Below are 126,047 nucleotides of genomic sequence, written 5' to 3'. Positions count from 1 at the left end.
GTCCTTTAGTATCCTTTGGGCTCTGCTCAGACACCGCACCGATATCACTGACGCCCAGTAGGTTGGTACCAGTGATCTTCTGAGCAGTTTTAATCGCCCGCTGCAGAGCAGTGCACATCCCATGCCAGTTTGAGATGTTTACAGTCAGGATGCTTTCTATTGGTCCTCTGTAAAAGTTAAAAAGAACTTTAAGAAATACAGCTGTTTCTGAGCTTTCTTGACCAGGGTGGAGATGTGAGAGGACCATCTCAGGTTCTCTGTGATGATGATTCCCAGGAACCTTGGTTCTCCTTGGTTTTGCTGACGTTGAGCAGTAGGTTGTTCGCTGTGCACCGCTCTGCAAGATTGTCGATTTCCTCCCGATATGAAGTCTCATTGTTGTTTGAAATCCGGCTGATGATGGTGGTGTCATCCGCAAACTTCACCACAGAGTTGTCTCCATGACGGGGGCTGCAGTTATGGGTGCACAGCGTGAATAGGAGGGGGCTGAGCACACAGCCCTGGGGGGCTCCGGTGTTCAGCACTAGAGCGGACTTTCTGAGGTCTGTTTGTAAGGAAGTCCAATATCCAATTACAGAGTGTGGTACTCAAGCCCAGAGCGCTAAGTTTTCCAATCAGTTTCATGGGGGAGATTGTGTTGAATGCTGAGCTGAAATCAACAAACAACATTCTGAAGTAGGTGTAGTTGATCTCAAGGTGTGTGAAGTGGAGGGCAGATGGCATCCTCTGTGGATCTGTCAGTTCTGAAAGCAAACTGGTGAGGGTCCACACTGGCTGGGATGTTGTTCTTTATGTGCTGGAGAACCAGTTTCTCAAAGCCCTTCATCAGAATGGGGGAGAGATCCACAGGGCGGTAGTCATTTTAGACTAGACACTGCAGACCTTTTAGGTACAGGGACGATGGCGGCTGCTGAGACAGTGATATGTTAAAAATGTCAGTAATAACATCAGCTAGCTGATTGGCACATACAGCTTTACAGCTGACTCTTTGTTGGGGAGATCAAAACAAGCATAAAATGTGTTTAGCTCATCTGGTAACGTGGCCTCACAGATGATGGGGGCGCTCCTGCTTTTTGATCACCTGCCACATATCTTTGGTGTTGCTGGTGTTGAGGTCTCTCTCCAGTCTCTGCTGATGTCTCACCTTTGCCTCCTTGATGCCAGCTTTCAGTCTCGCTCTAGCGGTGTTGTATGCTTCCTTGTCTCCTGGGTGGCAGCTGCTGTAGTTTCATCTGTCTACGCTAACTGTTTTTACTGATGGGTTGACCCTTTTTATCAGCTGGGTGTAAGTAGGCAGGAGAAGTAGGGAAATGTGGGAGCGGGGGAGACCTTTGTAGCTGCCAGAAATGTTTGTGTAAACATGGTCCAGTGTATTTGTTCCCCTGGTGGGGACATGCTGGTGGAATTTAGGTAAAAAAATATATAGACAGAATAAAGGAGGACACAAATAACTACTTCTCAGTGTCTATTGTGTTTTAGGTTGAGCCATTCTTTCAATAGCCTGTAATAGTAATAGTATAAAGGATATTTTATTATCGCACTACAAAAACAGAAAAACTGCATGTTGAGTAGTCCGATGTATTTAAAACTAAAAGGATACTTGAAGCATTTCCTCAAATTTGGGGTTTTGGAAGATACATCTCCCGGGGTCGGCAGCCATTAAAGCCCTCTGAGAACACAAATCTTTGTTATGGCGCTCATGTCACCGCTCTCGCCTCGCCACAAAATCCATCCTGTGGGGTCGGGGAGAGGTTACTTACACAGCATTACATGCCCTCTTCCACTGCAGAGAAACCTCTCAGCTTATGAAATATGCAGGCAGGTCTGATTACTGGCTGGATTAAAAGGCTTAATGTTGCCGTTGTGTGAGATCAGTGTAACTGTGATGATGAAGCTGCTAATGGCCTTCAGGCCGAGCTGCTGCTTCCTGCTTCTTCACTCAGTTACACTTATTGCTTTCTATAGTAGTCTTAAGGAATTTCTCACTATTTCACATTGTCTGCATATTGAAAAGTCAGTATTTTATTATACTCATATTACTGGTGCTTAAAGTCCACATTTTTGTGATTTAAGTTTCTTTGATGGCCTGAAGTTTTACTCCAAAAGAAGCGGCCTCCCTTTTTTAGGAAAAGTCGATGAGTTGCTGTGTTAAATTCAGACGATTTAAAGTATTTAAAGTAGAGACACCTTCACTGTTTGTGGTACGTTTCATTCTCACAAACCGTTTTCTTCACATTCATTGCATCAACAAACATGTTGCATATAACTTCACTTAACTGACATGTAAAGCTGGATTTACTTACGTGACGCAAGGCTGTATCGTCGTAGATAGGCTTTATTCTACATGAGGAGGCTGCTGATTATGGGACAATAGGAAAGTTCACCATGTCTCATTACTTAATAGGAGACTAATGCCATGCAATTGCTGTGTTTACAGTCTTTCATTCACTGTGACAGAGAGCAGAAGGTTTGCAGTGGAGATGCCTTTGCTAGATGTGTATTACTGAAAAAGAACAGATTAAGAACGCAATAAGTCAATTTGCTAAATGTTGTCTTCATTCTTAACGATCTCCATCGACATTGGAAAGCTGTAGGAGAAACGACTGAATCTGACCAGTCACAGTTCAAGCATCCACACAATATCTAGCGACACGGTTATCTCGCGACGAAAGGTAAAATAGTTGCCTCTGTGGCAACTTTCCTGAGTTGTGAGATGCTGTCAGTGAGTATTACAAACTGTTGTTCAGTGTTTTGGTGTCTGAGAAGCCTTCAAATTCACCAACATGTTATTCAAACTGGACTTCCTGGATTGTGCTCATGTCTCACTGGTACCTGAAACAGGACGCCCCCACCAACACGGGGCTCATTTCGGTCTGAACGCTCGCTAACTCACCCACAAAGGCACTCATTTAAATTTCACAGGCTGCATATTCTCCTCCAGGGGGAGCTGTTTCAGGCAGAGAAAGTAACAAATGCTGCTAGTTTAACATTTGCACCATTTGCAGGCAATGAAGATTACGTATAATGACCACTAGATGAACACAACAAAGGAATATTCTCTCTCTTACCATTCCTCTTAACAGCATTGGGTTTTTTTTCTCTTATGGATGATGCGAGATGAGCTGAAGAGAAGATCAAGTTGCCTGTATCATTCAACAAAACAGCAAAACCCACAATGAGCTGACTTCTGTATTCTGTACCACCAGCATGAGTCAAGTTTCTAGTGCACCGTGTAGTGGCTATACAGGAAGATGTGAAAGAAGTACCATCTGCAGTGGTGAGTTGAGTCCAGCATACACATTTTCAAGTTGTACTGGTCTCACCACAGTTTGTACAACTATGAGAAACCCAGAGACAGTATATAGTAACTCTGAAACCAGGGGAAAAGGGAGGAATGTTATCTGACTGAAAATGAGAGGCTGTGGCTATTTACTGGAAGTACAAGCCAAGTTTGAAAATTAATCTGTGCAAAAAAAACATATTTGTCTTTGCGCTACACTATTCGGCAGCGGTGGATGAACCAGATCTTTTCTGTCATTCTGCTCCTTTTCTCTAACGAACTTCAGACTGTAAAAGCAAACACTAAGCGTAATAACTGCTCTGATGGTTTATAGAGTCTGAAGAAACGAGCGGCCATGCCTCTGAGAAAGGCTGAGCCTTACTTTAGAAAATGTAATCAGTAATAGAATGCAGCACAAGATTAGCTCCATATTATTCAATGAATCAGCGTGCATGTATAATGTTGTCGGGTGAAGAAAGGCGATCGCACCACAGCTGCTACTGAGGAGAGTTTCAGCCTCACAACTGACACGACATGTTTGGAGTTTGCCGAAAATATATATTTTGAAATATATAAATGTTTCTTTACATGTTATAGATTCCATAATAGGGGTTTTATTCATTTATTGTACATGATTATATACTGAATGTTAAACTTGGATGAAAATGATCTCATGCTAAAACAACATCTCTTCTGAAACAAACATTCTGTAATAATAATTTATTCCTACAAGTGAGGAAACTGCTTCATTTCATCTCCACTCACGAATCGTCGGACACGATCCATCCAAACACACACACACACACACACAAACAACCCAGTGGGCTGAGAAAAGCGTCAGACCAGTGAAGTGAACATTGCACTATATGTTTTCAATTTGACACGCACAAGGCGGCTGTAGGCTGTTCCATGACAAAAACAGGCATGAGGATGTAATTGCATTAAGCCATGATGCCTTTAAATAGCAATGTCCTGCCAGACAAAATGCTAATTAATGTGGTTTGGGTCTGCACTGTCCGCAGGCTGAGCCTTAATCTCAGTAAGATACCAAGAAGATGCTCTATATGTTGGTTCGCCTGACAAAAAGATTCTGATATTTGTTGTTTGTCGTTGCTGCATCTCGACCCGAACACATCTGTAGTCCCGACTCTGCGGACAGAGAATATTATTACTCAAATAGGAATAAATCTACATATTATTGCCAAATGCACATTAAAAGCTAATTCAAACTTTGCTGACCACTATCTGTGATCAAGTCAAACTTTTAAAGCAGAAAACATCCACCATTTCTTTCACATACGTTTTTGTTTCTCTTCAGGTTTGATTGTACAACAACAAAATGCTCCCCCCCCCCCAACTTTCAACGCAAGTTCAACCAAAACATAAAGACGACTTCATGTTCATGTAAATACTGAAGAAAATGAAAACAACTGCTGCCTGGAAGGTTGGAAATGAATCTACAGGCTTCCATTTGTGTAATGACTCAGTAATGTATAAATAATTTGTAGTTAATTAAATCCCCATTGTCTCGTTCGGACCATGAATGGTGTTATTAGTATCAGGAGCCGTGATTACATGGCAACTTTTTAATTTCACTAATAATCAGAATAAAAATACCTTACATAAACAACTCCATTTATGTAAACTAGCTCATCCTGCAGGACATTTCATTCAACGGGAAAAGGCTGGATTTAAACTTTTACAGTGCATTCCTTAAATGTTCATCTGAGATGTAAACACTCTTGAAGATTACGTACTTGGTATTGTCAGAATATCTGTAGTATGTGGTTCAAAGATCCTGTCCTGGGAAGATGCACCACTCTCTCTTAAATTGTTTGTCATCTCATCCAAGAGAACATCTTTGAACAGGAGATGAGGGCGATAAACAGAAGTCTGACCTTTTGTTAAGTACCTGCAGTAGACAGTGATTCCAATAAAACTGTTGCTTTAATACAAAACTGCAGCAGTAAACCAAGAATATTCCCATGCATTCTTCGCAGGTCTGTCGTCCTCTAACATCGTGGTGGAGTGCACATAGAAGTGTCTGCAGGACACCTTATTCAACCTTTTTATTTAATGCTCATGTAAACACATTTGTGGGAGTCTTAAACTGGATTCAGGAGAAATATTGGCTCTTGTAATTGCAGCCACTATTTGCTATAAATAAAATTACTCTAGAAGAAAATCTGATCACGTCTCTGATGGTGAGAAAGGTTTTTCTTTCCTCCAGCCCGGTGATCATTTTGTCCCTGAAAAACAGCAGCGGCAGCAGCGTGGACCAGATGTTACTGCGAAACACATCAAGTTCGATCATAGTGAATAATTCATATACAGATAATACTGTGCGTGTTTCCTGATGTGTCCGCGCTCCATCTGTTCACATGCAGCCGGAAAGACACTTTATCATGTTTTCACACTGCAAAATCACTCAGTCTGCACCCATCAGAGTTAACACACTGCTCTGACGTTTATTTGTCCTCATGAGAGACTGTCCAATGTCCAACATGGGGATTAGATGAGTTTGAGAACGAATGTTCTCCCCTTAGTATTTAGATTTTTAGTGGCCAGCAATAACCTTTACTGGAGTTGTTTCGTTCAACTCTGGTTACTGAGTTGCAGGGATGGGTATTGTATATGAGTTTGTCCATTGTATTGATATGTGGCTACATTTGCAGTATATAAAAGGTGCAGAATATATGTACTTCCTGTGTCTCAGATAAGCAAAGCCTATTTCTCATGTTTTGTGTCTTTGTATGAATAAGTGGGAAATATTTGCGAATGAGTAGTTGAAGCTAACTGGTCCTCTGATACTTTAGGTAAGAAAAGTGTTAAATAACAACAAAACAATCCCATCACATAGCCACTAAGTTGTTAAAGTACTTTACAGTAGCTTGACAAGAAAAATCCCAACTCAAAGTCTACTTAGTAGCTTTTTTGGACCTTTCAATCAGTCTTCATCAGCTGACGCTGATCTGTTGGCATGTGAGCTCAGTAGCTGATCCGCAGCACTCGGAACAGAACTTCTCATCCACGCTGGCTTTAAAGTTCTGCATCAAAGTTCATTGTTGACCTTGGAGATAGTAGTTTTACAAACTACTAAACACAGACGACAGGTCCAGAAGAAAGCTAGTCAGTTGGTCTTGAGACGGGTTGTTTTTTCGAACTGCTATTTTCAGGGTCAAGAATGAGCGTTCATGCTGTTTCAGAAGTTTAATACATCATTTTTATTTTGAATCGCCAACAAATGAAAAGACACAAGAAAACACTGAATAAAAAAGTTATTTTTCTCCCTTCTTTGTTCTTTAGCTACTTTCCTCTTCCTCTCCAGCCTTCTTTATATACTTACTTTCCTCTTTTCTTTCTCTACTTTCTCCCTTTATAACTGCTTCTTTGCTTCCTTCCTTTCTTCACTTCTCATTTTTGTTTTCCTTTGCCCCCCTTTTCCTCCTCAGCCCTTCTCCCTTCTCTTTATCTCCTTTATAATTCTTTCCTTTCTTCACTCATTCACTCATAAAGCATTAAAAACACAGTGAAGCTGTCTGATGGATTAAACTTCAGTCCAGTCATTCATGTTTCACAAACTGCATTCAGGTGTCACTATTCTCTGCTGTTTACAGACCGACACTGACTGGCATTCTGGGTAATGTAGGAAATCACTAGCAAGGAGGGAAAATGAGCTCACGAGAACGTAATTACAACCCTTCATCTCAAAACAATGATGACAAAGACAGAGGAAGAGGAATTTAAAGACCCAGAAAGCATCACAATCTGCACCAAAGCCCTGGTATCTGTTTAACTTGTCTCTAAGCATCGGCTCCTGGACAGGTTCACTAAAGCAGCTTCTATATTTGTGTTCATCATTTTCGGTCTGTTTCCTCCTCCTCTTCCTCTGCTGCGCTGTGTAACAGCTCTGATTAGTCCATTAGTCACAGAGAGGAGTCCAGTTTATCACTGGTGAACAAGCCATCGCTCCTGCTTCGGTAAACGATCCATCATTGTTGTAGGTTGCTTTATTTGTTGGAAATAGTTCAAAGAATAAAAGATAAGATTAACTGCTGCAGAGAAACAGGAGAAAGAGGAAGGGCAGTGGTCGCAGTAAACAACTTGTAAAATTCGTTGAGTATGAAAGAAAACATGATAGAGAGTCAGCAGGTCAAAGTGGGAATTCCTTGTTGATACATCTTGAACCTGCGAGGGGAGTCTGATTCAAGGAGGAAATTCAAAAAAATCTGACGCACAAAAAGAGAAAACAAGTGTGTGTCCACATGCAGCGAACGTCACAGGCGGTGACCCTGTGATGAGAGGGCGAGGTGGATCAGAGGTCAGCACATACGAACTGTAGTCCGACAAGAAATAAACACAAACTGTAGAGTTTAGTCTTGTTTCAGTTATTGTGACAATGCATTTATTAGAAAATCCAATGGCTTTTAAAATAGTTTGAGTAGATTGTAGAAAGGCTCGAAGGCAGAAATCACAGCAAAAATATGCACACTAGGAAATTAACCTACAACAATTGAAATATTCAATTAATCATTATTTATCAAGCAACACTGAGAATCTGCAGCCATGCTAGCAGCTCTGTGAGGTTGTAGGCACAGTGGTGTTCAGCATCTTAGTTTAGCGTGTTAGCATGCTAACATTATTAATTAGCACTACTGATTAGACAAAAGCTAAGCTACTAATATTCCACAATATTCATATTTTATACTCAAGTCTTACTCATTTAACTGAAAGCTGATTGACACATTAAGTAACAAGGAACAAAATGGTGAGTTGCAGCTCTAATGCACGCAGAATATCTTTTGTTTTAACCATGTTTCAGTTTTTCAGTACATCAAGTAGTCAAACGTTTGTATTCAACAGCACTTTCTCTCCTCCTCCATCTTAAACCAACTGGGATTGAACTCTAGTTTACAGAGTGAAGGACAAAAACTTCATGAGCAAAGTATGTTTTTAATCAGTTGTGTGAGAGGAAGAAATAGAAATGTAAAACCTACTGTCCGTAAGATGGATGCTGCTGTCCCCACTTTTCTCCTTTTTACTTTCTACAGCTCTCTCCTCTGCTCGTGTGTGTGTGTGTGTGAGTGTGTGTGTCTGTCCTCGTGCTCCTTGTCTTTATCCAGAGTATTTGGCTCAGCCGGCCGAGCGTTGCCGCAGTCAGCAGTTCAGAGCCTCTCCAAAAAAGAAAAGTCCTGACTCCTGCACTTCTAGTTAAAGCAGTAATCTGCGTCCTCGCTGCTTATTCCCCAAGGTCAAAACCACAAATTAGAAACCTGAACATCTTGTATTGTTGTCTGTGATAAACTCTGTCGGGTGAAGCTGCAGCTGTAGCCTTTATTTATCCAGGGAGGGTTTGCTGAGCACACACATGCTGCTTTCTATACAGTTTATCCAGACAAAGAGAATATGGCACGCTTTTTATGTCTCTTCTCTACCTCCATTTATTCAGGAAAAGTAGACTAAGCAACATGCTCTTTTTCAGCCCTTGTTCCATCACATTCACGCTGTTCAGGACAATCAATCATTTTAATCTGAAGACAACAATTAACTCTTCAACCATTAATTTCCTTACGATGCCTGTGTGAAATTTCGACGAGGCCGTTCAGATCCGGTTTCAGCTTCATGTGCTCTGTATTTTCAGTCATGAGTGAGCTCATCAATTATCTAGGTAGCTATTTGATTAGATAACGAAGATGAAATTGACCCACCCACAGTTACGTCTCATATGAAGTAATGCTGCACACACACACATACACATAAAAATAATGAGACTTGAATTTACTCACTTCAACACTGAAAGACAGAAGCTTAAAGAGCTCTAAATATATCTCGACAGCAGACAAGCGTTTGAGGTTTTTAGGCGCCAATAACAACTGATGATTCACATCTAACGAAACACAACAAACATCAGTGGAGCAAAATGATTTCAATGTGTGGCCAAAGAGACATTCGGGTATTTGTCAACATGGGTTTTGTTTTGATATTTGTGTCTATTATGACTATTGGTCGCGGTAACATTTTACTCACCAGCTCTAATAGAGATTTGGAAACGCGGACTCAAAGACAAGTGTTTGAGAGTGTCTTTGAATTTAAGTTTTCTGGGAAGCTGTAGGAGGCTTGTGCTCCGTGGAGTCAGTGTGCACTCTTTTCATCAATGCTTTTGCACTAAACCTTGCACTAAAATGTGATGTGCGTGTGATTACACTCCTTTGAAAATGTCATCTTGACCAATAGTCCAAGACTGACAAAAAATATTAAGAGTAACCACAACTTTTTTTTTCACATTTCAAATCAAGGAACACCATGTTTGCAGGTTTTCAGTTTTAAATAGGTTTGTTGTGTTGGTTTTCTCCCCTCAAGCTGAAATAAAGCACATTTAGTCACCTACCAGGAAAACGGAGTGAGAGAGAGTGACCAAGCATCAAAGAGTCTCATCTCTCCAAAACTCCAGAAATCAATCTGGAAGCCTCCGGTCAATGCAGCGCAGCAATTATCCAGAATGCCGAAGTGCCCTTTAACGGATCCAGAGACTAATTCGTTTTGACTGAAGCAAATGGACGGGTGGGTCTGATTACATCTCTGCACGCAGCTGCCCTGCCTTAACACACATATGAATACACACACACACACAGAGGAATAAATACACAAATACCTTATCACTGATACACTCATGCAAGTGTGCAAACAGACACACACACACATATTTACACACATACACCTTGTCTGAACGCATTAGTATCGGAATGGATTGATCAGCATGCCCGAGCACATCTGATGAAACAAAGGAGGATCACCTTGGGAAAAGCTGATGTTCAATGAATTAGAATATTGATCAGTGTGAAACCTGATTAAGGTGCAAGCTCATATCTGACACTGGTTCAATTTTCATATGTTTGAAATGTTAAGCACATTGAGAAGAAATTAATGTTAAAAGGCAAGACATTACAGCAGCGGTGGAAGAAGTATTCAGATACTTTACTTAAGTAAAAGTACTAACACCACACTGTGAAAATACTCCACTACAAGTCGACGTCCTGCACTCAAAACCTTACTTAAGTAAAGGTATGAAAGTATTAGAAGCAAAATGTACTCACATACTACAGATACAAAAACGTGATGGTAGCACAGTGGTACAGCATTACTCAGTTATGATGTATATAGTCCTAAATTAAATTACAGCTGAAACAGTTAGTCGACCAATCAACCAGTCCGTCAACATAAAATCAACTTGCAACTGTTCTGATGTTCAGTTAATTGTCTAATTGTGTGGTTCCGGCCGCCGGCTATAAATACTCCTACTCGTCGAAGACTTCTATGATGAGTATGTTTGGGCTACGGTCAGACAGAACAAGTCCCCCCTGCTAGCATGCTAACTTGTTAAATGTAAGCATGCTAATGTTAGCATGTTAACTTGCCAACATTAAGATGACACACAGATAATTATTCAGCATTCAGTTTACAGTCTAACAATGTAGAGCTAAGCCTGACAAACAGAGCCACTGTAAAACCTGTATAAGCAAAAACACTCCCTCTTCTCCGACACCACCAGACCAAACTTTACATTCGAATGATTTTGTTTTCTGTTGTGTAGTAAACTTTAACGGTCTCACCGGGCCACTGGCTATAGAGTTTTAGTAATGTTACACTTTAAACTAATCTTCTGGATTGGCAGGCCTATTGTGTTTCTGCTCATAATCTTTGTAGGATCAATTTCTCCGTAATTTTAAAAAGCAACACAAAGGGGATCTTTTCTGTTAAATGTATTTTTGCCAGCCTGATCCCACAGGAGATTTATACTTCTACGACAAAATATCCCGTGTTTTGTGCTCGATATGACAAAACAAAAAGAGTCGATAAACAGTGGGCATGATGGGGACACGACTCAGAACCAGAACAAAATCAGTGTACCTTTTAAAATCAACACCTAACCTAGGTGTGGCAGCATTTTATACTAATTAGCAATGTTAAGACAAATAGTTGTGGGCGGTGAATATTGCCTCAAGTGACATTAAAATGCACTAGTATTTCTTGCCAGAGGCAGTATATTCCAACTCTCCATGCTACCTGGATTGTAGGACAGCAAAAGGAGAAACCTTTCTGAAATGAATACAGCTGTTGTTATTACAGTGAGAGAAGAACAGTTATCAACAGTGAAATATAAGCTTATTGCAGATTTGTCCTGCTAGCTCTTTACCGTGTACCTGCTTGACAATTTTCCAAAAGCTCAACAATTTTAAAATTTATTTTGACTTTGCATACACCAGCGGCAGTATTTAATGCTGTTCTCTAACCACTGAGCTTGAGAGCCACATCAAAATGCCAAAACAGCAGTGATTTATAGGCCAACAGTAAGTGGAGCGGTGAGGTTGCTCCATGTAGATCAGATCATAAAAGTCAAATCAGATAAACCTTCCTGCTTACACAATGAGACAGGCAGATGAAGGAGACCCTGCAGGAAGCTATATTTGATTTATTATCCCAACATGCTCGCTGGCAATCACACACAGATATTATCCAATCTCTTCACAATGTCTCGGCTACAATAAATAACAGCTGGGATCAGCAGGGAGACGGATGGGACGACACGCTCAAGGGCCATCCAGCTACATCAGGCCACGATGCTAAATTCAATACCAGGTGCTTGACTCATGTTGGCTCCGAAATGCTCCCAAAACAAAACACACATGTATTTTTTACACTGTCTACTCAGTTCCCACTGTGTCCAGTCCCGTTCAGCAGATGTAGAATGGCAGTGCCAATTAAAATTGCATTAAAGTCGTCAAATCACGTCTTGGAAACCGCATACATTCAAAACTGGATGTAAAATAGTTTTCCACAGCCCACCACGCACAGCAGCAAAAACACTGTTACTTTCATGCAATGATCAATACAGGCGAGTCAGCAAAGGGCCTTCCCCCCCACAGAAAGGTTTTGAGCATTTTTGTTTTCTTGGACAGCACAGCTCTCATGTGGGGGGTGAACCAAATTCAAATTAATTAAAGTAGGGACTGAGGAGTGCCTTGTGACATTCCCTCCTACGATGACAGGAAGCTGCGAGGCAAAACATCCTGCAGCCTGCTGGTCTGAGGCTCCGGGGAAAGGGAGCAACCACCTGTCACCAGCCCAGGCCGAGGGCCTCCAATCTGGGCTCACACAGTGTGCGTCTGTCACGCCAAAAAGGAAGATGAAGTGGTCAAAAGAAAACAGCTTCGACAGGCACGCCCACTGTCAGTTGAGGGTCAATAGTTTGTACTGATATTCAACACCTTGGTCTGAGATGAAGGAAAGAATGGAGCACAAGGAAAAAGAAAGATATAGGCCTACTTATCTTATTAGTTATCTTTTACGGTATTGTCGCATGTTCAATTTACAAATCCGAAAAGTACCAACTCCAGCTGTCACAAATACTTAATTAATGGAAATACTCAAGCACAGTACCAAAACCAGAGTAAACCTATTTAATCTGGCTGCAACACACCTTCAGATCCTTGTACTTACACATCAGCAGAGAAAGATTTTTACAGAAAAACTCCAACTCACACAAGATGTAGAGTTATTATGTAATCAAAATACGATAAAAAGAAGCTAAAATTTCTGTCAGGTTGAACTGATTTTCTGTAGCTGCAGTAATGGAGGAACCCTCCACTATATTAGTGGTGAACTATAATTAATATTTAATGAGGCCTCATATAAAACTAATATATCAATCTGTTTGGCTCATGTGCAGAGGCAGAAGTCGAAGTGTTTTCTGGGTGCAAACGTGTGTGAGTGATAGGCTGTGGGGTTGTGTGTGTGTGTGTGTGTGTGTGTGTGTGTGTGTGTTATATGGGTTAGTGTATGTTTATTTCATCTCCCCTCACCACCTCCTTTTATTATCCAATGCACACTCCCACGCTGCAGGCAGGCAGGGATGGTTCAAGGTCCAGAGTAATTAAATTAATGTTTTCCTGCTCAGACTCTCTGCTGGGCCCTTTAACATAAGAACTGCGTATGCTTCCTTCATACAGCTCTGCTTAATGTCAACACAGTCTTAAACAGATACCATAAAAAATGTATGTATACATTTTATAAATATAAACCTGACTGCTGTGTAAAATTGTTGGATCATTTTAGACAAATTTTAAATTTACGAGAATTTCACATTTGAACAAACATCAGCAATCAGGGCTCAAGACGCACAAGATTTATAAAGAGACCAATTTTAATATCAAAAGAACAATGCATATTTTACATAAACATATATTACAGCACTGGGAGTTGTGTTTTTATCTGTGTATAAAAATGGAATAAAGTCAGCCGTTTTAAAGGACAGCTGCACCATCTGCTGGTGGCAAAAGGTCACTGTTGCTCTACGAGTTGCAGCCTAAATGCAAAGCAGCAGCATCTTTTGTACTGTACAGGATGTTTTCTTCCTTTACTTTGCTCTCTCCTGAGGTCTGACTGATCATGAGAGTTACGGCAAACTAGTTTTACCAGGAAAAACTGAGCTGATCTGTCTCAGGAGTCATTGGGAAGGCCAAACAGTTTGACGGTGCCCGCCTCCCGGTTGTTGTCGTACTTGCCGTCCTTGTCGTCGCAGGCGTAGGCCAGCAGTGGCCTCTTGGGGTGCCAGGCGACGGTGAAGGTCGGAGAATCACACTGAACCTCCCACAGCTTCTCTCCTACACACATACAACAGACGAGGAAGTGGGGAAAAAAAAACATGTCAAATTCTTTAAAAGAAAAAACTAAACTTGCCATCACAGCTTAAACACTTAACAAAATTAAAATGGCAGATACTGATGATGTGGATTCTATTCTTTGATCCACTTGAATTTCGGTAACAATTATTTTCTTAGAAAATGTTCAGTGATTTAAAACATCAACTGTATTTCTTTTACACCGTAGTTTTCTAAATGTTGTTGCACAGACCTGAAGCATGAGTTTGAGCACCGTATTTAATTGAAAAACAAAAATCTCGAAACACTTAAGACCTTTGAAAGCCTTCTTCAGATTTTAACAGGTTCTTGCACTGACATTCAGCAAAAAAGGGTGAAATCCACTGGAGGAGACTCAAAAGGATGTGGGTTTTCCCCCCCAATTAAAATGTAACAACCAAACCCATGTACCAAAAATGGTACAAAGAGGTGGTGACTTTATGGAATAACAGCAACAAACTGAATAACTGACACAAAACTTAATCTTCTGCCTGAGTAATGTTTGTTAAAATTAATTAATTAAAATTAAGTAAAATTGCAATTCTGCTAAGGTTTATAATCCAAAAACGTTACTTTACTACCACTTTCTATTTTACCTATGAACTGCATTTTCAAAACCAACAAGTACGTCTTGCGAAAGTCTCACATACAGCAGCCAAAGAGCCGCAGTTTTCTGTTGGTCTCTCTGACATTGCAATTTGTTGTACCTGTTTCCACCTCGGCGATGTCTATGAAGTGATCCTCGGAGGCCGAGGCCAACATCTTGCCATCATGACTAAAGCTCAGTGTCCTCACCGGCCAGTCTAGCCTAAAACGGCAGCAGCAATGAAGAGAAACCCGTGATTCAATAAAAGGACAGATTCAGACAGATAACCTAACAGGACCAAGTCATAATTAAATAAAGTGGTATGAGTCAAATTGTCATGTCATGATATGCACCAATTCATCAATAAATGCCCCCCAAAACAGTAAAAAACTAAACAAAAACAGATTTTTTCATGTATCTTCAGATGAAAGTGCAAAATATAATGTACATATAATGTACACAGACTGACCTGGAGAAGCAGCGGACACACACCAGTTCCTCCACGTCCCACAGGCTGACAAGGGCGTCTGCACTTCCTGTGGCGAAGTATTTCCCCGTGGGGTCAAACTTGATACAGATGCAGTTGGACGGGTGAGCGTTGATGGACTGGATGGGCTTCAGCTCTGGATAACTGCAAACAAACACACTGCTGATTCCAGCTCTGAACCCCTCGAGACTTGTATACAGTACAGACACAGCACCAGAGACTTTGCACAAGTTACAATAATCTAACAGGATCTTGACACCAGGTGCATTTGGAGTTTGTTTTAACTCTGCCTTAACTTACGGGGAAAAAAGAACCACAAATGTGCCGTTTACAGGTGAACAAAAAAAAGTGAGAGGTAACAGTGAATAAGATAAATTGTGGATTATCCAAAAACCATGAATGAAAAGCTCCATTTACCTGGGTGGGTTTTCCTTTGGGAACCCCGGTGTTGTGTAGAGATGGGTCAGAAATAAAAACAAAGGCAAGTGACGACAATGCGTTTCAGTTCATGCTTGTTTAATTTGGTTTGATCTTTGTGTAAGAATGTCTTTATTTCGTCTTTCGTGGTATCGAATAACCACGATGGCTGAAAATGAAATCCTTCTAACGATAGAAACCGACCCCACAATAAATATTCTTAGAGGTAGGAGGCGATTGGAGATTTTTGGTTACACCAGACATACTGCTTAAATAAGGATACATAAAATTCTTGAGCATAAGTAATACGTTGCATTAGTGGATGTATGATTTTCTTGTGTGCCTTGAATTGTTATGGAGCCCACTGTTGGCAGGTGCCTTTTGCACTTTATTTTAGTGGCAAACTCCACCTACACAATGCCAGAGTAACAAGAACGCTTGAGCAGCCTCTCTGTTAAGCAGGATGACATATTACCAAAAACACTGTCCAATAAATGAGTCCAATAAATGAAATCAGAGGAGAGACTGTGAATATATTGGTAGAAGGATGCTGAGGTTGGAGCTGCCAGGCAGGAGGTCTAGAGGAAGACCAAAGAGGAGATTTATGGATGTAGTGAGAGAGGACATGAAGTTAATTGGTGTGAGTGAAGAGGACGCAGAGGACAGGGTTAGATGGAGGCACATGATTCGCTGTGGCGACCCCTGAAAGGGAACAGCCGAAAGGAAAAGAAGAAGACTGTCCAATAAATGAGCCACCTGAGAGTCATGTGGCTTCTGTTTACCTCGATATAGCGAGCTGAGACCTCTCAGTTTTAAAAGTGACTTCATGTCCTGAACCCACCTTGTGTGTCACCCTGATGGCAGCAATGTGACAACAGTGGGAACAGCATACAAGAAAAGAGATACACAACTTGATGGTCAGTTTATTTTACGACCTCCATCATCAGCCTTGGTATCTGCCTGTGGTGTGAATTTGAAAAACTACAGAAAGTGCAGGAAAATCAAACGCCAAAAAGTACAAGTATCTAACATCACACCTTCAGCACATAGTGGCTTCACTCGGGAGCTGGTAGTTGTTAGAGTGAGAAAACTGACAGAGCACAGTGTTCAGACAGCTTTTCATGAATACGTAGAAGTTGGGGGGAAAAATACAAACTCAGAGGGTGTTTGCAGAGAAATTCTGCAGGACTGCCTGGGGCTTAATACTGTTTTCCCTGTTTCACTCTGTTCGGTTCCTACCTCAGAATATTGATGCAGCCATTGCCATTTGTGAGGAAAAACATGTCGTTGTCGTTGTTCCAGGAGATCTCGTTCACCTCGAACTTGAACTGCTCCTCTGCCTTGGAGCGATGCGTCTTGGCATCGATGAAGGTCACAACATCATCTTTGTTCCCGACAGCGATGGTCTGACCATCAGGGCTCCAGCAGATGTTTATGTTCTCTCCTTAAAAAAAACATTATTTGAGACTTTAAAAATCTCTCTCTCAAAGACAGTTTATCAGGGATTCGGGGTTCTCACAAGGTCAACAAAAGTATTTAATTGCATTCCAATCATTTATTCTTCTTTTCCTCCGTCACACAGTAATACATTGTTTCCTCATCACCTACCAGCCTGAAAAATCTCCACACCAAACCACTTCTCTCACAGATTTTCTTGTTTTGATGTGCGTTATTTACACACCAGCGTAGAGAATAGAATCTAAAATCATGGTTTTAGGACTGCATAAATTAAATAACTTACAGGTTTTGCAGGATATAAATTAGTTTTAATTTGTCATTTTTTTCCCATGTGGACAAAGGGAAACAGAGCAGCAGGGAGGAAGCAGGGTGTCTTGTTCGTTCTGTCAGTCGTAGGAGGTGTAATTCAGGAAGTGTTACTGTGAAAACTAGCGTCTGGAGTCCTGCTGTTAAGCGTCTGGTGACAAGTTTGCAGCCATGCTAACTTCCACATAAGTTCTCACATAGTATTGCTGTTTACATTGCTGCTTTCACGGTAATCACATCTCACTCCACTACAGTCAACTTCATTCAGTACGTAAAGAGCAAAACAGACTATGGGCAAAATGCCAAGTGTCTGATTTATTTTCTCATTTAATTACTTAACAATGCCTTTTGTTAATTATTTTTATTTGCATTTTTTAAATAAAAATGAAGGGAAAAAAAGCTATTGGTATATACTTTTGAAAGCCCCTGTGGATCAAACCCCAGCCACCACATGAACTAAGGTCCCACCTTTCGTATTGACGGTGGCAATGCATTTGGTGGTGCGCACGTCCCATATGCGAATGGTCTTGTCTCCAGATGCTGTGACAAACAGATCTGGGTTGGTTGGATGCCAGCAGAGCTGATCCACACTGTCACCGTGACCTCTGTAGTTGTTCTCTTTTACCTGGGGATAGAGACAAACCCAAATTTAACAGGTATTCATCAGCCCAGTTCCAGGTTCTACCCTAAGCCCTCATCTTGTCTTATGTGTAACCAACATAATGCCATGTTCACGCCAGATTACACAGACCACATAGACAAGCAGCAGAGTGACAAAAAACATGAATGTACCCTTCGCAGTTGTAATTAGGAGATATCTGAATTTTTTTACTTGGTGGGAAGAACTGGAAGTACCCACAAAGTGGCTGCAAAGCCACCATCACTGGTCATTATGTTATATTAAATAAAACCCATATTGAAACTAAAGTCCACACTGGCTGTTTATACTTTTAAATGAATGATTATAATAAGTAAGACAATAATAATTTAGCGTTAAAAATGCAAACTCAGGACGAGGTGAAGTCAAGTGTAGACACCTTTCTGGTTTGTTCATTCGGCACGGAGAACATTTATCATAAAGAAAACCTGTAATTTTTGGGCTTAATTACTTGTTTCTTAGCATACATACCCACTCAAGAAATATAAAAACAATGATTTCAATCACTATGAAACACTCTTAAGTTCGGCATATGTTCAAAAGCAGATATTTAAATGAACATGTTTCTGCTTTGAGTATTGTACACAAGCCGAGGGTTTCCTAGCAATTTGCAAATCGTCTTCAGACATTATTAGACAGTGAGCTTAGAGCTTAGACCGACAGTTAACGTTAACATTTTACATATACAAGGCGAGGGCCAACTTCGTGGCTATGGCTAACTCATAAGCCAGCGTGTTTGTAGTGTGATATATCTTAAATAAGAATCTAGCGAGTTCACTAGCTAGCTAACGTTAGAAGTTTAACCGGGGCCAAAATCCTGCTCATCAATGCACTCACTGAAAAAGGCTAACGCTAGCATGCTAGTCGAACACTGCACAGCGACTCACCAAACGGTCCTTTTCGAGGACAAAAACGCTGGCTGTTTTGTCAAAAGAGCCGGAGGCAAGCCTCCTGCCATCACAGCTCCACGCCACCGAGTGGACTTTGGCTGTATGAGCCGGGAACTCTCGACTTTTGTTGTTATTTTTGAAGCTCTCTTGCATCTCTTGATAGTACTGCGACGCCATCTTGAAACTCTACGTCATGTTTTAGCGGCGGTTGGTGACCAGCGGTATATGAGCATTACCGCCATCTTCTGCTTCGGGGTGTACACCAAACTCTACCTTTTTATTCTCTTGGCTGATAAAATGAAAGAAATGGCTGCTTCGTGTGCTTCTTAACAAGTTCATTTAGTCTTATTCCAGCATTTGTACATTTTTCTTTCATTTGCTGAATACTGAACATATTCTGCATTGGCCAAGGCCTATCTGCTTTCTTCGAATCACTCCCTCCTTCATTCAGGGACAATTATGGAAATAACATTTAGTTATTTCAACTTTTAGTGTTTTTATCTATGGTTTTTATGCTGTGTAATGCTTGGATTTTATGCTTGACGCTTTGCTTGTTTTATATGGTGTTTATAGTTTGTTTTATTTTGTTTTTCTGCATGTGTTTCATGCTGGATTGTATTTTTTTCTGTGAATTTGGACAAGTACTTGTGTTATGTGTAGGTTTTTATGACCAAACCAAAACTAAACGAATTTCATTCACTATTCTCTACAGAAGCAGTTCACACCCATTATCTACAAGAGTGCCTGAGAATGAATTTTAGTTGATTTTAATAATTCTTTACCTGAACTAGTTGTTTATTTTACTGTTTATTTTATTGCTTTTGTGTATTTTATGTGTTTTATTTCTTTATATTTGTCATTCACTGTGGTATTTTATTTCTCTTGTTGTGAAGCACTTTGTACTTTGTTTTGATAAGTGCTCTATAAATAAAGTTTTATTATTATTTTATTAATAATATATTGAAACAACGATTCACTAATTAACTACCAGAAACCAGACCTTTTCATGACAATTTCTTTATTTATATTTATACAACATTTGTACAACATGATATTGTTCTAAACATGTAAATAAAGCTCAAGAAAGCTTTTGATTTAGTAAAAAAAACTATGAAATTATAGCTTAACTCATAAATATTTCCTAAACTTCAATGACAACAAACAATCATTTACTAACAAAATGATTCAATTTGCCTTGGAATATTTATGAAACTGTGCATTTGGTAGGAAATAGGGATGATTTTGAAACCAGCTTCTATCTGTACTTATGTTCTCGTAGAATTTGCTCCAATGTTTTTAGACATGAGGCTGAGCCAACGGGGTAAACTACCAGGCCAGGTCACAAGATTAGGCCTGTCGGTCGGCAAACCATTTAATTTACTGGTGGTGCTGATGTCACAGATCTTAACACACTTGAATAAAAATGATGTATAAAAGAAAACAAACTATATTTCAGTAGCTTTCCTACTTTCCATCAGTGGCTTTTCCTGATTTCTTCTTCAAATAAAGACAAACCACTCGTTTTAGTTTGAATTGCAATTTATTTCAAGTGATGCTGAAATGAAAATCCATGTTTTAAAAAACTTTTTAACACTCCATTTATATCCCAAACACACACAATATATAGTCACCCAAACTCTGTCAGATACAGTAAATCCCTTTGTTAAGTAGCCACTTGGTTAACAACTATGCAATCAGTACAGGCCTCGATATGCATAATATTCAGGCCTGTGGCAGCTCAACGGCTCTAATGGGTTACTTTATGTGCAGCCTAACAGTTCAGTAACTCCTTAACATCTGGTCCTTTGCATTAGAATAAAATACACCTAATGGACAGAAGAAAATGCACTTTTAAATGTGATTCTGTGTTTTAAGAAAGAATGACAAGGTGTGAAAGCATCATACAAATGTGCCTTATGTAATTGCATACTCTTCAAAATTGTTATTAATGTTGCATCACGTGTCAGGAAAGCTATATATAAACAGTAGGCCCTACAAAATAAAAGTCAAGGAATGCACGGTGAAATATGACGGTGAGCGTGTTGACCGAGTCTCAGAATACGGGACTCTGGACTCAGTGCTGACTCAGTGGAGGAAGGCGTGTGGAAGACATCTCCGGTGGACGGACTATGACAGTATCTCATTAGTATTCACACCACAAAATGTAATTCAGGACTTATAGGTTTAGAGGCAGGTGTCTGTGGAGAGGTAGACAAAGTACACAAGCACCTCATTCCTCCAAAGCTGTTCTAATCCTTTGCTCATTTAACCGCTAGTTTAAAAAAAAAAAAAAGGCTGTCTGTTTGTTCCTCCCAAACGTTTTGCTGTCAATGGTTTGGTGAAATGTTGTCCCATGGACCCTGAGAACATTTCTGTTAGATGTGATTTAGTTGGAACTGTGCTACTGTCTTTGCTGTTGTTGGAGAAACATCTTGTTTTGTTCCTCTAAACCTGAAATATCAGTCACATTTCTATTCCACACGTGCCTGGTTTCCACCTCAAACCCTCACAAGCCTTACGACACACTGATAGTCGACACGCTGGAACCTGGACAGGAGCCTCAGCAGCAAAAGTGGAAGAAAGGAAAAAGAGCCTTTCCACATACATTGCTTTCTGGACTTTGTTTTTTTTTTTTTTTTTTTTTTACCCTGGTTGTTTTCACTCAGCGTCCCTCCATTTAGACTCTGGAAGAGGTTGGACTAAACAGAGAACGTTCATGAATGAGTTACTCTAAATACCTGGATGCTACAGTCAGGGATGCAGAATTAGGGCTGAAGACATCGGTCAGTTAGAGCTTAACTGGGTTCATTCTTGACTTTAGAAAACACAATTTGACAACAACAAAAAAAGAAATCTGGAGCTCTCAGCCACATCTCTTGGCCTTCTTCAGTGGATGCAGTTTGCTCGGAAAGCCAAGTTAAGTGGAACTTCTGATTTTTTTGTCAATCTAATAATAATCACAATTAGGGCTGGGACCACATTAATATAACAACAATTATTGACTGCGCTGAGAAAATAGTTTGTTGTGTGTTTTTGTCCCGCTGGCGATTAGGCCTAAGGGTAGTGATGGCGGAGTCAGCCAGTAAGTTCGTGCAAGACTTTGATCCAGAGCAAAATGATCAAAATGATTAGGAAATTTGTTGTGCCTGTTCATGATCCCCAAACTAATGGTTTTGGTGACCTCCTGGCCTTTTCTCTAACCAAATCAGGCTAAATATTCAAATCTAATCGGCATATTGCCTTGAAATTCGCCAATTAAATACCTGCTCTACAGAGGATGGCTCTAGCGCCACCTTCAGGATAAACTTTACATTTTTAAGGCTCTAAGAATAGCTAAGTCATCGGTATGTTTGGTAACGCTGGGTGTAAGAACATTGCAGAATCTATAATGATCCTAGCATGTGTTTAGGATTTAGTCTTCAGGTTTTTTTCTGCATTAACATATTTCCCACATGAGTATTAATCCAAATACTACAATAACAGGGTGGAACCCACGTATGCTTTAAAATGAACCAATGACAAAAAAAAATTCAAGTATTTATCGACTTGTTTGTTTCAATTTAGCAGTTCTCAAAACTGTTTTTGTTCCAAGCCCCAATCATGAATATCTGCCTCAGTGGTTGAAGGAAAAGCGTGTTTCAACACGCTATTTGCATTTTAACTAAAAACCTTAAATATGTTTCAATATTGCCACTGATGAAGCTAATAGCAACGTATTATTATATATTAATCAATTGTGCACCCCCCACTACAACTGGGAGTAAAGAGGGGGGTTGGAGGAGAAGCAGAGGAAGTTGGAGAGCTGGATTCAACACAGTACAGTGCATTCCTTCTGATGACACAAAGCGATATTGAACATATTGAACTTTGTGCATCAAATAGAGAAAAACATCAACCTAAAGCTTTGCAGTCATTGTACAAGTTGAAGTGTTTGAAGAAAACTGAGGTTCTGTGCAAAAAAGTGCAGCTTCCCTCGTACAGTTCAGTCAGTCTGTCCTCCAGGATCCACAGGTTTGATTTCCGAAAACCTTCAAAGAAAAGAACTGATGTGCAGCAGACTGACACATGCTCTGGTTACTGAATAACAACGTAGAATATCAGCCATTGTAGAAAGCCCCACACTGTCTGCACCGTCGCCATGGTTTTTGTTTATGTGACTGATTATTCAGGGTGGTTTTAGCCTTTTTTACATGCAATTTTACAGAGCTGTGAAAACGTTCAGCTGCACTGCGTACTGGAATCGTCAGTTTAGGTTTTAATGATACATTTTCTAATGCAAACTGTTTTCTGATCACTTCATTTTTATGCACTGGTCAATAACTGCCCGGTCATTGGAGATTACAAAACTCAAAACTAAAGGAAAACTGGGACAAGTAAAAGTAAAAGCCTTCAAGCTACACATCTGTTTTGGACTTTTTTCGCATTAAATTCTTGAAGCATTCAAAATGTCAATGTTGGACATGTTGCATTAAATCAGTAGTTCTCAACCTTTAGTTTTTTTTAACCCCTTAATACATCACACGTCACATGAAGTTCAGTTGGAGTCATATTCACCCTGTCCACTGTTTCATTTGAATTACTTTCAGACGCCTGAAGGTATGAAGCTATACAGTAAGAAAAAAGCAATGATTACAAAAAAGTATGAAAACCTTTTTTGAAGCTTTTGTGTTTTCTTATTTCCTCCCCCAGAAATAATCCCACAACAACTTTTTATTCATCTCGCCTGTCCTCTGACTTTTTTTTTTTAATCTTAGTGCAGGTTCTCCTTCAGTTTTTTAAGACATACCATCCCAACAAAGAGTATTTCTACTTTGAGTTGACCACATTGTCTCTTTATAAAAAATCTCCTTTGTTGGCCAACACGAATCACCCACAGTACTGTGAGACATGAGGGAAAGATACAGTTTGTTTGAGGAGGTAGGGCTTCTACAACGGCTGGGCAGGTTAGGGTGCGTTAACACCAAGCATGTTCTGAACAGTTTATCTGCAGCATTTCCAACTTCAGTTTAGCTCATTTGTCCATGTGAGAACAATGACAATGACAATGAGTTAAACTCTGCACTCATTCAGCTTTTTCGACATGTGTTAGAGTGCTGAAAAGGCTGCAGAAAATGGACCAAAACTCTGTTCAAGAAATTTGCTACATGTTAGTCATGTGACTTTTCTTCACAGACTGGTTGGTTTTTAAATGGTTGGTGTAAATCTGAAAGGTCTTCTGGTAGTGACCCAATGAACAAAAAGGCCAATGTGTGATCGCACCCTCAACCTGAGCGTGAATATCAATGGCATCACTCTCACATCAGCCAGTAAATGCATGGATCAGATTACAGAAACAAGCCCGGGATCCTCAGAGGCCATCCTAGCACTCAGCGTCGGTGCTGCCGTTGACCGGGCCGGCGCAGACGGTGGCGTGTGCGTCCTCACCGGGTCCGACGTGTTCGACTCCATTTGACTGGACACACTTCTCGGTTGCATTTTGATCCTCCTCCCCCACACTGTGGAGCAGGGAGAAAAAGACGGCAAAGGTCAGAGATTCACAACAACAAACCAAATATTGTGTATGAGAAAAATACTGTACATCTTTATCAGTTAGTTAATAAAAAAAATCAGTAGATTAATCGATAGTTAGTTGCAGCCCTAGACATGAGTCAGCTTAGCCCCCCCCTGCTCCCCCCTCCCAGGTGTCGTTCATGTTTCTGATGCTCCACCTGTTGATGCAGCCGTTGCTGACCGGAGACTCTGATGTTTCTTTCTCAGACAGAGAGCCGCAGGACCTCCTCTCCTGCCAGGAACCCACTCTGGGCTCTTTGCCTGTATCGGAGCTCTTCCTCCTGGCCACGACGTGCCCCGGTCCTGACCCCCGTCTCTCTGGGCTAACCCTGGGACCCGCAGAGTCGGAGGGGACGCTCAGCCCCCCCGGCCCCTCTGGATCCTTGCCCGAGTCGCTGCTGGTGCACCTCCCGTTCAGGCTGTCTGAGGAGGAGACGTGGCTCATCTGGCCCTCCCGCTCATCTGGAGAGGAAAGATAAAAATCCAGGATGAGGTCTTCCTCCATTAGTTTTTGTTGATTGTTCACAGCTGGGAGAAAAAAGCTTCAGTATGAATGTATTGCACATTTTCTTCTTCTTTTTCAGAATAACCAGGACTGCTTGAAAATAAAGATTTATTTGACGTGAAAAGTTGCAGTCAAGATTTATAATGGATTATATAGATGTGTAGAATGAAGGTTCATCTAGAAAATGCATTTTAGTAGAACTGTGAAGTATGAGAGCTGATTACAGAACACAACTAATCATTGACAACTGATGGTGAAACTGACTATGAGCTCACAACAGCTTCATCATTTTCCCACATTAATTACTGTGTTCTTCCTGTGTTGAGCTTTCCAGTCCAGCACGTCGTCAGCCTTTATTGGAAGTGTGTTCAGCAGAAGTTTTCAGCAGTAGCGCAACCCGTCTTGGGAGAATCTAGCTACTCGACAACTAAATATTCGCTGAGACACTGAGAGCACAGCACTTTGGCTTCTAATGGATGTGTTGTGTTTGGGAATGAAGCCCGCTAAAGAGAGACGAGGGGTCAGGGGAGGACAGGCAGGAAACAGTCCCGATGTAACATGCTGCTACAGGTGCTCTATTTTAGGTCATTCAGTTTACAGTGTTTCTCATTGTATTTAAAAAAAAACCTCTTTAAACACATTCAGTATTCACTGTGCATGACTATTTTCCCCACCTTGTTTTCTTCTGGCATTTCTATTATTTTATTAGTTTTATTACTTTATTATTATTTTATTTTCACACACTTATTACCCGTAGAAACTTCGGATGTAATATAATGTGCCCCTAACAAGCATAACACCATGTATTCTCTGATTTTAAAATCTGGTAGTTCTTCTCTCATCGTTATTTTTTGGCATCATGTGCACAGAATCTGCTGTAAATAATGATATTTTTCTCTCTTGCGTCCTTTTCAAATTGCTTTGGAAGGAAAAAAAACATCTTGCCTAGTTATCATATATTATTTTTTTTACTATTTTATATTATTTTTATTTTATACCATATTATTATCATCATCCGGTAAACCCACTTTGTACTTCACACTTATTTTATTTTATACTTATACCCACTTGGTACTTAATTTATTTTCTGACCTGTATTATAGTGTATTATATTTGTTTTGCTTAGTATTTCTCTTCCTGTGTGCACTCACGTGATAGTGAGCTGCTGTAGCAAAAGAGTTTCCCCTCGGGGATCAATAAAGTATTTCTGATTCTGATTTTATTCTGGTGGCTCACTCTGTTGCTGTGAACTTTGTTGATTGCCTTATTGATGCTTGTTTCCCATCACCTGTTATAGAAGTACAAATAGAGTATAAAACTTGTATCCTCCTACTCAAACTACATTTGCTGATGCAATTAGAAACCAGTTTGACTCTTCTTCACTTCATTGATGTCGATTTAAAAAGGAAAGAAAATAGAAGCAAAAGGTTTTTTAGATCTAACAGCTTCTCTTCAGACCAGAGTCATTCATGTATTGAATCTAAATAATTTGCAGATTTGAATACAAGCAGTTGTGCAGTTTCATTCTGCCAGATGAGGTCAATCAATCATGGAAAAGCAGATAAATCCATGTCAGCAGTAACCCGACCTCGCAACACAGTGTGTGTTCACTGTGAGGTGCAGTCCCCCCTCTTCTGGACACACACACACACAGCAGCTCAGACTGGTTCTCCCTCACAGCATCAAATTGTTTTGAGAGCAGTCTCAGCGAGAGTCGAACCTCTGACCTCTGCAGTGTTAACACCACACGTTCTGAAAACTGACTGACACAGCAACAGGATAATTAACAGCTGATCCCGCAGACACAGAGCTCAGTGAGCTGGCTTTTAGTTTGCTTTTTACCATCTTTACCCTCTTTATCATTTTAAATGTATTCTTCTGTAAAGCTGTTTGTGATTTAATTTCCTAACATCAGGATATGATGAATCATGCACATATTTTCTTAGCAAACTAGAGAGTTTAAAGGTTCCATTAAAAGTGTATTTAAGGTCATAAATTTCTTCGATGGTTTCTAAAACAGGATGTTGATTTCAGATGAAGATTTGACTTCCAAAACATGATGACTTGTCGGACCAGTTTATAAAATATGATTCATTATTATAAATGTAACTATCCAACAATATATGAAGCAGATAAAATTAGCTCCACCTCGACCAACTACAAAACTGAAGTACCGCTTAGATATTTATACATCATTAATAATGATCCAATAATATAACACTGACAAGGGCCATTCTGCCTAATGACTACTTTTACTTTTGATACTTTAAGTACATTTTGTGGCTGATACTTTCATACTCTTACTTAAGTAAAACTTTGAATGCAGGACTTTTGACCTGAGACATACTGTATATTATATAAAAAGTTTCACATAACGAGTACAGTTTATGTACTACGAAGTTTTATACAAGCCCTAACTGCAAGATGAGTCAATTAGAAAAAAATATTCTTTGTTTGTGTTTCCTAGAAAACTACACATGCCATCAGCACTGTTCAGCTCTGAAATAAGGCAGACCAGAATGTCTTCCTCAGGTGCGTTTACCTCCAGAGCCAGCTTCTCCCGCCTTGTTGCGGCGGCGTCTCAGGATGACCTCCAGCTCGCTGTCCTTCTTCCCAGGTGGCAACGGGCCCGACTCCTGAGAGCCTCGGCTGGGGCTCCGCTTCACCGTCTCCTGGAGGCAAAGACAATCGTCACTGCAGTTTATTATTCACCAAATAAGCGAACACGTTTAAATCCAGAACACCCAAATGTATTTATGCCGCGTGTACAAACATTACTGTTGTAAACAGACCTTCAACATTAGAAACGTTGATAACTTGAGTTAAGATTTAAGTTTATCACTATTTTAATCACTGCCAATCAATTTAACCCCTTAACAACCACCCCCTTTTTTGTGCACAACCAGACAATTATATATCCAAAATGAAATGGTTTCTGTTCTTTCTTCCCTTTTGGTAACAATCATGATCCTGGTCTCTTCTGAAAGGTAACCATTTAGAGTTTACTATCAAAAACTCTTAGAATTAGTCTAAGTAATACCAAATTTACATAGTCACAAAAGTGAAATGCTGTTTTGTATGTACTCCTGTTGTCGCAGTGATGTTGGGATCTTCGTCAACGCGTGCATTTTCCTTTCACAGCAGCAGTTTTGACACGCAACACACCATAACCACATCAAGCCATTTTTTACCAGGATGCCTTTCAGTTCCTCCATGGCGCTCTCCTGCTGTTTCTCCTCACAGACTGGAGGCGGCTGGGAAAAAAACACAAATATTTCTTTATGTCTTTCTCGTAACCCAACGGTTAGAATGTGGCACTCATGCTGCATTTCAGAAACACTGAAAAGTTGGAAATTTCACTTTTTACAAGGGGAAAAACTAATCTACCAACTAGGAATTTGATTAGAGCGTAGCATCACAGTGCCAGGGATTTCTGAAAAAGACTCACTTTACCCTGCTGACTGAATTTACTGAAAGCCTGCTACACTGCAGCTGTAGGGCTTCCCACTTAGGAAGCTTCCCTTAGGAGAGGAACAATAACCCATGAAACACACAGTGTCCAGCCCATGAAGTTATTTGAAATGGAAGTAAAAGTAATGTGTGTTTAACTGATTAAAACTGGAGGGTCTGTAGTGTGTGTGCGTGTGAGGTCAGAGGGAGGGAAACTTCTTGTTCCCCCAGAGAGCGACAGCGACTTCACATCACAAGATTGATGCAAACATCAATATACTCACTTTTACTGCTACTCTCTGTGGAGAAGCATGGAGAGGAAAGAGAAGAGAGCAATCAGCCAGAGTGCATTCAGACTACATCAAATATAGGAGCAGACAGTGTTTACTGACGTCCAGCTCTTTACAGCAGGGGGATGAAAGGGTGAAAAGAGGAGAGGAAGTACAGTAAAACATGTTTGTTTTCCACATTGATGAAGCAGGAATGTTTCTCCTGCTTTCATGTGTTTTGATGTTGTTTTGAAGTGAAGATTGATTTTCTGATCATTCTAAGGCCACAGGAATATTTTCGTACCTCTGATGTCAGGGAGACCTGACCTTTGCCCCTTGACCTCCTTATTATTGTTGGATGCAGGGTGAAAACGAATGAGGACTTACGGCAAAGGGAGTTGATCAGGTTTGTGGGCAAAAAAGCAACAACTTGTTTGTTTTATTTCTGCCTGATTATATTTTTTGATTGAATCGCAAGTAAAAATGTTTTTGTATTTGTTGTAATTGTACTACTATTCATAAGTCAGGGTTTTAGAAGTGATTAAGATGTGACTAATTAACTAGGCAGCAAATTGCAAATTTAGCTCAGTGATAAGTAGAGCCTGCGGTGTTTTTAAGACCAATACTGATATTGATACTTAATAAAATGATAAAAAAACATGACCATATATGGCCCCATCATAAACACATACTATAAACAAACACTTTTGATCCTTTAAAGTTGCTTATTAAAAAAGATATGTACTGAGCGTGACATTTCACGGACCTCAAATACGTCTTTGGCATTTCTTTACTGCAGTTTCTTGTTTCTCATCAGCTGACAAACACGCTGATGCTCATATATCTGCCATAAGACGAGATGAGCCAATAATATTTGCCCTGCTGATTCATTGATTTGGGCTCTAGTAATTAGTAATGCCAAGATTAGATCAGTCTTTGTTTTTATTGCAGATGATTTCTGGGTATCTGTGACTTTTGGATTCTTTTCAATGGAAAAAATATGTTTTTATGATCAGAAAATACCTAAATATAAAATACTGATCAATAAAAAAACCACGGCACTAAATAAAAGTAAACCAAACACTTTCCCTTAAAAACTCTTTGTCTGCCAGTCTTGCCCTCACCTTGCTCTCCTGACTCTTGACAGGCCGCAGGACGACGCCATGTTTGATCCTTTCCATCATTTCATTCACCGCCTTCACCTTCACGTCGTCCACGCCCTCAGCAGCTAGAGAGAGAGAGAGAGAGTAGGCGAGGGAAAGAAAAGAGAGAGGAAACATGGGGTGTAAATACAGTAAGAATTCCAAGGTAGCTCAGAAAACTCAATGTTTACAATTTCAACACAGTGTATAATAGAGAAGAACAGGTTTAGGAGACATGACAATGAGATGAGACATCAGAGATTTGTTTGCCCGGAGAGATTTCGCTATAACACCTCTACCGAGGCTGCTCTGCGCTAAGTAGCTCTAGTTGTTTTATGCTGTTTTGCAAATCAGAGAGCAGGAGTGTTTCACCAAGGCTTTCTGCATCAGTGTGATGAAGCATGTTGAATCTTTTCAGGTATTTATTCACTGGATTAATAAAAAAAAAACGAAATTCCCATCTGGTTATTTTCTCTAATAACCGTTCTTTAATTCCCAGAAAATATCACAATATATATCACTATCATGATACTACTAACATACTGTACTACATGTGACTACACAGACAAATAAAAAGGTGTAGTGAAACTCACCTGGAGGCTGCTCTGCCTTCACAGAGGCTTTAGAGCCTTTTGAAGACTTCCTCATGATGGCAATCAGAGAGCTGAGAGAGCGAGAGACAGGAACTGAGAGTCATATTCATTTTGCAGGAAAATGGTCTGAAACGTTTTTCATTTCAGTTCCCCCTTCAGTACACAATGCTGCTTTTAAGCTCTGTTACTTCCTTCATTACTGAGTAGGTGATCTTCTGTGTCTGTCAAAGCACTTTGCAAATTTGATTTTAAAGATTTTAAGGAACGTGTCTGTTTTTTACTGTTGCCAGTGGTTTCCATTACCACTCCCATGTTTGCTCATTCACTTCTCTCTATAACACTATCACTGAGCTTTCAGGTGCTCACTCACACTCACCTCGGTATATCTCAGGTCTTTCGTCCCCGTACGACCCTGCTCGCACCTTGAGATCCTCTGGCAAGGGCCTTTTATGTGTTCCAGACTCTCGGCTGAAGACTAAGGGGACAGAGCTTTTGAAATAAGAGCCCAGAGACTCTGGAACACCCTGCCCGAGGAAATATGTCAGGCTGAGTCAGTGGCTTCTTTTAAATCTAAGCTTAAAACGTACTTTAATCGCACCGCCTTGCCTGATTTCATCTGATTCAAGTTTTTATTATTTGTTATGGTTCCTTTAATATTATTGTTCTATTACTGCTGTGTTTTATTTGTTTTTATTTGATCTTTTATGTGTTTTTTGCTTGCTATGAGAAGCACTTTGTAACTTTGTTTTGATAAGTGCTGTATAAATAAAGATCATTGAGCTTTCAGGCATAGAAAAGGTTTCAGTCGTAGTCATCTGGACACTGTTTTCAGAATCAAGACGTTTCGGCTCCCATCCGGAAGTCATTCTCAATGTCATTCAGGCACTTCAATCAACATTGTTGGAAGCTTTGAGAGCTGAAACTCTACAGTAGGCTAGCATAAATCATTCACTCCTCCTCTTTTTCATTCTCTTTCCGAAAACTGACTGAAAAGACGCTCCACTACACTGTCCTCAGGCTTAGGAGGACATCAGTTTCTGTTTCTGTAACTGAGGTTGTGCAGGACAGTAACCACAGAAACGCCTGCAGTGGAACATGTGTTTGGTTTGTTGTCCCCGTCCTCACCTGAGGGGGTTGCATCTCGAGGGGGGAGGTGGAGGAGGGGGTGGAGGGGAGGAGGAGGAGGTGGAGGAGGCGGCTGCGGGGGAGGGGCGGGGGGCGGGGCAACCCCAGGTTCAGGGGGAGGGGGTCCCGTGCTGGTCGTCATGGCAATATTTTTCTGGGTCTCCTCCTGGAGCTCGTGGACTGTTGAGAGGAAGGAAAACAATGGAAACAGTTAATACTGCTAACATCTGCTAGAAATCCTTCAAGCCTCCACGTTTCTCTCCGGAGTGAAGGCTCTTACCCGACACGCTATCTTTGGACACCATGCAACACAAAGTGCCACTGAAAGAGGCTTCTGTTTATATTGTCCTTTTTAACGGTTCAGTTAAGTCAGTTGGTGGTTTTGGCCCTGACTTCATGTGACCCATTTAAAACAGACAGATGCCATGTTGCACACAGGGAGAAATTCTGCATGTTTGCCAGCTTTCCTGCAGCAGATGGGTCAATGGTTTATGTTGGAGGCAATGGAGAAATAATCACAGAGGCCACAGAGGAAGAAGACACCTCATCCCCACACAACAGACATCACAATTTATGTTAATTATTGATTGTTTTATTGTTCCATTGTCTTTTATTTTACTCTACAATGAGACACATAAACATCACAACATGAACCTGAAATCAGAACAATAAAGCTGAGTTAAAAAAATCAGATTTTTGTTTAAGGGGGTACTCAACCACACCACCAAAACTAAAATAGTCACCATGTGCCACATTTATGTAAAACTATTTTGGTGGATTTATGGTGGTGCATGACCTTTCATTATCAGTGGGGTTAAAGAGATTAAAATAAAACAAACAGACCTAAAGACATTGTGGCAGCCAGATGCCTTTACAGATGATTCTGGCATCATGTCTGTGTGTTTTAATAATAATTAATTAGTACTTTATTATTGACACATTTCAAATCCCAGACCTCAGACCAGAGAAGTTTAAAGTTGAAGAACTGACATCAGACTTTGCAGGGTTCAGTCTGATTTTGGTGCCGCTCAATCAGAGCACTCAAACTGGGTCAAACAACGTGTGCCACATTGGGGTGTAAAAGTACCAGTGCATGCATTAATTGCGCATGTGTCAGTATACTGTATTAGGATTCATTGCTTCCAATATTCTCAACATCCCTGTTGATTATTGTTTCTTTTGTTTATAGTTTCCTATAACTGATATATAAAATGATCAGTTATCAATTTCTCTAGTTTAGGATCAATCACAATTATATATCAAGTCTACCATTTTCTCTATCAGGAGGAGTTCATTCAAAGAGAGAAAAGTGTGTTTAAATCGTCCTCCCTGATGTGTTTGTATTCAGTTTAACCCATGTTCCAGTAGATACTTGACAGCCAATCAGAAACAAGTATTTTCTGTTGCTACGCTGTGTCCTTACAGTTTGTGTGTGTGCTACCTATCTTCTTTCAATTCTGTGTATTGTAATAGGACACCCTTAACTCCACCTGTTGTTTCCACGCTGTATGTGTGTGCGTGTGTGGGTGTGTGTACGCGTGTGAGTGGGTGTCTCCACCTCCGCCCACCTCTGTTCTCCAGCTCCTCATTCTTCTTCTCTGCCTTCTCCAGTCGTCCGTCCACCTCCTTCTTCTCCACCTCCAGCAGCTCCAGCTGCCTCTGCAGAGCCTCCAGCTGCTTCTTCACACAGCTCTGCTCCAGCTGGGCCTCCAGGCTCTCCACCTACACACACACACACACACACACACACGAGCACATACTGTATGATTTACTGTACACCATGGCTACACAAGTAAGGGGAGTCTATTATCAGAGGTTAGATTGTTGTCTGTTTTACAGTATTTTCAATGTAGAATTTGCTAAAATGTGATCTTTTTTTATTGTTTATTGATACATATCTCTACCCTCTCTCAAAAGGCAATTTGCTGTTTTATTGTAGGCTTGAAGGTCACATGACTACTATATAACCTTGACGAGTTACATGCAACCTCAACGGACCTCATGTAACACCAATGTGTGAATGGCTCAAATACAGAATCCCCATTAATCAGCAAACTGATGAAGCCCCTAATGAGTGGAGAAACATCTTCAAGAGTAAAAAACAGCCAATTAGTTGCCTTTTACTTGTTACTACTAGATACAGTATCAGTAGATATTGATGACTGAGAATCTTCATAGACATTTCTATCTATCTACCTTATCTCTCCACAGTTGAGTTGTAGCAGAGACCAAACAATATTTTAATTTACTATTATTTTTATGGTTATGGTTGTGAGATCTGGGTTGTGACTGAAAGAATGAGACATGCCATCAGCTCTGCAGCTGCACAAGTTTTCGGGGGTTTACCTTCTGCTGATGCTGCAGACGCTCCTCCTCCAGGGTCTTGGTGATGGAAGCGACGTCCTCCAGAGCTTTCAGGAGCTGAACACTGGGCTCAGCACTCTGCAGCAGGAGCATGCTCTGCCTGTTGGCCTCCTTCTGCTTCACCAGCATCTGCAGGAGGGAGCGGAGGACGAAGTGAAGGAGGAGGAGGAGAACAGAAGGAGGGAGAGGTGGAAGGTAGGAAAGAGGAGAAGAAGAAGGCCAAAACAAAGGAGGGGAGAAGGAGAGGAAGGCAGTGGGAGAAGGGAGGAAAAAGGTGAATGAAGGAAAAGAAACTCTTATTTTCTTTTTTCCAACATTTCATCCCAGTTAGTCCATCACACACAGTCTGTTTTAATCCTGCAGGCTCTTCACTTTTCAGGTCAGTAAACACCAGAATCAGGACATTTCATTAATCAGGCACAAGGTTATTAACACAGTAATGCAGGTCAGTGATGCAGCATCATTCCACAGCTTTTAATTCATGGAAAGCAATAGTTATATCATCAGACTGGATCAGTCGCAAAATATTTTCAGAAATGACGACCTCTAATATTTTTTCACATGTTCATCACATGAAAAGATGAGTTAAAGCTCTGCTGTGTGGATGACAGCAACCTGAATCTGCCTCTCTTTTCAGTGTAACAACGATGAAAACCTCCACCACAGATGTCACATTTGGATTGAAAGTTCCTTCGACTGTTTCCGGTGCAAACAATAGATAGCTGCACCCAAAACTGTAAAACTAACAAATGTAAGATTTTCCTTCACTTGACTAAACGGAATGATGGATAGAGAAATATCAGAATTGAGCTTGAACCTGCATTAATAAATATTCTTGATATTAACATTGAATTAGTTTTAATAGAATGCCAATGTAATGTGAAAAGGATCACTTCTAGTAACAAACCACTGCTCTCATCAACATTTTGGCAGCTTAGGAGCCAGATGCCTTTCGTAGGAGTTGGTGGAGACCAAACCTGAGCTAACAGGAGTGGACATTGGACTTATATATTGTCAGGTGGACATAAACATCACTGGGATGGGATGATAATGTTGTTCTGTGTTTTTTCTGCCTCCTAGTGGCCAAAAACTTATTAATGCAGCTTTAAGGTTCAAACAAGTTCTTTTTTCAAGCCAACATTGTTTCTTTACCTCATGTGCGTAAGTCTCAGCTTTGACTCTTAGGCTCTGCTCCAAGTCGAGCTGCTCCTTCATCCCATCGTACTCCTGAGCCGCCATCATGGACACTGCAGAGACAGATAGACAGAGTACATTAGGCTAAACAAAGAAAACAACAGATTAGCACTCATTTGAATTGACAAAATTTAGATTTTTTATTCAGTCTGACAGTGCAGTTAGCATGTTAACATGTCTATGTTAACAAGTATTATTCAGCATGTTAGCATGCTAATATGACAACTAACATTTTGTAGGTTAGCTTGTTACATGCCAATATTAGCATGTCCAGTTATGTTAACATACTAACTTATGTCAAGACTAAATGCGAAGCAATTTTTCCCATTTTCTCTCACCAGGAGCTCCAGTATTTTGTACTTTTTCTCCTTTTTGTCTCTGTGCATTCATGAATTAAAGTCATAAAGCCTCAGGATAAGCGCAAATCTTTGGCTCAAGTTGAGGCATTTTCAACTCACGTGGACGTGGCTCTGTCTTAAATTGCAGCACAGAATTCACATTCTCTTACATCTTTGCATTGAATCCAAAAATCCACTTTGCGTTCAGTCTGAACACACTAACATATAACAGCATATTTGGCATGTTAATATAAATAATACTTTAATATGCTAAATTAAAAGAAGGATATGTGTCTCAGAGTTCATGTTCGTTTTGAAGCATTAACTCAACTGGTTGTAACGTTGGTGTGAACCTTTGTATCCTCAGTCACTGTGTTTCTGCTGTGTTGTGACTCACCTCTGTTAAATCTCTTGATGGTTTTGCTTTGTTGCTCAACAGTTTCACGAAGCTCCTTCATCTCAGCCTGATCTTTCTCTGACTGCAAAGAGTGAAAGAAAAGTCAACAAAATCAGGCACCAATAGCCTCTGAAACAGTCAAAGAAATGTTTTCATTTTCTTTTTCTCACAGCCTATTATCTGTCAGAGGCTGAAAACGTATCGTATCAAAACAACTGAACCCGTGTTTTACATGCTGTGATATTTTCGGACATAAAATTTTGACTGGCAGCAGTGACACGAACATCTCCACAGCAAAGAAGGAAGAAGAAGAATTGATCCTGCAGGTTGATGTTCATACTGTTCCCTCCTCACCTGTGAAGTCAGCTCTTCTATTCGTCTCTGCTGTTCATGAATCTGACAGACGAAATTCTTCTTCTCCTCCAATAAGCTGTTTACTGTCTCCCTCAACTCTGAGGGGTCAACCAAAACATTAGTGTTCATCCTGTAGAGACCATGAGTATCTACAGCACAGTTAATGGAAAGCTGGCCATTAGGTTTCAAATTCTCATGTAGGCTACAATCAAAAGTGCCTCCCCCCCATGTGGAGCATGAATGTGCTAAATACATTTTAGGACTACCTTCATAATCACCTCTTGTTGGCACTATGTGAATATAATTCTACGTATTGTACCTTTAACCTGTTGCTGGTACTGCGTGAAGGTGTCGGGGCTTCCGTCTGCTGTGTCTGCATCTGAGTCAGCCTCCAGTGCGATGCAGTCTGAGATGCTGGGAAGCAGCTCGTCCAAACATGGACGAGACGACAGGCTCAGGTACTTCAACTTCCTGTTCTCACAGTTCAGCTGGAGGTCAAAGTTCATAGGGGCCAATGGCAATGACAACATGATTTAAACTATACATAATCCAAAAAATTCTTCTCATTTAAGAAACCGCATCATGGTAGTGACAGTGTTTGCATACTGAAGAGTTTACAGAATACTTTTTTCATACATTTCATATTCATGGATGTTGTTACAAATATGATATGTGATATCTATTTTAACTGCAAAAATAAATGATGTACTAGTTGTAACTACATCTAAACATTATTACATTTTAATATAAGCACAGTTTTTGCTGTGGAGTCAGTAGACAGAGATAATGTAGTCAAATCGTCTCTATGCAGAGTCATCCTGACTTAGCTGTTCAATCTATTCTCCTGCTAATGCCAGCTGGACTCAGATTTATTCTTATCTTATAGTGTTGATTATTGAGTGTGTGTGTGTGTGTGTGTGTGTGTGTCTGACCTTTGTGGCCAGGGCCTCTGCATTCTCCCGGCACGACTTCTCAATCTCCAGCTGAGTCTGCAGAACGCTCACCTCCTCAATCACCATCTGAGACACTGAGGACACACACACACACACACACACACACACACACACACACACACACACACACACACACACACGCACGCACACACACACACCAACAGTTTTAGGGTTACACAATACACTGTATTAGTTGGCTTATTTGCACAGAGTAACCATTTTTGTTACATGTTTGTTATATATTATCAGTATCATGACGGTTTCCAAAGCGATGCCCAGTAGATCAGTATATCAGGAATATAAATTATGCAAATATAGTTTCTTTAAATGTGACACCCAGTTTTGAAAGGATAACGTTAATATTTAACTTACTCTACTGTATGTTGCCTCATGCTGGAAATAAATACTCCTTTATGTGTTGAAATGAATACGATGGCCCTGGCTGACTTCTGAAGGACGGTTTATGGACAAGATTCTAATATATTTATAAAATACAACATATCAGACCTATTTAGGGATGGAGCGATAACATGATGAAACTCAGTTGTGATAAACTGTAGTGTTCCTTTAGGAAGTATTAAAATATAGGAACTTAAATCTGTAAAATTGGATCATATAAGCAAACAATTGATAAAATATTCTCAAGAAGCAGAAGTAGAAGGCAGAATAAAAGACAATGGTTGTATGACATTGTTCGAGGTGCAACAATCGATGGATCATTGACATCACAGCAAACTGCTGCTTTTCATTTAATAAGAGAAAGTGCAGGAAGAACATTTGTGAGTGCTCATCTTCATTTATTTGTTAATTGTGAATGAATCTATGTTCCTGGCGTGTAGCAGCCTGAAGGACATTAAAAGATTTAATATATAAGCAATGAGTCGAGCTCATTCCTTCCTTTGTTTTCCTCATGGAGCAGAAGTCTGCCTTCTAAAATAAATAGTTTTGAGATGATACACCAAATAGTTACAGGCTTCTTGGTCCTGAGCTTAGATTTAAAATGCAAAACCACAAATCATATTCAATGCTTTTGAAAAGAGAACGTGGTGTGCATTTTTGCTGTCATTTGCCGAGCGTTTAACTATGTGAACAGCAAGCATATCTTGTATTCAACGTCCCATGTTCATTTAGCTGGATTTGCATATAACCAGGATGTTTTTTATTTTGTGGCGTATTGTCAAGACAATGATCAGTGAGTTTTAGTGTAAAACCGCCACAAACACTAACAGCTAAATAAACGTGAGCCTGCGGTTGTTAGACGCTCGCAGCTGTCAAGCGTGTCACCAGAGCTCAGCTAGTCCTCAGTTATTTTAAAATGACCCAGATATGGAGACTTTGGGAAAATCTAGACGGAGAGAAAAAACTCAGCGTGATGAAGTAGCTTTGCCACTTCAAAATAAAAATCCACTCATCTCTCTCTCCTTTCCTTTCCCTCTTCCATCTCCCGCTTTCTTCTTCTGCTGCATTTTTTTTTTAAATTAGTCTGATTTCTGGCAGATCATTCTGATAATTGAAATCATTTATTCATAATAATTCAAAATGATCTCTTAAAATAAACATCCAAAACTGTTCCAAATAAATATACATAAGGTTTTTCTTCTCTGCACAAAACACAATATACACATATAAATCAACTAATAAATTATGATGTATTATTGTAGATTTAACTACCAGGCAGTATATAAAGTAGTTGAAAGTAGCCCCACCTTTGGCTTGCTTTGGTAATGCACAGATACAGCAGGTAAAGACACAAATATCCTTCAACACTCTGAGACATAAAGTCTGTACTACAAAACCTTTTTTTTTCTTACGTGCCTTATTTCATCACCTTCAGTGTTCCCCCGTATCATTTGAAGCGCCTTCTGTCTTCATCTATAAAAACTAAACAAAATCCCTGACATTAAAACATAACCGTCCTGTGATGGGAGCGTTCAAACTCAATAATCACTTCTCAACATTCAGCATGTACAGGGCAGTACAACATTCGCTAACAGTGGGTCAATGTGTACTGAGTGTTACAAACATCACTTCAGCAGTTAATGACAGGCTGCCTGTCTGTCATTTTCCATATGCAGACCGGTTGTTAGGCTGCGGTAAGTGAAACCCTCCTGCCTGCTCAGCACGCGCTCAGGTTCCCTACAGATAACAAAAGGGTCTGAAAACCTGTCACACCGTAGACTGAAACACTGCTATCAACCCACCCTGAAATATTGTGCTATTATATACTGCCGTGTTGGAAGAGTGACAGCGATGTTATTGAAGAAAACTGCTGTTTCATGTTCACAGCAACTGCTTGGTGCAGTTGTTGCTGCAGTGCTTCAATATACCAATCATCCAGGAAATAGACAGGTATCTGAAAAGTGCTGTGGATGCAAATTCCTTTGGTACACAGCATCCAACACCAATCAGTCAGTCCCATGAAAGTCCCTCTGTTAGAGTCAGAATCACACTGTACCAGAGTACAACAAGAGTCTCATATTTCTTTAAACTGAAATGAAATAGCCTGTCCTTCAAGAAAAAATGAAGGCATCTGTAGACATGAATTCCAAAGCAGATGTTTGAGTTGTTTCACTGTGTCTTCAGAAAATCAACTGTAAAACCATAAAATGTCTACTGAGTAAAATCATTTTAAGCACTTAAACCTTGGAAAACTGGTGTATTACTTTGAACTATATTTGGTTACTTTATCAGAAAACAAATATCCAGGTAACTCTGGCCACATAATCATCATATACTGGGAGAATATAACTTAAAATAATTTTTGCCACACCATTTATACCGAGGCAGCTATTCCTTCTATATCTCTGGCTTGTTTAGAAAAGAGTTATACTAAAGCGACCCTAATAGGTACAAAACATTTACTACATGTCTTAACCAGAGACCTGTCGTGAATTGGGCAGCCTTGTTTTGTTTTTGGATTTTATGGATATTATATTTGTTTCTTTTGTTGCCATGTTTTTTTTCCAGCGCAGTGCTCAGTTGTATCTGCTGTTTAGGGCTGTATAGGTCAAGATGTCATATCACGATATTTTTCTTAAGTTACAATAATGCTGGTAATGACTTTTCTGTGTATGTACTGGGATGTCTTATGTAAGGGTTTCCTTATAGTAAAACTGATTTATAGTAAGACTGACTTCAATTGTAATATTTGTATTACCTCAATATAATATCCATAATACTGAATTAAACTTCTGCACATCTTTAATTGAAATATAAATATATATTATACATTTGTAACAGTATTGCAAAATTGTGATTAAAAGTCGTATCATGGTACATTAAAAAACACAATATGAATGTCACCATGACAACCACCAGCACAACCAAAACCTGTATCTGTGTCAGTGAGGCCTTCAGGCCCACTGAGCCCATTACACTTCATCCTGATTCTACCTTAGAGGATCTCAGGTGAACGGTCCTCTACATGACTAATGCTTCTCTGTCTGCTCTTGTAGCCTGGATGCAACACAATTAGTCCTACACACACACACACACACACACACACACACACACACACACACACACACACACAAATACACAAACACCAGCAGCACCACAAAGCCAGCTGTTATAACCAGTGTGTGTGGTGTGTAGATGCATTACGCAGGGATGCTTTTAGAGAACAGGCTCTCTCTCACACTGCGACTACAGCACTACAGCAGCACACTGCTCATATATTGATTTGATTTCTAAAGCACAGAGAGCTGACTTCATTTAAAGCTTACAGTACATTTGTTTGCAGAAAACTGATCAATACTTTTTAAAGACTTGACTCAATAACAGTCTGGATCTTTCTTTGGACAAAGTGCTCAGAAAATGCACACCTGAGCTGAAGGCTATCCTCTCAACTTGTTATTTTAGTACTATTTAACCTGCATCTGGATTTTATTCAAAATACAGTTACTTTTTTCCTAAAAGTGATGACCTGATCTATCCTTAGGATCTTTACAGCTGTCTTTAAACCTCATTTATTTTGTGACCAATGAAGATAAAGTCCATTTAGAGAAAGCTGTGGAGCAGAGGAACAACAAGGAATTGCTCCCTGAGTAGTTTGTTTTACTGACTGATGCAGGTTTGGACTGATGGCCATATGTGTTTTTTTTGGAAAATAAGTTGCCCATATATACAATCTCACAATTTAGTGAACAGGCATGACTGATGATGAGCAAAATGTCATTAAGATGAACCAAAATCAACATAAAGTATTGCCTTACTTTTCGCTGTACCTGGTGACCATGTGCAAATATTTTAGTGTATAATTATGCCCCTGAGCAACTTTAGTGTTCAATGATTTTTCAAAAATAAATGAAAAAATGTTCTGTCTCTTATATTTCTCAACCTGAAAGCATGACCCATACCGTGACCCCAAAACTGCATTACATATCGAACTGTGTGTCATCAAACAATTATGGATGACATACAACCCAATTAGCACTCTGCTATCTCTCTTGCTAGCCACATATAGGTGTGCAAAAGTGTTTGCCCCCTTCCTGATTTCTTGTTTTTTTGCATGTTTGTCACACTTAAATGTTTCAGATCATCAAACTAATTTAAATATTAGTCAAAGATAACACAAGTAAACACAAAATGCAGTTTTTAAATTAAGGTTGTTATTATTAAGGGAAAACAAAATCCAAACCTACATGGCCCTGTGTGAAAAAGTGATTGCCCCCTTGAGATGCTGTGGCATGACCTCAAAAAGGCAGTTCATGCTCGAAAACCCTCCAATGTGGCTGAATTACAACAATTCTGCAAAGATGAGTGGGCCAAAATTCCTCCACAGCGCTGTAAAAGACTCACTGCAAGTTATCACAAACGCTTGATTGCAGTTGTTGCTGCTAAGGGTGGAGCAACCAGTTATTAGGTTTAGGGGGCAATCACTTTTTCACACAGGGCCATGTAGGTTTGGATTTTGTTTTCCCTTAATAATAACAACCTTCATTTAAAAACTGCATTTTGTGTTTACTTGTGTTATCTTTGACTAATATTTAACACCTGATGAGGTCACCTGTGTTAGACCACAGTAGCTGCTGGAGTAAATCTTACATGGCCATACCATTATTTTTTTCACACATTACACTCCTATGTTAGACACTCAACTCTCAAATGAAGCTCATTAAAGAACAGATTTTACATTTTACACATTCAGGTTAAGGGCTTAACATTAACAAACTGTGAGGGTTGATCAACTCCGCAATAATCCCACAAACTCAATCAATCATCTTAGCTAACATTTAAAAGAGGCGGACACACTGACTGACTCACATCCTGTTTTGCTTTAAAGAGCTAATTGAAAAATCTCAGACATTACTAAAGGGCAAAAATCTTGACACAGATCAAAAGAAGAGCTTTACTGCATTAGACTTTTAACAAAGTGACCTTTGAAACCCGTGACGATATTTATCTGTCAGCCCAGTGCCAGTGAGGCTTTTGGATTGGGTGAGGAAAGAGTGGTGAGGAAAGCGAGGATGATATGAGAGAGAGAAGGAGGACGGGGAAGGCTTCTGGATCTATTTATAATCCCTCATTCAATTTAATGCTTCTGGATGGGCTTTGGTGGTGTGACTCCCTCCCAGCCAGAGACTCATTTAAAGCCTCTCTCTGGGCTCCATTCAGTCGCTCTAACCACCGCTTCAACCCTCATGCCACGGCACATCGCCCTCTGCTCGGCTGCAGCTCTGTGGGTCAGATGCGACACAGGAGGCAGAGATGGTGGGGAGCGGGTCATACTCTGCTATTTATAGATCTGCTTTTATTCTACTCTGTTTTTACTAGAGAAACCAACAGCTGGTGCCATCACGGGGGAACACTGCTAGCTAATGATGTGCACTGTGAAATTTCAAGCTTGTTCTCTTGATTTCACTAGATTTTTTTTTCACCCTTTACCTGGACAATCAGTGCACAATTTATTTTAGAATTTGTACATAAATGCATATCACCTTCAATTACGTAGATGTATAATGTTATGAATGATGTCTTTCTTTTGACTTTGTCTATGTGTTACCAGATGATGTCTTGCTGTATTTTTGATGTTTGATATATTGGAAATGGGCAAAATGTTTGGTATGTCACAGAAATAAAAATTAACTTATTAACAAACTCAGTAATTAACTAATCACCCTGGTTGCAGATCTCTCTCTTTTTTATTTTTTTTTTTTTTACAGCAATTCAAATAGGTCTGTTGTGCTCACTGACAGATATTTCCCCAAGCTGGAAAAAAACAATCAACCAATCAGAGCTTCAGGTGGGATTAAGAATGGGGACGTCGTCTTCTTAGCTAGCAACGAACTGAGCTTCTCTGGAGGCACAGGAACATGACTGAGAGCTGAAAGCCTTAAACCGACAGTAGGATTTCCTCTCATTGAGACAGAGTTTGTCCTACAGGGTTCTGTCTCCTGTCAGAAACTCCTCTGAGTTCACGGCTTCATGAAAGAAATGACGTGCCCTTAAAACCTGTAACGATATAATAGGCTAAAGACAGAACGCTGCTTTTGTTTTTCACCAGTGAGCTGAAGCTGGGGAAAGCCTCTTTAGTGACGATGCATGTTATTAACAGATGATTTGGAGGATTAGCCAACGGTAAGCACATTTATCCATGAGTAATGGTGAAATCCCACCGCAGTGTGTTAGAACAGCTGGACGGGGAATTAACACAAGCCAACGTGCTACTGAACATTTCCAGTCCAAACCAGTACCAAGCCATCTTGTATGCTGAAGTTAAACCTAGAGTTATTACGTAAAATTATGATTTCTGGTGAATTTTGGGATGCATCAGTGACTGAAAAATTCACATTGTTTCCTACAAAAAATGTATAACAAAAAGAGCAGTGAGTATTAATGGCAGTGGTGTTTAAGCTGTAAGACTAACCCTGAGCTAATAATATTTATTTCTGGTATGGAATGGAATGTTGAAACCATTAGTAAATTATTCAATTCACTGATTGGTTGATCAATATACAATTCTGCAACAATTTTTATAATATTATCAATATTATCTGTCAAGCAAAAATATGAAATTTGCTGCTTTTCTAAACTGTACCCTGTCTTTGTAACTGACTTTTAATCAATCGATCAATCAATCAGTCCATGCTTTGTGCCATAGTGACAAAAAACATTCAACATTCATTTCAGGTATGTAATTTAGTGTTGAAACAAGTCAATGACTGGATTAATGACTGCTTTTTTCTTTTTATATCACCGTAAATTAAAGTAAAAATGGAATATCTTTGGGTTTTGAACTGTTGGTCAGCTCTGGGAAACTGTGATGGATTTTTTTCACATTTTGAAGACTAAATAATTAATCAATGCATTGAAAAGATAATCGACAGTTTAACTGATAATAAAAATAATCATTACTAATGCAGTCCTAATGTCACTGGTGGGTTCATGAGTCAGTTTGCTAGACACGGGTGAACGAAACAAATAAAATATTAACAAATCGCCTCCTGCCTTCTTGACCTATGAACCCAAAAAGCTGCATCATCTCTGCATTACGACTGTCAGGGAAAATTAGACTTTCCTGGTCACGTCGCCAGTTTGTTGGTCCTTCATGTGCTCTCAGAATGTAATTATAGTATTTCCGAACGCACTTGAAAGCAGGGAAAGTGCAGCCACAGGCTTTTGTCTAAGTACAGTAGACTGAATAACTAGGCTGCATAAGCTAACAGCGCTACAAGCGATCAGTTCTGTAAAGTTGAGTGGTATCACAGATCGCTTCCAGCTACATGTTCAGTTACAGTAGCATTAGATGATGTACAACACTTAACATAAGATGTTGTCAGTTGGCTCTGGTATACTCGATTTTTGGCTTTTTTTTAAAATCCCTCCTCTGTCTTGTCCGCTGTATTTATTTATTTTTTTTTAAATCTTGATAAATTTCCTCTCTTTTGTTTTGAGGATAGATATTTGAAGATATTTGTATTAATTTCCCCTTGGGGGTTTCTTTGCATCGCTTGCACTTTTTGCACGTTTATTCTTTTTTCTGGATGTTTGAAAGTAACCCACCCTTACTCATTTCTCTCTCTGCATCTGATTTGAAACTCAGAGATTTTGGCTGCTATTAAAATCCCTTCCTGTGAGGCATGTTTGACACTCAGCTCCTTCGCAAACGACTTGTTCTGCTGCTCCGGCTTAATACAAAGCATAAATTACAGACTGTGAGACATCAGCTCCGCCTGCTTCACGCCAGCTGAAAGGCTCAGGAACATGCAGCCATAGATGTGGGGAAGAGGCAGTTTTCTACTTTTAACATAGAGGAAGTACAAAGTTCAAGAACAACCAAAGATCCTTGAGTTTCTCCCAGGCAGTGTCTGCTATACATTTACTGCTGCTAAAGGCAAAGAAACCTTCTGATAGACTTTTTCATCCCAGGGTGCCATCTTCTCTCTCTCTCTGAAGCACCTCCTCTAAGAGGATGCAGTGCTGTTGTTATCTCTCTGTTGCTCTAGGATATGTGTGTGGCCTTATTTAAACTTTACTCTCTTTTAATTGATCTTTTTTGTTATTTAGGTATAAGTAGTTGTTCTTTTCGAGATCTTGTCATAACCTGAAATGTTGGATAAGTGGAAACTTTGAACTGTTGGTGGCTCTAGATGAAAAGTCAGGGAATCACCAAAGGCACCACGATTGATCCTCTGGGGACCATGACTGTCTGTACCAAATCTCACAGAAACCATACAATACTTATCTAGTTATTTCACGCAAGACCAGCCACTGTTGGGGAAAAAGAAAATCATCCACAAGATCTTTCGGCAAACCAGATGCATTACGGATTAAATGCAGTGCGATCATTAGCATGCTCATCCATCATAACAGTGAGCCTCAGGTCAGGTTATTATTTACTGTTTTATAGTCAGTTAATCTGTGATGAACTCGCTCAGTCTAGCCTTTGAGATTCAAACGAGCCTGAAATCAAGTACCTGATGGTGAGCAAAGTCTCTCTCATCATCCCTCAATCCATAAATGTGGCCATCAAATATGGAGTAGCAGGTAGAAAGGCCTTTTGAAGGACCACAATGGATAAAGAGTCAGGCAGGAGTGGTAACCCCCTCCCGCACACACACAGTCATTCTTCCCTCATTTTCTGCTGCTGAATAATTCATGGCAGGAGGTTTAAATAATTCATGGGAATAACATGACAAGAATGACTGCTGTCTTCTCTGGGGAGAGGCAGTGAATGAATAAATGAGTGAATGAAAGAAAGACTGAAGTGACGGAACCCGCAATGAAAAAGAGGATCAGCGTTTCTGCTGACTGAAGATTTTAGGTCTTTTGGTTTGAGTCCAACTGATGGACTTGTCAGCCGTTCATTTTAGAGTTTTTCATCTTTCACTTCACTTTCAACTGCCTAAAAGAAGGATAAAATGACCTAAAATCTACATGTCCATCAACGTAGCCTGTGAAGGCTGAGCTTGTCACAGAGACATTTGAACAATCGGAGACATCCAGATTTGGATTTAGTAAGCAGAAAAAACCTACAAAACCTCCCAACAATTCAAATGACTTCATGTTTTACATCCAACTTTACATACTATTTTATTTCCAAGTAAACAAATATATATATTCATTGAATCAATCTGAAAAATTCTAAACCTATACACCCATGTCTCCACTACGTCTGTAAATCAGCCTTGGCCCCCGCTGAACAATGCTGACAGAACTGGCCCTTAGCCAGACCTATATGCATACTGTATATTGGCCTTTACTTTCACTGGAATATATTTTAGACAATACTTCCTCCATTAGCAGAGAATGGCAGTCGACATACTGTAAATCGCCACAGCGAATCGTCTAATATAAACAGAATTAATTGAAGGCTGGACTGTGATATGTGATAGTTAAACATCAGCTGGACATATCAGTTTGTTTCTCTTTCCTCACTGACAACCCAGCCTGCAAAAACGACATACGACAGAATCGCCACTTGACTGGCACAAACTATGTAAACCCTAAATCAGTTAGGGTGGTCTTAATATGACTTTCCAATAACTATTTAAAAATATCCTCAGCTGGTAAACTTATTTTAGGCTTCTATCATTAAAATATTTCAATGAATGGCCGCCTTATTCGGAAAAGTTTTCTTTAAAGCGTTGGTTCTGGGTTGTGGAAGAACTATCATAATCCTTGTCACTTGTCAAATTTTGTAAATGTGGTTATCCCTAGTAACGGTTGTCTTTGAGAACAGACAGTTTGACTGTCTTAGAAGACATATAACCCAGAAGAAGGCTAAAAGTCTACAGGCCTCCACCCTCAGCCATTCGGCATGCATTCCTGTCTTAAAGAACAGTTCGGGACCAATGTAAAAGGCAATTGAAATGTGGAACTCCAGGTGGAGACTGCCTGGTTCTCCTGTTACCTTTTGAACAGCTCACTCAACAGACAGACAGGCGTCTGAACGGATCACTGACCTCTTCTCTGTGACAATGTTTTTATGCAATTAGGTCATCATTTAGGAAAGAAGATTTTTACACGCATGCTTGTAATGCTTGACTTATCATTAAATGCTTTTTTCATATTAGTACTATCCAATAATGACAAAGTGCCAAATACAAATTACTAAAGCAAAGCAAGTAAGTGATGCTCTAAAGTTAGAATTTTATTACAATTATATATGAGGAAGTCATGGGATTTCCAATGTTACTTTTTACAGATAAACTTGCTGATTGTTAAGAGGTTGGTAGTCTTCGGGGCTGTAAGGCCTGAATTCATGATATTATTTAGCAGAGCAAGTCGAAATCCTGCAGCTATGAGCTTCTTTTACTTCCTCTCTGAAACAAAACGTGCCTCACATTAGCCTTAACATCTGACACCACTAACGCTCACAAGCTCTGATATCTAATTATTATCAATAAAAGCTGTAAACCAATGCGTTCTCTTACCTCTGTGAATAGTCATGACAGAAGCCAGGAACTGCAGTGTTGTTAATGACTGAGGTTCAGCTCTTCGCTCAGTAGAAACAGAGGTTAAAATCCCCAAAACACAAAAGTTACTGTTGGCTAACTAGCCTGACAGTCGTCATGGAAACGGGGACACACCCATTCAGAGGATAAGATGTCGGTGATGTCATGTCGACAGAGGTGCGGAGAAAAGGCGTGAAGGGTGAGAGAGAGGAGAGAGGGAGGAAGGGAAGGCGTCAGCTGTCTGATTGTAGGCGGGATGATGTGTCAGTCTGCTTTGTGGTACATGATATCAGGATAGACTGTGTGTGTGTTGAGAGGTACATTTCAAGATAAATTTAACCTTTTAAATGGATAAATCCTGGTTACTACAATGTGGGTTTTATTTTCATAGTTTTGGCCATTGTTATTGTCAGTTATGATAACACTGTAATCACCAAAAAAGTAATAGCTGAGATCGAGTCAAAAAACAAACCGACAGTTTACCCAGATTCTCTAAACCGCTTTCTTCGGAGGTAAAACTAAAAGTGAGCACACCTGAAATGTTGCTAATAAGCCCTCATTGCACAGAAAATATGTGTGCACACAACTACAGTAAGTACAGTAGGTCAAAACAGGTCTGTAAACTGTGATGGACTTTTACATTGGACAGTTTGGATCATTATTTTACCATTACGCTTGGCTTTTTCTTCCAAAAACGTTTGTCTGAACAGGAGGTTTGTTCTCAACCTGTCTGATCATCTGACTTGTTTTTAGTAATGTCATCATATACCAAGATCGCAGCAATCAACTTACAATGCTTTTGTTACTAATACAAATGATTTTGAAAACTACAAAAATAAGACCCATCTTGCCATAAGACCAACATATGAGGCTGTGGGCATTTTCATAATTGTCATGGGATGTAACCTCGACCTGGTCTATTTAACAAGTAACGCAAACTATTGCCTGTCCACTGTGCGCTGGCATTTGTATTGTTTTTGTACACCCTCTGGGGAACATGGGTCATTCCAGTAGTGGAGAACCATTATTATTATTATTATTATTATTATTATTATTATTACTATTTAATTAAGGGGTGTGGGGCTGGAAGTTCGGCGAATGACCCCATGAGTCCAAACAACTTCACTGTCACTGTCCTACTTCTGAAATCATTCCTACATCTTGTTGTAGACGTTAAAAATGAAGTTGTGTGAGTTTAAGCACTGTCTGTCTGTGATGGGGGAGAGTCTGAGGAGGTTGCAGAAAGCTGGACTCACCTCTCTTGATGTGTTTGAGTTGTCTCTCGGCCTCGTCTCTCTCCTCCGTCAGTCTGTTGCACTGCGGGAGCAGACAGCGGGGTCAACGCATTAGATCATGTTCCACAACAGACTGAATATACAGGTCACTGATACCGACACAGTTACACACACACACACACACACACACACACACTGTGAGTCAGACACAACCACAGGCTGTGTGTTCAGAGGAGAGTTTACACACTAAGCCCCAGTTTCATCGCAAAACACTTTAATTACAATTTAAAAAGACAAAATGGTACCTGAATGTATTGGTCATTATTTATAACCTACAGATGACTATCTACCATGGAGCCTGGTAGGTACGAGCGAGAAACGATTTGATGGTTGCTTCCTTTCCTCAAATAAATAAATTACATTTACATTTTTTTTTTTTAATTACTTAAATTGTCACCTACTGGTGAATTAGTACATTGTGCCCTCAAAATTACTTAATTCATTCTCATATCCTCAAATTAATAATGTTAAGTTACTGCAGCAATATAAACTGATATTACAGGTTTTGCAGCCTGAGAGCTAAAACCCTTGTGGTCAAACGCTTCAGCCTCACTTTCCCAGCTCACTGTCGCTGCACCAGCGGCTGAGCAGACGATTACGGCTGCAGATCTGATGATACAACCACAAAGCTGATGATGGATATATGACCTGAGGTTTTCTGGTACTGGTGGAAGAAGTATTGAGATATTTTACTCAAGTAAAAGTAATAATAACGCAGTATAAAAATACTCCATTACAAGTAAAAGTCCTGTATTCATAATCTTACAAAAAAAAAAATCTGAAGTATTAGTATCAAAATTAAAAGTATTTATTATGCAAAATGACCCCACGCATTGAAAAATGATTATTGATGCTTGGATACTCGGTATCGCTTCACCTCGACTTGCTCCAGTTTCTTCCCCACCAGAGAGGTGAAATTCCAGGTCCCAGGTGTCAGTGTGCCGACACCTCCCGCCCCAAATGGCAACACACCAAACCTCTACAGTTTATAGTTAGCAAAACTATGAATCCTTGAATGCTGAAAACATTTTATAAGAGTATACATGACTTTCATGACATGATGTCTAACTGATGCATATTTAACATCAGTAGATCATTTTTTAAGAAATTATTTGACCTTGTCTGCTTAAGAGGCAACCCATGTGATGTCCAGGGAACAACGTTGAGAAACTCAAAAGACTTAAACCGCTCCTTGCTGGCTTTGAACGCATCTTTAGAGCATTTTTAATGGAAAGCAGCACCTGTCTATCTCCTCTGAAATCATCAAATACTCCAGAGACAGCGAGAAGGAAAGCGCAGTACAAGATTTCCTGCTCACCATGTTCTCCTTATAAACATTCATTTTGCCTGATGCCCCTCCCTGCTGATGGCTGCACTGCCCTTCTCTATCGTCTCAAAATGTTGCCTGGCCTTCCTTTGAACACCGACAGCCCTTCACTTCTGATAACAGGCTGACTCTTTCTGCTCCTGCTGACCTGACGGCTGCCCTACAAAAGGCAAAAAGGCCATAACTACTCATTTTCACATCCACGGGATCTGATGTATCCCTTGTTGTGCTATATTTAGGATGAGCAGCTGTGGAGAAGCATAGTCTGGATGTTGGGGGGATGAAACTTGGGCGACAGCAGCAGCAGCTGCAGACGTCACTGAGGTTAACAAGTGAAAACCTGCGTCAACACTCAAGGACAAACTGTAGGTTTCATTTTGACGCCTTCTGGGTGGAAAGGACACAGTTTGCATCAAACTATGTACAGTAAATTAAACCTAAAAACCTGAACTTAATTTTGTCTTTCATCATAATCAATGACCCAAATTTATATTTCTGGCGTCCAGGCTTCCAGAAGTATATCGATATAAAACTCTCCTGGTTGAATCATCACTACAAAAGACGTGTGCTTGAAAATATCTGGTTCTGCACAAAAAAACAAAACAAAAAGAAAACCCAAGGTCCAACTCGTTGTTTCCAAATCAACCTCAACCTCATACACTTCCTCAGTGTATGAAGTTTGCTCAGTTGTCATGGAGATTGTTTAATTGTTATCACATGACCTAAGTGTGGAATTTCAGTCTCATGAATCAGTGGGCATCCACATCCAACACCAGAGACCACATTTGAACAGAGACAGTGGTCACCATCTCCCCCCCATAGATGACCACCCGAAATGTCATACTTATTGTAGGGCATGTGATAACAACTAAACAATCTCCATGACAACGGAGCAACTCCACGAGATGTGGTTGAAAGCGCTGTACACAACCAGTATATGGGACCTTCTGTTGACTTTTGTCAAAATCCAATCACAGAACCTAAAGTGGTGTTGTGTGTGCCGCTAATGACAAGCTGAAGCTGTAGAAAACTGATAAAACCTTCAGCAGATTAAGGGTTAATTTGAGATGAATTCAGCTGTTTTGTTCCCAACTGACAGATCCTAAGCACCCCCCCCTTTCCGCAATGCACCAATCACAGCGAAGCATGCGTTCCTCGGTCATCTTTGTGCTCTAAAGCCTCAGCTGCCAAGTTCCTGCATTCACGCAATGCTGTGCTACGAACTACTGAGACACTTTGAAGAAAGGTCAACAGATGTGCTGAGGGAATATGTAACAGTGATACCTGGTATTCTGAGTGTGTAGATGGTGTTTTTAATCTATATCCAAAGCCTGAAGCAAACTGCTGGTAGCTTGCTAAAAGGTGTACACATAACCTTACTGTTGACTGAAAACTGTCTGACATAACAACAATAACCAACAGGTGGATTGGTCAATTGTAAATACAAAGCTTTCTTAATTTGCAGCACCTCTACATATCATAAGAGGGTGAGGCTCATGGGTACTGTAGTATTCAGAGACACACAAGGCACAATTTCTCAGAAACAGTTAAGTTAAATAATTAAAATTGATGGTTATGGCCTAAATATTAAATTATGCAACAACAAAAAAAATTCCAGTAGTTTTAAGCAGAGGAACAATGAGGAGATAATTTAAAGAAAACTTTGAAATGGGAATTTACAGGAGAGAAAAATAGTTCCAGCATAAGCGGCTCCTCACACTTTACAACTGGACTCAACCACCAGCATTATCAGAGTAATAATCAATATTTGTTGTAATTTGTTGTCAAATGCATTTAAATTGGTTTAAAACAGCAGCAGAGTCATATATCTTTAAAGGCGACAAAGCACTTTGTGAGTAGAAAAGCTGCATAGTTATACATTTTCTGTTAATCCCCAACTTTCCCTCAAATAAATGCTCGTGCTCACTCTCAGAGAGTTTTCTGCCGAGCCAAACAACTCTTTGTGGTGAATTTTCAATCCAGTGAGAAGTTTGTTTTTCATCCTCTTTTCCTCTCCGTCTAATCTCAGGTTAACAAGGGAGTGACATCATCTCATTATTGATCAGAACTGAAGTTACTGCCTCTTTTCTTTATAGGACAGAGATGTACAGTGGCCTTCTGAAGGACCGCAGTCAATAGTGGAGTATCTGCAATGCTGCTGTGCTCTGCACACGCTTCATTTAAAATGGTAATTGGAACTTGAGAAGCATTCGGTGACCTCCTGTGCAGCGAATTTAACAGTAAACAAACAAAGAAAAATCTAGACATCTAGTTAAAACTTATATTTCTCAAAAACATTCTAAAGAGTCATAAGAGGTACTTCATAAATGTACTTAATTTGACTTAGTTGTTGGGTCAATTATAGTAATTTGTTTTAAACTCTGGTTGTTTCATGTGTCACAACCCAGCTCAAGGCTGGACAAAGAGAGGAGACCACACATGATGCAACTTCCCTCTTAGTGTAAGTAACCAGGGAAGAAGATATACTACAAGCAAACCGACCAACAAGATGGAAACCAGGAGAAAGAGATATACTGGCTCACTGCCATCTGCTTATATAGCTTCAGCCCAGGTGAGCTGAATCCGCACTCCAGGCTCCTCTAAAGGACTGTCTCACACGCAGGTCCAGGCGTCCGAATTTCATGTCACAAGAAGTCTACAAGTTGTGTTTCAAAGACTCTGAGAAATATGTTAGAGAAATGCAGAATTCTTTTGCTACAATTTGGAGGACACAACTGGTGTGTCCTTTGTGGCCTTTTGTATCCCTCAATGCAGGACCATCGACTGTTTAATGATGCATTCAGGCAATCTTTGTCCCCTTGTGAAGCCAGGCAAAATCCCAGAGCGATTATACTGTATTTACCAGGTGTTTGCATTCAGGTGGTCATCAGACACTGGCAAATACATCAGACCAGGCTGACCAGTGAAGACGTCGCTGCAGAATAGAAACCTCTGTTTGTTCTTGTTAGCAGCCCGGACATATTGTTCATCACAGGTTGATACAGACAAATGTAAATTATATTTCTTATTTAAATTTATAGTAAGTTATATTCATTTAAGTGAAACTTTGCAATGTTTACTGTAAACTTGTATCATGGAACTTCCTTGAAATAACCACGGATATTCACTTTGAACGGCAACTTCCAGGTGATACGCAAACTTTTGACTTAATTTCCATTTACACCTGGTATTAACTTGTGGTCTTTATCTGGATACAGTATCTGGATAGTGACATGGGTCGGTGTATTTCCATCTGGTATTAAAAAGCGTTTTTGTTACCTTGATTGTGCCTGCATTGTGATCAGATCTTATTATGCAAAAAAACATGAAGCGATGCCATGGAAGGGCATCAGATATACCCAGAACACTTTTTATGAGGGAAGACTTTTCTGCTACTGCAACTATTCTAGCTTTTGCCGGGCTTACTTAAACTAGCAGGAAGAGGCGTAGTCGGGTGACCTTTCAACACCAGATGACACGTCAGAGAGTGAGGAAGGAAGTCAGCTAACTAGCTAGCTAGCCACTCTATTGTTTGTATTTCTCACTCGTGATGGAGCACGATTATTCAGTGCCGTTTGTTGCGCGTTCTGTCGGCGAAGCTGTCCCCGTAAAACTTTAACACATTACCTCATCCGACATGATTTCTCCCTGAGTCACGTCAGATAGATTTTCATCGGCAATGGTGGTTATTTAACAATGAAGACAACAACTCCCATGATCACACACTACTTCACGATGTCATCAAACTACGTCATTTGTTATTGTTTTGATGTGAGAGACCCATAGTGGCAGAAATTACATAGGCCTACTGTGGTTTAAGAATGTGGTCACGCTGTACGGGTTTGCATTTACAACTGGCTCCAATCACAATGCATTAATGTAGGGATGGGGGATCCAGAGACAGATCACATGTTAGTGCCAGGTGTAAATGCGGTATCTGATCCACTTAAGAATGCAACCTTTTGGGCTGCATCCTTTGATGGATGCATCATCACCCCCAACCTTCTTAAAATCAGATAAATACGGTCTGATTCAATCTCTTTAACGTTAAATGCCTTTGACGTTAAACTTATTTGCCTACTTAATGTGGGCACTGCTACACAACGGTCAAAATGTTTTCCAAACCTCACACGCCCCTATTCTCATTTTGACTCAACTTGGAGTAATGACAGACGTTTCAAAGGTATTATTTACAGAATAAGAGTGGTTGACCTGATGGGGATGTAGATATTAATGGTTAAAATTTGACTCGCGTAACTGCGACAAAACCGAGCCGATATTCAAAGACAGAAGGACAAAAAGGAGCATCCAGCTCTGCCCCTCCTCCAGCAGCAGGAAGTACTTGGCCCACTTTCTCCCAGCTCTACCTGCAGTCTCACACACTGTCAGCTCAGATTTCCCTGAGGAGCACAGCGAGGGCAGCCGGTTCACCAGCAGACAGGAAGCCACTGACGCTGCCTGGGTGAGCGGTTCAATTATCTGTGCTGCTCAGTGAGTACGAGGATGCACGACTACACCTTTTTATTAAGTAAAAACCAATAAATCCCCACCTACTTATAAGATCTAACTGCACAGGCAGGCATTTGCTGCTGAGATGCTTTGCAAAATGCAACATCAAAGTGTATTCAGCAGTAGCTCACTTTGCTTTGAATTTGAATGGTAACACACTTAATAAGTAGCTTTGCTTTGCTTTTTCTTTTATTAGCGTTGTAGCGATGCATCACTCCAGCTGCAACAAAACAGAATTTCATACATAAAAACTCAACAAATTAACCACTGACACTTCAATGTGTGGTTTGCAATTCTTTTCAGTCACACGTCATCACGTACGGTAACCGTATCAGTTTGGTTAAGTTGGGTTCGCTGTGCTGCTCCTATTTAATGTGCGCTAAATGTTTTATGCTAGCTTCATTAGAAGCAGCGCTAATTCTTCTTTGTTGTTGGGAGTGGTTCCACCAGCTGAGCATTTTTTGGATCGGGGACGTGATTTATGCAGCAGTTGGGCACAGTCGTCCATCAGGGCAGGATAGAGGGTCCACTAACGTTTTAAAATCCATTCTGTTCCATTAGGCAGACAACAGGGTTTCTTTCATCTGTCTGTCTAAAAATATGAAACATGTTGGATTTTCTGTAACAATTATTTTCATTTCAATTAATGTGCCAATTATTTTCTCAATAAATCGATTAATTGTCTAGTCTATAAAACGTCAGAAAATAGGCTGAGCGAAAAATGCCGAGGTGACGTCTTGCTTGTTTTGTCTGACAAACAGTCCAAAGAACTTTAATTTATTATCACATGAGACAAAGACAAGTAGTAAATCATTTCTACTGGGAACCTGGCACCGGACAATCTTTGGCATTTTTGCTTCAAAGTTGACTTGAAATGATCGATATCAAAATAGATGCTGATTCTTCCAGAAGGGATTAATCGACTAATTGTTTCAGCACTATTGTCCATATTCTAAAATAAATGAGTATATGCTGCTCAGTAAAATTTAAACAACTTTTCACGTGAACCAAAATAATAACAAAACAATGAATATTTTATGTAACAAACTAATCTAAGCTCAAAAGTCCACTTACAAGCTTTCAACTGCATTTCCTGGTCTTCGTTCAGTGAACGGTGAAGGCTCGGGTGTGTCATCATGTGAGCCAAGTGTGGAACTTAGATCATGTGATAACTGTGGTGACTGTGGAGGTCAGGTGTCACGTGATGAAGAGACCGTGAAATGGATTTGAGAGCTCTGAAAGGTAGTAAGTGGGCCTTTGATCTGGGATTCAATTGTTTCCCAAAGGTCAAGAATAAACTTCCATTCTCAAGACAATTTTTTTTTTGTTTAGCATTAAACAGAAACATATAGCATGTACCTAGCTTAGCCACAGAGGAGCTGGCAAAGCCTTATGGGAGTTGTAGTTGTTGAATGCTAACAGAATCATTTGACTTTTATCTTTCATTACAGTATTCTGTGACTGGAGCAAGGCATTAAGAGGGTAGGAGTTAAATTCCCAATGTAATGCAATGGGCAGAGCAAGCCATTAACACACTTCTAGGGTTGGGGGTTAAATTCCCAGTAATTAAGTGGACACTTTTGCCGACATGGGTTAGGTTTGTCGCAAGCTAAACGGGTAGAGCAAGGCAGGGTTGTTAGCTCCATTCCCTCTTTGTAGGTCAATGGGGGGAGCAAGGCACTAACAAACGCTGTGAAGGTGGAGGGTTCAGCTCCCCATTTAACTCAAGGAATGAAGCAAGGCACTATATTCTGCAGGTTTAGGAGTTTGATTTTGTCCTTGTGGGCCAAAGGGTGGAGCTAGGCACTAACAAACACTACAAGGGTTGTGCGTTCACTTCCTTGAGTAATTAAGTGGGTAAAGCAAGGCATTATCATCAGAAGGAGTTGTGGGTTGAATTCCCATTGTATCCACTCCTGATATTGTGGTGTTTAGGGTAAAATCCTCCACCAAACAGCAGATTAGAGGAAGCTGAATGAGTAATGAAGGTTTTGGTTTATAGAGAACATCTATGGAGATGGACACATGTATAAAGTAGCTCTGTTAAATATCAGTTCAAACCTGAGGCGAGGCTTTTCCTGTGTATTAGAGGCATCAGACATACAGACTGTCAGCACATTTCTCTTTAAAAAGACTCAAATCCATTTAGAAATCATGTAACTTCCCCGTGAAACCTTTACAATTACAATTACAATCTACCTCTAATATGAATTTAAAGAATCATTTCTCCTCTGCACTTAAATGACGAGAAGAGCGACAAATTTAGGGAGGGGTCCGGCTCTTTGATGTCTACAATAACCTCCAGGAGAAGCCGGCCGGCGAATTATACCGGCTGAAACGAGCCTGCAAAATGTCCCATCTGAGCCGGAAGGACACGAACGGATCTTTTTGGACACATTTACAGTGGTTAACATGCAGAATAAATTGTACTGGAGGCAAACATTGGAGCGTCTTTATGTTTTTGATCGGTTTACCTCTGTTTGCATGTGCGCGTCCCTCTCCTCCATCTGCGCGGATGATGAGCATGGAAGCATTTTCAGGAAAAGAGTGAGGAATGAAATCCCACCTCTGTCTTTTTCTAACCAGACACGGTTATTCAAAAGAAAAGAAAGCTACACAGAGGTCTATTCTAGCAGCACATGTCTGGATCCGAGCCCATTTTTTCTTCTTCCAGACGCATGGGATGGAGAGGAGCTCGGTGCGCTGCTGCCGGCGGACAGGATCCTCCTCCTCCTCCTCCTCCTCCTCCTCCGTTCACTGGCAGCATCATCTGGCTCCGCTGAACCCCTCCTCCCCCTCCCCTTCCTCCCCTTCCTCTTCCTCCTATCTCACAGCTGCAGGCAGAGTCGGAATAAACCATTTGTGCACAGCGAGATGTGATGCTAAAATAATATTCTGCCAGACATATGAACTCATTTTGATTTTATTTTAGCTTACAAGTCTTCATCTGAGCCCTAATATAATAAAACACAGTATCAATTTACCCATTAGGGGAGTCAGGGTGCGTTCAAGTCCTGATGGGAGAGTCCGACATGCGGAGATTCAGTCAGCTGCGAGACCAGCGTTGCATTCAAGTTCAATTTTGTAGCAACTGAAAATAAGGAATGACCTAGCTAATCACAGCCATACATGTATTTTATAATATAGGCCTATTATCTTTTTAATAGTCGGTGTATGTCTGGTTTTTGTTTTGTTTTTATGTGCAAGAGATTCCAGACTGATTGTTTTTGAGTCTTTTTTAATGTCCTGTGTCTTGTTCCCTAGCCTATAGGCTCCCTTTGAGTGGCTTAGTGGTACAGTCCAACTGTTACATTAGTATTATTATTATTAACCCATCATCATCGTTATTATTTGAATTATAGTTTAGGTTACAAACATAGCCTTCTGTATATGTGTATCCTGATTTCTACAACAGAAGCAACATCAACATGCTACATCACAGATCACACATGTCCCAAAGCCTACAGCTCAGCCTGTTTAACCCTCAGAGTGATGTGTTCAAGTGTAGATTCTGCAAAACGCTTTTGTTTGGTTGCTTCCTCCAGAGACCTCAGATCAGCTGCAGAGGTCACTCTTTAACACTGAGCTCTCCTGAGAATGTGGTGTGTGTGTGTGTGTGTGTGTGTGTGTGTGTGTGTGTGTGTGTGTGTGTTATGGTTTGTGTATATGGGGATCAAAACAAACAGATCACCAGCACTCACAGATAAATACTCTTCTTGTTTATTGTGGACAAAAAAAAACAACAAAAACGAAAGCGTTTCAGCTAGAAGCCATCACTGTGCATGCGGGGAAACAGCTGTCCTACAGCGCCCTCTAGACGCGCGGACGTGCAACTACAGGATATTCTAAACATTATGTATTTATCTTTTAGTAATAATAACATTTCCCCCCTTCTGGGCTGTTTTCTAATATAGCTAGATATAATGTAACTGTAAAATAACTTTCATAGCATTTTTCTGAATGTTTAAAAACGTGCTCCAGATTAGAAAACATATACCAAAATAATAATAATTGTTTACCTTTTGAAAACAGATGCACATAGTAATACTCTGCATATAGGCCCACCTGTGCAGGTAACTGTTTACACAACTAAACAGTGAGTAGTTTGATTTTGTTTCTGACCACATGTTTGTGGCATACCAAAATTATACAGAGTGTAATAAAAAGGCAAATATTAGACTACTATTATACTATACTATCTATACTACTATATACTAAACTATCCATTGTGCCGTTTTAAATGAAGGTGGCCATGCGTAGGTCACGTGTCTCTGCGGTCATTAGTGATGTGTCATGCGCAAAAGATCCGGCTCTGAGAGCCGATGCTTTGTAGTGAATCAGAAGAGCCGGCTCGCTGCTTACCTCAGTGCTCAAGGCAGAACTTCGTTTTGATTGGTCAGCAATGGCATCGCGGCCAATCAGATGTGAGGATATGGGATCATACCATTATGTAAAAACAGAGAGGGGGGTGCTGAGAAGTGGAGCGGCGCACTCAGTGTGGTTAGGGTTAGTTAGGGGTTACAGAATAAATGTACAAAACTAGGCAATTATGAGGATTCTCATAAAAACACTGCACACGAAAGGGTTTTCAACACACAAACCATTTATTTTTGCAAAGTTATGGTAAAATAAAGGCCTACAAAAACAAAAATCCTAAATTAAGAGCCGTTCAGGAGTCGAAAGAGCCGGCTCTTCTTTGGGAGCTGAGCCAAAAGAGTCGGCTCTCTGAAAAGAGCCGAACTTCCCATCACTAGCGGTCACGTGACAGACTCGGCCAGTGCGGTAGTAAACACGGAAGTAGCTGCAGCAGCGGAGCCCCACGGCTGTTGATTCAGCGCTTCCTCAGTTGGGTTTCGTTGACGGTCACTTTAACGGCTCCCAGTCGCCGCAGCGGATCGTTGCTCCCCGGTTCTTGTGTCGGTATCTGCGCTCAGAGACAACAGGATGGATAAAGTGTCAGTTTTGACGGTGACTCTGAGCCTGGTAGTTATAGCTCAGGTGAACTGCAGCTCCTCCGGACTGAAGAGAGTCACCAAGGCACAGGTGAGACCTTCAGTACTGCAGCACCACTGCGAACATACTAATGTTCTGTCTTTAAAACTTTCACAGTGCCCTTTAGTCTTTAACCTGAGCTGACTGAGTCTAAGGTGAAAACATCAGTTATCCTTAAGGAAGTCACAAATAATCTACTGCACCTTTTAGATTAGATTGGATTAGATTCAGCGTTATTGTCGTTACACATGTACAAGTACAAGGAAACGAAATGCAGTTTAGGTCGAACCAGAAGTGCAGGATATAAAGTGTGTGCATGAATGCAGGATAGAGCAGTATTATGAAAATGTTTTAGTGGTACTATGGACATTATATACAGATGGCATTACTATAAACAGAAGTATACTGATGGATATGTACAGTAAGAACAGCAGTGCAATGAATATAAAGTAGTGCAGTTTATGGAAACAGTTGCAGTGGATGAGTTATTGCAGTGTTCAGTACAGAGTACTGGAGTGCAAATGATGCAGCATAGAGAGACTGGCCTAGATATCCTTCAGTAATTAACTAATAACTAATTCAATTAGAATAAGAAATATTTATGTAAAACTTCTGTCTCGAATTTGAAAGTTTGACAAAAAAAACAAACAAACGAGCAAAACAAGATAGCTCGTGGTCTTCCACAGCCGATGGAGTTTGCATCTGAGTTTTCATTGTGTTAGCCTAAATTAAATCTATTGTCATTTTATTATTAAACTAACATTATTCATTCCATCCACTGAAGAGGACAACGAGATGTGGTTGAAAGCTCCAGAAAAAAAAGCTAGATAGTGGATCTTTAGCTAAGTCTCTTTTTTTGATAAGATAATTAAGTAATTTATCAAGCAAAAATGTCAAATATTTGTTGTCAAATGTGAGGATTTGCTGCCTTTTTGTTGGGTGGGTTGTTTCATTATAAATTGATTGAATATCTTTGAGTTTTGGACAAAACCAGCAAATTTAAGAAATCATGTTGCACTCATTTTTCACTATTTTGTGACATGTTATAGATTGAATCATTTATCAATCAACCAGAAAACAATACTTGGTACATTCACTTGCAGAGACTTGCTTTGGGTCATGTAATAACCTTTATTTATATAGCACTTTACAGACATCAGAACAGATAAAAACAGTGAGAAAATACACTTAGTCTTCAACATTAGCGCATAATACTTGATAAATACTTAAATTAATTAAAGTTGATAATAATTAACAAATAAAAAAATCGAATTAAAAGCAAATGTATAAAAGAAAGTTGTTGATAGAGTTTTAAAATCACGTCTCTTTATTTTGCTGATTGCAAAGACATGGACGCTGTGTTAAAATCACACGTGATGGACGACTTCACTCAGGTTTCAAGTCTGCGCGCGCTGATTTTCAGAGGGCATGGAAATGAACTAAAACCTGGCTGGACACGTTCAAAAACAGAAGACACTCTGGCAGGACTTGGACAGGAGTTGGCACAGTAAAGGGAAATGTGAAAACACTGGTTTCTGCATGTTAACCCTTTGTGTTGTGGACAGATTTTGGGTTTTGACTGGAAGAACTGTGGGAAGCCAGACGATCCAGCTGTCCTGAAGACTCTGACTGTGTCTCCAGATCCGATCTCCATCCCGGGAGACCTGACGGCCTCTGCCTCTGGATCCACATCTGTAGAGCTGAGCACTCCCCTGGCTGTGAGTACACTGATGCTGTCCTTATATACAGTACTAAACTCTCTCCACCAAGACCATCGGTGTTGTTCTTTACGTCGGGACACCTGTGAGTGTATTACAGTGTGAAATACTATTTTGTAAGTGAAGCGAGATTAAAAGGCAGAGCTCTCAGCAGCTGATGAAGTAATCATTAAGTCTCTGGTATTCCCCTCTTGCAGATGAGTCTGTTTGAGCTATAGAGCCATAAATACAGTATTACTCAGCACTTGTTTAACTGTCTTATCTTATCTGTCTGTCTGCAGTGAGCAGCTTGTTGTTGTTCCTCGGCTGTTTTGTGAAGTAGAACCAGGCGAGTCTGCTGATCCTGTGAGCTCCATGTGAGCACGTCAGGCTGTGTGCTGCACGCACAGCTGCGAACAGTTTACGACAAACAGAATTTCAACTCTTTCATTGGATTTACTGTCAAATCAAACTGAGAGGCTGAGAAACGATTTAGTATTCCATTATTTTTAAAAAAAAAAGAACATTTGGAAATGACTACTGTTTCTACAAGTCCTGAAAAAGTTCGGTTATCTAAATTGAGTACAGTTAATAGAGTGCTTTATGTCTTTAATTAAATTTTATAAGTTTTATAAATCTTGTGGGGTTTAAACCAGCCAAGAACTGTCCTTATTCTCTTATTTAGTTTGAGTCACTCAGGCAGTTTTATTTTCCACTCTGTCTGGCGTTAAAACGTTTTCAGAATGCCCTTTAATCGACGTTAAAGCTTTCGATCAGAGGTTTGCAGATTCTTCGCCCTCAGCGATGACTGCAGGTCTTGTTTTTCTCAGGACCCAGCAGAAGTAGGTTTATGAGCCAGTTTTGACTGTAAAGTGCAGGACAAATCAGATCGAGGCTTCTTAGTGGTAAAAACTAGTTTACAAACTAGTTTTTACAACTAAGAAGCCTCGATCAGATCGAGGCTTCTTAGACATGGACGAATTTTGGATGAAGCTCTCGTAGCAGAGCTTCCAAACTGTCCACGAGAACCTCACGTTTTGTTGTCTCCTCTTCCTCTTCCTCTCCTCATCAGCTGAATGTGACCCTGGAGAAGGAGGTGGCAGGTTTCTGGGTGAAGGTCCCCTGTGTGGAGGAGTTGGGCAGTTGTCACTATCAGGACGCTTGTGATGTTCTGAACCAGCTGATCCCTCCGGGTCAGGACTGTCCTGAACCGCTGCACACCTACGGGCTGCCCTGCCACTGCCCCTTCAAAGCTGTGAGTCTTTTCACAAGCAATGATTACAGAAACTGGGAAACCTGCATTTTATCAAGGGACGGATACTTCAACATCTCTGCCAGCCAGAGACACATTTCAATTTTACTATTTACACACAGCATTAAGCTAAAAGACTGAAACTGTAAGCAACTCTGTTACGTTCCCTGCCCAGGCAGCACAATCCTCTAAAATTCTTAATTTGATAATCGAAAATGTAATAACCATAACCATCATCGAGATCTGCAGTAAAATACACACCGCGATAAACACTGAGTGTGAAGTGGCTGATAGCTATGACGTTTGAAGACTGTCTAAATCCTTTCCTGGAACATTCTAGCTTTGTAAAATGATGAACTGTGTTAACTCTTAACTCAGAGTTATTGTGTGTCATCTAATTCGGTCAAAATTGCAAAAGGTTTTCTGGATTTATAGCATTTTATGTCGACCGGTTATGGGGAAATGGTACAAAATGTCAACATTCATTAAACAATATTGCAGATTTCAGGTCTGAGTTTCATTTCAGAGATGCCGTTAGAATCACGTTAGAAACCACAGACGAATGGGATTAACATCTGACCTGAAATCTGACTTTCATTTTTCTCCATGATTTTGTTTTAGAGCTGAACAGCACCCCAAAATACCAAATTGTCCTGCAAATTCCCCCCAAGAATTTGAAGACAAAACTCCCACCTTCCATAATAATCATAATAATAATACTAAATAATAATAATAAACTTTATTTATACAGCACTTTTCAAAACAAAGTTACAAAGTGCTTTACGTGGTTTAACCAGGATTAAAACAATGAGGTGAATAAAATCAGACAATTAAAAACAACACAAGACATGATTAAATAATAATAATAATAATAAAACAGAGGTACTCCAGACATTTAATATTACATTTTCATATATTTTGGGGACTCACAGGAGACAGATTAAAAAATAAAAGTTAAGGCTAAGATATAATGACTTATACTTCCTTGTATGGATCAAGCTTCCTGCCTGGTAAACACCTGCATCTTTCAAACTCTACACCCCCAGTTTGTAACGCAGGCTTTCATCAAAAATTTGATGACATCACTGAAGGTTTATTTTCTTAAACTTGGCAAAGACGCACTGAGGACATTGTAATATGTTTTTTTTAATGTACTTTTTAATTTGCACTTTAAAGTTGTAATCCTTCAGATTTCAGTCCTGGTTGATTCGGTGACTCCTAGTTACTGGTGGTTACAGCAAATGTGTCGTTTTAATAAAGAAGTCAGGCAGTAATTGGCCTTTTTCCATCATCCTGTGAGCAGCCGTGATCAGATTTTCTGCTGCACACGGCATGAGTCTGCGAACAGCAGGGCGCAGTGAAAGGAGTTACCTGGCTGAGGAGTTGGAGGTGTGCAGTCTGCCGCCTGCAGCTCTTCATCTAACAGCTCACTGTGGCTGCTCCTGACTGCTCCATTACACCCTGCAATCTTTCAAACCGATCCGCTGTCAAAAATGACCGTTGTCTTAATTTGTAGACACATTTTTGATGAACGATAGCGGTCAGCGCTAATCTCACTGACAAACACATTGCATTTCCTGTGACTTCTTTATAATAAGAGTCAACTCGTGTTTCAGCAGTTAAATGCTTTTAATGTGAAGCTGCAGCAGGAAATGTTCGGTTTGCATTCGCAGTAACTGATTACAGCATTCTTCCGTTCGTAATACTGCAAGTGCAAGGACATAAATCTAATTTCATCAGTGGGCCATAGGCTCAGTCGCCACGGTGTTAACTCATTTGGTGATAGGCAGTGACCTAACAGACGTTTATTTAAATGAAAATCTTCAAGATTACCACTTTAATTACACTTAACACATTGTACCATATCAGGTACTGTTAGAATTGACATAAATAGTAGATAAAGTACATATTTGCAGCCCGGGTTCGAATCTGGCCCCGGGCCCTTTGCTGCATGTCATCCCCTCTCACACTTTTGCGGGAGCCTCATATCCTGCCCAGAGTACCCAGAATGCCTCTGATCTGTCTGAATAAAGTCTGACCCTCCTCTCTGTCTACTCAGGGCTCGTACTCTCTGCCTCAGTCGGACTTCTACCTGCCCCACATGGATCTACCCTCCTGGCTGACTAACGGGAACTACCGTGTGCAGGGAGTCCTGGGCAGCCAGGGCGAAGAGCTGGGCTGCCTCAAAATCGCTCTCTCCCTTCACTCCGGCTAAACCGACACCGGAACCAGTCAGGAGGTTTCAGGTTTAAGTACTTGCACATAAAAATGATCAAAAATTGGGAAACGAAAGCAGAAGTTGCACAAAGTACCGAGACTGATAAACTTCACATGGGCCAATGAAAAGTTTTGATGTCAGATGACAATGAGAAAAACAAGATGGGAAACACATTTGGCTCTAATGTAGTCCTCGTTCACCTGCTTACTACATTTCTGCTGCACAGTTTTTGCAGTTCAATTGGAGAAAGACAAGATTTTTGGGAAAACAAATCTAAAAAATAGCACAAGAACTCACTTCTGTGTGTGCAGACGCAAACATTTTGGTGTTCACTGAAACTTATAGCTACTTTGTGTGACAGTGAAGCTTTTCCCTGTTTAAGATCCATCTGAGCCATCAGGTATTTCATTCTTTGTGTGCAGTAACTGCTCCACTTTACCTACTGCAGCCAATCATGGTGCCATTTAATAAGTGAACATGATATAATGAGTGGCATATGCCAAATTTCCACTGCATGGTACAGCTCGGCTCGACTCGCTTTTGGTACCAGGTACTTTTCTCTATTTCCTTTTCCTCTGCAGATAGTACCCCCTCAATGTAGGCGGGATTCTTAGCTGATCGTCATAGCGACACCACGTGAAATTGCCGGGACATCATCATCAACGCGACACAAACACACAAACACAGGAACTCTGGCTGGATTCTCAGCTTCTCTCAGATAAAACTAGAATCAAACTAATACAGGTTACTAAAATATAAACTGATTAAACCTAACATAGAAACAGTCAGCAAGTCAGAAAACTACAAAAAAAATTCAAATAGTGTGGAAAGTTCATAGAATAAAGGGGAGGGGAGTTGTTCAAATACAGAGATGTAAAAAAATATATTTTTTTTATTATGTTCACTCTATGCACAGTTGCAGGCACATGAGCACAAAGGACTGGCAGCTATTCAGAATTGCAACACCTTTAATGAATTTGTGTACTAATTAAACATTAAACAGATTTCTTTCCTTTGGGAGGTCAGTTCTTCCACTGGTTCTGTGAGTTTTCACCGTTAGGTTTGATGCAGGGTTTGTGGCTCTCAGGCAGGACTTTCAGGTCTTTTTTTGCCAATTTTTCCGCTCTTAAAAAATATGAAACAATGGTTTTAGTTACATTTGTACGGGGGAAGTGTGATGTCACAGTACGGCCAGGAGAGGGAGCGCTTTCCCACGCCAAAACAAAAATACAATTCATCCCGTCACACAAACCTCAACGTGGCTCGCTGCTGAACTGCATCGGGTCGATTCTGCTGATGTCTTCAGATCACTGAGACGTGTTTTGCTGTCACACTTTGATGAACGTGGTTGAAACACTTCATCTCTGTTCATCCACAGACACAAGAATCAGCATTAATTGTCTCAGTGTTTTAGATTATTGGGCAAATTTTGCTAATAAACCTAACGAAGCTCAAACAAACTCACGAGTCAGCTCTGACATCAGACTTTTTTGATAATTTGGTTGGAAAAACAAACATAGCATCTGCTAACAGTTCTGTGTCTGATTTGTGACGAAATGCTCTTTTTAAAATGTTTTTAAAGTAATAATGCCCTTCATACGTTCTTCCTCAGTGTGTGTCGCTGTGATTGGGTTTTGAAAAGTACTATCAGTTCTTTGCTTCACTGATTGCTTCCTTTTTGACTTTTTTCTTAAATGGGATGTTTTGAAAAAGGGTTTTCAGCCAATGAGAGGAAGCTCTGCTGGGAATTAAGCAGCGCTCATCTAGTTCATTTGTAGTATAACTGATCGTAGCCAGTGTTTGATATTTGATATTTGATCTTATGTGATTTTGATTATTTCAACTGTTTCTTTGTGCCTTAAGTGCCTGATTAGATCTTTAGGAGGAATTACTATATCTAAACAAATTGCAATGAAATGAAGAAGAGATGAAAAGAAATCATTACGCACACAGAGACATAACTGATGTGGGAAAGTTAAGGTTGATGGTTAATTCTGATTTTAATTTGGCTTAATGTTTAATTTGTTTTCTATACTGTTGATAACAATGTTCAATAAATGATGACATCAGTGTCATACTGATTATGTCAGTGATTATGTCCACACAGTGTACAGTTTTTAATAAACTTTATCCCATAAATTGTGAAATATTATTTCATGGTCAAAGACTGTTACTTCAGTACTTCACAAATTGTTCAAATTGAGAAGATTCTTCCTTGTTATGAAAAATTTGTATTTAAATCTCATTTAAATAATTTAGTTAAAAAAATGAAAGGTGGAATTGCACACATGAAAAGTGGAAACAGGATTAAAGTTTTGGGGTTGAAGTTCTGACCTCAGCTGTAAGTGTGTGTGAGGATGTTTTCATCCATGTTGTGTTTGATTAGTAACTCTTTTTGTACGCAGTCCCCCAGTTTTAGGACAATGCAGCAGGACATTGAGCCTAAATGTACCAACAAGGCAACCAGGCAGTTTCTGAATGGCAGTGAAATGTTCAGTCACCTGACCTCAGTCCACCTGTGTGAGTTTCACTGCAGAAGACCAGACTGAATGCACAAATCCTCTAAAACAACTACTACTACTCACAATACTCCTCCTCCTCCTCCTCGTACTCCTTTCTCTTCCTCCCACTACTGCTACCAATACTAGCCACCAGTGTGCTATTCATTAATTCTATGATCAATATGTAGTGGAGTGGAGTTACATGCTACTGATCATAAAAGACTGTTATCATTTAGCTGTGATCAGCACAGAAGCAAAGCAGCCTTGATCACAATGAAGGAGCAGCTCCATGTTTCACCATAAGGTGGCAGAATTTCCTCTGAAAATCTGGTTTACGCTGAATGAAACTCTTAACAGCACTGCTAATGTTTCTTCTGCACCTACTGCCACTAGAAGTACTATTTACACTACATGAAACCATGTAATGTAAACCATGAAAAACAGCACTAGACCAAAAGTACACAAAAGCCAGAAAAACACTTCTATTCCTTTGTGATTTATCAAATTTCCTTCTGCATCAAACCCAAACTAAATATAAAAAACTCAGCTTAAAGAAAAAATAATAATACAACGTCAGATTTTAAGTCGCTGCAGCAGTGAATGTTAACAGGAAGCAGCAAAGAAAACAGAAAACAAAAGGAGGAAAGTGAGCAATTACACATGAAGGAGCAAACCAATCCACAAGTCCAGGACGTAAAGTCAAGCAGCTGGAGAGGACTGAAATGTAGTCGAGAGGTGATGACTGAAACTAACCTGTTTGTGCAATGAACAGGTAGCCTACAACTTATGCTTTGATGATGTTGTCGAGCACCTACAGCGTACGAGGTAGTTCTACACAATCAGGAGCTTGTTCAAAAAAACCACTGTAGACATGTGTTTTCAGCCTCATGTGGATTCCTGACTTTGAAACTGGTGCTCTGCTGATGAAAATCAGCTTCCGGCTTCTGGTAATGTTCATTAACTGCTCTCTGTGGTCTCATCAGAGATGAAAGGCAGAGTTCAAATCAGAATCAGAGTGACTGAACCTCCAGAGAAGAAACCACAATGTCCAATCAAGTTTTTTTTTTTTTTTCCCCCAGGGAAACTCTTACTTCTGTATTTGTAATGAGCAGACCTTAAACATGTGACTGTTCTCCTAACACCACCATCAGTACTTGAATTAAAACCAAAAAAAAGGACAGGACTCTGAACCAGCTGCTGCACAGCATGTGGCTTTTATTTTTTCATATCCTGGTATAACTATGCCATGTGTAATCAGTCCACTTCTGTATGAAAATACACATCAATGTATGAGAAGCGTATCAGTGGTGCAAGTAATTATTTTTGAAATAATGAAATCTTTCATCAGTTATTTCATCTTGTTTCTCTTTTCTTTTGGCGCTCTGAATCCATTTCAACAAGGCGAATCTTGTGTTGAAGTCTGTTTCGCCTGTTTCCCATAATGCTGCTCTCCATAGTTGGAGTTAGAGTTTATATTAGGTTAACGTTAGGTCATGGTTCGGCGTCTCAGAGACGAGGGTGGATTGAGGTTATATATAGCAGAAGACGACAGGCTGGGGAAAGGGTTAAAGTTGGGTTCAGGTTAAAGTAAGAGGACACAAAAATCGACTCCAGCTCCTCTTTCTGTCCAGTTTCAGCACTGATCACTGGACCTTTTCTGATAAAAGCTAGTTTGTTATTTGCCTGCTGTAGTTCTGATTGTTAAAATAACAGCAAACGTGATGAGGCCTCAGCAGACATATGCAGGGTGTTGGGTGTTTCTCTTGGGTGACATTTTGGAGAATCCTCTTGTTTTCTTTAATGCCCCTCAACACTGTAGATAACAGTGATTTTGTAAGTTCATTACTGTGTGAGAAGGGTTTAACACAATCTTGGTCTCAATCTGTGTTAAACTGCATGGTGAATAATAGCGCTACGGTGTAAACGGAAAAAAACACATCAGACAAAGAAAGCAAAGGCACTAACACTAACTGCTGCTGCATCCTCAATGTCTCATTTTACAGTTTTAATTCTGCACCTGTTCATTAAAGAAGATAAACACGTAAATCACACGTTACGTATCACAGCTCGGTGTGAAAAGGGACGCAGTTCAGTTACACACACTGTATGTTTAATGATTTAAAACCAAAGAGAATTTCCTCCCAATTACTGGCAACATGTGTGTGGTTAAAATCTCCATCAAAGCACCTTCATCTCAATGCGTGCGTGTGTGTGAGTGTGTGTGTGTGCGTTAGCAGTGCACTTTTCACGTTTCACGTTTGTTCGGTGGCTCGTTCAACAAGCTAAGGTGCAAGACAAGACGTGTGTTCATGTTAGTAAGTTAGATAAGGAGGCTTTGCAGAAAAACTAATGCTGCTTGTTGGTTAAAGTCTGTGGCTCTTGTGTTGTGTAGCAGGCTGCCGTCTGGCTCGGTGTGACTGCCAAACTCCGTCGACTTAATGCCAAACTAGGGGGCGCCATCATGAAACCAAAACATCAAAGATATCAATTTCTCCTTTTTGGTTTCCGATTTTTTTCCCAGAGAACACAGGGCAAATGATTTACAGTGTAGATATGTAGCTGTAGCTAAAAAAACAACTTAAATTCAGCTGGACTTTAAGACACAGCTGCAGACCACTTGTTCCTCTTAATTTCAGACAGGAAGTGCACTGCTTTGGCAGCTGCAGCATTTTAACCACAGAGAAGGTAATGTGGTTTCACTTAGAGAACAACCACAGCATGTAGACGCCAGACATGCTATATTAACAACAATATGATTTACTTGATTTATAATTTCAATTTCTTATACTTGCATTGTGTGATGTTGACCACTAGAAGGCAGAAAAATTCACAGTACTTCCTCTTTAACTTCTCAAAGTCTTAACGTTAGCCAACAGACGCTTCCTCACATCTCCAAGAAACACAGCAGTAGTGTTTTACTGTGTACGGAAACATCCTCACTGTGTTCTCAGACATGTTAATGTGACTTTAGCTGGAAATTAGATCAAAGTACATATGTTATTATTTAGCCTGATTTTAAATAAAGTTGAATGTGTACAAAGGAGCCGAATGTGCTGCTACTGCTGTCAGAGCGTGGCCGAGTTTCAACTGGTTTTATCTGCTTCTCTCTCAGCTATGTGTGCAATTTATTAAGATACAGTAGAATTCAATAACAGAGGCGTCTCTAGATTCAGAGATGAAACCAGCCTGAAAGATGAGCCAGTGTTACCGAGCAGAAATGATCATTAGTATTATTTTTACATGATAACTTGCAGTTAGTTCCAACTTGTTCACAGCTCATATTTAAACTGTAACTATATAATAGTTTCAGAGGTCATTTGTGCTCTTAATCCCATTTGAATATGCCAAACTGACACAGCAAATTACTCACAATCCCTCAAAGGTGATGTAATAATGATATAGTTCACAAGTTACTGAGAGTTGGAGGACTTATTACTTTCGTCATTTTACCTGCTAATGAGAATAAAGCTAAATTACATGGTAATATCTGAGCAGACCAACAGTTCCTGTTAGAAATACACACATCTTTGAGGAAGTTGGGAAAAAACACACTGCCAACCATACACGCCTGCAATTGTCTCATGCTCTGCTTCTCAGCATGTATTCCCTGACCAGTTTTAATACATCTGAATGGCCCTGAGGCAGTGTCAGACCGTCTTCATAGAGCTGACCTGAGGTTTTTACTGCCTGCAGATTTTGGCAAGAATTCCAGGGAAATACCAGAATCTTGATCTACACATACGTACACACACAAACACAATACATACATCAGTACACACACGTGCATCCAAAGATGTACACATGCTGTAACATTTATTTAATGTGAAAGTTAAGTGTGTGTGTGTGTGTGTGTGTGTGTGTGTGTGTGTGTGTGTGTGTGTGTGTGTGTGTGTGTGTGTGTGTGTGTGTGCGCGCGCGCGCGCTAAGGGGTTCAGTAGGTCTGGGTGAGGTGGAGGAAGATCCACAATCACAGGAAGAAACAATTGCCCTGCAGACATATTGTTTTGTAACTGTTATGATGCTGCCGTTTCCTCTCCGGCTGCAGTTCAGTGTGTCGCCTTTATTTAATCAGTTCAATAACATGACAATAGAAGAATACACACAGTATATATCGTCACATTATTGCGCACATTTCTTTTAAAGCAGATTTGATTTGATGATATAAAATCAGGAAAACTGCTCAGTGCTTGTTGCTGTGGCTGTTGCACCCAGTTGTTCGTCTGTTTATTCCAAACAAACAGGAAGTGTAAAACGTATCATCACTTCTTCTGCAGGAGAAACAAGCTGCCATGATCAGTGTGTCAGTGGAAACAAACACACAATAAGTGAGAAAGTAGATGCGGATGAGGAAGTCGAAAGTCGAGGAAGGAAGACAGCAACAAGATCACTGTCAGAGTTTGCGTGTGTCATAAATAGACGTATAAAGATTAAGCAGTACATGTTGGAAAGCTAATACAAGAGTCGGAGACACGGCTACATCAATACACAACCTCCGATGTGACCCAAATTCTGAGTGAAATTTGTCAGAAATGTTCCACCCTGAAAGAAGTGAAGTAACGCTTCTTCCAAAGCCAACTGCTCCAAACTCCTCCCGGATGAAATGAATAACTGAAGCCATGAGCTGTTTCATTTACAAGCACGTAAGCCCATAAAACGTTGTTAAAATACAAAATTTGTATGGATGACACTGAGCCCAGAGTGGGTGTAAATTAGGCTCACTAAGCAATTAGTGGAAAACTCATTTTCCTTGGGGACAGGCCACACAGTTATAATAATAATAGTAATAATGGTAAGTTATAATGTAAAAGTTACAAAGTGGAGGCAATGAGGCAAATCAAATCAGACTATTTAAAAATAATACAAAAATAAAATGGAATGAAATACCCAATAATATAAGATCAAAACAATAATAATAATAAAACAGTTTAGACATGTTGGAAATAAAACAGTGTGCTAGCATTAATAAAATGCTTTTTTTTTAAAGATATGGTTTGAGAGTTGATTTAAAAGATCACTCAACCAGCGTGTCACTGCCCATTTGAACCATTGTTGATGTCTTTGATTTTTGAATTAGTTACACAAACAAACTTTTATTCATACGCAATCCTATTGAAGCTGAGCTGAATTGTGTCGAATCGGCTGTAAATCACAAATGTATCTGTATTGGATGCGCTTGTGCACCATGTAGATAGACACATACATATTTATTACTAGGGCTGAGTATCCACTCCTCAGAGCATTTGATACGTATGTATGGTGTACTGTATAAATATGAGTAAATAAGTATATGATCTACTCATTAATTTATGAATTCCTGTGCATAGTATATTAATATATGCACACACAAATACACACACAGTACAGTGTGTCTGTTTCCATGGTAGCCTGACAGCTGCTCAGGTCATACACACTTTACAGAGATAAAGAGAGATGTCATAATCTCATTCTGTCCTCCTCTTCCTCTCCTCTTCTACTCTACTTCTTCTCCTCTTTTTCCTTTCCTTCCCTCTGCTTGTCTGCGTCTCCTCTCTTCTTTCTTGTGTGCTCCTCTCCTGTCCTTTGCCTTTCTACAGTGTCCACACACGAGGAATGAGATCTTGTTCCAAGTCTCTCCTCTCTCCTCTCATTCTCTTTTCTCCTCTTCCCCCCTGTCCTCCTTCTCTTCTTCTTTTCTTCTGCTTTCTGCATCTCCTTTATCCTCTTTTCTTTATTTTCCTGTTCTGTGCTCTTCTCACTACTCGTTCTCTTGTCTCCTTTTCTGTTCTCCTCTCCTCTCTTTATCTCTTTGTCTCTCATCTCTACTCTCCTCCACTACAGGACATCCTGTTCCCTCTCATCTCCTCTTCTCTCCTCGTTTCATCTCCTTGTTTCCTCGGCTCTCGTCCTCTACTCTCTTGTTTCCTCTCCTTGTTTCTTCTCCTCTTCTTCCCTCCTCTTCCTCTGTCTCCACTCTTATCTCCTCCTCTCCTTATTTCATCTCCTTCTTTCTTCTCCTCTCTGGCTTCTTCCTCTCCTCTCCTCTCCTCTCCTCTCCTCTCCTCTCCTCTCCTCTCCTCTCTACAGGACATCCTGTTTCTGACCTCCACCATCAGGCTGTTTCCTGTGGCAGGAAACTCCTTCACAGATGCAGGAGAGGAGGCGAGGGAGGAGGAGGTAGGATGAAGAAGAGGAGGTGACGGGGAAAAGGTGGAGGAAAGTCTGAAGAAATGTTGGAGAGGTGAAGGAGGTAGACAAGGAGGAGGTGATGAGGAGGAGGACGAGGAGGAGGGAAGGAAGGAGCAGAGAGGTCAGAGGTCAACATGTAAACAAACAATTCAGTGGTTCAGCGGGACAATAGAACCCGAGGTGAACGGGTTCAGCTCGGTCACCGATTGGGTGTCAACGGACCCATGTCATCGCCTGTTGTCATGCTGGATCCACCAATGAGATGAAGGTTCTGACAGAAAGTAGTGAGGGTCGTGTTGGGGTGAGTGAGGATGTTACACACTAACACGGCCTATCATAGCTCTAGTTTTATATATTTCTATTTCCAGTGTTCTTACGTCGAAATGTCTCATTGTGTGCGTAAAATATTCTGAAAATATTAGTTGTAATAGCAGCGTTGGAGAGTTCTGAGGGATCACTGTGATGTGCAAGGTGAGGGTCACCGACTGGTTGGTTTATTTAAGTGTCCTGCACCAAATGGTGCCAGGCCTGTATGAGCTTACAAGACACTAGACAACACCACCACCACCACCACCACCACCACCACCAACAACAACAACAACAACAACAACCACAATGGTCAGTAAAGCGCTCTAATGAGCATGTGCTGTTCACCCCATGAAAACATGGAAGTCTGAAGAACTTTTTTGGTAGGAGGCAATGATGCCAATTTAGCAACTTTTTAAGGATAAAGCTGACATTCTCATGCACTATATTTCTCTTAATGTCAACAAATTCTATGAAAAGACCCAAAGCAACAATTTGTTAGTCTGTCTCTCAATACTTTGTGACTTCTATACCCTGTCTGGGGCGCTCAACTCCAAATCCATTGGTTTCAACTGAAGACGTAGGAAACAGTGCATTTGTTGGGGACTATTCTCAGCGGCGGATGAATCCACATGTGGTGCTGTAGTGAGTATTTGGGGCAGCAGGATGGTGTGTGTGGGGCTGAGTCAGAATAAACTACAGTGTGTGTGTTCATGGTGATGAAGGAACATGTCACCCAGTGCAACAGTGCGGCTCACTGATGTGTTTTTGGACAACAATGGAGCTCTATGGCACAGAGAAAGAAGATACATCAGGCTTTCATAAACACACAATACCTGTTAGTAGATACATTCATTGTTGATTTTGCTCTGCAAGACAATAAGAAAAATACAGAATATGTGCACTTATCCTTTAAGTTACAATTGTCTAAAAAAAGCGACTGAGGAAAATATTTTCTTCAGTAACATGATTAGCTATGAATTCTGTAAATTAGATTTGATGAAAACATTCATTCAGGTCACATAGCACAAAGCTAATATGGAAAATGAATGGAACAAGTCTTCACACACACACACACACACACACACACACACACACACACACACACAGTGTATCCTCTCACCGGAGAGTGTGGTATTTGTCTTCTTCCACTCTGATCCTTATCTGGCATCATGTGGGTCAGCAGATCAGCTACATCCTGCTTTTAACCACACACACACACACACACACACACACACACACACCCTGTTGGTGAAGGGTTTTTCAGCTGCTTTCAGCAACGCTTCAAGCCAAACAAAAGGTGAATTTAATGTCGACTGCACCGCTAATGGCTGCTAATGGGGTCACATATAATTGCACAAACACACACACACAAAAAATCAGGTGAAGCTCTAAATCTGCTGCCACTTTTCCCACAATACCCACAATAAGTTGTTTTCCATAGGACAGGAGGGTGGTGAAAGCTGCTGCTCACCTTGATGACTTGTTGGAGGTGTACTTATCCAGGAATACCCATGATTCACATCTGGCGAAGTGCCGGCGTTCGTTACCAACGTAGGAAGTAGTGTTCCTTTTATGTTCTGAGACAGTTTATAAGGGTGCGGTAGTCAGGGTGTTGGATGGGAGTGTAGAACATCCAATATGTGTGCAGCTTTCATGTTTTTACTAACCATAACCATGATCTTTCCCTAATCTTAGAATCAGCAAGACTAGGTGCTGGTCGTGGCAATGACACACCTGTATATTGAAGAGAAGATGACCGCACACTAAGATGTGGTGATTCTATTGTAATACTGGCGTTTCTTAAGGCAAGTTCATTACAAGTGTCAGATACAGACTTATTAATATATACATCCTGCACCTGGTGGTTATCCACAATTAGGGACATCATCAGCAATTTACTAGGTTATACCTGAGTTCATCACAATCACAGAAAATTTGAAAAAGTTAAGAGGATATATATATATATATATATATATATATATATATATATATATATATATATTCACACCATAAAGACTATACCTTCTGTAGTATGTCCGGTTGATGAGACAGAAAAACAGCCCCGTCAGTTTTTTTTTCAAAGAAAGCAAGAGCAATAAAAAACTCTCAGTGATATTCACTACCCAACATGCACAATGTTCAGAAAGGATTAGGTGTGTGAACTGTAATACACAAACATTGGCATATTTTACAGTTGGATATTACCACCCTTTCTGTCTTTCATGGTTTTTAAGAGAGGAAGGAACCTAAGAGACTCGGGTGTACCCTTGTAACTTGTTGATGTGGATCACCCACCTGGTGGGATGCACATATATAAGGCTGTATCTGACACTTATATCAAACTTCCCTTGAGAAAGGCATCCACAGCTCTTCATCTTACACTGCGGCCGCTTCTTCTTGTATGATGCCATATTTTAAACTGGTGACAAAACAAAGTCCAGAAAAGTTTCAGTATCTTGTAAAAAATAAATTTAGAACAGTAGAAGTCAAATGTGTCCACAGAGCTTTTTGATACATTTTAATTGGTGGAAAATGGAAATACTTTTAAATTTATTTCTCACAGTGACACACACACACACACACACACACACACACACTGAAATGTTGTGATCAGATGTTGAAAGTGTGTGTGTGTTTGTGTATGTGATAAGCCAGCATGCTCTGGTCTGTTATCTGCTTATCAGCCATGCTGGAGGAGAGAGGGATTAACTATACCTGCAGGTTACACTGTAAAAAATATTACCTTAATCACAAACTTGCCTCAAATCATTGCAGCTGTTCTTCTTTCAGTAGTTTGGGTTTTATTTCAGTTTTTCCTCCCTGTAACGTCTCATTCTTACATTTCCAGCAGCTAAAAAAAAAAATAAATCTGTATTATTTTACCTCCAACTGAAAATGAATCAAATCAAATGATGGGACACTGAAAGAGTTAATGTTTAACAGCTTTAGACTGTGAGTCTTGAACGTAACATCCTGACCACACAAACTTTCATACAGGTGGTGAATTAATTGGAAACAGACGTGTTCCTGTGTGTGTCTGCAAAAGCATTCCCTTCCTGTAACTTATTCAACTGGGAATGTAGTGTCTCTCTCTCTCTCTCTCTCTCACACACACACACACACACACACACACACACAGTGCCAGTTGATTGGCTGCAGACAGGAGGTTTATGGTGTTTGTTTTGCTGATAATCTAATCTGATTGGCTGACCTTTGCTCTGCCTGGATTCCTCAGGTTTTGGTTGCATGAACAGACGACTGCAGACATCACAGAAAGTCAAAGGTCATTTAAAATATTTCTAGTTCTATTTAGGATTTAGTTTGTTTTTTATATTCAGGTATAATTCGTATAGTTCTGTTTCCAATTACACCAGATGTTGTAATGTAGTTCTTTTCTGCTTTTCTGTAGTTTTTTTCAGCAAAACATGGGACACTTGGAATCCACTGTTTGCATCCCGTCTCCTACCAACAGTCAGCAGTGATTTCTTTTAACCATCAAGACAACTTTCAGTAACCTTTACAAAGTCGTTTCTGTGCCTAAACCTCAGTGAACAATGATGACACCAGATCACAGAGTAGGTCAACTTTAAAACTTCCTCATACCGACTCTGTGGGGAAGACTGGTTTCCAGTACTACTGGAATGAACTGCAAAACAAACTGAAGTTAGAGACATTCATTCATCACACTTTAAAGTTGTACTTGCTGATATTTTTAATAACATTTGTGACTGTGAGTAAAAGCTGCTTTGTGTGAATTATCTTGTTGTGATTTAGAATGCACTGACAATTTTGTCATTTGGTTTGGGGACTTGTTGGTCTCGGCTCTGATGGAGCAATGAATTCAATTTAAATGCTTCTCTCAAAAACTGAAGGACTGGAGAACGTCACCTCTTTTTTCCCACTATGGTTGTTGGTGAGATAAACAGGCAGGAACATTTAGTGATCATGACTGATCTTTGGCATGGTATATATGTTTTTACAGGCACCTTCACACTCATCAGTCTAACTCAGTTTGTTGGATTTTTTTCATTTATAATTATTATTGGGGTCATTTTTTAACTTTATTTTATAACTGACAGTAGAAAGATGAGAGGAAATTAAGGGAAAGGGAATGACCCGCAACAAAGGTCCCTGACCTGACGCAATTCAGGGATGCTGTGGTCCATGGTCAGGTACCCCAACCCCCAAGGCACCTCCAATTATATTGTATTTGACTAAATCAATTTTATTCTCCCTTATATCAGTGTTTGCTTTTTAGCTGTTCTGTCAGACTTTTCTGTTAATCCTATCATATTACCTTTTGCTTTTTCACTTTGTAAACTTTTGTTTTTGTGATTGAGCTTTGTGCTTTGCTTTCATCCTGAACTAAACAAACTGTAAATGGATTTTATGACTCACAGTGAGTCCTCTCTCATATATTTTGGAATTCAACCCCCAACCCTGTCAGTAGTGCCTTGCTCTTCTCTCTTGTCTCTTCAGTCATCCATCCCTCTGTCTGGTGGAAATCTTTCATTGGCAGATGACAGTGCTAATGTCTTTATTCTTTAAACAGCCCCCCTCCGTCTGAGCCAAGAGGAAAGTGATATGCTTGAACCTTCCTCAACCTGATTCTCTCTCAGCCTGCAGGATATTCTGGAGACCAAATGAAAAATAAGCGCCGTGCATGCTGGAAGACATTCAACTTAGTGGATCTGCAGCTGTTGTGCTCTAACTGGGTTTAATGGTTTTAACTTGGTGTCTGCAGGTTTCTAATCCAACCAAGGACAGCAGCTCAAAGAGAGAGAGAGGTATTTACACCTGAAATACTGTATCATAGAATATTGGCCACATAGTTTTAGTCTCTGTAAGGGCTTTGACAGTATTAGTATTTTCTCAAGTTTGCAAACCTCCACTTTGATGTCTCTTGAGTTCAAACTCAATCATAAACTCCACCTCTCAAAGAAAAAGAAAGCTGTTTGCCCTTTAAAACAGCTGTTCATTGTCCTCAAATTACACTAAAACTTTGTCATTTGTCAATATTACAGTTAATCAATCACATTGTGTATTAAAGCCCAGTACAATATATTATGGTTTACTCCTAAAGGTGCATAAAAAGAACATGAAACTTTCAGAAACCTAAATTATCCATTTTGAGCAATTCACAATTCTTTTCACTAATGGACAAACCTTTAACTGCAAAGGAATAAATGAAATGAGCTCCTGCCATAATTTGCTAGAAATGTTTTGACCTCTGTGGCCTGTGGTTGGAGATGAGCGCTCTAACTCTTCATAATTATATTTGCAAAAAAGCTGGAATGTGAGTTTTGTCACATTAAGGACAGGCTTCTGAATTTTGAGAATTCACTTCATAGCTGGTTGAATCTTCAAGGATTGTTTTTCCCAAGTAAAACTGTGGACACATGAAACTTTGGATTTAAGGAATACACAGTAGAAATGTACTCTTTACACACAAAAAGCCTGTCTGCTTTCACAGAGAGTTTAATGCAAAGCAGAGTGTTACTGACAGCTCTTAAACTGTCTCCATATTTGATGACGGCTTATTTTCCTATCTGTATTTATATTTTTGCTTTCAGAAGCCCAGATTATACGTCACTGTGATGGAGTACAAATATATGTTCCGCTGTAGTCCCACTGGGATTTAATTTAACACAAATTTTCCAAATGATTTAAGATTCCAGACTACAGGTTGTGATGAGTTTATGCAGACTGAAAGGGGGCTACGAGCTTCAAGTGACGGAGAGGCAGTGTCATGTTACTTTAAAAGCACTCCAGAGTGAGTTTCCTCAGGGCAGGAGGGATTTTCTTTGTGTTGAGTCTGGAAACATTTACATATGACCCTCCTCCTCCCTTTGGATTGGCTGGGGCTCCGCTAGCATGTAGAAACCCACATCCAAACTTTCTCAGTTGGAGCAAAACTTTTCAGAGTTGAGGATGATGAAGTGAGAGGCTGGACGCCAGCAGCTGAGTGAGTAACAACAGCATGCAGAGAGAGGCTGGTAGTGTATGAACAGAGAGAGGATGATATCTTAATTATAGGTTTCTATAAATGTCTCCTGACCAGGCTGGAGGTTTCTTTTTTTCTAGGTATTTGCTTTACAAAACCAACAGTTTTCTTCACTGGTTTGGTTGTGGTTGTTTGTTTTGTGAGAAGAAACTGTAGATTATTGAAAATTTGATTTAATCATTTTATATAATGTTTGTTACAGATAGACAGGATATTTTTCACTTCTATTTCAAAAGAAGACAGTTTTAAAATAAAATTTTAAAGTAAAAAAAAAAAAAAACTTTTTCATTATAGTGATTTTTAGAAATGTCTGTTTAGCCAGTAGAAAGGAGTTTACTTCACATCATTATGCTGCTGGCTCTGCTTCTGGTTCTGAGTCTTTGCTCTGACGCTCACTGCTTGGACGCTCACTCCTCTGAGCCGTCATCAATAACTATCCAGTACCGGGTATGGGAGGAACAGCCGATGGGAACCCGGGTCGGCCGTCTGGTGGACGACCTCCGGCAGAGGGACGAAGGTGGTCCTCTGGAGGATTTCCAGGTGGTGGAGCACGGAAAAGCCCTTCCCTTCTCTGTCAGCACTCGAGACGGTGTCGTCTCCACCCAGGGCCGATTGGACAGGGAGGAGCTGTGCCGGGGGTCAGACTTGTGCGAACTGGCCTTCAGCGTCCTCTACAGGAAAAGCGGTGCTGTGAACTGCCTGCGGGTTCGTGTGGAGGTGATGGACCAGAATGACCACAGTCCCAGCTTCCCCAGCACGCTGCAGGAAGTGGAGATCTCAGAGACGGCTGGCCTCAGGATGCGAATCCCTTTGGACCGGGCAGTGGATCCTGATGCAGGGCCTAATGGCCTCCAGACCTACTCGCTGTCCGTCAACCAGCACTTTGCTCTGGATGTGACAGTCGCTCCAGGTGGGACAAAACAGGCAGAGTTGGTGGTGATCAAAGAATTGGACAGGGAAGTTCAGACCTCATTTGACCTCACCCTGATGGCATGGGATAAAGGGAACCCCCCCAGGTCTGGGAGCACATTGGTCCATGTTAATATTCAAGACTCAAATGATAACAGCCCCACGTTTGAGGACAGCACTCCCACTTTGGAGCTACCTGAGGATACAGCCCGTGGGACAACCATCATCAACCTCAAGGCCACTGACCCAGACGAGGGTGCCAATGGGGAAGTGGAGTATTCACTCAGTAAGCACACACGTCCAGAGGTACAGAGGCTCTTCTATGTGGATCCTCAAACCGGAGCTATAAGTCTCACAGCACCTCTGGACTACGAGGCCCAGGACTCTTATGAAGTAATCATACAGGCCCGTGATCGCGGGCCCAATGCGATCCCCACGCACTGCAAATTGCATGTCAAGCTTACAGATGTAAACGATAATGCACCAAGGATACACATGACCTGGACTCCACCCAACTCACCTGTGGCAACTGTGCTGGAAGGAGCACTAGAGGACACCTTCCTTGCTCTGGTGATGGTCTCTGATGCAGATTCAGGAGAAAATGGCAAAGTGAGAGCACACATTCAGCCAGGATCTGGCCCTTTCTGCCTTAAACGTATCCATGGCGACAATTACATGATTGTTACCAATGGCAGTCTGGATCGAGAGAAGGTAATGCAGTATAATATCACGCTCCTCGCCCAGGACTATGGAGATCCCCCTCTGTCTTGTGTTAAACATCTGCCTGTCTATGTTCTGGATGAGAACGACAATGCCCCGGTGTTCTCCACCTCCATCTATAAGGCTTCCTTCAAGGAGAATAACATGGCAGGTTACCACGCTCTCAAAGTTGAAGCCCACGATGTTGACCTGGAGCTCAGTGGAAGAGTCTCCTACTTCATACCCGACTCCAATGAAGTGGAAACGAACACACAGTCTTTCTCCATCCACCCGACCAGTGGTGTCATAAGCGTCCAGCGTCCTCTAGACTACGAGGAATCTCACACCTATTCTTTCATTGTGCAGGCCGTTGACCAGGGTCATCCGCCTCTCACCAGCACGACCACCGTGCAAATCAACATCCAGGATGTGAACGACAACTACCCAGTAATCAAGGAGCCAAAACCCAGAAAGGGTGTGGCTTCTCTAAGTGTACCTGTCAATGCAGACAAGGGGGAGATTGTGACCGAGCTAGGGAATGACATGGAAGAGGGATCCACCACTTTGCCGATCAATCACTCAGTCAGAGAGGGACTTGTTGGATTCCTCGCATCCACCATAAAGGCAGAAGACCCAGACTCGGGGCTGAACGGACAACTCAGCTACCTCATCACTGACGGAAACCCCTATGGACTGTTCTGGTTGGATCATACTACAGGCCAACTGTTTGTTAACACCACCAACGCTACTGAGCTAATTGGGAAAACCTTTAAGGTGAACATTGCTGTGTCTGACATGGGCAGTCCCAGTCTGGCCACCAAGGCGACTCTGGAGGTGACTTTCATCAATCTCAAGGACCATCTGAAGAACTCGTCACCTGGTAACCGCGGACAGCTCAGCTTCACCATGATGATGGCGATCTGCCTGGGTGCCACCTGCCTGCTGCTTCTGTTGGCCGTTGCTTTGGTGACAACATTCTGCCGCCCAGAGAAACGGGACAACCGGGCTTACAACTGCAGACAGGCTGAGTCGACCTACACCCGTCACCCGCGGCGCCCACAGAAGAACATCAGGAAGTCTGATATCCAGCTAATTCCTGTCATAAGAGGGCGAAAGGAGGAGCCTCTTGAGGATGATAGTGAAGCCCAGCCACTGGCTCCATCTCCAATGATGTCAGACGATCAAAAAACTGAGAGACAGTATACCTTAACGCCATCAGTCATGAACACAAGCTTCCATTCCCAAGGCTACCCAGAAGGGGATGCCACTCAACCTGTCACCTACCACTGCAAAACGCTTCGGAAACCTGGAAACATCGAACTTGATGGCAGTTTTCCTCTGACGCCCGCCACATCACATCGGACTCTTCGGAAAGCCAGGAACCCTTCATCATCCTCTTCAGTCTCACATTCGAGCACCTTGAAGCGCCAGACTCACGCTCAAGGGGAAGAAGCAGAAGCGTTGAGTTCAGCATCCCAGGCGACTCTCAGGAGACCGAAGACCTCAGAGGGACGAGGGGGGCACAATGCAGAACATCAGCAGATGCTTCGAAACCTGGTTCGACTGTCCATGGCTGCATTTGGAGACTCCATTGAGCTTTCCTCTGCTTCCCCAGAAGTGCAGGTGAGTTCCGGTATTTTACTAATTTCCAAGGATTACAGTAATAAACATGAATTCTTATTCCATGGTACCTGTAAATTAACTTAAATAGTTTGTCTAAACTTTGTTTCTTAGTTCTAATATGGATGTCATTGAGTTAAATAAACTTGAGTAAATCAGTTCAATTAACCACCTTACTCAGATAAGTGTTTCTATTTAGATTTGCATTTAAATTTACTCACAGAAGCAGAGGAGTTTAGGGTTTAGTTATTTTTTCATCATATACATATTACAGTGTCTTCGTGGTTAACATTGTTTTGTCAGAGAGACAAGGCTATGTGATTCATCACATGCATACAAAGACACAAATTAGTCCACATCATCTGATGGCATTTAAAAGATAAGAAAGAAGGGTTACTGGAGAGTTAATCCAAGTACAATGCTTGCTGGGAAGTACGCTAACAAGCTTGTAATGTATTTTATAACAAACATTATTTATTGAGTGGTAATGAGTGCTCAGTTTGAACTAAATTTTATGTCACAAGACTTAAACTCATGATTACGTGTTTAAGATCAGAAGTTGTTTTCAAGGCAGAAAGTAACTTCACTGCAAGTTGATTTGGCAAATATATCCATTTGCATTGCATTAATGATTTAACTTAACCTGCATGATGATTTTTTTAACGTCTTCTTATTTACATTCTCCACTGTATCTCCACTACATTAAGGCTAATGTGCTGCTGAAGGCTCTCATTTAAATGTAATTTACTTCCATCTAAAATGTGTGATCACAATTATTTCAACATGTGCGTACTGTTAGTGTTGGAGTAATTAAGTCTCCCCCTGCAGGCTTTGAGATTAATCTGAAGTGAAGTCCATTAGAGAGTATAGAGTAAGAGCCCCCCTACCCTGCTAACACACACACACACACACACACACACACACACACACACACACACCAGCTTCCCTTACATTTTCCCAGCAGCCTGATAAGTCATCATATAGGAGGTTGAAAAAGCAGACAGCCTGAAGGCTAGAGTTTGGTGTAGGTGTGTGTGTGTGTGTGTGTGTGTGTGTATGTGTGTGTGTGTGTGTGGGGGGCCAAAAAGCAGTGAGTTTATTCAGGTGCTCATGTATCACAGACAGTAATCCCCCCCGAGGAACTCTGAAAATCCTTTTTTACTGAATATCACATATCAGATTCATATTGAAACCAGGAGGAGGAGGAGGCGAAGGGGGGTGAACTCCTCTTGGAGTGAGAAGGGTGAGGGTCAGGCCAGCTAAAGTAAGCTGCGATGTGTTTGTAGTGTAAATTAACACCACTCTGACATGCTGCTTTGTCACTTACAAATGACCCAAAAATCACTTTTAGCGAGCTGAGCTGCTGTAGGGGGGGAAAGAAAAACAGCTCAGGCTAAAAACAGCAACTCAGAGTGCAGAGAAGGATACTAAGCCAGAGCACAGTCTGTCAGCTACAGATATTGTATGTACACAGATTTAACCATTAGAACGGGACTGCAAACACAACAGAGTTTATCAAAACCTAATGTTGTTTAATCAATTTGTGGTTACATTTGTGGCTGGCTGTGTTTTATCAGAGGGCAGAGGTTTAAAGATTATGCCTGTGAGTGTGTGATATTGGTCTGGTGCGAGCTGTACTTCATATTTAATGTGGATTCAGTCATTACGTAACCCTGATCTATAGTAGTTTCTGCTATCATGGATCAGGGCTGGAACCATAATGGATTGGCTGATGGCTGTGCACTGGATGCATCTTTAGACTTGCATGGTTTTGCATTCTACTGCACACAATGTAGTTTATTTGAGGCAATCCCACATACACTGTGCTGCTGCCAGAAGCACCCAATATGTATTAATCCGCAATGGAAAATAGTCCCCAACAAATGTACTATCTTGAGTCTTGCTAAAAACTACAGTGACCAGCCATTTAAAAAAAAAAAGTGAAACTATACATTTGATCTTTTCATGGGAGTTGTTGACAATAAGAAGAAGTAGAATAACATAATTAAAATCCTTTAAAATGAATCATTAGTACAGAAATCTGCCATCTTCTGATGGTATAAATACACTCAGAAGAGTGTTTAAGGGAATGTGGATAACATCAGGCTAATTTTAACTGACATACTTTGGTCATGTGAAGTGGTCATGTGAAGTATTAAAGTCATATTGGACTGGTAGAACAAAGAAGAATGAAAAAATATGAAAGTCCCTCTTCAATGACCTAAAGAAACAGTGGAGCAAACAGGATGGAAGATTGCTTAGAATATTAGAAATTCACCACAAAAAATTGGATGTCTTCAGCATAATTTTTTACACATTTCGACCACAATTCTACTTTACATATTTGGTATCTTTAGAAACGTTCTGTGGGATTGGTGGGGAGTTCTGTGGATTTGAACCATGCTTGACCAAAACCACTATTGGGTTCTGTTTTAAGAGGAAGAGAATCAATTTAGAACTTCAAAACTACCAATTATATTTAATAAACAACAGTCAGATACAACTTAACAATCAGAGACTCGTGATGAATTTAGCTCAGAACATCATCTTGACATCAGTAACAACAGTTTCAACTTCACTTCTGAACTATAGGAACGCTTCGCTGGTTAAAACACAGACCCGCGTCATTGAGGGCAAATGTTGCTGCCAACGCCCAGTAGACAGAGAACAAAGAGCTCGGCCAGGTCCAACATCCTCACGTGAATCCCATTAGAGAAAGGAAGAGGCCCTTTTCTTTTTACCCAGCAGCCCCCTCTCCTCTACCCTCCCAGTTGGCCCAGTTGGCACTTCTTGGGCTTCAGACGTTTCTCTCCTCCCACAAGGTCACGGAGGAAGAGGCCTGCTGGACGCCTGTGAGGAGGGGGATTTACTGTTCACCTCCACCTCAACGCACACACACACACACACACACACACACACACACACACACACACATCTCCTCCACTCGTCCATATTTCAGAGCCCATCCTAGAAGGAAACCGGTCAGAGAAGAATAGGCTTTTACGTAGAGGCCATTTCCTGTCTCTGCAGCAGCATACACGTGCAAAAACACACAAATGTCATGGCTAAAACAAAGTCATATATTAGAATGCAAGTACACACACACACACTGGGGAAGGTAAGTGTGTGTGTGTGTGTGTTTCCTCCCTGGTGTGCAGTGTGTATCCGCTGTATAACAGAGCTGTCAGCAGAAAGCTCGGGGCAGTGAGACGGACGCAGCCTCTCGGTTCTCACACTGTAAAACTAAAACAACAAAAAAAAAGAACAGAAAAAAGAAAATGTTTATTCACTCTCTACCTGAGTGTCGCTGAAATCAGCTGCACTCACTGTTCGACCAGCTAAACCAACACGACGACACACTCACTGGTCCAGATTAATACAGTCAAAAACAACAAAGACTCAGGAGAGGATTTGTCCTTTGGAGCTCCTGGTATTGGGGCTCTATAGCCTTTTATCAAATCTGACTCCAGGATCATATTTACTAATTGCCTCCGAATCCTTTCAAATCCATGATTGCATCTGTTTAGGTGCAGCTTTCAACATTTCTTGTTAACTAAACTTAAAATAACTAAAACTCAGAGATCTCTTGTTGGCTGCCTAATTGATGTTCATAACCTGGGGATTTTACTCACTGAAATTGATGTGCCAGAGAAGACTCATCACTCCCACAAAACCCTCGATCTTTGACGAGATCACTTTGAAATTATTTGAAAACTCAAACGTTTTGGCTTTGGTCAAGTTACTTACAGAATAAACATTAATTAAGTACACCTCACGTAATCTACCACCGGTGACATTTTAACTGGCAAAACCCACAGTCAGCGCCAGCTAAAAATGAAACGTCTGCTTCCTGAATGTTTTGTACATTGCTCTCAGAGTTAGCAAATCCGGGAGTTTTCTTAACTTAAAACTGCATCCAAAACAGAAGCAGCTTTTGAAATGCAACCCTAAGAGGTCCTCACGGGTCCAAAACGTTGTACATGGTTCAAAAAGGACCCATGACTTGTCAACCTGTCCATTAAAAAACAACCCAAAAAACTGTGGTAGAAGACCTTAGGGACAAGTATCAATACCAGAAATCCTGGATTAAAATTTTTACTTCAGTGAAAGCAAACCAGAATTAGCAATAATGGGAGGGGGCTGAGGATCAGCGGGTGGAGCGGATCGTCCACTCCCCCTGTTCACATGTCAAAGTGTCCTTGAGTAATAAACTCCCAATTGATAGGCCAGTGTCTTGCATAGTAGCTTGCTGCCTTTGGGATGTGAGTGTGTGTGAGAAGAGGGTGAATGAGGGCATTAAAGAGCCTCATAAATGTGGTGTACCATGTACAGGTGTCAAAAGTACTCACTGTGAACAAGGTGTGGTTTCAAATCTTTATATTTGAGGTATGTTCATGGTTTCAGATCAGCTGATGCCGAAAATAAATAGTCTTAAAATCATATTCTAACCATTTCCCCCCTCTCTCTTTCACCTTCATCCCTCCTCTTCCTCCCTGCAGCAGATCTCCCAGCTCCTCTCTCTCCTCCGGCAGGGTCAGCTGCAGCCAAGGCCCAACTTCAGGGGGAACAAATACTCTCATCGCAACGGCAGGTCAGTCAGACTCCTCCTCCTCTTTCTCCTAAACCCCATCCTCAATATATCCCTCCACCCTCCATCCTCCTCCTCTGAAGTACAGACACAACAGAACCACAAGAAAGCCAAACCAAAAAGCCCATGTCAGATGAACATGTCCGATACTCAAATGTTCTTTATTTGAACATTTAAAACTGAAATATTTGGAGCTCTAGTGCAAAATCTTAACTGTGTTGATTACATTCTCAACCTGCATTTGTTGAATATTTAGAATTTTTCAAAAGTTCATTTCAAGGCAGTAATAATGGGGCACTAACACTGGTCTCTAGACACAACCACAGTCTCTTCCTGTTCACCTTGTAGAAACCTTTGCAGCTTGACTTCAAGACAGACTGAAATCCTGAAGAAAGAATCTTGCTGTTGATTCTGTTCTCCTCTTTTCATCACCAGAGGTGTGTTTCAGAGCCAGCTGGCTGCAGGTTTCAGACTGTGATCACTGCTGCGCTCTCTGATCAAACCAGGCTGCCTCTGATAGCAGGACAGACAGACATTAAAGGGGAATGCCACCTATTTTAAGAACTCACAGATGTTTTTTTTTTCCTGACCCAGGACAGTTAAAGTTGTTTTTGTAAAATCTCTGCAGAAATGATACGTTATAACTAATCAGTCAGTTCTATGTAGAAGTGTGTGTGGTTATTTTCTAGCAGCCTGCTGTCGTTTGCATTTCATTTTATCGAGACAAACCCAGTGTCCAGTTGTGCATAACGGCACAACTGTGCTGTGGTGCACTTTTCAAATTGGAAGCTGCGGACTGAAACAGAATTGTTTACAGGATGAGCCTCTTTAGATGCATCGTCTCATTTTCAAGATGGTCCTGACAAGTCATTATGACATTATTTATCATATGTCTGCTGCCTTCAGATAGCTGTGTTGAATGAAGATTGAAATATGCGGAGTAGAAGATTTTCATGTTGCTGTTATTGACGGTATTGTTGATAGAATCACCACATTACCAGCAGAGAAACAGACGTGATATTCTCGTTTCCACCAAAATACCTGAAACTCGCTTTGTGCTTCCTAATTTGAATGAACCTCCTCACCTGTCTTCTCACCTATGCACTGTGCATACTGTTCTGGGCAAAAACAAGCATGCAAACAAACAGAAAAGGAAAATAGCTAACTGTGGGAGCACTTCTTGGGCTATAGTCACAGCGGAAATAAAGCCCTTGGTCCACTTTGGTAAAATGTTCCAACATCTTTCCTTTTCAGGGTAAAAGCAGAGACAGTGCAGTAAAACACTTGTAAAAGCCTTTCAGCGGAGACTTTTGCTTTTTGTTGGCGTGGTGAAAGACAGAAGTTGTAGCTTCCTCAGTGTTTCTGACCGACTGACCTGCTGTGACTGAAATAACAGCAACAGACAAACAGGACGTAAAGTCCAACATTCAATGTCACAGGAAGTGTCTCATAACCCCTGAAGTGTTTCAGTGTGTGTGTGTGTGAAAAGGCAGGTTATAGCAGCTCTATCTGAGTGATTCAGAGTCTCTGACAGGAAGAAGCTACCTCAGCATCACCGTGGCGATGAGATTAGATCTGACATCACCTTGATACACACAGGGCACGGTTTCAAGGAAAATACACACACACACACCTTACTGTATTTGTGAGGTCCTCTACTGATCTAGTCAAACAGTGATAGGAATCATTTGTAAGAAAAGGCTCATATTTGTTGTTTTGGAAGTCAATGATAAAGGAGGTATTTTGTCATTTAGTTTAGCGGCCATGTTTTGTTCACGGCAGGCTATTATTTAAATCCTAATTTATTTATTTTTTGAATAATGGCATGGTATTGAAAGTTGTAACACATCCATGAAAAAATCACGAAGTAACTAAAACAAGTGGAATCATCTCACCTCACAGTCAGACAAGATTTTAATCTTCAGTACTGGAATAAAATGAGGTTGTATGTTTGCTTCAGAGTGACTAACTCGTCTGTGAGCTCACCTTTATCTGACTGGCACTTCCAGTCTGAGCCTGCCAGCAGCTACAGGTATAGAGGTGTGTGTTTCAGTAGTTATCAATGGATTTGTCATTTGTCAGGCATTTTGTCATCATGTTATCTCACTACACCAAACCTCTGGTCTGATCTTAAGATTTTACACTGGAGTTCTGTCTGGTTTTTATCAGGATTTATGTTCTTTGTTTCCCTGTGAAAACCCCCCCTGTGACAAATGTGTAGAAATTTTACTGGGTGGTTAAAACGTTCATTTATTTTTTCATGTTTTATTTATTCATGTAAGTGTTCATTTCTAGTTTCTGTAAATTGCCAAACTGAGACAAATTTGACAAAATTGGTTTCAAAATCACAGTTTTATTTAGTTGTATAGCGAAAACAAACGAAACTGACACTTGACTTTGTTGGTCTAATATCCTTGTCTATCAGTGTTCTACATATGTGGTTGAAAAATGTCCAACAGGAACTTTTACTCTGAGTTTGTTTTAAAGCAAACTGATGAAAACAGACACACTTGCCAGTTCAGATGGGCGTAAACACTCTTAAGACTCATACAGATAGCAGATGAGAGCCCAGTGTTGAGAATTTGACTGTCTGACTAAAGATTCAAGACATTTCAAGGAGTATTAATCCTCTCTGTGTTTTGGGGACATGTTTGTTGGAGAAAGGTGTCATTTGTGATGTTATCTGACAGTTGTGTGTGTGTGTGTGTGTGTGTGTGTGTGTGTGTGTCTGTGTGCGTCCGGTGCAGATATGGAGGCCAGGACTGTTCTGATTGGCAGAGCACCAAAGATAGCGGACACGGTGAAAGCGAGGCTGGAGATGTGGACTGGGAACCAGGAAGAGACTCACCTATTGACCCACAGCTGGAGGAGGGGCTTAACAACCTGCTCAACAACACTGGTACACACACACACACACACACACACACACACACACACACTGATCGAGGCTCAAAAATGCCAGTTGCTAACAGAGGCTAACAGTAATGGGCTGCTGCACAGAAACTCTCCATCAAATCATGGTCTTTTACTCATGCCATTGCCATGACAACGGAAACTAAATGTCAATGACAACAGCTCGATTAAGTTATTGGCTTCGCTGAAACACTAAATGATCAGAAAGAGAGCTAAAAGGAAGTACAGCAGCCGTTTGTGAAATGTCATACTCGAGTGTCATGGAAAAGCTACAGCACAAGACCAGTGTTTTCACTTGTATCTTTTTCAGAAAGCTTTAATTTCAGAGGCCGAGAACAAAAATAAAATGCTTAGTGTTTGTTTGTTTTGACCTTTGTACTTTGTACTACATCATATTTTTCTGCAGTGAAATCACCACTTATGTTGTCAATACTGTAAATTAATTTAATTGGTAAAACCTCAGCATACGTTACTCCATGATGGCCTACTCCATGGAGTAAGGTGTGCTGAGAACTGAGGACACAAATGGGGAAACCCGTTACTCTAATTTCTGACTGTCTGATCGTTTGCTATCGCCACATTTGGACCCGTGAATGAAAGACAACACTATCTCCCCTCCTTTCTATAATTAAGTACAAAAACGGCACTGAGTGCGCAGGAGTTGCCAATAACGTTAAAATAACGTTGATGAAAAGTAATGTCAAGTTGGAATCAGCACTTCTTTTACCAAGCTAGGCTAACTAGCTTTCACTTTCTTAGTGAAATACAAACATAAAAGTACAATGGGTTCTCCCAAATGTTGATGTTGTAAAGGGAGAAACTCTTTGATTCATCAGGACAAAAGCAGCTGAACTTCAACCCCTGCAGAACATACAGACTTACAATGGACACACACTGGCAAATGTAGAAAACAGGAAGAAAGCAGGAAATAACACAGCGGCAGGTTATACATCCACATCCACCCACTCATCTGGGCTTTTTACTACAACTCAACTACAAAATGTTTCTAAGATTCAAACTACTGACAGACATGTTTGTTTCTCTGCCTTCAAATGGGAAGTTTTCATACTTGAGAGTTCCCCAAAACTCTGAAAAAAATGTCTCATTAGAATCAGTTCAGGTTTCCTAACCAGTGTAGCCTAGTTGCATTAGTTTACTTTATAAAACACCAACAGCAATACTGAATATTATCAGTCCAACAGTATTAGCTTGTTAGCGTTATTATTGTGCTAGTGTAATTAGCATGTTAATGTTATTAGCTTGTTAGTCTCATTAGCATGATCATATTCATGATAGCGTTATTACCATTTTACTGTTACTTTAGTGATATTAGCATGTTAGTGTTATTAGCCTTTCAGTGTCATGTTATAGTTGTTAGCATGATACTGTTGTTGACATATTAGGGTTATTAGCATGTTAGTGTTAGCATAATAGTTTGCATGCAAGTGCTATTGGTTTTATAAGCACGGTATTGTTATTAGCAGGTAAGGGTTATTAGCACGTTAGTGTTATCATAGTGTTATTAGCATATTCGTGACATTAGCATGTTGGGTTATTAGCACATTAGGGTTATTAGTGTGTCAGTATTATTAGGATGTTAATATTATGACATTGTTATTAGCATGTAAGTGTTATGATAATTTTAGTAAAGCTATTACTTTCATGCTATTACTAGCATGTTGTGTTATTAGCATGTTAGCTATGCAGACCAAATTTGGATAAGACAGTTTTGGCACTGGTCAGCCCCACCCCGTGCTGTGTAAAGTCAGGCCTTGAGGATCCATGACTGTCCTAGTTGTCATTTTAGTTATTGAACCATGACCACCATCTTCTCAAAGTGTAACTGAAGTTTTATCTGCCGAACATCAAACAGACCTAAGGCTTATTGTTTAGCCGAGAAGGCCAGCACTGGGGTTGTACAATGTCCGAGTGTGTGCAGTATCTGTGTGTATTTGTGTTAAACAGTTTCTTCCTAGTATTGTGGAGGTCAGAGCACCGGGGCGAGCAGAGGGGTTTACCGCCTGATGATGGTAGAGCGAGCTTCACTTTATGACAGGAGAGAGAGAAACAAAGAGTGAGTGGGAGTATGTTGCGTTTTGTGTGTGATGCTTGACTCACCTCTACCCTGCAGGCTGTATTATCAGTGTAACATCACACCAGAGTACTGTGACAGCTCAGTGTGTGTGTGTGTGTGTGTGTGTGTGTGTGTGTGTGTGTGTGTGTGTGTTTAAAAGCTTTGATGAAGCAGCAACACATTCCTCTCTCTCTCTCTCTCTCTCTCTATCTCATTTTTCTGGCCTGTAACTTCCTCTTCTTCAAGACAGTCATAATGAATCATACAAACACAAACCTGGCCTTTGTTCAGGTCTGAAGGTGATGTTACAGGTGTTGAGAGCACAGTGTATGACTCTGTGTATGAGCATTTGTTTGTGTGTTTTCTTCTCTAGCTGTTGGAACTGTGGTTATGTTCTGTTGTTAAATATCACAAGTTTATGATGGTGGTGTGTCATATTGTACCACATTCAGCAGGGGGACGAGGAGGGATGCCACCCCCCCTGTCAGCAAAATGAAACAAAATCCCCCCTGTTAAAAATTAACAAATCGCCTACTGACCACATTAATGTGTAAAACATATTGTCTTGCTATTCTTGTTAGAGCTTGGAGACACAGTAAGCCTCACAATAATATCACGATCTACCACTGTGGTTTGAAGGTTTTACCAAACAGGATCCCACACAACTTTAAAGCAGTTGTCTGTGATCTATTGTGTGACTGGAGAGAAAAACATACACAAAATGGTAAAAATATAGGACAAATCTGGTGATATTCTGTATTCTTAGTGTCAACGAATCTAATGAAAAGACCAAAACCATCAATGAATGTATCGACTAAGTATTGTGTGTGTATCACAGCCGGATGTATCTCCTTCCTCTGAGCCACAGAGCTCCACTGTTGTCCAGAAACTATTAAAAACGCATCATTGAGCCGCACTGTTGCACTGGGTGACCATGTTCCTTCATTACCATGAACACACACACTGTAGTTTATTTAGACTTAAACCCACACACACCGTCCTGCTGCCCCGAATACTCACTAGAGCACCAAATGTGGATTAATACGCCGCTGAAAATAGTCCCCAACAAATGCACCATTTCCTTCTGTTAAGTAACGTTTGTTAAAAACTACAGTGGTCAACTGTTTTAGGAAATTGCCGAGGTGTTTTTAAAAATAAAACTATATATTATATGAGGTTTTTTTTTTCAGTAGAGTCACAGAGTAGGGAAGTACTGAGAGACATTGTTGTGATTTGTTGACAATAAGAAAAGCAAAGAATAATGCAAGCCTTATCCTTTAATGTCCTGGATTTCTCTTTTTTGGCGCAGTATAAAGCTGAACCTGATGTGTGTTTGTACAACTGATTGATCATAACAACCTTTCAAACTTAAATCTTGGGATAATTAGGTAAAAGTAGCAGTGTATATATTGCTTTAGAAACCTGATATTGGCTTATACTAACAGCTGATATCAAGCTGTGTAGCTGCACCGCTCATCTTACATGTTACTCACCTCAGCTTAACTGTTCTCACACTGTGAAAGATTTATACCAGCCTGAATTAAGTGTTCAAATTTGATTCTCCAAATAAAATAAGGGGTAAAGGGAGGTTTACCTTAAAGGTTAAACACAGGGACAGACAGAATGGATGTTGGTTTTAAATAGAAGACTTTTTATCTCTGAAGGATCTGCTGAAACTCGATGCGTATAGTAATTGAAAGAGCATTTTGTGTTTGGAGGATCTGTGGTGAAATACTGCCAAAACAAAAGGAGGAAAGAAGGGGAGGGGGATTAACTCTGGGGGCGGTCTGTGCCACACTGAGTGTATATGAATGTGTGTGTGTTAGTAAATTAATTCTCTGCATCTGGTTGTGGTTAGATGAAGGAGACCGCAGCTCTTCAGCAGGCTGTTCAGTCTGAGCTGAGAGACGAAGAACTTTTACTCTATTTCATTAATCTGATGGCTGGAGTTACTGGTTACTCGGTATATTCATATTTCATGTTCATCATTAAATAAATTTGTTTTTTCAGGAGCTCTAAATACGACCATGTTTCAGCTCAATGACATAATGACTTTTAGACATCATATAAACAGTTTCTGACTAACTCTGGAGAGGAGCAGGACAATCTTTTCACCTTGTTATCAGTATCGTAGAAAAGGTTTCAGTCGTAGTCATCTGGACGCTGTTTTCAGAATCAAGACGTTTCGGCTCCCATCCGGAAGTCATTCTCAATTGTGAAAAAATGGGACGGGAACTCAGAAATTTAAGCTACTCTGTGTTACATAAGCCCCGCCCTCAGGAAGGAGTCTTCCTGAGTATCTGTTCCTGTTCCCGTCCCATTTCTTCACAATTGAGAATGACTTCCGGATGGGAGCCGAAACGTCTTGATTCTGAAAACAGTGTCCAGATGACTACGACTGAAACCTTTTCTACGATGGAACACTCCTGGACGAATGAGGGACTACACCGCCTTGTTATCAGTAATTTAACACTCAGATAGGGAATTTACTTGGTTTGACTTTATTTGGATAGCCCGCCTACAGATAGTTTATAGAGTATTTGTGACATTTCGACAGCTTATTAGTTGAGATTTAACAACAAATAAAACCGTTTTCTAGGTTTGGTTAGGTTTAAGCCGAAAAAAACATCATGGTTAGGGTATGTTCATGAAATTGTCACAATAATAATCTACAGATAAAGTGAAACAGTTGAAATGTTACAAATACTCTATAAAGTGTTTAAAAACTGCTTAAAAATGATCTATGAAATAACTATATCTTTGTTTATTGGGAAAAACAAAGGGTTTGTGCTTTTCTGGAAGAAGTTTAGAATTCACTCCTAACCCGCTCACATTTTGGAAATGTGTCTGAAATGCTCTTCGGCCAAAAACATACACAAATACATTTCTTTCTCTATGGCAGGTCACACTGTCTCCATGTATACAGACAGAGCTTGTTACATACAAGAAACTGAAACAACTGTGTCATATGTTTTATATTGATGATTAATGAGAATATAAAGCCACTGTATTGCCGCCTGTGCTCGTCACTCTTTCTTAAATGTATTTCCATGAATAACAAGTTGTGACACTGTTTTCTCTTCCACACGCATGAACTGATTCCAGCTACATGCTGCGAAGCTCTTTCATGGTTTTCAGATTAAATTAGATCAGATGAAATTTAAATAGCTCTAGACACAACCAGGAAGAACAGGACATAAACAGGATGTGATGAGGATAATATCAGAGCAAATGAGGGTGTTTAACATAAGGAGTTTAAGTTTTTTTTTCATATTTTGTCCAGTAGAAAGCATGTTTTACAACAAATGAATAAATGAAATGAGACGTATAATCATCTTGGATGTGTTTGTTTGTGACTCAGAGACTCGGCCTGTGTGTTGTCACTCAGACACACCCGGTGTTTACGCCTCTGACAGCGGCTGGAATGTCAGACTGGAGGCAGCGTGCAGGCCAAGAGGTTTTTTTATGGCGGTGAGGACGTGATGTTTAGCCGTCCGTTCGGAGTGCGCGGGACACCGTGGATGGCAGGAAAAGCCTGTTGACAGCAGCCAGATAAAACCACTGTGTCGTTTCCTTCTTCTCTTCCTGCCTCGTTCTCGGCCCACAGTCAGAGAGGAACTAAAAGGGAAGATTACTCTTAATCTCTAATCTGCCCTGGGAAGCAGTATCAGGATAGGAAAAGAATCACACAATTTTCTAAATGAATCTCTTTGCAGGAGTCTTGTTTCACACAATTGTCGCATCAGACAGACTTCAAACAGAAAGAAAGAACTGATTTTTAAATCACAAAACCTGACTTTTGGGCCTGAGAGAAGACTGAGAAGACGATCATGTATGGAGGTCTGTGTTGTTTTAAGACTTTAAGACTAAGCCTCATCATATTCTTGCTTTTGGCCAAGCATATGCATAGGCAAGCTGCTGCAATTGTATGTATTGTTCACTTGCCTACATACTTTGTGTGTACCTGCATGACTGCAACGCATTTCCATTTGGGGGCAGATCAGAGCTGAATCCTCCCTGGCCGACACCAGAGTATCGTCCTTGACAACTTCCGAGTTTGCACAACCTAAACGTCCCTAAACATGGCGACACTAAGTTACTTTAATGTCAATTTAAGAGGACGGAAAGAACAGTGTCAGAGGTGACAAGCTCTACCAGTTTCTCTTCAAAACTTTCTTACATTGTTGTTGTACTTTGCTGACCTCACTCACCATCCTGATATACTGCTCCCACCTCTCAGGTGCTTAAATGCATCTTCCGGACCCATAGCTTTAATTTCTGAGCACACAACCAATGGTCTTAAGCAACACAGGATATGCTGGGTAATCAACATGTAATAACAGCAAGTTTATTAACAACCACCTAAACTCCTGATAGCATCCCCTAGAGGCAGCAATGTTCAGTGCACCCCATGATTTAGGCAGCGTGGCTCAAAATGTAAAGTTGTCCCGAGGGTGATGCTGGAGGAGAGGTCAAATCGAAGCCTCTGAGGAGCATGAACGTGAAAATCTGGTCAGCAGTTGTTGAGATATCTTGCCATAAAAATGTCCATCGAAAATACCAAGATCCCAAGGTGATTGCTTTTTTTATTTGACCAAAAGTAAAAAAATATTTACACTGATGTAAATCAGAGAAAAGCAGCACATCCTCTCAAGAGGAGCTGGAACCAGAGACTTTTTGCGTGAAATGACTGAAGTGATTGGTGGATTATAAAAGTTATTGGAAATGTATTTTCTGTCAATTCACTCACTGATTAATCCACACATCATTTCAGTGCTGGATTCACGTTCACAGGCTCTGCTGATAGAGTCTGAACATGCAGTTCAAACATCTTCTTATCTGTCTTTCTCTCTCTGCAGATGACGTCTTCTCGCAGGTCAGCGATCCAGCCTGGATGGCCAGACTCTCTCTCCCACTCACCGCCGATTACCACGACAATGTTTTTGTCCCCAATGGGCCCCCGTCCCCTGAAAGTGAGCTCCTTCCCCGGGACGGCCTGGACTCCTCGTCCTTCTCCACCTTCGGTAAAACACAAAGAACTCCGTTTGCTGTGATTTCAGTCAAGAAGGAAAATGACTGTTGATCTCTTCAAGTTAAAGTAGCAGCAGTTAAATCTACTTAATTACTTTATATAAACAAAGTTGGTTTAAATAAATAATTGCAAATCTTTCATATATATTTTTTGAGAGAAGACCAGATCTCACCTCTTTCACTTTAGAACAAACAGATTATTTTCTTGAGGAATTTGTACAGATTTATTCAAAATTGATGTAATTTTTTTGTCACTATGTACAAAAAACGGAGGACCATATGGACTCAACTCGTGCAACATCGACCAAAACAAAACCTCCAAAACAAAACTTTACTAAAGATTCTTACTAAACATTTCGTAGGATCTCCAAGAAATGTAGATGTTCGTTAAGTTAGTTTTAGGGTTGCAATTAATGGTTATCTTTATTACCAATCAATCTTCCAATCATTTTCTTGATTAGTCATTGCTCTATGATCTATAAAATGTCAGAATTAAAATTTAAATTGCTTCTGTTGTCCAACCAACGGCCCAAAACACAAAGATATTAAGTTTATTATCATGGAAGATTGAGATGATTATTGAAATAAGTGCTCTAACTACAGTGGAACTTCTGTTTTCAGTTCCCTGAAATAGCAGCAGACTGACACCTCCCTCTCTTCTTCCTCCTCTCAGGTAAAACTCCAGAGAAGGACGGCCCACTGGGCGGGACCCTCCTCTCTGAGGTCAGCACGCTGTTTGAGATGCTGATGACGCAGAAGGCCGACGCCCACCCCGGCCCGCGGCCCGATGTCCTGTACCGACTCTCTGCAGCGTACCGGCGCTCGCTGGGCTTGGACGGCACAGCCACGACTGCTGCAGGCAACGCACCGAGGAACTGTGGGAACGCTGAGAAGAGGTCGGGCCTGGCTCCACCCTCAGGACTTTATCACTAAGTCCATTCGTTGAACACTGAATAGACTAAGAGCTGACTGATGCAGCTGAGATCAGGAAATTACAGAAAAGGTTTCACACGTATATGTGTTTGAGGAGTGTGTTGGGATTTTAGAGGCATTACATGATAAAATACTTAAATATGATTTAAATGACTGAAATTGTAAATAATGCCACAATAAATTGCTTTTTGTAGAATGAGAACTTAAATATAAAGGATGTGTCACTTTCAACACTCCTGTGCCAAGACTGAAGGTCTGAAGATGCGTTCAGAGTGAACATGAAGCAAATTTTTGTCTCATTTTATTAACACACATTTGACCGCTTGGGTGCCTTTGTTGTCCATCTCACGGTTCACACATACAGGCTCAAAGACTGGAGAAGCGACGTGATGCCAGTTGGGCATTGAGCGTTAATAAACATTCAGGCCGTCCAGACACAAAAGCGTAGTGGCACGACAGCGAGGGGTGGAGGAAGTTTCAACTTTTCTACAGGTGACGGAAGCAGAGTTGTTCTTAACTCCACTCAGCTTCATAAAAGTGATTTGAACAAAATGGAGAAAAATGTTATCATAGCAGGAAACGGTTTCCCCGTTCTCTGCGGTATGACTTTAATGAGCTACTGGGACTTGAAACAGAAAAAATGATGCACGGAAACAGATCACTCAGGAAATAAACTACTCCTCAACGCTAAACGCATCTAAAAACTATAGACTCGAGAGTCTTCACATCTTACTATGAATATGTCTGTTTGCGTCTTTCCTTCGACTTTTTGGTTCGTCACGGCCTTTCATTTTCACTTCACGTTCTCTGGCAGCCCCTACAGGCCGCAGTGTTCATTGCACCTCAACATACGAACGTGTTGGACAGAACAAACAACATGCTGATCATTGAGTTGTTCTTAGAGCTTATTCTCAAGCTCAAAATGTCAAGTGTGTAAATTTCATTTTAATCTGGGGAGTAGCTGTAATATTTAGCTTTGGATCAATGTTAAGACAGATGGACAGACTGACATCACCATCCTCAGACCAATTTATGAATACAGATGTGTTGAAAATGACTGATCCTGTTAAAATGGTGCTACAGTACTTGTTGCATTATTACCATCAATACATGAGGAAGCATCAGGCACTTCAAGTCAGGTTTAATTAACAGTAAATGGAAGGATTGTTTTTTTTGTCCGGCAGAAAGCAAGCCAGACGCCAGAAGGAAATGTTGCTTTGTCTTTTTGTTTTTCCTCAAGACTGAACAGAAACAAGTTGAATTCAGGGAAGAAAAAGTGTTTGTTGACAGTAGAGCTGCTCAGTCTGGACCTCCCCTGTTCACCAACTCTGAAATCCACCTCCCTATAGTAAACTACTTTAAGATTACTGCATATTAACTGCTGAATTATAGGTAGCAATAACTCTCCAGTCGTCTCTTAAGTTATTGGTTTAACTTGTATCCAAAGCTGTCTTATTTGTAGCTTTTTTCAACTGCATTTTGCAAACCAGATGAACAGCACTTTGTACATAGTCTTTTGTAAAACTTTTTGTATCAAGAAAACTTTTCTGAAACATTTTCATTAAAAGTTAGTTTTGTAAGTTTTTCAATAAATTGTGTATCATGTTGAAACTGAATTTCTAAAGAGGCCATCGTGTTGTCATGTCATTTGAAGTGTAGAAATGTAAACTCAAACACCATTCAGAAAGTATTATATTAAACAGCATTCAGAACTTCACTGGAAAAAACTCAAATCATATTAAGTATGTGTGTGAATCTTCCTTCTCTGCTGTGTGAAGGACACTTTGTGTGTGTGACTGTACAAACATCTGCTCACATTATGGGGACTCGCCTTCTTTCTGTGGGATCAAACATTTGGTCTCCACAAAGTTAACTGCTTATTTTGGTACGAAGATTACTTTTTGGTGAAGGTTAGAATGACGGATGGTTAAGGTTTGGGTGAACCTCCAAATAATTGACAGTAAGGCAATACAATGTTCTCACAAGTGACAAAATGTGTGTGGATGATAACTGCTCAGATGTTTCCTTTGTGCAGAGCGCCATCTGATGTTTGAAAGACACATTGCACTCAGGAAGTTATACAGACCTTCACCCATTACAACAGCAGCATGACCTAGTGGCAGCCTCAGGTAACAAACAGCAACAAAGAAATGTTGCTGCCTTCTCAATGTGTGTTCTTTGTATCATGTGACCATTTGATTTAAGAACAAGATGTTTCTTTTTGCAGGATGGTGGGAATGTTCAGTCAGACCTACAACTGGTGATACAGCAGTTTTATATTGGGAAGCATCACAGTGCGCACCCCTGTGTATAATAAGAAAAAAAGTATACTTTTAAAGTTCTCATTTGCTGTGTATTTATTTGTTTATAATGCAGATGAATAATAAGAATGGTAATAAGAACAACTGCTCTCAGTTTGAGGAGACATGACTGCCACTAAGGTGGGTGGATTTGAAGCTTCGGGGTTTTGAACTCAGTAACCGCAGTGGCATGGTTTGTAGGAATCACTGGAGCCTGCCGGGAATGGGGGGGCGAAATACTATAAACACCTTTCTGATTTAATTCTGTAGTTTTAAAGTTAAAGTTACTTATATGGTCTCCCACAGGAGAAAACTGTATTGGATTAAGGGAATTTGCTGCATCAAAATCAAACATCACAACAAAACACATTAAATAAGAACACACGTGCAAACACTAGCCTGAGATAAAACAACCAAGCAAATTAGTCACAAAGCCATTCATTCTGTTAAAAACTACAAAAATTCGAAGGCATACATCTCAAAGAATACACATCTTAGTACATAAATTACAAGCAAACAAACACGTCTCACTTTACACAATCTCTGAACCCATCGACTGTCGTCTGACGACGATCTAGCCTCTGGGGGCAACCGGCCAATGTTTCCGTGCGCCAGTCATTGTTTACAGTCCGATTAGCAATCTCAGAACCCAGAGCTCATCTCTAGAGTTCCGAGATTAATAAAAAGCTAAATCGGCATCAGATGATAGCCGAGGAGTTCTGAGATTGCATTTCAGCCAATGCGTTCCGCCTCTTTTGCTCTCCACTCTACACATGATTGGTCAATACTACTTGGACTACAAACGGAAACCAGAACGCTTCTGATACCACTATCTTGTCCCTTGCCTACAGATTCTGCAGATATCTGTTTTGGAGATTAAACTTTAAATGCTTACAAGCACCCGCAGTTCTCTGAGAGCCTCCCTACCCTTCTGTCTGTCCTCCAGGAGTTACCCATTACTAAGCTGAACTGACAGAGGAACTAATGGATGGAGTTTGAAAGTCTTCTTTAGTGTTGTATTTAGTTTATTAAGCCCCGCCCACTTTTTAATAGTTCTCCTCTTCTGCCTTTGTCATCTCACTTCCACTAAACCGTCACGTCAACCACCACTAGTTGGCTAGTCGGAAGATTTCAATATCATTCGCTAGCAATAATCTAAAATGACAAACACGTCAAACGTTTCAAAAGGAGCACACAGAAGACAGCATGAGAAGGTCAGATGGCTTTATATTGTCCCATCCATCATCAGTCATAACATGGGTAGACGATATGAAGCAGTGGCTAGAGATAACTTATGGGGGACACGTTCAATTAGGGGAGAACCGGTACGAAAATAACATGAAAGTAACACGGCCATTTTCTCCGAGCCCATATACTGTAAGTCTGATATGCCTAACTGCGTCAGCACGTACAGAACACAACACTTACCAGAACCACGGAAATCACGTGGATACATCAGTTTTACCCGAAAAGCTGTTTTGGATCACCGTAAATTTAGTCAAGTGGTAATTTTTTTGACCGTTGTGTTTATTGTTTCATGCGTCATAGTCATGATCACTTGACAGATTATTTAGTACTTTAACACATCCTGAAGTTTTTCAGTGTCAAAGGTGCAGCAGGCACACGACGTACGCCATGTGACTTTATATAGATACTGCAGGAGGAGGGCAGAGACCAGTAGGATGAAGGCTAGACCACCAGTGTACAGGTCCCTTAACAGGGTCTTCACGGTGGACCAGGAGTACAGGCTGCAGGCATACATTAAGAGGGCTGCTGAAGTCTATTTTGGCCTGAGTCCCAAGGAGGTCAGTGTAATAAAAAAAACACGTAGGTTAGATTACACCACCACACGAATTCATTGCCTACATCAAAAATTCATAAATTCATACATACATATAAACACAAATAAATATATATTAACCCACTATTTGCCCGCTACCATTTAGAAGTGAAGGACATTTGGAATATGGATGAGACAGGTAAAATTTACATTTCATTAAAGCTAAAAAGCTACAGTGATTCAATGGTTTTAAAAATACATGACAAATTCATCTGTGTACAAAATTTAAAAAACTGCTACAAACTACAAACCTTGCGATATCTAACTATATACATACAGATAATAAAACAATGAAATCAATAAAAAAAATATAACTATATACACATACATCTAAAGATATACACATACTATCAGGGGTGGACTAAAACAATAATTCAGGCATTCTTGTAATCACATTTAGAGCCTTACATGGTCAGGCACCTGCCCACATTCAAGAGCTACTGCAGCCTGAGGTCAGGAACCTGAGGTCATCTGATCAGGGTCTGCTGGTTGTTCCTCGCTCCAGGATCAAGACTAAAGGACACTGTGCTTTTGAGGTTGTAGCTCCTAAACTTTGGAACTCTCTCCCATTGGACTTGAGATCTGTGGAGTCCTTTAAAAGTGGCTCAAGACCCATTTGTTTAGACTTGCTTTGGTATAATTTGTTTTGATTATTTTTTGCTTTGCTTTCAGTTTTTTAGCTGGAAATCGAACGCGATTGCATCTCCCTTGTCCAGAAAAATAAGGTGAACACTTTAATCTATTATTTTCTTGTTCTGCAGTTCTGCACATATTATTGTGAAATATGCTACAATAAAATAATGCATACATTTGTTGTCCAAAAAGCCAACAAATAAAATATTTTGTTGACGTGGTAGTCACATGTGGGTTTGTTGCTGGAACACAACAGCATCAATAAACCTATATAACTTGATTTCATTAACTCAAACTGCTGCAGCCTCATACCTTCAGCTGAACATTAAAATGCAGGACTGTGAATTTTGTCCCCCATGTCTTTCAGTCTTAGGATGGGACCACTTCACAACCAGTATAGAGAGGAGGAATCATTATAGCAACCAAAACCTCTATCTACATACACATGGCATGTGAGTATTGTGTAAAGATAGACTCTCCTTTAATGTGATGTGCTAATCATTTTTGGATGGTTTTCCCTATTTTAAACTTGTCAGAGGTTCTTTACTTTAGAATTTATATTTTTAATTCTGCTTTAACTTTTGCTTGTTTAATATGTCACAACACAGAGACCACACATACGTTCAAAATGGGTTTATTTTACGTTACAGAAAAGAGGAACTCAACCAAAAGAAAACCAAATGCAACCAAACCAAAATGGATGTGAGCCTGTAAGCCCTTTAGGTTAGACTGGCTGACTTCCACCAGCTTATGTGGTTATTAGGCAGTCAAGTCCAGGTGAGTCAGTTTGTTCTGACGAGCACTGACTGCCCTCAGGCGCCTGTCCAAAGGGTCATCACAGATATATTTTTAAGTCTGATACATTGTTAAATATTAAGCTATGCACTTTCTTAAGAATTGTGTTCCTTTGTTTTTGTATGTTTTCATTAGTAGACTTTGGAAACACTGAATTTTCTGACTTTTTTCTTGTAGGTGTTGATTATGAAAAATATTTCTAGATTAGATTTAATTCTTTTGTTGTCCAAATTTTATTATTATCTCTATTATCGTTTCTAGTGTGTGTAGAATCCTTGGACTAATTGTTGTCAGTCCTCCTTCTGTTTTCTTCAACTTAAACTGCTCGTGTGGTTACATGTTTGCATCCTCCTTACAGTATTTTCTTTCTTAGCTTTCCAGTGTATTCTGTGGACCTTGAGATACATTGATCAAGCTTTTTCATTAAACTTAGTGCTGAGAGTCTGCAGGAGTTCACTACTTTCTTTAGTAAGTTTAAATCCAACTTTTCTCAGGACACTTCCGATGAGCTTCGAGCATTTATAACGATCTCAGTCTGTAGAGGAAATATTAATTTATAAGACAAACTGGTCCAGTTTAGATTTACTGAGGAACAAACAGAGCAAAACAAACATTTTTCTTCCCCCACAGATGGAGCGTAAACAGGTAGAAGTGGGATCAGCAGCCCTGAGGCAGGAAATAGATCTGGAAGCTGCTAATGCACAGTTTGCTATTAAATGTGCCACCTGTGAGTTACTGAATGTGAGAGAAACCAAAAATCCAATAAGAACTTGATTAAAACAACACTTGTATTTTATTTGTAAACCCTAATAATACAAGCACAGTATAAACTCATTTCTGGCAGAAATGTGAGGATGTTTGGGCCGGAGAGTGAATCCCAGGAGGAGCTGATGTGGGGGAGGAAAAGTAGATTCACCTGCTGCAGAATAAAACAGCCAGGCCTCCATGGAAATATGTAAAGAAACAATAAATAAAAGCAGACGCCCAGAAACAGTGTTCGAACAACAGGTGTTTAATTTAGTTCCAGTCATCTCAGATGATGAAAGAGCTGGAATATAATTTAAGGCTGAGGAAATAAACTGTTCTTTGTATTAAAAAGGAGAACAGGAAAAAAGCAAAGGTATTTTGTTTGTGATTCATTTACAATGATACGTTTTTGGTTTTTGTTTTCTCATTTGGGATTTCTGATCTCTGCTGATTCAAGGAGGATTGGTTTAAGTTTAAAGTTTAAATGCAGGGACACAGTGAAGTCATGGAGTCTTTATCCTACATTTAGTCTCAGAGATAGAGAACTGAGACTGATATAAGGCTGTATTTGCATCTTTAAACACAAACCACAAAAAAAAATTAATCAAAATAAATACAGCATGCAAAGATTTTGAGCATGAAATATACTTTTAGTCCCCAAAAAACACTTCTTGTTTCATGATGACTGTATGTTACTGCTCCAGCCTTAACTGATGTTCAACTCGTCTTTTTTTGTTGAAATTACTATAAATTATTATAGTTCGATTTCCCCCCCCCCAAAAAAAAAACACACAGAGGAGAGTGAGTAGTATTTTTAGCCCTGAGTTGTGTCTGAGGTATTCAGATCCTCCACTTAAGTAAAAGCAATTATTCTAAGGTAATGAAAACACAACAGCTCTTATTTTCAGGTGATACACTAATTAAAACATACTAATATAAATATTATATTCCATTTCTGCCAATAGCTCCTCCTAAATGCTACATACTGGACCTTTAAAGTCCAGCAACATAAAACTATGACTAACAAACTTAATGTTGTTATTAAGTCAGTTGCGTTCTTAAAGTTTTCTCTCTCCCTTTCTCTCTTTCATCAGTTAGTATCCTGATCATTTTTAAATATTTCTCGTGTATAAAAAGGCTAAATTGTGTTGTTTGTATTTAAAACTGGTGATGGCAGACGTCAATAAATTAGATTTGAAAGCGTTTAATGACTTTAACGGCGATACTTTCTTTGTTATCTGTTTAGGCATGATAACAGCAATTAACACGTTCATTTCTTCAACAAATGCTCAAATGGTGTCTCTGTGTGTGTGTGTGTGTGTGTGTGTGTGTGTGTGCGCGATGTAACTTTGAATTGCATGTCTTGTTTGTCTGGTTTGTGCTGTTTTATCACTGTGTGGATGTTTTAATTGTGATCTGCCAGATGAAAGTTAGCTTTAAGCTAACTCTGGTACAATACATCAAATGGTACTATTTGTGTTTAATATTGTACATGGTAAAAATAAATAAATAAAATGCTTTTTACCTCTTTCAGAAGTATTTTTTCCATAACATAAGAGAACATGCTGATCAAACTCCCCAAAACAAACTCAAACGTGAATAACTGCAAACGGTGCTTTGGACTCTCTGCTGTTACAGTAGAGCTGCACCGCCGGAGGGAGAGAGCCTATACTTCCTGTCCAACACTTGTAACACATCTCTGCACACCATCAGACACATTCAGATTTAAAAGAAAATACAGTATGCACTTTTTAAAAAACTTGGTATTAATATCTATATGTGAGGATCCGTCTGCCCATTTCTACTGTAGGCTACATTAACTGCTCTGCCACAACTTATGTAAACACCGCTATATAACATTGTAAAAGTATTTTGTATTATGTAAGTATAACTTCTACAGCGTTAAACTGCTGGTGGGTTTTTGGCCTCCAGGCTTGCCGTAGGCTGCTTCTTTGAGCTGTGTTTTGCAGTTTTGACCCAACACACGTCTTCTGAAACTCAGGTAGTTTTCTTCAGCTCAGGCAGCAGTTATTGATTGTTTTGGTAAAATTCCTGCCAAGTGGTGGACCAAAAGAGAACAGATAAAAAAAAAGCCTCCTTTTGGGATGTTTTCCCCCCTTTAGGTGTAATTCACCTGAAGTTCACAACCTCCAGTTCTGACCACAGCTGCGGCATTTATTTTATTTATTTATTTATTTTAATTATTTTTTCTTTTACATAATGTTCCTTAGTATTTTGAGAGTGGCATAGTATGACTAAAGAGTTTCTGGACTTTATGTCCTAACTTTACTGAACTTGTTTTTTTAAGTTCAGTGACGTTGATAGGTATTCAATGTAGTGAGTCCCCGGGACCCACAGGCGGTCTTTAGAGTGGGTCCCCAATAAAATTTGTGTCAAATTGTAGGCCTAGTGTTGAACTCGTGTTCAGGGATGGGTATCCTTAGGATTTTATCGATACTTCTGCTCTTATCTATACTCTTATCAGTTCTTCTTCATTACTAAATAATGAGTATATTCTTTAAAAAAGAAAGGATTAGAATTTAATATTTGAAATATAACTGAATGTTATATTTATAAACAGTAAAGTTAACAACAGCTAAGTCACTATATATACTCAATAATATCTCACTGAAGACAAATCTAAAATGTTAATAAAATAAATCATAATCCTGACATTTAAATACTGAGTGGAGTTTAGAAAGAATGAAGAACTCAGACATTAGTCAGTATCAGTGCTTCCTCCTGTCCTCCTCCCTCTGCTGCTGATGTGATTCACTGCCTCTTTCAGAGAGAGGAGGGTCTGCCGTCTCAGCCAGCAGTAACTTTACAAGAATTTGCCAAACTTAAGATATGTGACAAACTAAGCTAACAGTTAAATACAGACTGGTTTCGTTTTAGCTCGTAAAGTTCCTAACAATTCGCCATTAGCCGAGCTAGCGCGCTGTGTTTGTGTAAAAATGTAAGTGATCTGTGTGTCCAGTGAAAAGCTTTGAGAGCAAACTCTCTGCTAATTTGAGGTGGTTGTAATTTAAGGACTAAACATGTGAATCAGGGCCGTTTCAACAAGTCCTCATACCTAAACAACAGAATAGGTTGTTTGCCAATGACTTCCAAATCAACATGACGAGATATATGACCGTTGGAGAGTACCAACAACAGGCGTACGGGACCTTCGTCGTCCCAAAACCATGATCTTTAGGAAAAGATCATGGTTTTGGTTAACTACGTTAAATTAGTAAGTCACAGTAAGTCACGTGACGTAACTTAAGTTACAAATGTAACTTAAAATAAGGCGAACGTTGACTTTTGGTTTCACACTGGACACGGACAGCGGTCCCCAAACTCCTCCCTACGTGGACTTTGTCGCTCTTTATACAACCTCCCGTGACTTCTTCCTTTTCTTCCGTCATAACTATTACGGCAAGTAGATACCGCCGCCTAACAATAAACATAAATATGGATCGTAAAAAACTGCTTGAACAGACGACCTTTCGGACGTATTGTTTGGGAGGACAAGCTCGACAGTTTGGTATTTTCCTAACCGTGAAATTTTGTCTGTGTGGTATTTTGGTGGTTAGCGCAGAGCGCACAGTGCAGAGGGGGGACGAGGGGTGCGAACTGATGGGATGCTCATTCAGATGAAGCAGCCCAAAGCAAGTTGTTGGTATTTTGGTGGAAATTGGGTCTTAGACTTTGCGCCGAGAATCGACGTCTCAGAACCACGTCTGTGTCTGGTGCAACGACAATCTGATGATTTTATCAACAAGAGCGAACTAAATACTTGGAGCAAATCACAGTAATAACGGAATAATGCTTCAAATGTAAATAAACAAATCTAAGTCAACATTTCCCCAACGGCTTCAAAAAATATTTAAAACTATTTAATGTGTTTAAAGCAGGAACGCTGGTAAATCAGCCTGTATTTATCTACATTGATGCAGTCATATAAACAGCTTCACCAAACAATTATTTAAATTATTTGTTTATATCATTATGTACTAATTAACTGCTAAAAAACATCCCACACCATCTGCCTCTGGCTGCAGATTTGCGTGGGGTGTTCACATCGTGCCACTCTGCACCTTCCAGACGATAATACGATTTCCTGGAGAAGCTGTTTCTGTATTTGTTGAGCTGTCTGTGATGGTGCTGATGATCACATCTGTACTGATGTGATTGGCTGAGAGTGTATTTATTAATCACCACACCCTGCGATCTATATTCCACTGCACTCCGCCCTTTTGCACTTTGCACTGTTGCGCATACATGCGTCCACACAGTTTGTGCACCCAACACCTACGGCTTTGCACATGTCATTGTGTTTGCACGATTTAAAATCGGGCCCCTGGTGCCTCGCACTGTGTATTTTAGCATAGCATTTTGTGTGTAAAGGTAAGAGTTGGCTGTTCTGGTGGCCTAGTGGCACATAGCATACACATAGCATACAACAGCAGTGTATCCCCGGTCCTCCAGCTGGGGACCCGATGTGGACACGATGACGGTCCATCAGAGCAGCAGAGAGCTGGTGATCAGTGTGTTGATCAGAGTGCTGCTGCAGCTGCAGGGAACACTGGAGGGCAGCAGCAGCCTGCAGATGAACAACTGCAGCTTTAAAACCTGAGACTCAAATCAAGATGAGTCAGCTCACGTATTTTATCCACAGCTTCTCCTTACACAACCTGACTGAAGGATTTCACACGTAAAAAGCCTTCTTTACAGATAACTGATCAATAATCAATCAAACAACAAAATTACGAATCCAAAACCATCAGAACATGAATAACATATTGGAAAGCCAGAACAGGCTGCAGTATTTCTTTCAGAAACAGTGTGCCTTGTGTCCTCTCTATTAATACTAGTTCATGATGGGGAAACCTTTTTAACACCACGATGGCAGCACAAACTGGCCAATCAACACAGCAGCTGCAGAGCTGTCATTATTAAAACACCAGAGGCAGCAGCTACAGCATGCACCAAATGCTGTTCAAATTCACAACATTTTTAATAACAATATCTTCTCAGATGTTACTGTCAGCTCCCTGCTGAGGACTGCGGGCAAGACAGGACTGTTTACAGCTGTTACCATGGCAACAACATGTGTATGGGACAAACCAGAGGCCTTGAATGTTTGGAGAGGCGATGGTGGCACATGTGTAGGAGCACCAGTAAAAGGAAAATTCTGTGATGACAGGGAACATTTACAAGTTGCTCATTGCTGACCAGTTTTGCCAAATGTGAAATGGAAATAATATATCAGATCAAAGAATACATGATGACAGTGGCCTCCAGGTTCAGGCAAAAGAAGTCTGTATTTGAAGGAGCCTTATTTAGGTGTGACACATTGGAAGCTCCCCTGTAAAGGATAAGGCTGGAATTATTATATTTTTTTGTCAACAATAATCATAAAAAGATCTAAACAATGTGTCAGACCATCTCCCAACACTTTCAGTGTTACTCATCAAAACACATTGTGTGTATTCTAAACCTCTAACAAATGTGCTGAATGCATTTCCTTCCTCTAAAAATCGGCTTTGCAAATGTTTTTAAATATTTAAAATCCGGTATTGTTTACCTCCATGTTTACCAGCTTGCAGTCTTCTTCTTCTTCCCTGCCTTGTTTGGCACATTGCTGGATATGTTCGAAGGTTACCGCCTCCTATAGATCAGTGGAATAGTGTGAAACTATTGGCAGGAGTGTGTACCTGTGCACGTGCACGTGCCTTCTCGTGCGCGTGCAGGAGACAAACAAAACAGGGACCCGCTCATAGAAAAACATGCTCATAGCGCCATAAACTCCACAGGGAACTAAATGCTTAAAATTAATATCTTTTATTTGAAACACATTTTCTACAAAACCCCTGTTTTATTCTGCTTTGTTTCAAATGTGTATTTCTGTCTTTTGGAACATTGAGGTTCTCCTTCAAACTTTAAAATATTCTACAGTTTGGAAAACTGGAAACTTACTAGTTTGATATCAACAAAAAAAGTAGGTGACCTTCCTCAGCGAGGACTCGTTCCGGCTCGTCCAGCGACGTTCACTGCCAGGTAAAATCACTGCGTGCGACAGGTGGCTGAGGGACAGAACAGGCAAACAAACAAACAGCCAAACACACACACAGAGCTGAGGAGAAAGTCCAACTGCAGCGGCAGATGTAAACGGCTCGCTGCCTGGAACAGCGTCGATGCTAACGGCTGCTACGCTCCACAGATCTGCTGTTAGCTCTTGTGTTTGTCCAAAACCGTCGGAACAGCTGCAGAGAGATCAGCTCATAACATTAACTTCAGCTGGAGGGAGAGACGCTGCCTTCACATTTCCTTCCATCCACCTTCTTACTCACTTATTCTGTTCTTGATTCAAATATGTCAGATTTATTAACGTTTTGACCTCTTGAGCCCTGATTTTCCCCTTAAATTTACACAATGACAATATCATTTACTCTTTAGCCTACCTGCTTGATCCAGCTCTTCATGGAAGCTGTTTACAGTAAGTGAAATATTTAAGAGACTCCATGTTTTTCCATTAAATGGAAATATTCTAAATGTAAATCATTTTACACACATTTCCGATATTTAGCCTAACATGTGGTATCTTTAGAAATGTTGGGATGTCTACTAGAATTTTAAATAAAGTTCTATGCGTTTGAACAATGTTTGACAGCACAGCAACACTTTGTACTGACTCTCCGACCTCTGGGATATTGAGGTTTAAAGGAGATTTAGAGAGTTAGATTGTTAGAGCTCTAAACATGAAGCTAGAGCTGGGAGGCGCTTAGCTTAGCACAAAGAGGGACTTTTGTAGAGTAACTGTGTACACTACAAAGGTCCCTCTAAAACCACTGTGTATGGATGAAACACTGAGATTGAGATACAACATGTTAATTAGTGAGCTTTAGAGGTGCTGCTAGGTGTATTTTTGAACTTCAGAAGGAGCCAAGCTAGCTGTTTCCCCGTTTTTTCAGTCTTTGTGTTAAGTTAGGCTTATTGTCTCTTTGCGCATGCTCCATGTTTGAGGCTTGAGGGTGGTATCGATAATCTAATCTAGGGATGTACCGTTTTATCGGCCGAACATCGGTATCGGCTGATATCCGCCTTGTTGACTGCCATTGGCCTATCAGCAAATAACATGACATTCACGGATGGCAGTGGCCGATGTTTATCTGTTGTATCACATCGATTTTGCGCTGGCTAAATGTTGTTTTGGTTATTTGCGGTCAGACTCAGACAACAGTGCTAGCGTACTCATCTGCTGATTTGGAGAAGAAGCCACTGGCTGGACACGACTTTGGCGTGACGTACTCATTGTGCAGTAAAATGGTCCCTGTCAGTGTTTTACTATTAAATATGTTTCTGGATTACTAAAGCATTAATGTGTATGTTAGATTTTACTGCAGTACATGTTTAAGGTTGAGCTAATTTTAACTACTTTATATACTGTTGGGTAGTTTAATCTACAGCAATGCATCATGGTCTATAAGATCGTCATATTTTTGCACTATTGGAGAAATAAAGGTATGTTATTTTAAAGAAAATGTGTATATCGAGATGTATATTGTGTATGAAGGCGTAGCCTAAAAATATTAGATATTATTTCTATGCCATATCGCCCAGCCCTAGGAGTAGCCTATTTATTATAACCAAACCAAGTAGTTTTGTTGCCAAAACCCTAACCAAATTAGTTAATGTTGATTGTTTTAAGGAAGTATTTATTCTAACCCAAACCATGATCTTTTCCTAAACCTAACCAAGCAGTTTTGGTGCCTGAACCTAACCAAACTGTGACCGGCACCTGAAATGGTTCTCAGCAAGCTTTATTTTGAAAGTCTAACCGGACATTGCATATACCAGAAAAAAAGAAGTGGTGCAGGTATGAAAGATACTTCCAATTTGAAATACATTAGTTTGAATAAGAATTGTTTAGCATAGCCTACATGAATTTGCACATTAGCACTTGTAGTTAAGTGACAACAGCCTTATGAGACAGGCCTTTTGTTGGTTTATCATATTGTGTAATTCCCATACTAATGATCTGCTCCCATTTGTCATGTTAATTTGTTGTTGCTGCTGTTTGGTGTTAATGTAACACTTTGTCTATCTCAAAGCCTTAAAGGATAACTTACTGAGCCTTTCTTAAAATTGAAACTATATATTTGTGAGTCATTTTTGAATCTTTTTGAAGATGTATGTCTTCAGTAGGAACAGACAGGGTGGGGAAAGTATAACACATTGTTGGTTTATTCGTGGGATTTGCTGACAATAAGAAAAACAAAATACCAGCCTTATGCTTTGATTGTTCGTTTTTAGTTGGTTAGTTAGCTAGCTTCCTAACTCACTTGCTAGTATTGTACGTAGCTCACTAGCTGGATTTTGGTACTGCCTATAAATGCAACGACATGCCACATTCTGGTTTGATGAGGCCCTTAAGAGAAAACTGTTCAACCTGAACAAATATTGTAAGTTTTTACACTGAACACACCGCAAGTTAGAAATGTGGCTTTTACTGCTAAAAACATTTGGCCTTCCTGCAAGTGTTTTTTTTTTTTTTTGTGTGTGTGCGGTCTACATAAATGTGCCATATGGCCAAAAGTCTGCAGGTTTTAATCCTCCACCAGGTGATTTCACTGATAACACACGTTCAGCCTCAGAGGAGGAACCGATCCGACTCAACACAGAAAGCCAGCTTTGTGTCAGCTTCAGGACTCTGTTGTGTGGTTTTTTTGGTGGTCGGACACAAAGAACTGAAGCTGCAGATAAACCAGCTTCAAAACAGCTCTTTATATCTGAGAGCTGATGGAGTCAGAAATAAGTAGAATGTGTGAATTAAATGTAATATAAGTCAAGAAAAACCCTGTAGGAATAAGAGGACGAGGAGAGCAACAGATCCTGGCCAGAACATGATGTCTAGCTTGTAAAATTAACATGTTTTTTCGATATTCCTGCATCCACAAAGCAGATAAATGTTTATTTGCTCTCCAGGCCTCAGCAGTGGAGAGTGTGTGTGAGAGGCCCAGACGGGTTTTTTCAGATGTGAGTTCAGAGGCTGTAAAGCTCAGTGACAGAGCAGACTGTGGTCAAACACCAGTAGCTAGCAGGCAATTTACTCCACACCAAACATTTATTAGAGTCTAAGCTGCTGCTGCTGATGGAGGTTTATCTTCCAGGTTCACTTCTCTCTCTCTGATCCTCTGCTCAGTCCTCTTTCCATCTCTCTTCATCCCTCTGTGCTTATTTGGAACAACACTGACTTTGTTTTCCTCCAAAATATTTTTTTTTTTTCTTTTTACTGTATTATGTTTTTTCTCATTTTTGGGCATCTACTTTATCAAGCCTGATTATCAGACTGAATTGCCATTTAATTTTCATTCCGTTACTCCGTCAGACATATCCATCCCGCTGACATCACTTTCTGTCGACACAAAAGCTGTGGTAGCAATTTCGAAAAGCAGTTTGTCATGTTAATCAAAGAAATGTGTCGATTTAAGAGTTTGTATTTCTCTGTTTGTGTCACCATTTGTCTGATGCCTTTCTGGCTTAACTACATATTTCCACCTGGTATTTACAAGCAAGTATCTGGATATCTCATCTGGATCGGGGAAACGTGTTGAAACATTTACACAGGAGACATTGCAGTCAGAATGCTATCGGATCAGCCAGACCACATCTCACACTGTGACCTGATCTAAGCCAGGTGTAAATGACATCTGTACACTTTGGCCACATTCTTAGGAAACCCAACAACTTGAAAGGTCGCCCTATTCCACCTTTTCCTGCTACCTCAAGTTCCTGTCAAAAAGCTAAAGATGAGCCCTCCCTCTACAGAGTAACAATAACTAGAGCCCATGCAGTAGCATTGCTTCTTTTGACCTGAGATGTGCCATGTTTGTCTACCAGCTCCACCTAAATAATTTGCACAGTGAATCAGAACAAAATGCTGGCGCTTATTAATACCAGGTGTAAATGACCTGTGATCAGGTGTCATTATCCAGATGATGTATCCAGATACAGACCACTTGATAATACTATGTAGAGTTTTCCTGACTCCAGGGGCTATGCTGTGTTTTACTTCTGGACCATCTTCTGCAGTGATGAACACATGAAACCAAAAAGAGAAAGAAGATCAGACTGAAGGAGTAGTTTGAAGAGTGAATGTGCACACTCTCAGCATTCAGTTCACCTTCCTGCTGGTTTAAACATCCTCAAACAACAGCAGGAAAAGCATCCTCTGGCAAACCAAGGAGCTGTCCTTCAACACCCTGAATGCAGCTGTGTCAGCCTCCAGCACCTGGTCCATGACTACATATCTACTCCGACACTAACCAGAGGTCAGGGTCTGGAGAAGGTAAAGATGTAGTCTGCTGCTTTCAAAATGTGTTTACATTTTCCTATAGTTTGATTTTAGAAACATTTCAAAGTTTTTCATTGTACACAGTTGTGGACACACACACACACACACACACACACACACACACACATATTGAGTTTAAGTTTTAATCCCACACCTCATATAGCTTTATGAGCAGCTCGGCATCACTTGGGGAGGAACCACAAGCTCCGTGGCTGCAGTAAGAAGTGTTTGTGTGTGTATGTGTGTGTAAACCTGCATGCATGTTGACAGAAACCCTATTAATACAACAGTGTAACCAGAGGGAGAGAAAGAGAAGCTCTGTAGTAACTGATGAAACAAAAGAAACCCCCAAACTCCCAAAGCTGAAATAGTATGCACTTATTTTGAAAACCCTTTGCAAAGACAACTGCGGCAAAATCTGTACCAACATATTACAGTTGCAGACCTTATTTAGGTGACTAAAGTCTCTCATTTATTTAAGTCTAACTTGTTTGTTGGTCCCATATGACAGTAAGAGAAACAGTTGGACTGTACGGCTGTTTTAGGAAAATATTTGGATTTGACTCTTCAGCGTGGATCAGTCACTTCCAATGTGGAGCAGATTTCCCATCAGTGACCATACTGACACCACAATTTAATTTGGACAAATGTGGGAGCCTCAATAAAATGCCCAGTGGCAACGCCAAAAGATGGAGAGAACAGTTGGTCCAGAAATTTGTTCCAAAGTGGTGATACGCTACATAGCCAAAATAATGGGAACACGCGAATATTATATCCATGTGTGATAGTTGAACATGTCTTTCTAAAACCATGGGCATCAATGTGCTGCTCTAACAGCCTCCACTCTTCTGGTTTCAGACTTTCCACCATTTGTTGAACCTGCTGCAGGGATTTGTTCCCATTCAGACACAAGAGCATCAGTGAGGTCCGACACTGATGTTGGGAGATAAGGTCTGGCTCACGCTCGACATTCCACTTCATCCAAAACATGTTGGAGGGGTTGAGGTCGGGGCTCTGTGTAGGCTAGTCAAGTTCTTCCACACCAAACTGGAGAAAAACATTTCTTTATGGACTTTCATGTTAAAACAGTAAAGGGACACACACAGTATGTTGACACAAAGTTGGAAGGACACAAAATATCGTTGTATGCTGCAGCATTAAAAATTCCCTTTATTGGAACTAAGAATTGAATCTTTACAACTACTGCTCAGATTGCAGTTACATTTAATGTGGATATTCATGGTCCCCAGTGGATGATAAATGGGCGGCTGTGGCTACCATTGAAGCAGCCTCTCCCGCTGTCTGTGTCGAGCTGAGCTCCTCCGCACACGGAGCGATCAGACAGGCCGCGGTGGAGATTACTCGAGTTGACAACAATTACGCTTGCTACTGTAAGTAAGTGCAATAAAACCTACTCACGAGAAAATGGCGGCGGGTAAAGACAAAGTTTATTTAGATAATGTATCACTTACAGTTAAGGAGTCCATCTCTAGGGAAAAGGGGGGATTGTCATACCATTTGCATCAACATGGAAGAATGGTTGTTGCTTTGCATCTATGACACTTTGTCCTTGTTCCGATTCATTTACTTTATTTATAAAGATTAAACATGACAGTTAACTTTAGTTTTTGTAGTTATTTGATAACCGCTAATAAATAAAACAATTTGTATAGGGGCAAGTAAAAATTGACTTCGGGCTAGTAGATTTCTGACCCACTTGCCTGCCGTTGAACCCTGATGATTCAACCAGGAGAGTTTCAAGTCCATCCAAGCCTTAAAGTTCTCCAACTGCCACTCATCTAATATTGTCTATGAGGAAAAAGTCCTTCTACTTACCAACTCTATACTTGAAAAGGATAACTTTGTATTGTAAGGTATAATAAGGGGGGCGTACTATGATAGTATGAAGATTATCATAGTTGAGTCTTATCTTTTGCCACTTGATTGATTTGATATTGGATCTGATATAGGAGGAATGAACTGAAAGATGTATAAGATGTTTTCTTTGGTGAGAGGCTTTAGATTTTTCTGCCAATAAAACACCTTTGAATTGAAAATCAAATAAGAGAGCAAGAGCGAGGGCGAAAGTGTTGTGCAGATATAATCGTCTCCCTGTTTTTATTAGCAGATGGATTTGCCATCGGGCCGCACCATTGGTTTAACCTCCTAATCAGGTATCGCCTCACTCGCCCTGCTGCTACTGCTTCAATTAAGGCTGAGAGGCTGAGAGAGAGAGTGAGAGTAAGAGAAATAATGAAAGATGGTGGAGGAGATGCAGGAAAATGAAAGTGGCTGACAGAGACAGATAGATGGAGAGATGGTCACGTATATGAAAGAGCTAACAGAAGATAAAAAGCGAGGGAAGGAGGCCTGGAGGATGAGATTACTGTTTATATTTTTCATTTATTCCTTTGTCTCAACATAGTTTTTTGTTTATACTCTGGCTGTTTTCATACTTTCCACCAATACACCTCTAATATTTTATATAATCTCTGTGTCTGTTATGCAGTACTGATGTTATTTGTGCTGGAACTCTTACTGTATTTTGTCACTTTTATCAAATATATGTTTACACTCGTTATAGTTGTTAATTGCCAGTTGTGTTTTATTCAGTGTCTCATTTTCTGTGATTATCTGTTTAACAGTTTTTACACAATATGTTCCAGTCAGGTTATAGTTAAACATTTTGGGAAATATACTTATTTGCTTTCTTTCCAAGCATGAAATGAGAAGACAAATATAACAACAATAGGTACCGACTCGTAACTTGTTCTTACATTTCTATTCATGTGCGCCTATGGATAAAACAGACTAGATACATCATGTAAATGAGACAGTTTTACAGGTGTTAGTATGTCAATTTGTCTTACTTTGGACACAGCAGGCTAGATGTTAGCTAGCTAACAATGACTGTGTGTGTGTGGAGTGTATCTTGGAACTTTTTCTCTTGTTTTTCCCCGTTCAGTGTAGTTGTAAATATTTTGTGCAGATACTGTCTTTGCCTCAATTTGTGACAGAGCTAGAACAAATACAATTGTTTCATTGATTTGGAATGACATCATGCTGTCTTTAATATTTGCTTCGTCTTCAGTCTGACCACAACTTTAATCCGGTGTTAATTTGGTATTAAAAGCGACCCGGGATAGACGTAAAGTTGATTCTCTGTGTTTCAGAGATAACAGGGTTCAAGAACGCTGGCAACATGCTAGTCCTAGTGACAATCGCTCACAAAGATAGCTTGGAGAGCTAACCGTGCATTTGTTGAGCAGTTCATACTCCAGCAAAGGAGGGTTAAATAAAAGCTTATGGTGGTGCAACATAATAGCTAATAAACTATCATAGCTTCCCCTGTTTTCAACTCTTTGGCTCTCCGTTCCCTCAGAAAGGTCAGCATGAGACCCTCTCAGGTGTGCCAGTAACATAACTCAGATTGTGGAGAATTCATTTTCAGGCTACAAAATCCCTATTTCACAAAAATGTGTTTCCCGATAAATTCTTCAGCCAAACAGCTCATACAGGGGCAGATACCCTTTCATTACCTAAGCATTACCTATTCATTTCAGGCGCTACATAAAAATAACTTTGACAAACTATTAAATAGTCAAAGCAGACCTACAAAAATGGTCCATTTACCACTGGCATTAGCTGGTAGAGTCCAAACTGTAAAAATGTATGTTTTGCCAAGGTTTCTGTTTCTTTTCCAGTGCCTTCCCCTCTTTCTGACAAAATCATTCGTTAGGCAGCTCGATAAAATCATTCTCCCATTCGTATGGGCAGACAAGGCGGCGAGAATAAGTCGAAGTGCTCTACAAGCGGCAAGAAGTTATGGTGGACTAGGCCTGCCTAATTTCATGTTTTACTACTGGGCAGCAAATAATAGTCAGATGGCTACATGAGGACGTTTTAGACTGGTGTAAAATGGAATCCCTCTCCTGTCATGCATCCTCACTTGCAGCCTTGACACGCTCTCCTTTACCTATCTGAGCAGTAAACTATTCATCAAACAGTTGTTTTGTCTACTCTGAAAATACGGACACAGTTCCGCAAACACTTCAAGTTATTCAACTTCTGTCTCTTTGGCCCGTTATGCAATAACCATCGATTTCTACCATCTGAACTCAACTCTGCTTACACGCTTTGGAATAATAAAGGTATCATATCATTTAGAGACGTGTTTTTGGATGGCACCTTTGCCGACTTTGAAAGTTTGACCAGCAAATATAACCTGCCTCGAAATAACTTTTTCCGCTATCTCCAGGCTGGGAGTGGGGGTGTTTTTTAATTTTTTTTATTTCCGTCTTCTTTTGCTCATCTGTATGTATGTCTGTTTGAACAAATATAAAACTGGACAAGTTTGTACTTGATGTGACAATAAAACCCAATAAAACTAATTTGTTTAAAAAAAGGAAAAAGATCAGCATCGTTAAGATGGTTTGCTATTGTTCAACAGCGCAAATCTGCTTCTGTCATGGTTAACCAAAGTTGAACCTAATGCAAACGATTTGTGTGTTTTTACTTTTTACTTTTACCCTTGAATGAATCTGCTGATTGAGGCAGTTCCAGTGAAATGAATTGATTTTGGCAAAAACGCTGACCGTTTTAAATGCTGACCGGGACTTTGGACTGGTGGTGGTCTGTTCATTTATCTGGTGACACTTAACATCTCAACATGTCAGTATCATTGCAATCTGCAAACAGACAACACACATAACGAAGAATATGGATAAAAGAACAGAAGTCCAGACTTTAAGAAGTCATCCTGTGGGTTAGCACCGTCAGAAATCAGTTAGCTCTCCTGTAAACTGCAGCAGTGACCCGGCTGTGGAAATCACTGTGTTCTCGCTCTAATTACGCCTCTGTAATGGATCCACCTGAGTGAGTTCAGTGCTGGTTGTGCTTTGCTGCAGGCAGGAGACTCCATCTTGGTTTAATGGGGACTTTGTCATTCAGGCCTGCGGCTCCCTGATGCAAACAGCGAGTACTTAACTGGCTTGCTTTACCTTCCTCCTTCACTCCACCTTTCTTTCTTTTCCTCCCTTATTTTGCCATCCTCTGTGACTCTACTAGGGATTATCCTCCTCTCATTATTTCTGTCTGCCTCACTTTCCATCTTACTCGCCTGGTCTTGTTCATTTTGATTATTATTTCTCTCCATCTGTCTCTTATATTCTTCCTCCTCTATCTCCCTCAGCTCCTCTCTTCCTAGGTTTAATTGAGCGTTTTTTGTTTTTTTTCCGGGACTCCATTAACAAGGTTTACTTTATGATGCTAAACAGTCGACATCGGAACCCAGCTGATCCCTGGAGACTATCAGTCGATGCCATAGCTGTTGTCAGTCAATGTAGGACATTTCGAACATTTGTCAAAGTGTTAAACCTTTGGGAGAGAGTGTAAACTGAGGAGGAATAGATGGGGTGTGGTTTGATGTAGCCTACAGCTGTGGATCTATTACTGCTGAGTTTCACACTGTGATAAATGACAGTCACAGCTAGAGACTGGCTGCACAGTTAGTTGGGGAAAACCAAAATTTGTGAAGAAATGGAGAATGGTTAAAACTTAGAGGGAAGCAAAGGTTTAGATAAAGTTTGGTTTCAAATTACAAGGTGAAGAATTATATGACAATTAAACAATTGACAAAATTAAGACAATTAAATTTATGTTTATGTATAAAGCATGACTTCATAGAAAAGCAGTTCAAAGTGATGGTAGGTAGGTAGGTAAAGGCTTGAGGATTTGGAGGAACATGAAGATTTGGATGAAAGTTAATGTTTGGAAGGAAAGGTTTAAAGGTTTTTGAAGGTCTGGGAGGTAGTTTGCAGTATAGATGCAATTAGAGTGTCTTTAATAGATCCAAAGGTTGGGGTTAAGGCCTGGAAGGAGATTTGGATGAAGATTATGTCCTGGAAGAATTTAGGTAAAGGTGAAGGTTTGGATAAGATTTTAGCTTAAGGTTTGGTGAAAAGTTTAAAAGGTGGGGTTGAGGTTTGAAAAGATATGTATAAAAGAGTTTTGGATAAAGATTAAAGTTTGGAAGAAGACGTGGATGAAGGGGAAGTTCTAGAAGAATACTTGATGAAAAGCAATGGTTTGGAAGAAGATTCTGGTTCTGATTTCTGATTCTGATTTGATGAGCTTTGACGTGAAGATATAACTTTGGTTATTTCATGGGCAGATGAAGGTTTGAAAAGGTTTGTGCTTGTTTATTTTTATCCGTTCAACAAACCAGACAGAGATGCGAGCTGTTTTATGAACTACAGCCAAACAGCCAGGAGCTGCTCTGACTTCTTCTATCAGATTTGTTCTTTTTCCCCCAAATGTACACAAATCTATTTAATCTGCCCAGCAACCACAAATGGCATTTTGAAGTCTGTGCTCATTTTCCTGCCTGAGAGCAGCAGAAACAGCCAGAGGCCCCCCCCCCCACTATTTACCAAGTTTACATTGATGCTATCCCGCTCAGCTCGGACCGCTGTAATAGGACTCAATACTTCAAGCCCCTGGCCACTCAACCAATACACAGAATCACTGAGTGGGTGAGATGTGATAATAACAGCCAAAGGTAATGTGCATGCAAGTGTAAATGTTAGATTGTGTGTGTGTGTGTGTTTCGGGTGAAATCTATATTTCTGTTTGGCTGGTCGAGCTGCCAACAGCAGCATATTGATGCCAGAACTCATCAGATCGTCGGCTGCATCTGGACTCAAAACAAACCTGCTGCAGAGCTGCATGTTAACGAGACGGCCCTGGGTATTAGTGATTGGAAAAGACCCGATTATATGTCTGTGTGTCTGTGTGTGTGTGTGTGTGTGTGTGTGTGTGTGTTTACAGCATCTACAACAGAAGCAATAGATCCAAAGATCCATCTGAAAGTCTAAAATCACCTTCCCATCATCCCACATTGTTAACTATCTGCGCTCACACTAACAAGCTCCTTTCACTACAAGCGTCTTTGTGTGTAACATGACCCCGAGGAGAATAGCTGTATTAATAAACAAACAATCTAGCCCATTCGTGTGTCGAGTGGTTAAAATGTTGCATGGTGTCAAACAGAGTGTAGGATTTAGGTTTTGTTGTTTGTTTGGTTTGGTTTTGTGTTCAAGCTGGAGACTAAGAAAGGCTGTCCAGATCCTGTATTAATATTCATATATTAAACAAAAGTAAACTGGCTTCCTAATTTAAATATAGACCTACTGTAGGCTATGTGTACATTTTGCAGCTGGTGGGGATTCAGGCAGTATCACCAAAAACCACTGACGCACCTCATGTTACTATACTTTCCTACTCGACTGTATCCGAGCATTTCACTCACAAGGAAAACAGCACTTAAAACCTGGTGTGACCTCAACAAATTAACAATAGGTGGGGGGCAACTTCCCGTAATCATCTGTTACAAACTTTACTAATAAACTCCTCACTAGTGCCATAAAGTTTAGTGAGTTTCAACACGATCTGTTAAACTTTGGTAGTGAGACAAACACCCGGTGCTAATCAGCCTATTGAATAGATATTCACTCAGGACCGTATAGGCGTTGGCTGAATAATGTTCACCTTGGGGTATCGATCGGAACACACAGGAGGCTCAGAGAACTCTTCTTTAAGCAAAGGAGGAAGTAGTGTAATGTTGTTAAAGAGTGACAAAGCCTGCGGATGGGGGAGGTTTGGGGTGGATGGATGAATCAACAAAACGTCAGACTTTAACACGGAACAGCGCTGTTCGTTATCTGTTTCCAACCGGCAGTCATCGCTGATTTCTTTGAACCATGACGACTGTAACTAGGTGGTTATTATTGCAACCATGACGACACACGGTCCCCTAACCCGAACCAGGTGGGTTTTGTACCTAAACCTAACCAAACGTTAACCATAGTGGTGTCAGATGAGAAAACTGTTTATTTAACAGCAATGTCGTCTTGTCGGTACCGGTGTCGGATCAGAAAACACTTGTTGATAAATCTTCAATGTAAATTAAAAGGTGATAAAGAGTACTTTAATGGTTTCACACTTGTGGAAACATGCAGCAGGCCGGAGGCAGTTTGGATGGATGTTGTTTTTAACACCTACATTAAGTTGTCTAATTTGCCACACACACACAAACATATTGTAGTGTTGTCAGTGACCCACAGGCCTTCCTACAATAACAGGGTATAAATAAAAAGCTGTACATGTGGACAGATGAGTCGCTTCGGATCGTATTTTGACTGACAGCTCCGCCGCCGGCCCTCTTCCCTGTTAGCGGGGATGCCGTCTGCTTCTGACGGCGTTTGAAAATCCTCTTCTTAGTTCGGCAGGAAGATGAAGGAGAACCGGTCTGCCTGCAGAGCCTCTCCGCCTCAGGCATCATGTCGGAGAATTTGTTTTGTTTTTCCACCTCACTCCTCTTCTCTCTTTTTCTGCGAGTCCTTCACTGCTTCCCGTCTGCAGAAATAGATACAAGCTCAGTGGGGTTTGGTGGTGCAGAAAACACCAGAATATCAAAACTATCAAGGATGAGTGGGGTTTTATGGTTTACTAAGCTCCTGTTCTGTTGCTGCTTGTCTGTGTGCATGTGTGTATTCTTGTTCAATAAAAGGAGAAAACCTTAAAACCAGCTGGATTCAAGTTATCTGCATGAAGTGTTAATAAATTCAACTCAACCCTTTACAGAAATGATCAAAACAAATCTGAATTGACACAACTTTAAGACTCTGCACCATGCTAACTAATTAACATCACACAATTCACATCCAACTACTTTCACTTCCACAAATTAGTCTAGGTGACAGTTTTATTAGTCCATTAAAACTCTCAATTTTTGGCCACCAAAAGATCAAAACCAGCTGACAGCTACTATATCACCGGCCTAAAGTAATAAAGTTGTTGTGATGTCAGCAGTTCTCTACTTACACTCTAACAGACACAGAGCAACGTTATTATCCCACTGGAGTGGTGTTTGTGTCCACCTGGTGAGTGAAAGTCCGATATTCACTCTCTTCTTCCTTTAAATGGAACTTCAGTTGAACTAAGGGGCCTCACCCAAACCATGAAAAACAGACCCAGACCAAAAGTATACAAACGATGTGAACAAGGCTAGTTCACATGGCCTGGCCCACAGTCAGCTCAGTCAGTCCAGTTCATCCCAAAGAAACCGGATCAGATTGAGGTCAGGGCTCTGTGAAGTTCTTCCAAACCAATCTGGGACAACCGTTTCTTTAAAGAGTTTCCCCTCGGGGATCAATAAAGTATTTCAGATTCTGATTCTGATTTTATGGACCTGGCTTTGTGCACAGGGGCTTTGTCATGCTGAAACAGGAAAGGGACAAACACAAGGTTGCTGACACTAAGTTGGAAGAACACTATTGTCTAAAATATCAAACATGTTTGCTGTAGCATTAAGATTTCCCTTTGTTGGAACTTTGCGGACAAGACCAAACAGGAAAAACAGCCCTAAACCAGTAGTACACTAGATATAGGTGTCCACATACTTTTGGCAATGGAGTGTAAATAGATACAAATAAATGTGCCATGTCTAATATGTGTTTAACAAACATATTAGGCTGCTGAATAGAGTTTGCAGAGTTTAAAGTGAGGGCAGGACCATTCTCCTGCTTCTTTCTCAACACTACTGTTCTGTTTTCTCTTTTAGACAGCTCGGCAAACATGCTTAACATTGATTTATCACCTGGATACTTTATGACTTTTCCTAATTTTATGAGAATTGCTTATAAACATGATTTTGAACTGGTGGTATGTTTTAGAAGTCCACTACAGACAATGACATATTATGTCTGTTTGGGGGTCTTACCAGCTGTACAACATGGTTAAAAACAGTCAAAATGTATATGCTCTGTATCTGTGATCGGTGTTGACAGTTTGTTTTACACAGGATGACCCTTCCCAAATACCAAATCGGTCTATGTGGATTTCTGTTATTGAAGTTTAATAAGGTTTTGTTCATAAGAGGTCTAACTGGGAGTTAAATCAGTAACATGATGATGTAAGACCACATTCTGTGCATTTATTTATCTGTGAATTACTTTTTGTCCGACAAAATTAATATATTTGTTCATGTATAGCCCATATAACATATTAAACATGGACTATTTCCTTATTTGGTGTAAATTACAATGCTTTATGGTGATTTCGGTATTTTGTCAGCTTTAAATGTGCAGCCGTTTGTATCAATAGTTTTCTACATATTGGGGTTTAGTAAGGTCATAAGAAAATTTTAAAAATACATATTAAAAGGGAACGGAATGGTTGATTTTGCAGTTATTACAATTATTTGTACAATTATAAGTACAGCAGTGTGGTCTGTGAGATCCCAAACAATGAGGAAGTAAAGGCAGTGCCAAACAAAATACCAGGGGTAAAAACCCTTTCTAGGAGCTGACACACCTAAACATCAACTTACTGTAAGTAGAGGCAAGATTACTGATCTCAGAATGTCCTTAAAAATGCAAAGTT

General features: G+C 40.3%; 4 protein-coding genes across 5 annotated transcripts; 2 read left to right on the top strand and 2 right to left on the bottom strand.

Moving 5' to 3' along the window:
• Positions 1-13,463: 13,463 nt before the first annotated feature.
• On the bottom strand, positions 13,464-18,993 carry thoc3 (THO complex 3). Its single transcript, XM_044205808.1, has 6 exons — positions 18,777-18,993; positions 17,700-17,856; positions 16,707-16,911; positions 15,033-15,194; positions 14,685-14,785; positions 13,464-13,941 (listed from the first exon to the last, which is right to left on the bottom strand). Exons 1-6 carry the CDS (start codon positions 18,954-18,956, stop codon positions 13,778-13,780), a joined length of 969 nt encoding a protein of 322 aa, XP_044061743.1. The 5' UTR covers positions 18,957-18,993; the 3' UTR covers positions 13,464-13,777.
• A 1,307-nt stretch (positions 18,994-20,300) lies between these two features.
• Positions 20,301-57,808, bottom strand: shtn3 (shootin 3). The gene is given in 18 exon segments (XM_044205746.1): positions 20,301-24,274; positions 24,488-24,791; positions 27,377-27,506; positions 28,026-28,088; positions 28,569-28,583; positions 29,678-29,781; positions 30,289-30,359; positions 31,414-31,460; positions 31,463-31,593; positions 32,982-33,135; positions 33,760-33,906; positions 34,930-35,024; positions 35,707-35,788; positions 36,061-36,158; positions 36,380-36,548; positions 36,993-37,087; positions 49,168-49,228; positions 57,517-57,808. Coding segments are annotated over 18 exon segments (1,962 nt in total). The 5' UTR covers positions 57,577-57,808; the 3' UTR covers positions 20,301-24,138.
• Positions 57,809-59,813: 2,005 nt separating this feature from the next.
• On the top strand, positions 59,814-67,353 carry gm2a (GM2 ganglioside activator). Its single transcript, XM_044205308.1, has 4 exons — positions 59,814-60,085; positions 61,600-61,752; positions 62,804-62,986; positions 65,043-67,353. Exons 1-4 carry the CDS (start codon positions 59,987-59,989, stop codon positions 65,196-65,198), a joined length of 591 nt encoding a protein of 196 aa, XP_044061243.1. The 5' UTR covers positions 59,814-59,986; the 3' UTR covers positions 65,199-67,353.
• A 12,715-nt stretch (positions 67,354-80,068) lies between these two features.
• pcdh12 (protocadherin 12) lies at positions 80,069-100,563 on the top strand. Of its 2 annotated transcripts, none has more exons than XM_044205321.1 (5): positions 80,069-83,411; positions 87,911-87,999; positions 90,744-90,895; positions 97,843-98,007; positions 98,688-100,563. In XM_044205321.1, exons 1-5 carry the CDS (start codon positions 80,529-80,531, stop codon positions 98,945-98,947), a joined length of 3,549 nt encoding a protein of 1,182 aa, XP_044061256.1. In that variant the 5' UTR covers positions 80,069-80,528; the 3' UTR covers positions 98,948-100,563. The 2 variants fall into 2 exon arrangements, with proteins under 2 accessions (XP_044061256.1, XP_044061255.1); XM_044205320.1 differs by having other exon boundaries at positions 80,070-83,411; positions 87,908-87,999.
• The last annotated feature ends 25,484 nt before the right edge of the window (positions 100,564-126,047 follow it).

The sequence above is a fragment of the Siniperca chuatsi genome, linkage group LG8 (assembly GCF_020085105.1).
Source record: "Siniperca chuatsi isolate FFG_IHB_CAS linkage group LG8, ASM2008510v1, whole genome shotgun sequence".
Taxonomy (NCBI): domain Eukaryota; kingdom Metazoa; phylum Chordata; class Actinopteri; order Centrarchiformes; family Sinipercidae; genus Siniperca; species Siniperca chuatsi.
Note: the sequence above shows the minus strand (reverse complement) of the source record. Positions and strands in the feature narration are given on the sequence as shown.

What these genes read in the sequence shown, in the direction of transcription:
- thoc3 (XM_044205808.1), bottom strand. Translation starts at nt 18,956, where the DNA reads ATGGCGTCGCAGTACTATCAAGAGATGCAAGAGAGCTTCAAAAATAAC. An exon ending in GGCTGCATCAATATTCTGAG is followed by an intron (nt 15,195 to 16,706) that starts GTAGGAACCGAA and finishes GTTTGTTTGCAG; the next exon opens with TTATCCAGAGCTGAAGCCCA. An exon ending in TGTGTCCGCTGCTTCTCCAG is followed by an intron (nt 14,786 to 15,032) that starts GTCAGTCTGTGT and finishes CTGCCGTTTTAG; the next exon opens with GCTAGACTGGCCGGTGAGGA.
- gm2a (XM_044205308.1), top strand. Translation starts at nt 59,987, where the DNA reads ATGGATAAAGTGTCAGTTTTGACGGTGACTCTGAGCCTGGTAGTTATA. An exon ending in AGAGAGTCACCAAGGCACAG is followed by an intron (nt 60,086 to 61,599) that starts GTGAGACCTTCA and finishes TGTTGTGGACAG; the next exon opens with ATTTTGGGTTTTGACTGGAA. An exon ending in AGCTGAGCACTCCCCTGGCT is followed by an intron (nt 61,753 to 62,803) that starts GTGAGTACACTG and finishes TCTCCTCATCAG; the next exon opens with CTGAATGTGACCCTGGAGAA.
- pcdh12 (XM_044205320.1), top strand. Translation starts at nt 80,529, where the DNA reads ATGCTGCTGGCTCTGCTTCTGGTTCTGAGTCTTTGCTCTGACGCTCAC. An exon ending in CTGCTTCCCCAGAAGTGCAG is followed by an intron (nt 83,412 to 87,907) that starts GTGAGTTCCGGT and finishes TCCTCCCTGCAG; the next exon opens with CAGATCTCCCAGCTCCTCTC. An exon ending in CAACCTGCTCAACAACACTG is followed by an intron (nt 90,896 to 97,842) that starts GTACACACACAC and finishes CTCTCTCTGCAG; the next exon opens with ATGACGTCTTCTCGCAGGTC.